The 143321-nt window shown below is 44.1% G+C and overlaps 3 protein-coding genes across 6 annotated transcripts in view; 1 reads left to right on the plus strand and 2 right to left on the minus strand.

Moving 5' to 3' along the window:
- The first annotated feature begins 42197 nt into the window (after window positions 1–42197).
- Window positions 42198–79061, plus strand: msh6 (mutS homolog 6 (E. coli)). The gene is made up of 20 exons (XM_029685351.2): window positions 42198–42569; window positions 44598–44803; window positions 47740–47915; window positions 51535–52221; window positions 52483–52635; window positions 52802–52999; window positions 60944–61090; window positions 61513–61603; window positions 61951–62210; window positions 62544–62784; window positions 62938–63236; window positions 63457–63659; window positions 63833–63947; window positions 64128–64314; window positions 73137–73426; window positions 73712–73829; window positions 74120–74209; window positions 74459–74613; window positions 75893–76095; window positions 78779–79061. Exons 1-20 carry the CDS (start codon window positions 42310–42312, stop codon window positions 78858–78860), a joined length of 4161 nt encoding a protein of 1386 aa, XP_029541211.2. The 5' UTR covers window positions 42198–42309; the 3' UTR covers window positions 78861–79061.
- fbxo11a (F-box protein 11a) lies at window positions 79031–118410 on the minus strand. Of its 3 annotated transcripts, none has more exons than XM_029685353.2 (21): window positions 118097–118407; window positions 97513–97643; window positions 96930–97011; window positions 96485–96626; window positions 94672–94801; window positions 88018–88101; window positions 87635–87767; window positions 87259–87365; window positions 86850–86961; window positions 86405–86511; window positions 86158–86295; window positions 84790–85007; window positions 84440–84620; window positions 83900–84022; window positions 83028–83113; window positions 82768–82844; window positions 82262–82516; window positions 81802–81909; window positions 81505–81613; window positions 81115–81213; window positions 79031–80803 (listed from the first exon to the last, which is right to left on the minus strand). In XM_029685353.2, exons 1-21 carry the CDS (start codon window positions 118182–118184, stop codon window positions 80674–80676), a joined length of 2640 nt encoding a protein of 879 aa, XP_029541213.1. In that variant the 5' UTR covers window positions 118185–118407; the 3' UTR covers window positions 79031–80673. The 3 variants fall into 3 exon arrangements, 2 of the variants coding, with proteins under 2 accessions (XP_029541213.1, XP_029541212.1); XM_029685352.2 differs by having other exon boundaries at window positions 96485–96629; XR_003865809.2 differs by having other exon boundaries at window positions 80716–80803; window positions 81563–81613; window positions 96485–96629; window positions 118097–118410.
- A 12877-nt stretch (window positions 118411–131287) lies between these two features.
- The window catches only part of foxn2a (forkhead box N2a), a 47694-nt gene continuing 35660 nt past the window's right edge, over window positions 131288–143321 (minus strand). For both annotated transcript variants that reach the window (XM_029685356.2, XM_029685357.2), the window contains exons 2-5: window positions 142243–142829; window positions 138733–138907; window positions 137895–137966; window positions 131288–135015 (exon numbers count right to left, since the gene is read on the minus strand). In XM_029685356.2, coding sequence (XP_029541216.1) covers window positions 134552–135015; window positions 137895–137966; window positions 138733–138907; window positions 142243–142815 — 1284 coding nt within the window. In that variant the 5' untranslated portion in view covers window positions 142816–142829 and the 3' untranslated portion in view covers window positions 131288–134551. The remainder of the gene's footprint in view (window positions 135016–137894; window positions 137967–138732; window positions 138908–142242; window positions 142830–143321) is intronic.

The following is a 143321-nucleotide window of genomic DNA, read 5'->3' on the forward strand; positions in this document are numbered from 1 at the left end:
AACTTTTTTGACTTTTCGTCTGGACTAAGTGCCCGTGCCTCGTGAATTTGGATTTGTGAACTAAATGCGTGAACAAAAAGGAGGTATTTGGACATAAATTATGGACTTTATCGAACAAAACAAACATTTATTGTGGAACTGGGATTCCTGGGAGTGCATTCCGATGAAGATCATCAAAGGTAAGTGAATATTTATAATGCTATTTCTGACTTCTGTTGACTCAACAACATGGCGGGTATCTGTATGGCTTGTTTTGGTGTCTGAGCGCTGAACTCAGATTATTGCCTGGTGTGCTTTTTCCGTAAAGCTTTTTGAAATCTGACACAGCGGTTGCATTAAGGAGAAGTATATCTTTAATTCCATGTGTAACACTTGTATTTTCATCAACATTTATGATTAGTATTTCTGTATATTGATGTGGCTCTCTGCAAAATCACCGGATGTTTTGGAAGCAAAACATTAGTGAACATAACACGCCAATGTAAACAGAGATTTTTGGATATAAATATGAACTTTATCGAACAAAACATACATGTATTGTGTAACATGAAGTCCTATGAGTGTCATCTGATGAAGATCATCAAAGGTTAGTGATTAATTTTCTCTCTATTTCTGATTTTTTTGACTCCTCTCTTTGGCTGGAAAAATGGCTGTGTTTTTCCGTGACTAGGTTCTGACCTAACATAATCACATGGTATGCTTTCGTCATAAAGCCTTTTTGAAATCGGACACTGTGATGGGATTAACAACAAGTTTATCTTTAAAATGGTGTATAATACTTGTATGTTTGAGGAATTTTAATTATGAGATTTCTGTTGTTTGAATTTGGCGCCCTGCACTTTCACTGGTTGTTGTCAAATCGATCCCGTTAACGGGATTTCAGCCGTAAGAAGTTTTAAATTCAGTGGTGTTACCGAAACTATAAAATGTAGTACTAATAATAGGAAATTGTAAAAAAAAAAAAAAAACGTCTCCCGTTCAACTATTCATACCTCTGCTCCAAATGTCCCATTTTGTCCCTTACTCGTGGCGTATCTATTTGTCAGTCTCAAGGCTCAATCCCTCTATTCATAATTTAACCTTGTATTGAAACCTCAACTTCTTCAATTTACTAAAATATGGCATTATTCGAGTGCTATCCAAAAACCACTAAAAAATATTACCATACACATACTGTCAACACTCATACAATTCCACATCAACCCTCTTTATCAATGTCTTTGTCACTGTCACTTAGTAAGGTTTAGAAAACAAAACAAACCAAACATGATAATTCTCTCCTTATTAGAAGGCATTGTTTTCATTGTAGTCTACCCTAACTGAAAGTTATCAATTGTGATCATGGTCACATGTCTATCACAATTGTCAATCAGCTGTTATTAGAATGCTTTAGATTTAGGTAACAGTCTGTAAGATTAGGCTACAGGTAATAAAACAAACACTGGCTGTTGTTGACAAGCATATATTCAGTTCATATCCATATTATTTATATTTGATTCAGTGATTGAAATTACGACCCCATTCTCAGTAGCCTTTTCCAGCAGGCTATTAGGCAACACAAGAACTCTGCACCTCGAAATCGCCTCACTATTCATGTTGAACAAATTTGTCTGTCAATTGGAACTAAGCAAACTGCTACAACGTTCAGCCCACATCCCACTGACATCTTACCCAGGCTACTGTAGGCTGTCTAAGCAAACCATGGCAAAGTTAAACCACAATCATAAACCCGATTTCAGTGAGTAACATAGACCCAATGCTTTTTAAATTACAAGTAAATCCCGCAAATAACCCAATTATAATGGTTTGTAGTCTTAACATCTGACACATAATAACGACACAATTACCAGAAAATACATTTACATTTACATTTAAGTCATTTAGCAGACGCTCTTATCCAGAGCGACTTACAAATTGGTGCGTTCACCAAATAGCCAAATCATTTTTTGAAGTTTGTCCAAGTGTTTCTTTGCAGAGATTTCACAAGCGTCAGGGGGATTTATTTACAGTCATAATAGTCAAATGAGTTGAATCGACATCCATTGATACAGAAAGATCTGGCGAGTTTAATAAAAGCAGATCTTCCCTCTTGAGACATATTGAAATTACAGGTTACGTCTATATTCTGTGTTAATTAGATCGAACTTCACGGAAAAAGGGTTTATTCGATGGAAAATCCCATAAGCGTTTATAGTTTTATTGGTATGGGGTAAGTCAATTCCCCATACTTTTACCAAAAGTGGACATACGCCAATCTTTTTCTGAGACTATTTCCCAGACCCTGTAGACAGTCAAATAATGCTTTAACCTTATCTCTATCAAATTATCCATAAAGGGACCCACTCAAAATACTTTTCACCAGTTTATACTGGTGTATCTTGTATTAAATACCTTCTCCACGCATCTCAGCTCTCCTACGCCTGACTCATTTCACCAGTTACCCATAGCCTTGAAAAAAACACGCACCCACTCGGAATGGATTCAGCAGGAGCAGGTGCCCCTGCAGTAGGGTTTGAGGAGCGAGTCCAGCAGCACGCTGCCATGCAACAGCATCTCGGCAGCGCCATTGGTCGTGTTCTACAAACCATGGAGCACTGGGAGAGAAGAGGAGTTCCTCCAGCGTCTCCACCAGCACCACCAGTCTCACCCTCACTCACCCCTCCTTCACCCGGGCCCAGCTAGAGCTGGAGGCTAAAGCCCGGGAGTGGGCCAACACCGTATGGGGAGAAGAAGAAGCGGTGTTGGACCACTTCGAGGATTTCACCCTCCGCTTCCGGGCAGTCTTTGACCACCCGACTGAGGGTAGAGCGGCGGGTGAGTGTCTTGTCTACCTGAGGCAGGGGACGAGGAGCGCACAGGAGTTTGCGTTGGAATTCCGGACCCTGACCGCCGGCGCGGGATGGAACGACAGGGCCCTGATCGATCACTACCGGTACAGTCTGTGCGAGGATGTCCGTCGAGGGTTGGCCTGCAGGGAAACCACTCTCACAATCGACCTGTCCATAACCTGCTGGCTACCCGCGGACGTCCAGATCAAGGTATGTCGGTTCCATCCCCCAGCACCACCACTCCAACGCCCATGGAGTTGGGAAGTGCTGCAATTAAGGCGACGGGAGGAGGGGCCATTCCATGCACCATCTGTGGCTGCAGAGGGCACACTGCCGGTTGGTGCCGGGGAGGTTCCTCTGGGAGTCGAGGCAGCAGGCAGGGTACTCTCGTGTCACCCTAGGTGAGTCAGCACCAGGCTCACCCAGAACCCCCTGTTGCTCACATGTCTTTGTTTATTACATTTCCAGATTTTTCTCCGCATTCCCAGCATAAGGCGCTCGTAGATTCAATGTTATTGACAGATCATTTGCCCATAGTTTAGGGATCCCCATTGTTCCTGTGGATATGCCCTTCCCTGTGCATGCCCTAGATAGTCGTCCATTAGGGTCAGGGCTAATTAGGGAGGCCACCGCTCCACTGGGCATGGTTATGCAGGAGGGTCATAAGGACAGAATCAGTCTCTTCCGTATTGATTCTCATCCCGGCCTGTCATGACCCCACTATTTTGTGGCAACAGAGGGCTCTCTCGGGGTGGGCATGAAAGTGCTCGGGGAGGTGTTTAGGGGTTCCCGTCGGTGCTATTACCGTGGAAAGTCCAGACCAGGTCTCCACCGTGCGCATCCCCTCTGAATATGCCGATGTGGCTCTCACCTTCTGTAAAAAGAAGTTGACTCAATTACCCTCCCATCGACGGGTAGATTGTGCGATAAATCTCCTGGTAGACGCAGCACTTCCCAGGAGTCACGTGTATCCCCTGTCGCAAGAGGAGAAGGCGGCTATGGAATCATATGTCTCCGAATCTCTGGGGCAGGGGTACATTCGGCCTTCCACTTCACCTGCCTCCTCGAGTTTCTTTTTTGTGAAGAAGAAAGATGGAGGTCTGCGCCCATGTATTGACTATGGAGGCATCAACCAAATCACAGTGAGGTACAGTTACCCGCTACCTGTCATAGCCAGTGCGATCAATGCACGGGGCGCGCTTCTTCACAAAATTGCATCTCAGGAGCGCTTACAACCTGTATCTGGGAGGGGGACGAGTGGAAGACAGCATTTAGTACCACCTCAGAGCAGTATCAGTACCTCATAATGCCGTACGGGTTGATGAATGCTCCATCAGTCTTCCAGGCCTTTGTAGACAAGATTTTCCAGGACCTGCACGGGCAGGGTGTGGTGGTGTATATCGACGACATTCTGATATACTCCGCTACGTGCACCGAACATTTGTCCCTGGTATGCAGGGAGCTTGGTCGACTGTTGGAGCATGACCTGTCTGTCAAGGTTGAGAAATGCCTGTTCTTTCAACAGTCCATCTCCTTCCTAGGGTACCGCATTTCCACTTCAGGGGTGGAGATGGAGAGTGTCCACATTTCAGCCGTGCGTATTTGGCCGACTCACACCACGGTAAAGGAAATGCAGCATTTTTTAGGCTTTGCTAACTACTACCAGAGGTTTATCGTTTTGGTCAAGTAGCGGCTCCCATTACCTCACTGCTGAAGGGGGGACTGGTGGGTTTGCAGTGGTCGGCTGAGGCGGACAGGGCTTTTGGTCACCTGAGGGCTCTGTTTACCTCGGCTCCAGAGCTGGCTCATACAGATCCCTCTTTGACGTTGATCGTGGAGGTGGACGCGTCCGAGGCTGGGATAGGAGCCGTGCTCTCTCAGCGGTCGGGCACTGAGCGCCCACTCCCCTCCAGTGTCCAGCTGGGCGTCTGTACGTTCCGTTTGCTGTCCGCGACCGTTTGATCTATTGGGCCCACACATCACCCTCCTCTGGTCATCCGGGCATCGGTCTTAGTGGGAAGTACTGGTGGTCCACCTTGGCTAAGGACGTGAGGGTTTATGTTTCCTCCTGCTCGGTGTGCGCCCAGTGCAAGGCCCCTAGGCACCTGCCGAGAGGGAAGTTACAACCCTTACCCGTTCCACAACGGCCGTGGTCGCACCTGTCGGTGGACTTCCTGACGGATCTTCCTCCCTCACAGGGGAACACCACGGTCCTGGTCGTTGTGGATCGGTTTTCTAAGTCCTGCCGTCTCCTCCCTTTGCCCGGTCTCCCTACGGCCCTACAGACTGCAGAGGCCCTGTTCACACACGTCTTCCGGCACTACGGGGTGCCGAAGGACATAGTATCTGTTCACGTCAAGGGTCTGGAGGGCTTTCATGGAACGTCTGGGGGTCTCTGTCAGCTTTACCCCAGGTTTTTACCACGAGTGTAACGGGCAGGTGGAGAGAGTAATCCAGGATGTGGGTAGGTTTCTGCGGTCTTATTGCCAGGACCGGCCAGGGGAGTTCATACCCTGGGCGGAGATGGCCCAGAACTCACTCCGCCACTCCTCTACCAACCTCGCCCCCTTCCAGTGCGTACTGGGGTACCAGCCGGTTCTGGCGCCGTGGCACCAGAGCCAGATTGAGGCTCCTGTGGTGTATGACTGGTTTAGGCGCTCGGAGGAGACATGGGACGCCGCTCTGGTGCACCTCCAGCGGGCCGTGAGGCGTCAGAAAGCCAGCGCTGACCGCCACCGCAGTGAGGCCCCGGTGTTGGAACCGGGTCTGGCTCTCAACCCGAAACCTGCCCCTTCGCCTGCCCTGCCGGAAGCTGGGTCCGTGGTTTGTGGGGCCATTCAAGGTCCTGAGGAGAGTAAACAAGGTTTGTTACAGTTTACAACTTCCCCCAGATTACTGTATTAACTTAACTCATCGTTCCATGCGTCTCTCCTCAGGCCGGTGGTGGCTGGGTCACTCCAGCAGTCTGAGTTGCAGGAGGTTCCTCCGCCCCCTCTGGAACTAGAGGGGACCCCGGGGTATGCAATCTGATCCATACTGGACTCGAGGCATTGGGCGACTGACCTTCAGTACCTCATGGAGTGGGAGGGGTACGGTCCGGAGGAGAGATGCCTTGTGCCGGTGGAGGACGTGTTGGACCCTTCGATGCTGCGGGAGTTCCACCGTCTCCATCCGGATCGCCCTCCGCCTCGCCCTCCGGGTCGTTCCCCAGGCCGGTATCGGTGCACTGCTGGAGCTGCGCGTCAAGGGGGGGGTACTGTCACGACTTCTGCCCGAGTCGGTCCCTCTCCTGCAGGGTGAAAATAAACATCCAGCCAGGACGGGTTGTGCCAGCGCTACGCTCCAGACCTCCAGTGCACCTCCACAGTCCAGTACGTCCTGTGCCTCCTCCCCGCACTCATCCTGAGGTGCGTGTCACCAGCCCGGTACCACCAGTGCCGGCACCACGCATCAGACCTCCAGAGCACCTCCAAAGTCCAGTACGTCCTGTGCCTGCTCTCCGCACTCGCCCTGAGGTGCGTGTCTTCAGCCCGGTGCCACCTGTACCGGTCCCACGCACCAGGCCTTCAGTGCGCCTCCACAGTCCAGAGATTCCGGCGACAGTTCCCAGTCCAGAGCTTCCGGCGACAGTTCCCAGTCCAGACCTCCAACGACGGGCCACATTCCGGAACCTCCAACGACGGGCCACAGTCCGGAACCTCCAACGACGGGCCGCAGTCCGGAACCTCCAACGACGGGCCGCAGTCTGGAACCTCCAGCGACGGGCCGCAGTCTGGAACCTCCAGCGACGGTCCCCAGTCCGGGGTCTCCACCGACGGTCCCCAGTCCGGAACCTCCAACGACGGGCCACATTCCGGAACCTCCAACGACGGGCCACAGTCCGGAACCTCCAACGACGGGCCGCAGTCCGGAACCTCCAACGACGGGCCGCAGTCTGGAACCTCCAACGACGGTCCACAGTCCGGAACCTCCGGAACGGTCCCCAGTCCGGGGTCTCTGGCGATGGTCCCCAGTCCGGGGTATCCGGCGACAGTCCCCAGTACGGGGTTTCCAGAAACGGTCTGCCTCTGGCGATGATCCGCAGTCCAGAGCCTCCGGCAATGATCCAAGGTCCGGTTCTACAAAGGCGGAGGGATCAGTATAAGGAGAGGGGCTGCGTCCAGAACCGGAGTCGCCACCGAGGGTAGATGCCCACCCGGACCCTCCCCTATAGGTTCAGGTTGCGGCTGGGGGGGCTGACCTGAGTTATCTCTGTTTTCTTTATATTTCGGTTAGGTCAGGGTGTGACTAGTGTGGGTATGCTGCTTTTTGTATTGTCTAGGGTTTTTGTATGTCTAGGGTTTTTGTAAGTCTAGGTGAATTTGTATGTCTATGGTGGCCTGATATGGTTCCCAATCAGAGGCAGCTGTTTATCGTTGTCTCTGATTGGGGATCATATTTAGGTAGCCATTTCCTTTTTGTGTTCGTGGGATCTTGTCTATGTGTAGTTGCCTGTCAGCACTCGTTTGTATAGCTTCATGTTTCGTTTTGTTATTTTGTTAGTTTGTTCAGTGTTCATTCTTTCAATAAATGAGAATGTGCGCAAACCACGCTGCGCCTTAGTCCGATCCTTATAACGAACGTGACTTATATTTTATCTAGTCACTGATTCTGCAGTGATACGCCATCCCATCTGGTTTGCACTTAGTGGGACTAAAATTTGCTTTTCAGCACGACAATGACCCAACACACCTCCAGGCTGTATAAGGGCTATTTGACCAAGAAGGAGAGTGATGGAGACCTGGCCTCCATAATCACCCGACCTCAACCAAAATTGAGATGGTTTGGGATCAGTTGGACCGCATAGTGAAGGAAAAGCAGCCAACAAGTGCTCAGCATATGTGGGAACTCCTTCAAGATTGTTGGAAAAGCATTCCAGGTGAAGCTGATTGAGAGAATGCCAGAGTGTGTAAAGCTTTCATCAAGGCTTTCATCAAGGCAAAGGGTGGCTACTTTGAAGAACCTAAAATATTAAAATGTATTTGTTTAATAAAATTTGGTTACTACATGATTCCATATGTGTTATTTCATAGTTTTGTTGTCTTCACTATTATTCTACAATGTAGAAAATAGTAAAAATAAAGAAAAACCCTTGACTGAGTAGGTGGAATGAAGAAGCCACAGCAAGGAAGAAGCCACTGCTCCAAAACCGCCATAAAAAGCCAGACTACGGTTTGCTGCACATGGGGACAAAGATCGTACTTTTTGGAGAAATGTCCTCTGGTCTGATGAAACAAAAATAGAACTGATTGAAAGGCAATGGTACAAAATACTAATTGAGTGTATGTTAACTTCTGACCCATATTCTTAAAATAAAGAGGTGATCCTAACTGACCTAAAACAGGGAATTTTTACCAGGATTAAATGTCAGGAATTGTGAAAAAAACTGAGTTTAAATGTATTTGGCTAAGGTACAGTGCCTTGCGAAAGTATTCGGCCCCCTTGAACTTTGCGACCTTTTGCCACATTTCAGGCTTCAAACATAAAGATATAAAACTGTATTTTTTTGTGAAGAATCAACAACAAGTGGGACACAATCATGAAGTGGAACGACATTTATTGGATATTTCAAACTTTTTTAACAAATCAAAAACTGACAAATTGGGCGTGCAAAATGATTCAGCCCCCTTAAGTTAATACTTTGTAGCGCCACCTTTTGCTGCGATTACAGCTGTAAGTCGCTTGGGGTATGTCTCTATCAGTTTTGCACATCGAGAGGCTGAAATTTCTTCCCATTCCTCCTTGCAAAACAGCTCGAGCTCAGTGAGGTTGGATGGAGAGCATTTATGAACAGCAGTTTTCAGTTCTTTCCACAGATTCTCGATTGGATTCAGGTCTGGACTTTGACTTGGCCATTCTAACACCTGGATATGTTTATTTTTGAACCATTCCATTGTAGATTTTGCTTTATGTTTTGGATCATTGTCTTGTTGGAAGACAAATCTCCGTCCCAGTCTCAGGTCTTTTGCAGACTCCATCAGGTTTTCTTCCAGAATGGTCCTGTATTTGGCTCCATCCATCTTCCCATCAATTTTAACCATCTTCCCTGTCCCTGCTGAAGAAAAGCAGGCCCAAACCATGATGCTGCCACCACCATGTTTGACAGTGGGGATGGTGTGTTCAGGGTGATGAACTGTGTTGCTTTTACGCCAAACATAACGTTTTGCATTGTTGCCAAAAAGTTCAATTTTGGTTTCATCTGACCAGAGCACCTTCTTCCACATGTTTGTGTCTCCCAGGTGGCTTGTGGCAAACTTTAAACAACACTTTTTATGGATATCTTTAAGAAATGCCACTCTTCCATAAAGGCCAGATTTGTGCAATATACGACTGATTGTTGTCCTATGGACAGAGTCTCCCACCTCAGCTGTAGATCTCTGCAGTTCATCCAGAGTGATCATGGGCCTCTTGGCTGCATCTCTGATCAGTCTTCTCCTTGTATGAGCTGAAAGTTTAGAGGGACGGCCAGGTCTTGGTAGATTTGCAGTGGTCTGATACTCCTTCCATTTCAATATTATAGCTTGCACAGTGCTCCTTGGAATGTTTAAAGCTTGGGAAATCTTTTTGTATCCAAATCCAGCTTAAACTTCTTCACAACAGTATCTCGGACCTGCCTGGTGTGTTCCTTGTTCTTAATGATGCTCTCTGCGCTTTTAACGGACCTCTGAGACTATCACAGTGCAGGTGCATTTATACGGAGACTTGATTACACACAGGTGGATTGTATTTATCATCATTAGTCATTTAGGTCAACATTGGATCATTCAGAGATCCTCACTGAACTTCTGGAGAGAGTTTGCTGCACTGAAAGTAAAGGGGCTGAATAATTTTGCACGCCCAATTTTTCAGTTTTGATTTGTTAAAAAAGTTTGAAATATCCAATAAATGTCATTCCACTTCATGATTGTGTCCCACTTGTTGTTGATTCTTCAAAAAAAATACAGTTTTATATCTTTATGTTTGAAGCCTGAAATGTGGCAAAAGGTCGCAAAGTTCAAGGGGGCCGAATACTTTCGCAAGGCACTGTAAATATATGCATTGCTGTTGAACCAGCCTTCAATATAGTAGGCCTACGGGAGGGCTTAGGTTTTGAATATATGAAATGGATAAGCAATTGTTACAGGTTACAGATAAATACGAAGTTCACCAGTATTCACCGAGTTCTTATTTCTCATTTCATGATTGGCAAGGACATGTAGCCTACATCATGCAGGGTGACCTGCACGACTATTATAATGTGGGCATGCCTACAAAGCATAGATAAAAAGAGAATGTCAGCTCACTGTTTACTCCTCTCAAATCGTATATATATACAGTATTAGTCAAAAGTTTGGACACCTATTCATTCAATTATTATTATTATTATTATTATTTTACTATTTTCTACATTGTAGAATAATAGTGAAGATATCAAAATTATGAAATAACACATATGTAATCTGACAGGCAGCTTTCTAAATCTGCCCATACCTTTTGGACTATAGCACTCTCAGAAGGCATGAATTATTGAGTCATTATTTGTTTTACACTAAAGACATGTCTCTGCCATTGTTCTGTAGAATTCGTGAATTTTGTCTCTTGTATAATACATTCTATACATTAGTTTACACTGGATTAAGAATACATTTTCATTAACTGTAATTTTGTTTGTTATGTTCCAACACTCCCTCCATCTTGTGGCAATATCAGTTATTTTTAAGTCTTGGTTAAAATAGTTTATAAGAGATTGTCAGTTGGATAGACTTCCCACCGTGAAGCATGGAGAAGGAGGTGTGATGGTGTGGGGGTGCTTTGCTGGTGACACTGTTTGTGATTTATTTAGAATTCAAGGCACACTTAACCAGCATGGCTACCACAGCATTCTGCAGCGATACACCATCCCATCCCATCTGCTCTGTGCTTAGTGGGACTATCATTTGTTTCACAACAGGACAATGACCCAACACACCCCCAAGCTGTGTAAGGGCTATTTGACCAAGAAGGAGAGGGATGGAGTGCTTCATCAGATGACCTGGCCTCCACAATCACCCGACCTCAACCCAATTGAAATAATTTGGGATGAGTTGGACCACAGATTGAAGGAAAAGCAGCCAACAAGTGCTCAGCATATGTGCGAACTCCTTTGAGACTGTTGGAAAAGCATTCCAGGTGAAGCTGGTTGAGAGAATGCCAATAGTGTGCAAAGCTGTCATCAAGGCAAAGAGTGGCTACTTTGAAGAAGTAGAAGCCCCCCCGGCCAAACCCTCACGACACTGGGCCAATTGTGGGCGGCAGGTGGTTAGAGCGTTGGACTAGTAACCGGAAGGTTGCCGGTTCAAACCCCTGAGCTGACAAGGTACAAATCTGTCGTTCTGACCCTGAACAGGCAGGGGCAGAACGACAGTGTCGGCCTGTTCCTAGGCTGTCATTGAAAATAAGAATTTGTTCTTAACTGACTTGCCCAGTTAAATAAAGGTAAAAAACAAAAAATTGTGCGCCACCCTGCGGGACTTCCAGTCATGGCTAGTAATGACACAGCCGAACCCCAGGCTGTAGTGATGCCACAACACTGCAATGCAGTGCCTTAGACCGCCTCAGACTTTAATAAAGCTTTGGTGATTAAGATTTATTTCCAAGCGGTCTCCGGAGCCAAACACGAAACTGACAGTCTTTGCGATTGCGTTGGGCAGGACAAAAATGTACTTAATTGATATGGGAGGTTTTTAACCAAATAAAACGAAATGGGAAAAAAACTGTTTTTTATGTTCCTAAATATCAAGCTTACAGGTACCATAAGCACATTAGGCTACTCTTGTTCCATGCGCAAATGGGCAGTGTGCATCATGGCTGGACAGGCTGCATTTCCACTTTCAAAACTGTGTTACTTCTAAAACCAGCTTTTTGGTTGTTCTTAAATATCCTTATTAGGGCTGTCTGAAACTAACACTTTGGATCATGTTTTTAAGGACACACCTCAAGTATTTCCATCCCTCCCATCTGAGTGCAAGGGAGTTGATATAAGACAGGTAAATTACCGAACCTAGCATTCGGGCTGGAAATCACCAGTGCGCCAGTTTTTACATGATGAAATTGCAAACTAACGTGCATTTTACACTAGCGCAGCCTTAATGCCAGCCGGAAATAGAGCACTTAGTCTACACTTGTTTACGAAGCATGTGACAAATATAATTGAATTCAATCTGATTGATTTGAGCAAATCATACCCCAAAATATTGTAATGAGACGCCACCCCTACATTTTAATTATCACTAAAAGAGGAAAGAACCCTTTTTTGAACCATCATCAAATCTAATTTTATTTGTCACATATGCATATTTAGCAGATGTTATTGCGGATGTAGCAAATTGCTTGTAAAATAACACAAAAAAAAAAAATTCTGCAAAGTGTCTTAGGAGCTAGAAGCACAGCTTCCATATCTGTCGGCACCATCTTACTAACCCCTTGTCAAGACTTCCGCCGAAATTGGTCCCTCTCCTTGTTCGGGTGGTGTTCAGTGGTCTACGTCACCGGTTTTCTAGCCGCCACCGATCCACTTTTAATTTTCCATTTGTTTTGTCTTCATTGTACACACCTGGTTTCCATTCCCATAATTATGTTCCTTATTTAACCCTCAGGTTCCCCCCATGGTTTTGTGCGTGTTTGTTCTGTGTTAAGTGGTCGCTTATATTTGTGAGCTGGTATATTTTCCCTGCGTGGAATATTTTGTTGCTTTGTTAAGTAAAGTCCGTTCTTATTCATTCTCTGTTTCCTGCGCCTGACTCCTTCCCACCTGCTGCACATTGACTCTTAACACCCCTTTTACTACTACTGAGGGGTCAAGGGGTTATTTGGATAATTATGGTTCCATATAGAACCATCAAGGAACCCTCCTTTTTTTGTGTCTCTAACCAGACCTGGTTTCAAATAGCAGTTATTTCCTTTCAGATATTTGCCTGGGATGCTGGATGGTTGGGGTTTGCACATTTAGGACTTATACATTGGCTCCATTACACTAGGCAAGCTCAATCAAGAGCAGCTAACGATATGTAAGACAAATACTGACCTCAACAGACAGATGATACTCCTGTGATTTGGCCCATAGAGAGTAGGACTAAGAAATGCCATTAACTCTAATTTGTCTTGCCTCACCCGGGATTCATTCAAACCCCTGAACACATGTATCAAGGCAGGCCAGGGAATTGTGATCTGTTTGTCTTCCAAACTTATATTAGAATTAGTCCCTCTCTGTCGTGTGTGTGTGTGTGTGTGTGTGTGTGTGTGTGTGTGTGTGTGTGTGTGTGTGTGTGTAAAACAATACTAGCAACACTAAAACACCCTATTCAAATATAGTTTTCTTAACTAAAGTTACATTGGAAAAAGGTAGTTCACTACATCCAAAAATACTTTGGGATCATATGTCAACAGAATGTATAATTTAGTCTATTAAATGACAACTATGTTTCAATGAGACTTAGGCAGGTCTGATTCTGAAAAAGAAAGGAAACTATTGCTTATTTCACCCAGATTTTTGCAAAAAAAGTAGAGTATTTCCAGTAGTTAGCTACACAACTACATGGCAAAAAAATAAGTAATTACCTATTAAAAACACTAATGAAAAATGTAGTTAAATTACTAGCTGAACTACATGTAGTTCACTACTCCCCAACATTGTCCAGCAGTCGACTACAAGTGTAGCCTACCACGGACAACGCTATCACTGTCAGCACCAGCAGAGCATGCCCTGCAAAACAACCAACCTGCCAATTGGACCGACGACCAGTGGGTTTGGCTGGCAACGGTGCCAATCGAACAAACGACCAGCCAGCTTGGTTGGCAACACTAGATTTTATATTCTTGTGGCGGGATGAAATAGTAGCTTATGAATACATTAGGAGTCTATTGACGCACCCTATGAAAATCCATCAGTTTAAGCTAGAGATGTTTTTTTTGCGTGGGCAAAAAACTAAAATGTCTGGTCTGGCCTATAAACTAATATGACCACTCTGTGAAAAGGGGAGAGTCTCACGTTTTGCCATGACTCCCACAAGTGTCACGGGACTTGTCTGAAGGTAATCCATACACATGAATGGTAGTAAGGAGGTCGTTTTTTAATGTGTCCCAAAATATTTAAATATTTCCTGGGCTTTCTTATATCTCCTAGATATAGGACAGACACTTCAAAACCTTATTCATTATGATTTATTTTTGTACTTTATTTTTTACCATTTATGGCTTGACTTTTTAAGAACCATGTTTCTTGAAGCCTGGTTAGTGTGGTTGCCCTGTGGTAATTTTGCATATAACCTTTCTGCAACATTCTGGAACCAAATGTGCTAGCTGGGCCTGATGCAGGACAAACCCCACAGTCCTGTGATAGTGATGGAGTCCCGTGATGATGCTATTGATTGTAGGATAAGAGGTGGTCAGTCAGCCTGAATACCCATTCAGTGTAAATCCACTTTGACACACACACGCACACGCACACACAATTCATTGAAAGAGCCTGGTTGAGTCCCAAATGTCACCCTATTCCCTACATAGAGCATTACTTTAGACCAAAGTCCTATGGGCCATTTGGGAGACGGCCTCTATCAATTGGCACTTCGTTAACAAGGACTGACAGAGAGAGTCTGTGTCAGAAGGACGCAGACAGAGAGACAGAGGAGAGAGAAGAGAGTGACATTGGGCTTTTAAAGTCAAAGTATTTGTTTTCTCCCAGGCATCCACACTGCAAAAACATGTACTCCTTCCTTTTGAACAACCACCTCCCAAGACAACATCTCAAGACTCGCACTCACTCACACATACACACAGATTTGTTTTACTAACCTTGTGGGGACACATTTCATTCCCATTCAAAGTCCTATTTTCCCTAACCCCAAAACCTCACTAAAACTGAACCCTTACCATTAACCTAACCCTAATTCTAACCCTAACACTAATTCTAACCTTAATCCCCCTCAAAATACTTTTTCCTTGTGGGGACTGGCAAAATGTCCCCAGTTGGTCTGGTCCCCACAAGTATATTTAAACAGGTCCACACACTCACACACACAGAACACTATCTCAGATCAGTGATTGATTGATTTGATTCCTGTTGATTACTCAATTAAAACATACTGTCGGGTCTCTCATCCATTCAGAGTCACCCTTAAATCCGAAATGACACCCCACTCCTAACGTAATACACAAGTATTTTATCTTTCATTTCCTCGTCCTCAGTACAGACACCACACGACACTATGTCACTTTTCTCATGTGGACATGGGTGACATGCAAGGACATCAACTGCACTTGGATTGTCCATCCATAGATACTCACCACATTGTAGACTATCAGTACCATGTCAACTGCTGTGTCAAATACACAACTCAATGTTCAATGTGTCTATATGAATGATCATAAAAACTCTTAAGCTGCCTGTGGCTACCAAGTCCCCCAAGACAAAACAAACCACACTATAGAATCATGGACTTCAGGGGAAAAACAGATATATTTTGCTTATAAATACATTTTTGTTTCAAACGCCGGAAAACTACATTCAGACATATAGTGTCTTCGGGAAGTATTCAGACCCCTTGATTTTTTTCCACATTTTGTTGTTACAGCCTTATTCTAAAATGTGTGAAATTGTTTTTTTCCCCCTCATTAATCTACACATTGTAACGGCTTTCTACTGGTGAAGGAGAGTCGGACCAAACTGCAGCGTGTAGATTTCGATCCATGTTTAATAAAACAACTTAACACGAATCAACACACAAACTCAACAAAACAATAAACGAAACGAAAACCGAAAACAGCCTATACATGTGTCTACAAACCTCTAACAAGGACATCAAGACACACAGGACAATCACCCACAATACAACCAAAGAATATGGCTGCCTAAATATGGTTCCCAATCAGAGACAACGGTAAACACCTGCCTCTGATTGAGAACCACTTCAGACAGCCATAGACTCTCCCAGAACACCCCACTAAGCTACAATCCCACTAAGCTACACACCACATACAAAAACCCATGTCACACCCTGGCCTGACCAAAACATAAAGAAAAACACAAAAAATACTTCAACCCCCCCCCCCAAGGTGCGGACTCCCGAACGCACCTCAAAACAACAGGGAGGGTCCGGGTGGGCGTCTGTCCATGGTGGCGGCTCCGGTGCGGGACACGGACCCCACTCAAACACTGTCTTAGTCCCTCTTCCTCGCGTCCCTGGACAGTCCACCCTCGCCGCCGACCATGGCCTAGTAGTCCTCACCCAGAACCCCACTGGACTGAGGAGCAGATCGGGACTGAAGGACAGCTCGGGACGGAGGCAGCTCGGGACTGAGGGGAAGCTCGGGAGTGAGAGAAAGCTCGAGAGTGAGAGAAAGCTCGAGAGTGAGAGAAAGCTCGAGAGTGAGAGAAAGCTCGAGAGTGAGAGAAAGCTCAGGCAGGTTGATGGATCTACCAGATCCTGGCTGGCTGGTGGTTCCGGCAGATCCTGGCTGACTGGCGGATCCTGGCTGACTGGCGGATCCTGGCTGACTGGCGGATCCTGGCTGACTGGCGGATCCCCTGGCTGACTGGCGGATCCCCTGGCTGACTGGCGGATCCCCTGGCTGACTGGCGGATCCTGGCTGACTGGCACTACTGGCAGATCCTGGCCGACTGGCACTACTGGCGGATCCTGGCTGACTGATGGATCTAACTGATCCTGACAGACTGGCGGCGCTGGGCAGACTGGCGGCGCTGGGCAGACTGGCGGCGCTGGGCAGACTGGCGATGCTGGGCAGACTGGCGGCGCTGAGCAGACTGGCGGCACTGGCGGCGCTGGGCAGACTGGCGGCTCCTTGCAGACTGACAGCTCCTTGCAGACTGACAGCTCCTTGCAGACTGGCAGCTCTGGCTGCTTCATGTTGACTGACAGCTCTGGCTGCTCCTTGCAGACTGGCTGCTCCATGCAGACTGGCAGCTCCTTGCAGACTGGCAGCTCCTTGCAGACTGGCAGCTCTGGCTGCTTCATGTTGACTGACAGCTCTGGCTGCTCCTTGCCGACTGGCAGCTCTGGCTGCTCCATGTAGACTGACAGCTCTGGCTGCGCTGAACAGGCGGGAGACTCCGGCAGCGCAGGAGAGGAGAAAAGCGCTGGCTGCGCTGAACAGGCGAGGCGCACTGAAGGCCCGGTGCGTGGTGCTGGAACTGGTGGCACTGGATCGAGGACACGCACAGGAAGCCTGGTGCGGGGAGCTGCTACCGGAGGACTGGAGTGTGGAGGTGGCACAGGGCAGACTGGCGGCGGTGGGCAGACTGGCGGTACTGGCGGCGCTGGGCAGACGGGTAGCTCAGACGGCGCTGGGCAGACTGGAGAAAAAGGCTCTGGCAGCGATGGACTGAGGAGTACTGGTGCCTCTGGAATGAGGGGCTCTGGCGCCTCTGGCATTAGGGGCGGTAGCTCTGACAGCGCCGGACAGGCGGGAAGCTCCGGCAGCGGTGCCGGACATGCGGGACGCTCCGGCAGCGGCGCCGGACAGGCGGGAGGCTCCGGCAGCGGCGCCGGACAGGCGGGAGGCTCCGGCAGCGGCGCCGGACAGGCGGGAGGCTCCGGCAGCGCTGGACAGGCGGGACGCACTGTAGGCCTGATGCGTGGTGCTGGCACTGGTATGCCGTGCATACTATGCCACGCCAACAGCTTTCTTTCTACTCTGTCCACTACATCCTCCACACTCTCAGACTCAGCACTCTGCTTCGCCGACAGCTCCAATTCCATCCATGGCTCTGCCCAGGGTCCTTTTCCGTCAAGGATCTCCTCCCAAGTCCATTTATCCAAAGAGTGCAGCCTCTCCCACTGCTGCTGCTGCTTCTGTTGCTTCTCCTGCTGCTGCCTTTGCTGCTGCTGCTGTTTCTCCTGCTGCACCTGTCGCTTCTCCTGTGGCTCCTGCCTGTTGACACGCTGCTTGGTCCTGTGGTGGGTGATTCTGTAACGGCTTTCTACTGGTGAAGGAGAGTCCGACCAAACTGCAGCGTGTAGATTTCGATCCATGTTTAATAAAACAACTTAACACGAATCAACACACAAACTCAACAAAACAATAAACGAAACGAAAACCGAAAACAGCCTATACATGTCTACAAACCTCTAACAAGGACATCAAGACACACAGGACAATCACCCACAATACAACCAAAGAATATGGCTGCCTAAATATGGTTCCCAATCAGAGACAACGGTAAACACCTGCCTCTGATTGAGAACCACTTCAGACAGCCATAGACTCTCCCAGAACACCCCACTAAGCTACAATCCCACTAAGCTACACACCACATACAAAAACCCATGTCACACCCTGGCCTGACCAAAACATAAAGAAAAACACAAAATACTTCGACCAGGGCGTGACAATACCCCATAATGTCAACATGGAATTTTGTTTGTATAACATTTTTGAAAGTTAATAAAACATTTCAAGCTGAAATGTTGTGAGTAAATAAGTATTCAACCCCTTTGTTAAGCCTAAATAAGTTCAGGAGTAAGAATGTGCTTAACAAAGTGCATTATAGTTGCATGTACTCATTCTGTGTTCAATAATAGTGGTTAACATTATTATTTTGTAACTACCCCATATCTGTACCCCATATACACAATTTTCTGTAAGGTCCTCAATAGTACTGAATTTCATGCACAGATTCAATCACAAAGACCAGGGAGTTTTTTCCTATGCCTCATAAAGAAGGGCATCGATTGGTAGATGTGAAGAAAAAAATGATGCTAGTGTACTGTACACCCAATCACTACAAAGATACAGGCATCCTGCCTAACTCAGTTGCTGGAGAGGAAGGAAACTGCTCAGAGATTTCACAACGAGGCCAATGGTGATTTTACAACAGTTACAGAGTTTAATGGCTGTGATATGAGAAAACTGAAGATGGCTCAACAACATAGTTACTTCACATTACTAACCTAAATGACAGAGTGAAAAGAAGGAAGTATTCCAAAACATGCATCCTGTTTGCAACAAGGCACTGCAAAAGTTGGCAAAGAAATGAACCTTTATTTTAATTTTATTTGAGTCATTTGGCAGACACTCTTATCCAGAGTGACTTACAACGGCGAGTGAATACATTTTCATGCTTTTTTCATACCTTTTCCAACACATACCTTTTCCAACACAACACATCACTGAGTACCACTCAAACTGAGGATGGATCAACAACATTGGAGTTATTCTACAATACTAACCTAAATGAGAGAGTGAAAATAAGGAAGTCTGTACAGAATAAAAAATATTCTAAAACATGCATCCTGTTTGCAATAAGGCACTAAAGTAACACTGCAAAAAATGTGGCAAATAAATTAACTTTTTGTCCTGAATACGAAGCATTATGTTTGGGTCAAATCCAACACAACACTTCACTAATCTTCATGTTTTCAGGGATGGCAAAATCCTAGAGGAAAATTTGCTTCAGTCTGCTTTCCAACAGAGACTGGGAGACAAATTCACGTTTCAGCAGGACAGTAACCTAAAACACAAAGCTAAATCTATGAGTTGCTTCCCAAGACGATACTGAATGTTCCTGAGTGGCCTAGTTATAGTTTTGATTTAAATCAGCTTGAAAATCTACGGAAAGACATGAAAATGGCTGTCTAGCAATGATCAACAATCAACTTGACAGATCTTGAAGAATTTTTTAAAGATAATGGTCAAATATTTTACAATTCGGTTGTGAAAAGCTGTAATCTCCACCAAAGGTGCTTCTAAAAAGTATTGATACCTGTGTACATTTGATATTTCTGTATTTCATTGTCAATCAATTCGCAAACATTTCTACAAACATGTTTTCACTTTGCCATTATGGGGTATTGTGTATAGATGCATTTTGAATTCAGGCTGTAACACAACAAATTGTGGAATAAATCAAGGTGTATGAATACTTTCTGAAGGCACTGTATTTAGGGATTAGGGTGCCATTTGGGATGCAACCGTACCCAGTCCTTGCATCAACCTCATTTGCATACAGGCTGTTCCATTTTAGAACATTTTGACAGTCTGATGCTCTAAGCGACAGTCATGGAACTCATTTAGGGAGCAGATAGCTGTACTTGCAATGAGTATGAACATACAATCTGCATGTACGGTAAAGCAATGAGAGGCTAGATCTTCTCAATTATCTTTGTATACTGAATATGAAATAGAAATGTACATGGTGATAGGTCTGGGATTAGTAAAGAACACTTCAATCCATGCAAATAGTCAGTGTTTGAATGTGCCAAGCTCTCGGTCACCACGACCTTCATCAGAGCAAGGTTACAACAGGATCTAAACGTCATCATAGTTACAGCAGCTAATTGACAGACAGACCGCGCAAGCATGCACACACACATACACACACACACACTCACACTCACACACACATTCAGTAGCTAATTTTGAGTTAGTCGAATCCTGTCACATGACAACAGCATATCCCAGCCAGCCTAATGTCAGACCATGTTTGTCAATCAATCAATCAAACGTATTTATTACATGCACTTTTATATCAACAGCTACCCAGCCTAGACGCCAGCAGAAGAGAAAGCTGAAGCAGTGGCAAGAAAGACACTCCCCAAAAGGAAGAATCAATCATGTTTGTGAATTACTATAACAGTGTATATGCAAAGTAGTTCCCTACCACTGAGTAAAACCATATCTCTACCCTATCATGCATGATATTTAATATGATGTTAATGATATTTCTATCACCCACATACCATATGGTTACCGAGTGGGAGGATGGTAACTTGGCATAACAAGATGTTCAAGGTTAGGTGCTGGCGTGCATCTGGACTGCATAATACAAAACTATATGTCCTACAGTAGGTAGCATCCCAAATGGCACCCTATTCCCCACATGGTGCAGTACCCTATGGGCCCTGATCAAAAGTAGTGCACTACAAACAGTGCTTGACTTGGACGGAAATAGGTTCCGGTACTCATTTTGGGTGCAGGTACAGTTAATATGTAGGTGCAGGAGCTCCACAATGCTTTTGAGCTAATATTCGACAAGAGGAACAGCAGCTCAAGCAGGAGAACATTTGAGGTGCCAGTACTCAGCTCTGGTGAGCTTCTGCCCAAGTCAAGCACGGACTATAAAGGGAATAGGGTGCCATTTGGGACGCATACCTTTACTGCAAGAAATGTCCAAGGAAGGTGTTTCATTTCATTGTTTTGTTCAGAGAGAGAGAGAGAGAGAGAGAGAGAGAGAGAGAGAGTACGAGTGCAAGAGAGAGAGAGAGAGAGAGAACGAGAGAGAGAGTGTGTGTGCGTGTGTGCAACCTTCCTCTCTCTCGCTCTCGCTCTCTCTTTCTCTGATTTAATTTCTCACAAATGGATGTGGGAGACATTCATTTGGAATGCAAGGTGATCAATCTCAGCACAACATGACTGGAAATATATACATATATACAGTCAGTGGACCATTTAATATTTATCCGCCTATATTGGATTCCTGCAAGTTCTAACATGTTGCATGAAGATTATATGCTGCATGATACCATGTAGGTTGGAATAAACCACAGGGGTAATTCTATATTTCATTTAACTCTATGGAGGACACTGTGTCTACCTAGGTGTCTGGTTAGACTGTAAACTCTCCTTCCAGACTCATATTAAACATCTCCAATCCAAAATTAAATCTAGAGCTTCCTATATCGCAACAAAGCATCCTTCCCTCATGCTGCCAAACATACCTTCGTAAAACTGACCATCCTACCGATCCTCGACTTTGGTGGTGTCATCTATAAAATAGCCTCCAACACTCTACTCAACAAATTGGATGCAGTCTATCACAGTGCCATCCGTTTTCTCACCAAAGCCACATACACTACCCATCACTGCGACTCGTTGATTGGCCCTCGATTCATGCTCGTCGCCAAACCCACTGGCTCCAGGTTATCTACAAGTCTCTGCTAGGTAAAACCCCACTTATCTCAGCTCACTGGTCACCATAGCAGCACCCACAAGTGGCATGCGCTCCAGCAAGTATATCTCACTGGTCACCCCAAAGCCAATTCCCCCTTTGGTCGCCTCTCCTTCCAGTTCTCTGCTGCCAATGACTGGAACGAACTGGAAAAATCACTGAAGCTGGAGACTCATATCTCCCTCACTAGCTTTAAGCACCAGCTGTCAGAACAGATCACAGATCACTGCACCTGTACAAAGCCCATCTGTAAACAGCCCATCTATCTACCTCATCCCCATACTGTATTTATTTATTTATCTTGCTCCTTTGCACCCCAGTATCTCTACTTGCACATTCATCTTCTGCACATCTACCATTCCAGTGTTTAATTGCTATAATTCCTTTGCCACCATGGCCTATTTATTGCCTTAAAACTTCTTACGGATAGATAGGCGGGACAGTTGCATCCCAATAGGGAAAATGCAGCGTGGCAATTTTTTTTAAATGATATAAAAATCTAACTTTCATTAAATCACACATGTAAGATACTAAATTAAAGCTACACCCGTTGTGAATCCAGCCAACATGTCATATTTTTAAAAGGCTTTTCGGCGAAAGCATAAGAAGCTATTATCTTATGATAGCACAACCAGTAAACAAAGAGGGTAGCATATTACCTTTGACGAGCTTCTTTTTTTGGCACTCCAATATGTCCCATAAACATCACAATTGGTCCTTTTGTTCGATTAATTCCGTCCATATATATCCAAATGTCAATTTATAAAGCGTGTTTGATCCAGAAAAAAACAGCTTCCAAAAAACGCAACGTCACTACAAAATATTTCAAAAGTTGCCTATAAACTTTGCCAAAATATTTCAAACTACTTTTGTAATAGAACTCTAGGTATTTTTAAATGTTAATAATCGATCAAATTGTAGACGGGTCTATCTGTGTTCAATACAACAAACCAACAAACCAACGCTACTTTTCACGTCTTGTGCAACTCTCAACAGTGTTACCCAGTTCCTAGTTGGCCAACTTCTTCATTGCACAAATGAATAACCTCAACCAAATTCCAAAGACTGGTGACATCCAGTGGAAGCGGTAGGAACTGTAAACCAGTTCCTAAGAAATATTGTTTGCCAACGAGATATCACTGAACAGACAGAGACCTAAAATAAATTAAATTCTGAACGCTTAGTCCTCAGGGTTTTGCCTGCTACATAAGTTCTGTTTATACACACAGACATGATTCAAACAGTTTTAGAAACTTCAGAGTGTTTTCTAAATCTACTAATAATATGCATATCTTGTATTCTTGGCATGAGAAGCAGGAAGTTGAAATTGGGCACGCTATTTATCCAAAAGTGAAAATGCTGCCCCCTAACCCCAAGAGGTTTTAACTCCCTTATCTTACCTCATTTGCACTTTTTTTCTCCTACTGTATTATTGACTGTGTGTTTTGTTTATTCCATGTGTAACTCTGTGTTGTTGTATGTGTCGAATTGCTATGCTTTATCTTGGCCAGGTTGCAGTTGCAAATTTTAACTTTTTCTCAACTAGCCTACCTGGTTAAATAAAGGTGAAAAAAACGTCTTTATGTCCCAGTTGTAGAAGAGCCAGGGTATTGAAAATGGTAACCATCAATGATGTGTGACAGAGTTAGATCAGACCAGTAAGCACACTCAACAGTTTGAAATGTTGCCAATGGAGCTGCCTTTTTGGTGGTGCAACTGATTAGAACGGTGTCAAGCAGGGTGGTCACGTGTGCTTCCTAAGCAAAGGACCACTAGTTCCAGTCCCTGTACAGACAGGGGCAGTGGAGTAGCCAAACTGTTAGCACCACAGTATCATAAGGAGAATGAGATACAGTAGTGATACCTCTTCAAAACTGATAAGGCAACTGTATCAATACAAGCTTCTGCCTTTCAACTGTATCAATACAAGCTTCTGCCTTTCAACTGTATCAATACAAGCTTCTGCCTTTCAACTGTATAAATACTGTCATGTATACTCCCTCTCCGGCCTCTAGGTCAGCAGGCTGCTGACTATCCCGCACACCTGTCACCATCGTAAAGCGCACCAGTGTCTCATGACTCCATCACCTCCTTGATTACCTTCCCTATATCTGTCACTCCCCCTGGTTCTTTCCTCAGGTGTTATTGACTCTGTTTCATGTCGGTACGTTTTTTGTGTTTATTGTTTTGTTTATTTATTAAAACACTCATTCCCTGAACTTGCTTCCCGACTCTCAGCGTACATCGTTACAAATACAAGCCTCTGCCTTTCAACTGCATCAATACAAGCCTCTGCCTTTCAACTGCATCAATACAAACCTCTGCCTTTCAACTGTATCAATGCAAGTCTCTGCCTTTCAGCTGTATCAATACAAGCCTCTGCCTTTCAACTGTATCAATACAAGCCTCTGCCTTTCAACTGTATCAATACAAGCCTCTGCCTTTCAACTGTATCAATACAAGCCTCTGCCTTTCAACTGTATCAATACAAGCCTCTGCCTTTCAACTGTATCAATACAAGCCTCTGCCTTCCAACTGTATCAATACAAGCCTCTGCCTTTCAGCTGTATCAATACAAGCCTCTGCCTTTCAACTGTATCAATACAAGCCTCTGCCTTTCAACTGTATCAATACAAGCCTCTGCCTTTCAACTGTATCAATACAAGCCTCTGCCTTTCAACTGTATCAATGCAAGCCTCTGCCTTTCAACTGTATCAATACAAGCCTCTGCCTTTCAACTGTATGAATACAAGCCTCTGCCTTGCAACTGTATCAATGCAAGCCTCTGCCTTTCAACTGTATGAATACAAGCCTCTGCCTTTCAGCTGTATCAATACAAGCCTCTGTCTTTCAACTGTATCAATACAAGCATCTGCCTTTCAACTGTATCAATACAAGCATCTGCCTTTCAACTGTATCAATACAAGCCTCTGCCTTTCAACTGTATCAATACAAGCCTCTGCCTTTCAACTGTATCAATACAAGCCTCTGCCTTGTATTGTATCAACTGTATCAATACAAACCTTTCAACGATATCCTGATCCTGGGCACTTTTATCCAATTAGTGGAAAGGAGGATATCCCTTTGAGCTTTAAGTGTGTTGAAATTACTTAAATCTGTCTAAGAGGTGAATCCCAACTTCTACTCAAGTCAAAGTTTCACTTAGTCTAACATTGACATCAGTGCATTACTGAGTAAAAATAAGACTATTGTGGAAGGTAGGATTCACCCTCATCTGAATAACCTGTCCATATCATTGTATATAGACTTGTTTTTTTTTTGTTTTTAAAAAAAAAAAATTTTTTTACTGTATTATTGACTGTATGTTTGTTTTACTCCATGTGTAACTCTGTGTCGTTGTATGTGTCGAACTGCTTTGCTTTATCTTGGCCAGGTCGCAATTGTAAATGAGAACTTGTTCTCAACTTGCTTACCTGGTTAAATAAAGGTGAAATTATTATTTTTTTTTTTTAAATCAACACAAAGGCAATGTGTCTCAGAGACAATTGTCTCACATACACACACACACACACACACACACACACACACACACACACACACACACACACACACACACACACACACACACACACACACACCCTCCCTCTCTCTTTTTCTCTCTCTCACTCTCTCTCTCAAACAAACACACACACTCACTTTCTCTCTCTGCAATGTGTCACAGAGATAGTAGTTTATATATCATTAGGAGGATTCCTGACTGGAAACACAACGGTCTGCAATCAGACAGGAAAAAAAGAAGGAGAGATGGTGTGTGTGTGTGTATGTATGCGTATGTACGTGCATGTGTGTACTAATTGTAAGTTGCTCTGGATAAGAGTGTCTGCTAAATGACAAAATAAAATATGTGCGTGTGTGTGTGTGTGTGTGTGTGTGTGTAGGAACATCCACCCCTGGCTGTCTAGTGTTCAACATCAGGTTTATCTCCTTGATTCCTGTTCTTATTGCCTCCCACACCTGCACCAGTTCCCCATCAATCACAGCTGTCATGGGCTGCGCCCCAAATAGCACCCAATTCCCTATTCAGTGCACTACATTTGGCGCTCCGGTCAAGAGAGGGAGAGTGCACTACTTTTGACCACGGTCCATAGGGTCTATATAGGGAATAGGATGCCGTTAGGGTTATGGTCATAAGGCAGAGTCAGCAGCCTGAATGAAATCTATCATTTATCTGTCGAGCTACATAACTAGCCAAAGTTAGGGTCAGAGGCTTGGAAAGCAGCATTGGGAAATGGGAGATCAAGGCAATTTCTTTCTATTGCAGTTTTTTTTATGGGGGACTTTGACACAAGTGAAAGTAACGAGAGAAGAGGAGAGGTGTAAGGAGGGAGGAGAGGAGGTAATTGAGAAAGGCAAGTGTTACCTTGTAAATTATAATTTTGTTTTATCTCACATTTACATTATCATAAGGCCCTAGTTATAGACGAAAACATCCTCAATGATCACACTCTTCGAATGATAGACCCTCATAGACTGCTAGAGGGTAGAGTTAATATAGTATTAATGATTGAAGAAAGAGCGAGAGCAAGAGAGAGAGAGAGAAAGAGAGGGAGCGAGAGAAAGAGAGAGAGACAGAGAGAGAGAGAGAGACAAACACACAGCGATCCAGTTACAGAAGATATAGAGAGGGCACACAGGTCTTAATCCTGGGGCTGATATGTCACATTAACTGTAATTACACTTGTTGAGCTTTAATGAGAGTGGAGCTGAGGCAGGGGGCCCTTATGGCCCTGATCAAAAGTAGTGCACTAAATAGGGAATATGGTGCCATATGGAACATGTCCAAGCCCTTATGGAAAAAAAGTTTTCATGTGATCACGTGACATCAAATCAAATCAAACTTTATTTGTCACATGCGCCGAATACAGCAAGTGTAGACTTTACCGTGAAATGTTTACTTACAAGCCCTTAACCAACAGTGCAGTTCAAGAAGAGTTAAGAAAATATTTACCAAGTAGACTAAAATAAAAAGTTATAATAAAAAGTAGCACAATAAGAATAACAATAACGAGGCTATATACAGGGGGCACCGGTACCAAGTCAGTGTGCAGGGGTACAGGTTAGATGAGGTAATCTGTACATGTAGGTGGGGGTGTAAAGCAACATGTGATAACATGTTTTTCACATGATTTAGCATGTGAAATAATGTTTTTTTTTGTGAGGTAGGTCTCTCCCTGCTAGCAGCATGTCATTTTCCCTTCACAACGACAACACAACAGCATCTAGCACCAACAGTATCTAGCACCAACAGCATCTAGCACCAACAGCATCTAGCAGCAACATCTAGCAGCAACATCTAGCACCAACAGCATTTAGCAGCAACATCTGGCACCAACAGCATCTAGCACCAATAGTATCAGCAACATCTAGCTGCATCATCTAGCAGCAACATCTAGCAGCAACAGCAACTAGCAGTAGTAGCTCTTTCAGCCCAGCCAATCAACCAAAGATGGAGTTGGTCTCCTCTCCTCTCCTGTGCATACACACACAAACACACGCTTGCACGCACACATGTGCGCACTTACACATTCCCGTCCATCTCCAGCAGGTCTCATCCAGGATGCGATGCAGTCAAGAAAATGACCTGTCAAGTATATGAGGAGGGGGAGGGTGGTATATGTGGAGGGGGATATATTTGGAGGTGGAGGGGGGTATTTGAGGAGGGGGTATATGTGGAGGGGGAGGAAGGGTATATGTGGAGAGGTGGGGTATGTGGAGGTGAAGGGTTGCAAGTTCAAATCCCCGAGCTGACAAGGTACAAAATCTGTCGTTCTGCCCCTGAACAGGCAGTTAACCCACTGTTCCTAGGCCGTCATTGAAAATAAGAATTTGTTCTTAACAGAATTGCCTAGTCAAATAAAGGTTAAAAAAATATATTTAAAAAATATGTATGTGGAGGAGGAAGTCAGGGTATATGTGGAGTAGGAGGACAGGGTAAATGTGGAGTAGGAGGACAGGGTAAATGTGGAGCGGGAGGACAGGGTATATGTGGAGCGGGAGGACAGGGTATATGTGGAGTAGGAGGACAGGGTATATGTGGAGCGGGAGGACAGGGTATATGTGGAGTAGGAGGACAGGGTATATGTGGAGGGGGAGGACATATATGTGGAGTGGGAGGACAGGGTATAATGTGGAGGGGGAGGACAGGGTATATGTGGAGTAGGAGGACAGGGTATATGTGGAGTAGGAGGACAGGGTATATGTGGAGGGGGAGGACATATATGTGGAGTGGGAGGACAGGGTATAATGTGGAGGGGGAGGACAGGGTATATGTGGAGCGGAAGGACAGGGTATATGTGGAGGGGGAGGACAGGGTATATGTGGAGCGGAAGGACAGGGTATATGTGGAGGGGGAGGACAGGGTATATGTGGAGTAGGAGGACAGGGTAAATGTGGAGGGGAGGACAGGGTAAATGTGGAGTAGGAGGACAGGGTATATGTGGAGTAGGAGGACAGGGTATATGTGGAGTAGGAGGACAGGGTATATGTGGAGTAGGAGGACAGGGTAAATGTGGAGGGGGAGGACAGGGTATATGTGGAGTAGGAGGACAGGGTATATGTGGAGTAGGAGGACAGGGTAAATGTGGAGGGGGAGGACAGGGTATATGTGGAGTAGGAGGACAGGGTATATGTGGAGTAGGAGGACAGGGTATATGTGGAGGGGGAGGACATATATGTGGAGTGGGAGGACAGGGTATAATGTGGAGGGGGAGGACAGGTTATATGTGGAGCGGAAGGACGGGGTATATGTGGAGTAGGAGGACAGGGTAAATGTGGAGGGGGAGGACAGGGTAAATGTGGAGTAGGAGGACAGGGTATATGTGGAGTAGGAGGACAGGGTATATGTGGAGTAGGAGGACAGGGATATGTGGAGTAGGAGGACAGGGTATATGTGGAGTAGGAGGACAGGGTAAATGTGGAGGGGGAGGACAGGGTATATGTGGAGTAGGAGGACAGGGTATATGTGGAGCAGGAGGACAGGGTAAATGTGGAGGGGGAGGACAGGGTATATGTGGAGTAGGAGGACAGGGTATATGTGGAGCGGAAGGACAGGGTATATGTGGAGCGGGAGGACAGGGTATATGTGGAGTAGGAGGACAGGGTATATGTGGAGGAGGAAGTCAGGGTATATGTGGAGTAGGAGGACAGGGTATATGTGGAGTAGGAGGACAGGGTATATGTGGAGTAGGAGGACAGGGTATATGTGGAGTAGGAGGACAGGGTGTATGTGGAGTAGGAGGACAGGGTAAATGTGGAGGGGGAGGACAGGGTATATGTGGAGTAGGAGGACAGGGTATATGTGGAGCGGAAGGACAGGGTATATGTGGAGCGGGAGGACAGGGTATATGTGGAGTAGGAGGACAGGGTATATGTGGAGTAGGAGGACATGGTAAATGTGGAGGGGGAGGACAGGGTATATGTGGAGCGGAAGGACAGGGTATATGTGGAGTAGGAGGACAGGGTATATGTGGAGTAGGAGGACAGGGTATATGTGGAGTAGGAGGACAGGGTAAATGTGGAGGGGGAGGACAGGGTATATGTGGAGTAGGAGGACAGGGTATATGTGGAGTAGGAGGACAGGGTAAATGTGGAGGGGGAGGACAGGGTATATGTGGAGCGGAAGGACAGGGTATATGTGGAGTGGGAGGACAGGGTATATGTGGAGTAGGAGGACAGGGTATATGTGGAGGAGGAAGTCAGGGTATATGTGGAGTAGGAGGACAGGGTATATGTGGAGTAGGAGGACAGGGTATATGTGGAGTAGGAGGACAGGGTATATGTGGAGTAGGAGGACAGGGTATATGTGGAGTAGGAGGACAGGGTAAATGTGGAGGGGGAGGACAGGGTATATGTGGAGCGGGAGGACAGGGTATATGTGCGGGAGGACAGGGTATATGTGGAGGAAGTCAGGGTATATGTGGAGTAGGAGGACAGGGTATATGTCGAGGGGGAGGACAGGGTATATGTGGAGCGGAAGGACAGGGTATATGTGGAGGGGGAGGACATATATGTGGAGTGGGAGGACAGGGTATAATGTGGAGGGGGAGGACAGGGTATATGTGGAGCGGAAGGACAGGGTATATGTGGAGGGGGAGGACAGGGTATATTTGGAGGGGGAGGACAGGGTATATGTGGAGGACAGGGTATATGTGGAGGACAGGGTATATGTGAAGGGGGAGGACAGGGTATATGTGGAGGGGGGGGAGTATGTGGAGGGGAAGGGGGTATATGTGGAGGAGGGAAGGAGACAGGCATTTACTTCATCCGAGGGAAGGAGACAGGCATTTACTTCATACAAGGAGAGAAGGAGACAGTCATTTACTTCATACGAGGGAAGGAGACAGGCATTTACTTCATACAAGGAGAGAAGGAGACAGGCATTTACTTCATACGAGGAGGGAAGTAGACAGGCATTTACTTCATACAAGGGAAGGAGACAGGCATTTACTTCATACAAGGAGAGAAGGAGACAGGCATTTACTTCATACGAGGAAGGAAGGAGACAGGCATTTACTTCATACGAGGGAAGGAGACAGGCATTTACTTCATACGAGGAGGGAAGGAGACAGGCATTTACTTCATACGAGGGAAGGAGACAGGCATTTACTACATACAAGGAGAGAAGGAGACAGGCATTTACTTCATACGAGGAGGGAAGGAGACAGGCATTTACTTCATACGAGGGAAGGAGACAAGCATTTACTTCATACGAGGAGGGAAGGAGACAAGCATTTACTTCATACGAGGAGGGAAGGAGACAGGCATTTACTTCATACGAGGGAAGGAGACAGGCATTTACTTCATACGAGGAGGGAAGGAGACAGGCATTTACTTCATACGAGGGAAGGAGACAAGCATTTACTTCACACAAGGAGAGGAGACAAGCATTTACTTCATAGCTCTGGGTGTTTCAGTGCTGCTGCTCAAGCTTTTCTCTCTCTCTCTCTCTCTCTCTCTCTCTCTCTCTCTCTCTCTCTCTCTCGCTCTCTCTCGCTCTCTCTCGCTCTACATTTAAGGGATTGAGAGTTTGAGTGACAAGGGATTTTCAGTGTGGACAGGAGTTTGTAGTGCTGTCGTAACATAGCAGAGGCCAGTCCAAAAATAACAGTAAACAGGAGGGGGGGGGGTGAGAGAGAGAGGCGGGGGGGTGAGAGAGAGAGAGATAGGAAGTGAGAGTAGAGAGAATGAGAGAGAGAGGTGAACAGCGAGAGGATTAGTGAGAGTAGAGAAAGACACACAGAGAAGTAGAGAGAGTAAGAGTGAGAGAGAGAAATTAAGAGAGAGACAGGGTGAAAGAAACCGAGAGAGAGAAAGAGAGCAGTGCAAATGTATTGCATTGAGGAATGTATTGCATTGTCAGTATCAACAACAGCTCTGGAGGACTAGCTAATAGTGAGTTTGAGCTCTTTAAGAAGCCACAAAGAGTGGCACCCTGACTGACACACACAGAGAGAGAGACACAGAGAGAGAGAGAGACACAGAGAGAGAGAAAGAGAGAGAGAGAGAGAGAGAGAGAGAGAGAGAGAGACACAGAGAGACAGCGAGAGAGAGAGAGAGAGAGAGAGAGAGAGAGAGAGAGAGAGACACATAGAGAGACACAGAGAGAGAGATGCTGCCAGATGAAAGCTATGAAAGCTATGATCCCTTATTGATGTCACTTGTTAAATCCACTTCAATCAGTGTAGATGAAGGGAGATTGGTAAATTAAGGATTTTTAAGCCTTGAGACAACTGAGGGACTGTGCACTGGTTTGTGTCAAGAACTGCAACGCTGCTGGGTTTTTCACGCTCAACAGTTTCCTGTGTGTGTCAAGAATGGTCCACCACCCAAAGGACATCCAGCCAACTTGACACAACTGTGGGAAGCATTGGAGTCAACATGGGCCAGCAACCCTGTGGAACACTTTCTACACCTTGTAGAGTCCATGCCCCGACAAATTGAGGCTATTCTGAGGGCATACAGAACCTTTTCTTCTCTAAACATACAGTACCCTTTCCTTTCGTAATGCCCTGCCTGCCGTTTCCGGGATGCCTTCATCCATGGTTGCTTGATTAAATTATGGCCCTGACTTGTTCCCAGAGAAAATTGTCTGTCTAATACTTAGAAATATAAACGCTTTTCATTTAAAGCATGTAGGCTGCATTTACACAGGCAGCACAATTCTGACCTTTTTGCCCAATTATTGGCAAAAGAGCTGATCTGATTGGTCAAAATAGCAATTAGTGGGGAAAAATCTGAATTGGGCTGCCTGTGACAATTAGGCTACCACATTGCATAATTATGTATAATTTTACAGCAGAGAGAGCTATTTTATTTAATGAATCATTTTCCAATGGAGGTGATAAGGCTGACTCATCACTAGGGCCAGTTGTTTTGGTCATTTTTTCTTTGACTGGTAGTTCCAGCATTATCCACTAGGTTTGCTGCAGGTTGAAAATCCAATTGAAAATGTTATTTAATTGACACAAGCTGTCTCCAATCAGTCAATTAACCAATGTCTGCTTGTGCATGAGTGTTTGGTGGGGGGATTGCCTAAGTCAGGGGAGGCATAGCTTTACCAATATTAATTGCACAAAGTCTATTATTCGGCAGGGAAAACCTTTTTCAAGCTGATCCTCTCCAACGGATGAAACCAACCATGGAAGTATGTTGTAGCTAACTCGGGGGTAGCCCTGCCCGGGAAACAAACTCTGGTCCAGGATGAAAAACCAAACTGTTGGTAACCAGGATGAAACCAACCATGGAAATGTTGTAGCTAACCGGGGGTACCTGCCCGGGAAACAAACTCTGGTCCAGGATGTATGGAAGTATGTTGTAGCTAGCCCTGCCCGGAAACAAACTCTGAAACCAACCATGGAAGTATGTTGTAGCTAACTCGGGGGTAGCCCTGCCCGGGAAACAAACTCTGGTCCAGGATGAAACCAACCATGGAAGTATGTTGTAGCTAACTCGGGGGTAGCCCTGCCCGGGAATCAAACTCTGGTCCAGGATGAAACCAACCATGGAAGTATGTTGTAGCTAACTCGGGGGTAGCCCTGCCCGGGAAACAAACTCTGGTCCAGGATGAAACCAACCATGGAAGTATGTTGTAGCTAACTCGGGGGTAGCCCTGCCCGGGAATCAAACTCTGGTCCAGTGACTTTCAAGCCAACACCTTAACTGTTACACCAAGAGGTCCAAACCTTTTGTCCAGTGCCTTAAAGAGATACTTCAGGATTTTGGCAATGAAGCCCTTTATCTACTTCCTCAGAGTCAGATGAACTCATGGATACCTTTTTAATGTCTCTGCATCCATTATGAAGGAAGTTAGAGGTAGTTTTGCGAGCCAATGCTAACTAGCGTTAATGCAATGACTGGAAGTCTATGGTATCAGCAGTTACCATAGACTTCCAGTCATTGCACTAATGCTAGTTAGCAACTTCCCTCAACCTGCAGTCAGCGACTTGAAAATGGTATCCATGAGTTCATCTGACTCTGGGAAAGTAGATAAAGGGCTTCATTGCCAAAATCCTGAGGTATCCTTTTAACCGTTATGCCAAGAGTCCAAACTGTCGGCATAACAGTCACTGGACCTGGGTTTGAGTACAACGTACTTCCATGGTTGGTTTTATTGACTCTCCGCTTACACTGCCTCTAATTTACCTATTTTTAGCAACAACTTCCGAGTATGTTGGATAGGATTAGCTTGAGCAAAATGAGGTATAGAATCACTGATCTACAAAACGTGTTCCCCGCCAAACAATAGACTTGGTGCAATCAAGATTTGTAGAGCTTCGCAACCCCTGAGTCAGGCAATCCATCCACCAAACATTCACGCACAACCAGACATTGATTGATTGATTTCAGACAGGTTGTGTCCATTAAATACAATTTTCTAGTATTTTCTACCTGCAGCAAACCTAGTGGATAATGCTGGAAGTCAAAGAAAAAACAACCAAAAAAACTGACCCTACCCATCACATACTGTAGGCTGTGTTTACACAATCATACCAATTCTGATCTTTTTTTACCTCTCATTGGTATTTTGACCAATCACATCAGATCTTTTCACATCAGATCTTTTTCAAAATACCAATTAGTAAAACATAAAATAGATTTGTGCTGCCTGTGTGACGCAGCCATCGTTACTGTAGTTAGTTTCATGCATACCTGGGTCAAAATACTATTTGAAATCTTTGAAATACTTTGACAGTTTGGTTTAGCCTTCCTGAAGTGCCAGGTGTGTGGGGTTTGAACTTTTGAGGCTTTTCTATTGGTTTCATTGCAACAGGCAAGCTCAATCAAGCTCAATTATTTAAAATAGTATTTGAAACCAGATATGGTTTTATGCACTGTGTTTTACATTGTTAATTTGAGATGACACAGATGTGAGAACACTGAACAGCTAACACGGGACCCAAACCGGCTGCGTGTGTGCACTATCGTGCACTATCGTGCATAAATACATTTTGTCCCCTTACACCAAACGCGATCACGACACGCAGGTTAAAATATCAAAACAAATTTTACCTGAAATTTTACCTGAAATGCACAAGGTCCTCTACACCGACAATTAATCCACACATAAAATGGCCAACCGAATCGTTTCTAGTCATCTCTCCTCTTTCCAGGCTTTTTCATCTTTGAATTTATATGGTGATTGGCATCTACACTTTCATAGTATTACCACGACAACCGCCAAAAAATGTCATCTTTCAATCACCAACGTGCGTATAACCAATGTGGAGATGGCACATGGGTACCTGCTTCTATAAACCAATGAGGAGATGGGGGAGGCAGGACTTGCAGCGCGATCTGCGTCAGAAATAGGAATTACTTCTATTTTACCCCTTGGCAACACAGACGTTCGTCGGCGCGCGCGAGCAGTGTGGGTGCAATAATTGAATAACATGGATTTCTAAAATGATTTTGTGACGCTCGTGCACGCGACGTGTCCGGTCTGGTCAGCAGGTTGGCTCCAAGGACAAGGGAGCTGGTGTAATTAATAGGTGCAATTTGGTGTAATTATCCAAAATAACTATTAGTTCAGAGTGTTATGAGCAATGATGCCCTCAAACAGAGATGTGCATTATGAGAAATAGTGAGCATTATTTCGGTCTGAGGCTGCATCCTAATTGGCACTCAATTCTCTATACAATGCACAAATTTTTACCAGAGTCCTGGTCAAAAGTAGTGCACTGTATAGGGAATAGGGTGCCATTTGGGATGCAGGTTTTGGTCTGAGTGTAGAGATGAATCATGTTCAGGGGGACATCATAATAGTCGTAATAATATAGGAATGGTCTAGACTATGACTTTGACTAGGAGTGTAGAGGGTATTACATAGTAGTAGGCTACTACTACTACTACAACCCACACACGCAAACAACACACACACACACACAACACACACACACACACACACACACACACACACACACACACACACACACACACACACACACACACACACACACACACACACACACACACACACACACACACACACACACACACACACACACACAGACCACACTCTGCAATGGTGTTCTTCTAACCTCTACCTTGATACTGGATACTCTCAAATCATCAATATTCACCCCAAAAAGGCAACACTTTCTGTGAGGTAAAACCCAAAGTACAAGACTATTGCACCATAGTGAGACAGAAATGTCAGCAGAGGAGAGTTGAGAAGGGCTAGAACGTCTAAAATGTCTCTCTCTCTCTCTCTCTCTCTCTCTCTCTCTCACACACACACACCAGTTTCTTACAGTTTCCAAAGACACCACAGACAGCAAGCATGGGGTTTTGCAAATGAAACCATTTTTTATTATAATTAAATGAATAAACACAGTACAGTTCATAGAGCGGATTACATGAGACTCTGTCAGAGGGGAGATGACAAACATGGGACTTACAGGTTGATACAGGCAATCTGGCAACCTAAGTCCTTTTTTCTCCCACAGAATATCACTACAAACGTGCTCAAATTTGAATCGTTTCAAATTCCACAGCAAACGGTAGCCTATACATCCCTCCCAGGTTTAGGGGTTTAAAGCTCATCTCAAATACTTTCCACTCAATTATTATGCATGCATAGCAGAGCTTCAATGATCATGCATTCAGTAGGCGCTTCAAAAAGCATGTAATACACAGTCAAGCTAAACACACATGCTCTATGGTTGCTGCCAAGGAAATTAAATCAGTGAGAAACCAGACTTAGTACGAAGGTTTGGAAGTGAACATTGCTCAACAGTAGAGGTATAAGGAGTGTTGTGTGATAAACACATAGAACCTACAAATAGGGAGAAGGGGAGAGGATTAGAACCCCCCAAAAATATGGAGAGACGTGCAATGAGAAACACATAACCTAAAAATGGGAAAAAGGGGAAGAAAATCCTACAATATGGAGGAAGTGAGAAACAGGCAGAACCAAAACAATAGGGAGCACAGTGATGTAATTCATTTGCAGGAGGGAGAGAAGAAGAACAAGAAGTGAGTGGGAGAGACAAAGGTGAGAACAAAGCAAGTGAGAACTTACCATGAGAAGACAAATGACTGCAGCTGGGCTGCAACATACTGTAGTAGGCTATTGGCATGGTGCTCACAACACAACATACTGTAGTAGGCTATTGGCATGGTGCTCACAACACAACATATTGTAGTAGGCTATTGGCATGGTGCTCACAACACAACATACTGTAGTAGGCTATTGGCATGGTGCTCACAACACAACGCTCACAAAACAAGGCCCAGGTGGACAACTTGCACAACTTGTCCTCTCTCCCCTACACGGGAATTGAACATGTGAAATTTCCATGTAGAGAGGGCGATATTGACAATTTCCCCTTAGATGAGAATCCTTTTCGATACCTTTCCTCAACACTCTGTCTCCAAGTGGTCTAAATGAGAAACAAAATATAAAACCTTCTATAAAATGTGTTCTGCTCACAGGGGAACTTTTCCATTTTCCCTATATAATATTGTTTACAAAATTATTGACTCATTTGTCTTAAGTTTTTAATCTATTGTGCTCCAATATCAATAGAAATGGATAAACAAACCAAAATGCATTCACGTCTCCTATGTAATATTTATTATAACGTTAATGTATTATATGTTTTCAGTTGACCGGATGTACATGCCTCTAGAGGTTATTTAAGTACAGTAGGTGTGTTTCATAGTAGTGTGTGACAGAGGTGGGACCAAGTCACTATTATTCAAGTCACAAGCAAGTCACAAGGTCCAAGTCTCAAGTCGAGTCCCAAGTAGAATGTTTTAAGTCTCGAGTCAAGTCCAAGTCGTGGATTCTAAGAGCTAGTCAAGACAAGTCTCAAGTCAAGTAAAAACATAACTACAGGCAATGACTTGTTCAACTACAAATCTTTGTCTACTTATTGAGGTTATCAGTCAGCCATTTTCATTATTTTGTCTACAACACATTTTTATTATGTAGTAATACATTTTAACAACAAATTTCAAATGCAAGCTTCAAAAGTAAATGATCAATTTCAAGCAATTTTGACGTACCAAAAGACCAGTAGGCCAATGCTAGTAATTGGTGCCCCATTGCTGTTGAGCTTGCAAAGTAAATGTTTCATATTCTTGATCACCATACTAAACTCAGCAAAAAAATAAACGTCCTCTCACTGTCAACTGCGTTTATTTTCAGCAAACTTAACGTGTAAATATTTGAATGAACATAACAAGGTTCAACAACTGAGACATAAACTGAACAAGTTCCACAGACATGTGACTAACAGAAATGGAATAATAGGTCCCTGAACAAAGGGTGGGTCAAAATCAAAAGTAACAGTCAGTATCTGGTGTGGCCACCAGCTGCATTAAGTACTGCAGTGCATCTCCTCCTCATGGACTGCACCAGATTTGCCAGTTCTGGCTGTGAGATGTTACCCCACTCTTCCCCCAAGGCACCTGCAAGTTCCCGAACATTTCTGGGTGGAATGGACCTAGCCCTCACCCTCCGATCCAACAGGTCCCAGACGTGCCCAATGAGATTGAGATCCGGGCTCTTCGCTGGCCATGGCAGAACACTGACATTCCTGTCTTGCAGGAAATCACTCACAGAACGAGCAGTATGGCTGGTGGCATTGTCATGCTGGAGGGTCATGTCAGGATGAGCCTGCAGGAAGGGTACCATATGAGGGAGGAGGATGTCTTCCCTGTAACGCACAGTGTTGAGATTGCCTGCAAAGACAACAAGCTCAGTCCGATGAAGCTGTGACACACCACCGCAGCCCATGACGGACCCTCCACCTCCAAATCGATCCCGCTCCAGAGTCCAGGCCTCGGTGTTAATCTCATTCCTTCGACGATAAACGTGAATCCGACCATCACCCCTGGTGAGACAAAACCGTGACTCGTCAGTGAAGAGCACTTTTTGCCAGTCCTGTCTGGTCCAGCGACGGTGGGTCTGATCCTGTGCTGATGTTGTTACACATGGTCTGCCACTGCGAGGACGATCATCTGTCCGTCCTGTCTCCCTGTAGTGCTGTCTTAGGCGTCTCACAGTACGGACATTGCAATTTAAGGCCTCTTTAGTTTCCTAAGCTTTCATAACTGTGACATTAATTGCCTCCTGTCTGTAAGCTGTTAGTGTCTTAACGACCGTTCCACAGGTGCATGTTCATGAATTGTTTATGGTTCATTGAACAAGCATGGGAAACAGTTTTTAAACCCTTTACAATGAAGATCTGTGAGGTTACTTGGATTTTTACGAATTATCTTTGAAAGACAGGGTCCTGAAAAGGGACGTTTCTTTTTTTGCTGAGTTGATTTACAGAAATAAAATGTGTTTTATGCCTGCATTTTCAGCTGGAAGTCATTCATGTTAGCAGTCAATGTTTACTAGGAATATCATGTCACATTGTTACTTCTCTGGATTCCAGAGCAAGCATGATCCTATGTCTGGGGTGTTGCAGTATCAGATGGAAAGCATGATCCTATGGCTGGGTGTTGCAGTATCAGATGGAAAGCATGATCCTATGGCTGGGGTGTTGCAGTATCAGATGGAAAGCATGATCCTATGGCTGGGTGTTGCAGTATCAGATGGAAAGCATGATCCTATGGCTGGGGTGTTGCAGTATCAGATGGAAAGCATGATCCTATGGCTGGGTGTTGCAGTATCAGATGGAAAGCATGATCCTATGGCTGGGGTGTTGCAGTATCAGATGGAAAGCATGATTTGTCTGTAGACTTGTTTTCTTCCTCACAAATATCCTAGTTAATTCGCCAGAATGTTACATCTTCATCCCATGAGTATTGCAGGTAGTACTATGTTACAGCTATCTTTAGACATATGCAGTACCACCACTGAGTTATATAATTATAACACACACAAACTAGGCCTATCTGAAATATGAAAATGGTCAATGAAATCACCAGGGTTGCTAAACGTTACTTTATATGGAAAATATTAACGTAGGTAAACTACTCTGTTTTTGCTATGCAAAGCGCTTTCTGGTCATTAGTTTTTTCCAACTGCTTGCACACGTTTTCAAAACGGTCTCCTTTTTTCAAAACTCTACACACAATTCCCAAAACTGCACACACAAATGCAAAATGCCTCACATCTCCTTCAAAATGTAACACTGCATTCAAAATGCCATAAACACATGTCAGAATGAAGCATTTGCATCAAATGGCAAACACTGCTTTCATAATAGTACATTTTTGGATATACCATGTAAACACTGTTGTTCTAAATCGAAAGCTCTTTCATAGGCTTATATCTACATTTCAATACAATGTTCTACAGTGAAAGTAATCTGCTGAGAGAGGTAGCAAGTACACTGTAAACACCAATGCAATGTAGAAACAGAAAATATTTATTAGGCCAAACATTACTGTTGTATACAGTAGCATACAACAAAACCATAAACATATGTAAACCAAAAGTATATTCTTTAGAATACAGTGAATACGCTGTCCAGGGACATTGGTAATTGCCCTCTGTCCTATTATATTTCTTCAGCAGCGCCTGGTTTTGGTGAGGTTGAAGCCAACCTCATCCACATAAATAAATTCATGGTGGATTACATGGGCATCCAGCTCCAATACTCTCTGTAACAGACAAAAGGATATACAGATGAGTAAATATGGTATGTCTGAAGTACTGGAAGTAGTGTTGCATACATACCTCTACAAAGTCATGTCGCATATTCTTGACTCTGTCAGAGTTTCCCTCAAATGGCACCTTGTAAAGTTGTTTCATCGTCACTCGGTGCCGTTGGAGGATGCGTTGTATGGTCGACAGTAAAGTTGTTTCATCGTCACTCGGTGCTGTTGGAGGATGCGTTGTATGGTCGACAGGCTTACAGCATTGATGTTGTTAAATATGGTGTCATTATTCAAGATATGCTCTCTTATCTCTCGAGTCCTAATTGCATTGTTGGCCAAAACCATATTTATAATTGTATTCTCTCGTACATCTGTAAACAAGCGTCCTCGTCCTCCAAGTCTTTGCCTTTCCACTCTGTACAGAATTCAAACACAGTATGTGTTCAGCATAGGAACTGTAAACAATGTACAAAAAAGGTAGTACAGCATGATAACCAACCTCATTCATTCAATGCAGTGCAGTAAATGGATGGCTTAGAGTTAAAAATGTTTATGCAATACTATGCAGTCATATGTATTTTACAGTACATTACTGTAATGCTAAAATAGTCATTTCTGAAGGTTTGAATTATGGACGCCACTGTAAATCGACTCAAGTTGGGCTGGACTCTCAGTCCAGCCTCCCTCATGGTCAAACCGTGGGTGATCACATGATCAACAAGTGTTGCCCTAATCTCATCATAGATGGCTCTCCTTCCTTCTCTTCTTTGCCCTCGTCCTCTTCTTCCTCTTACTCCTCTTGCTCTCTGTCCATTGTTGGCATCCATTGTTCAAAACAGGTCATCTGACCTTTGACCTATTTATAGGCCAATACTACAGTAAAGCAGTGATTGGTTAGTGATCAGTTAAGCTATTAGTGTTTGCACATGTGAGGAGTGTGTGTGTGACCTGGTGAATAAGTGTAGCATTTTGATTGGTTGTGTTTGGAAAAGGAAAGCAAGTCACTTCCTGTTAGATTTTTGTGTTTTAGGTAGAGAATTGTGTGTAGTGTTTTGAAAAAAGTGTTTTATGCAATTGACAACTGAGTCAGGCTGAGAAATAGCTTATGGTTTTGGATATTTGGTGTGTAGTTTTGCACTTTGAGTGAGAGGTTTCAAAAATCTGGTGACATGAAAAGATTTTGTGTAAGCAGTTGGAAAAAACTGTAATCTGGATACCTGCGACTGCCTTTGCGCGCCAATGGTGATTACGCGTCACTGGTCACTGGTCAACAATCAACTTTTTGGTTCTGAAGCACCGATTGATAGATGTCTTTGAAACAATAATTTGGTGCATTTCCGTAGGCCTATGTTAGTGACCTGATCAAATAAGCTAAGGTATACATATAAAATATAAATGGTAGGCCACCTATGTAACCTATTCAAATACATATTCAGTTTCATGCTTGCAAGTCCAAATCAAATTTGTGACTCGAGTCAGACTCAAGTCCAAGTCATGTGACTCCAGTGGTTTGACCTGATGATTAAATCACCATGGGAACATACCAGAGTTGTGGACGTTCCTTTTTTAAAACCTGCCTCTGTTCTGCACCTGTTAAGTTGGATGTGTACATTTTGTATATATTTTTCTGACTTAAAAATTCACATTCTCATACATAAAAAATGCATATTCTCATATATATATATATATATATATATATGTCTCTCCTCACCACTTCTAAAACCAAAGTTGTGCCTGGTAAGATATGAGATGTTTTACAAATCTGTGCTGTTTAGTTTGATGGGAGGGTACTCTCAATAAAAACATATCACCAGATATTTTTTGGGGTGTGGTTAGTTTACACCAGTTTGTTTCCAACAACCAGGTAGAAAAATGAGGGTCCCGGTCCTCATACTGGGAAAGAGTAGAGTGAAAGTGTAGTGATGAAAATATTAGAATGGTAAATCAAAATATAAGGGAAACTCACAGTTTGTGAAATGGGACGAACAATTCACAGGGTGAATTCCAAAGTTATCTATGATGAATGATTACACGTTAGGTTTACACACGTCTCCCATAATCTGCAATCAGTTATACAAATACCACGACTGCACTCTGCTGGTGATGTGGCTATCGGTCTGTATCATGATGAAATGTAACTCCTAAATAAATACAAATATGTATTAACTTATTCTTACTCAGGAAGAGAAAATACATGTTTTAATTGTTTGACATGAACCAGTATGAACCCCAAAATATTTATTTGATTAATAAATACCAAGAATAAAGATGGTTTGCCATTGGCTGAATTCCCTTGGAGCCACTCCCACATGACCTTTTACCTTCTGAGAATTTCCCGCGAACAGTGCACGAGCACTGATGCCTGCAGACCAGACAGAGTTAGCAGACTCTAAACATTTGATGAACTAAATCACTTTATTATAATTTTTTCCATAAACAGGCTTTATGGCGAAGCAAAGCAGCATTTTCAATTTTTTCAATAAGTCTCCGCCACCGGTTCTGAAGGCGAAACCGAGTCCCTCGCCTGCAGAAGCCGACTTGCCATCCTCAGTTCGAAAAAAGAACAGCTCTCCAAAAGAAGAAGCTAAGCATGCATCTCAAACTCCCACCACCAAAAAGACTCCTGCAAAACCCCGTAATGCAAATGCGAGCAAAGGCGGATTCGGCAAACTCTTTGGGAATAAGACACTAACAATAAAGGAGAGGTAAGACAGGTGGCTCAAATTAGTTAGCTAGCACAAATAACGAGTTGCTTTGTTGTGGCTAGTGGTTTTAGCGGTAGCTAGCCACGGTAGCTAATTATAACTCATGCAGAAATGCTCATTGATTTGTGAAATGGCTAACTCTCGTCTACACAGGACAGACGTTATGTAAATGCAATACGATTTAGACAGATTAGTAGCTGGATAAAACTGGCTAACCAGTCAGCGGATTACTTAACTAGTAACGTTTAATGTTATTTGTGTCTCAACCCTTCAACACACTTCCTTGTGTATCTGTTGTCTGACAGTGTTGGAGTAATGATACATTTTGATCAAGCATGTCAAAGTGCACAGTAACATGCATGCGTCCTCATTTGGCGGGAGAACGTGTCATGTAATTCAACACTTTCGTGACTGGCATGATGCGGGTGGTCGTAGACCCAGGGGGACCAATTATATTCAAAGGGGAAAGGCATCATACCATATCTTCAGGTCTATGTGAAACTAGGTTTATTAAGCCTCGATCAGTGTCATTGCATTTTGGAACACCAGAAGTACCAATGATTGTTTTTATAACTGAACCAAGATAGACAACAGCCTGCCGTTTCCAATGGGAACAAATTAGTTATAGTGGGCAGAACAAGCAAGGAGATGGACAGAGCCAAGCATGAGTTAGCGAGATCCTATTAACACGTTCTAGCGTGCATCTGCATATTTCCGTTAGGGAAGGCCTACTCTATCAAGTGCCGTGTGCAATAACTGAATTCGCCTTTGCACTCCTACTAAACCACGTGATTTCTTTTTTTGCAACTTTGGCAAAGGGTAAAGCCTACAAAATGTAGTCCACTCTGTAAATAACATATTTTAGTTTTGGGAACAGAACTGTGTTGAGATCAAATATTTCGATGATGAGAAAGTGTCAAAATCCATCTTCTCCCACTGCCAGCCACTGGGCTTCCTCTCACTACCATATTTGGTAGTGAGTGGCAACGCCAAGCAGATGCCTCACATTTATACATCTGGTGAAATATCTGACTCATTGTTCTATCTGTGGAAGTAGATTCATTTCCAATGGAATGCTGCGTTTGCCCTGCAGCGTTGCGTTTAATTTATCGAATGTATTTGTAAAACTATTTGCATAGATGGCTTGACAGAAATGGTAGAGGAAGGTGACACATCCAGATGATGCTGCGTACCATTTTGCGCAAATATGCTGTCGGTGTGAAGGAGGCGTGAGCTTAGTTGACGGACAACCGGATGCATCCGCTTTTAAGGGATACAGCCAAAGATGGGCAGAAGCTGCTTCAATATAAATCACCGATCACACTTGTAGGCGACCATTAGACACTATGCGCAGAAACACGTTGTAATGTCTAACGGTCAACCCGTGGTGAACTGCACCTGTGCAGGCCATCAAATCAAAGGCGCTCCTTTGACATGAAGTTGTTTTTGGCAAAAATGTAAACGTGTCAGTTTCACAAGGTTGGAGTAATATGTATAACTACTTAAGACATTTGCTCGAATCTAGGTTGTGCCTTTTTTAGATTTTGAGAATTAACAAGGGAGATTTTATTGTTTTACTAATCAAACCCCACAACCCGGCCTGGTCTGTTTCACAAGCATTCCTGTAAGTCTCATGATCTTGCGCCTCTGGGTTTAGAAACTCTGTGATACAGCTAATTCAACCCTATTCAATCTATATCAATTTTCAGCTGAAAACTGGATATGGAAACTCCGCTCGGGTGTTTTCTTTAACGCCTGCTACCTTAGGTTAATGTAAAACAAATGAATGGGACGGATCCATATTTCCCTCAATCTCCCTTTCCTCTTAAAGTGTGCACTCGTTCACTGCTCCCCACATGTAAAAAATAATTGGATTGGAGTAAGCATTGGCTAGAGTAGACAAGGGAGTTACTATACCAGTGATTTCCTTTCAAATCCATAAAGGGAAGTTCAACAAGTAGACAGGCGAGATTGTTACTAGATAACCTGTTGTCGGATATTTTAATTCTCCATCTTATTTTCTTCCAGTCCAGCACCATGTCCATTCAGTGCCGGAGCCTTGGTGTGGGCCAAGCTAGAGGGGCACCCCTGGTGGCCGTGTATGGTAGTTCCCCAGCCTGTCGGCGGAGAGCAGATGAGGGGTAGGGGTAAAAGCCAGCGCCTGCATGTCCACTTCTTCGATGAGCCACCAACCAGGGGCTGGGTCAGCACCAAATATATCCGCGAGTATCAAGGTGAGAAAGCTATGATTTACCTGTCCAAAACTCCCTTCCTTTACTATCTACAGTGTGCTGCGTCACTCACCTAGCCTGTGCAGGTGGACATCTATTGTCTATCTATTCTTGGTTAGCCTGGTCCCAGATCTGTATATTCTGTCTTTCCAACTCTTATGTTTGTTGTCATGGAAGACAATGACCATAGGAGTTTACAAGACGGCACAAGAAAATCTGATATCAGGCTAATTCTAGCTATGCTACAGTTAGTGATGTAAGATGCCAGTTAAGAGGTAAGCTATATTACTACAGCAATAGCTTCTCCAAAAAAGGGTTTTATTGATTCTAAAGCAATGTTTTCGGCACTGAGCAAATTTCAGGTCTGCTGAGCGCAAACTTGAATGTTGTGAAAATTCGGTGCAACTTCCAGCGTGCGTTTAATGTGAACACTGAGGCTGTACCTGCTTTAGGTTACAGTGTTAAGTAGCCATGTAGGCTACTGTGGCTATTTGATCATAATGTAGGCCTACCAGAGTGGCCTACCATCAAAAACAATGGAGAAAATGCATTCCATAATTCATTCAGCCTACAGTAGCAGCCAATGTGTAGTGTTCAATGTAGGGCTGCATTCCATGCGACTTGTGAAAAAGAAAATGCCGGTACAAATCTGTCGTTCTGCCCCTGAACAAGGCAGTTAACCCACTGTTCCTAGGCCGTCATTGTAAATAAGAATTTGTTCTTAACTGACTTGCCTAGATAAATAAAGGTAAAATATTTTTTTACCTGTTTATTCACTTGTCCTTCAGACACAGTGACTGAAAATGTTGTCATGTTTGATGCAAGACACCACTTTACAAAATAAAATGCATTATTATTCCCATACCATTATTACAGAAAATCAGACAAATTATTCTACCCTCTGCCTATTGGCTACCAATCTTATTCAAGCCTGTCTCAAAATACAACACTGCCCCTTGAAGACAAAAAAAAGCTCTTTACCGGACTTGCATTTCAAAGATGTCTAGAAATGTTAATGTTTTGTGCTCTTGTAGGAGGCAATCACTCCCCTATTGCTGACTACAAATTATCTGTAACTTGGCTGATAACTCACTAACTAGCAAAGTGTATGACCAAAATGTGCACATGTGGCTACATGAAGCTTTTGCTTTGATCTCAAAACAAGCACATCTACTCAACTGTTTATGCTGTAAACACAGTCCAGTTAAAAGTAAGTGGCACAGATCCGTATGTGGCAATGGTCTATTTGCGTATAGACCTACTGCAGCTCTGATTGTTTATGCCACACCAGTCTGTAGCGTGCGGGCTGAGTAGTGCGTGTCAATGCAATAGAATCTTACTCCGTGTTCTACCTATAACAAAATCTCTTGCATAGTTTGTTTTGTTTCGGTATGTTGCATTGAAAGTGACTAATAATGCGTTGATTCGATCACAATTGATAGTGTTAACAGTGAAAACTCTAGAATAGTGGTCACCAACCTTTTATGAGTGAAGGTCTGAGTAAAAATGCAAGCTGAGATCTACTGCTCAGCTTTTTTTAAACATGACTTAAAAAACATATAAAAAACATATGCCTATGCAATTTTAACCAATTAACAGTCCCTCCAGGATTCCGCAATTCTGCAATTGCATAATTTAATGCAAAATCAACCAATCAGCGCATGTTATGCGAGAGCTCGCAATTTTGACATATCCCTGCACTTTTAGCTCATTAAAGGGTCCAATCAAAAGCGGGTTTGTAATTTTGACTAATTACTGCACTGTCCAATCCAACCACACATCAAAGTTTTTTCCCCTTGGCCTGTCGGTGTATTCACGTGCGAGGATTATGGGTGATTGTTGATGGCTGATGGGCAGTACAAGGAACAGAAATCAATCTCATTTGCTAACAAACGACCGTGTGAAACAATTTCCAAGTGTTTTTGGAAACTAGAGAAATTCAACAATCACTTCAAATCAGCAAAGCATATGAGAATGTCAGAACAGTTCCCACAGCAGTGGCAGATCACCATGATTGAAGTGGTAGCAGGGAAAACTGGCAGTGCTGAAAGAATCAAAGTGAGTGTCGTTTTACTCAAACTTTTACTCCGCTAACCTTGGCTTTAGTAGGGTGGTCAGCACTCTGCTCTCCCCAGTCTGTCTATGGAGAGCGCTGATCAAAGCACCGAGTGCAATTTGTCAGCTTTGCCATTTTAAACTCTAAAACTTAATCCGGATCACTAAAGCACAATCTTTCTGTATTTTTTAGAAATGGTAATATTGTTTCAAAAGTATATATCAACCACAATACTCTATTTGTACGTTTTCTGTTCATCTCCCTTACGACCGTTTCAGAAAAAATCACAATCAAGTATTTTGAAGACAACTTGTGAGAAAGAAATATTGATCCTTAAATTGGAAGCGATTGATCAGCTTTGAATCAACTCTTTTTGAGAGAGCTAGCGTGAGCAGGAATGTGAGATCCATCTCGTGTTGATGGCAAGCCCAAAGCCTGATGGAGAGGTGAATGTGTAAGTAGATTATGACAGAGCTGTTTTCTCAGGAAAATAAACCAAATTGAAACATCTAAAGTACTCATTGTTTTTGTAATATGTATTCTGCTTAAAATTGTCCTAAAACTGAGCACATAAGACTTTTTATTGCTTTATATGAAATTAATGTGGGGGGGGGGGGGGATCACTGCTTTATCGTTGGGTTTTTTACACAATTGTTGGTGATCCACTATTAATGCCTTGGTGACCACTGCTCTAGTAAGTTGAGTGAAGTTCAATCTCGTGCTTCTCTCTGTGGGCTGATATTTCTGCGGACAGTCCAGGGGAGCTGCTCGGCAGTCTCGGAGCTACTGTGAGCGCAGCTTAGACAGAACATTGTTTTCGAGCCATATACACTTTGGAGTGTACTAAAAAATAATGTCGCTTCTCACTTGTACTCCATGCCAGGCTCGGACAGCAGTGATGCTAAGACAGGAGGGGTGTTCTTCAGTGGTAAGCCTGTGATCCGCAAGGCCATGGAGCTGGCTGATGCTGCTATGCCAGACAGCCCAGAGACTAGACTGAAGATGCCTGTCTGTATGGACCCATCTGATGCTGAGGAAGATGAGGAGGAGGATATGGAGGTGAGAGAATCTTTCCGTTTGTATGTACTGCTGCGAACATTGCATTTCCATTTGATTGATACTTTATTAATCTACAATCTATTTGTCTATCTACCGTAATTGCTGGACTATAAGCCGCTACTTTATTCCAATGCTTTGAACCTCGCGGTTTATACAATGACGCGGCTAATTTATGGATTTTTCCCGCTTTCACAAGATTCATGCCACCAAAAAACTGAGCACCCGTCACATAATGTGACGTAAATCGAGCGCGCTCAAACTTCCCATCATTCTGATTACGGTAGTAATTTTGTCACCCTCATCATGGCAAAGACACGGAGAAATGCATATGATGCAGCTTTCAAGTTGAAGGCGATCGATCTGATCTGGCTGTTGGAAAAGGAAAGAGAGCTGCTGCATGGGAGCTTGGCCTTAATGAGTCGATGATAAGATGTTGGAAACAGCAGTGTGAGGAACTGACTCAGTGCAAAAAGACAACAAAGGCTTTCAGAGGGAAGAAAAGCAGATGGCCCAAAGTATTTGCAGCCACTCGACATCAGTGTAAATCGTGCATTTAAGGTGGCGCTCCTTGTTCAGTGGGAGTCTTGGATGACAAGTGGGGAGAAATCCTTCACTAAAACGGGCTGCATGCGAAGAGCAACTTATGGTCAAGTCTGCCAGTGGGTCCTGACAGTGTGGAGCATTGTCAAAAAATCCACTATCATCAACGGGTTTCGAAAGTCTGGACTGCTGCGTGTTGAAGGGGCAGCATGAGCTCAGCGGGGTATTTGCCTCCGGATGAAAGTGACGAGAGCGACAATGAAAACGATCCAACATCAGATGAAGCAATTCTGAGGCTTTTCATCTCCGACACCGAAGGAGATGACTTCAGTGGTTTCAGTGCACAGGAGGAGGAAGATAGTGACCAAGTTAATTTGTTTCAATGTACCGGTAGGCACCTGCGGCTTATAGACATGTGCGGCGTATTTATGTACAAAATACATATTTTTTAAAATAATTCAGTGGGTGCGGTTTATATTCAGGTGCGCTTAATAGTCCAGCAATTACGGTAGTAGTGGTACAACAAAACTCACGGTTTTGGGTCATGGATCGGATCATTTTTCAGCACTGCAGTACATCACCGGGACCAAGCTCCCTGCCATCCAGGACCTCTATACCAGGCGGTGTCAGAGGAAGGCCCTAAAAATTGTCAGACTTCAGCCACCCTAGTCATAGACTGTTCTCTCTGATACCGCAGGGCAAGTGGTACCGGGCGCCAAGTCTAGGTCCAAGAGGCTTCTAAACAGCCTCTTCCTCCAAGCTATAAGACTCCTGAACAGCTAATCAAATGGCTACCCAGACTATTTGCCCCCCCCCCACCCCCACGCTGCTACTACTCCCTGTTGTTATCTATACATAGCCACTTTAACAACCCTACCTGCATATACATAATTATCTCAATTACCTCCACTGGTGCCCCCGTTCGTTGACTCTGTACCGGTACCCTCTGTATATGGCCCCGCTGTTGTTTTACTGCTGCTCTTTAAATATTTATTCTTATATTTTCTTAAAACTGCATCGTTGGTTAAGCGCTTGTAAGTAAGCATTTCACTGTAAGGTCTACACCTGTTGTATTTGGCACATGTGACAAATAACATTTGACTTGAACCTTGGATCCAGTGCGGTAGATCTACGAAGGTAGTCCTGTACATTAGGGGGGTATCTGGGGTTCAGGTCCTCTAATGGCAGCCTTGACATCTCTAATGATATGGTGCTTTATTCCTTGTTTTCAGAGGTAGGATCATGGACACCGACGGTGCAGTTTCGGTGCTCAATAAGGTTGTAACCGTTTTGAGGGGTTTGAGCACCTGGAGGACCTCCTCCTGCCACTTTCACAGCTGCCTGCTGCTCAAGATCGAGCTCCAACATGTCATAGGTGGAGTTCCATCTTGTTGTGACATGGTGTATGAGCTTGTGAGTCGGTAGCTGTAGCATTTCTTGCTTGGTGTTAAGCACATGAGTGGCTGTTGTGCCCCCGGTGGAAAAAGGAAACCTTCCTGATCCTCCCAAGGAGGCGGTCCATCTGGTTTACTGAGATTCCCCTTTGAGATGCTAAATTGATCACATGTGCAATGCAAGCTATCTGTGGCCCCAGTCCAGCCTCTATCACTGCATTTACTTGGTTCTTGGAGTTATCTGTGGTGATTGGGATATTGCTATTGGGCCTCTCTAGCTTCCACTCTGCTCCTGCTCCTAGCAGTACCTGCGCCAGATTTGTGTTTCTCTCATAGAGGGCGTGTCTATAGCACCGGACTTCACATCTCCCACTCCTCTGGTGTAGTGAACAGTCACAAAGCTTTCTGTTACCCTGGAGGTCCACCTGAGTGAGGTGAGAGCAACAGAGGATGCCTTGGATAATTAATCGACAATTTTGTTATTTTCCGGTTCCTAAAGCTCTGGCATGATCTTTATACTGAAGTGAGTGCGCCAGGGGATTTTGTAGAATGGCTCAAGCACTTTCACCATATTTTTAAACCCTTTGTTTTCCACAACAGAAAATGGCCTCATGTCTGCAGAGATAAACATCCCAATAGATTTGGTGATGGCTTTAGCCCGGTCTGATTCTACAGCAACGGGCTGCTTAAATGCCGCGGGGAGAAGTTGTCTCTTGGCTGAGTTGGCTCCCGTCACTGACACACCAGGGTGATGACGCTCTAAATGTGTGGCCACACTCAATGTATTTCCATGATCATACGGCTTTCTTGTGGCACAATGCCCACACACCGTAATGGTGTTGTCCACCACCCTTCTTCCATCTTCATATTTGACAGGGAAGCCTAAATGCTCCCATCCATGAGACTTAAATGAAGCGGGAGGCTTTTCCTGTTCTTCAGCTCCTCCGCCAGCCATGGCTGTCACTGCTCTTTAGTCTTCTTTGCTTTTTGAAACGCGAGCATCCAGGATTGATACGTTGGGATTCAACACGTGAACAGTAAACACAACGGCTTTTAAAAAATTATTCAATCAGGCTTCAGAGCAAAACACAGCACTGTCTTTATCTTTTCACTGCAACTCTGCATCGAGACGTAGGGAATGACTTTAAAAAAGTAACAGTGGCAGTAAAACTGTATTTCACACTGGTGGTTAAACTTTGCAATTGATCTGCAGTTCACACGCGTGCCGAACCGTGGGCGGTTGATCCGTACGGATCAACTACTCTCCTACGATCTCGACACATTTGCATCGAAAAATGTAAGCCAGTATCAAAACTTTTCCCATCTTGTAGTGTAGAGCAAGTTATTTTCAACATTGAACTTACCACTCAATAATGATAAATACTGTATCATTATATATACATATGTTACTCTTTGTCTTGTGTGCAAACTAGCATGTGTAAAGCAAATGTGTTGAATATAAACATTTAAAAAACAAACGAACAACAGTGGGCCAAATGTGCGCCACCCTATGGGACTTCCAATCACGGCTGGTTTAGATACAGCCTGTATTTTAACCAGGGTGTCTGTAGTGACGCCTCAAGCAGTGAGATGCAGTGCCTTAAATCACTTCACCACTCGGGAGCCCATATAATTTTTTTCTCTCTTGAAAAACTGAAGTACTGTATTTTCATTTTCTCCTACAGCTTGATAAGTCAACATTGACCGACGAAGATTTGACTGAAGAGGAAGATGAGGAGACAGTGAAGTCTAAGCCTAGTCGCCGTTCCTCCCGTGCCACAGCAGAACAGGGCAGCAAGTCCAAGCGTCGCCGCATCGTGGTTGCCTCCGACAGTGAAGGCTCGGGTGACGAATTCAAACCAGAACAGGCCGGATGCAGCAGTGAGGAAGATGAGGAAGAGGTAGTGAACAGTATGTCGGAGGAAGATGTAGAAAGTGAAAATGAGGCTGAACCCGACAGCCCAGTTAAACAGGTGAAACGCAAACGACCCGTAGAGAAGCCATCCAGTGCCAAACCAAAACCCAAGACTCCCACTCTTCCAGAAACCACCAAGAGAGCCCCCTTATCTAGCACCATCACAGCCGACACCAAGTCTCGACTCTCAGCCTTTTCGGCCCCGGAGAGCTTCGACAGCCAGGCGAATGGCTCAGGTGCCGGCGGGCAAGGTGGGGCTACGGTATGGGACCATGAGAAGCTTGATTGGCTACAGGAAGGCCGGAGGAAAGACTCCAAGAGACGAAGACAGTCTGAGGAAGACTACGATCCCACGACTCTGTATGTCCCAGAAGACTTCTTGAACAAAACGACCCCAGGCATGCGGCGCTGGTGGCAGCTCAAGTCGGAGACGTTCGATGCCGTGCTCTTCTTCAAGGTACTATAAATCATTTAAATGCTGTATTTTGGTGGAGGTGCAATGCTTCTTTGTTTAACATTGACTCCCTGGCCAGTTTATTAGGCACCCCCATCTTGTACAGGGTCGGACCCCCCCTTGCCTCCAGAAAGGCCTGAAATCTTGGAGAGTCACCTTTTGAACGTGCTTTTTAGTCTAGGACTAGGCAGAATTTGTGGCTGTGAATCTGACCTTTTAGTGTCCTCATCTAGAAAGGTGCAAGTAAAATGTATTATTACTCAGGTGGGTAAGTTCTATGAGCTGTACCACATGGATGCTGTGATTGGTGTCAACGAGCTGGGTCTGACCTTCATGAAGGGGGCCTGGGCCCACTCTGGCTTCCCCGAGATAGGCTTTGGACGCTTCTCAGATGGACTGGTGCAGAGGGGATACAAGGTGGGGAGCCATTTTGTTTTTAAAAGAAAGCTTAGACTCAACCTTTTTAAAAGGCTTGATGTTATCCAAAATAATATTGCGATATGTAACTATTTCCACCCATCACTGCTGTTTTGCTGGCAAACCAATTTCTCCTCAGTCATTAATAAAGTATTTCTTATGTTAGGTGGCACGTGTGGAGCAGACGGAGACTCCAGACATGATGGAGGCTCGCTGTAAGACCATGCTGAAGCCCACCAAGTTTGACCGGGTGGTACAGCGTGAGGTATGCCGAATCATCACACGGGGAACACAGACCTACAGCGTGTTGGACGGAGCCCCTTCTGAGACACACAGCAAATACCTCCTCAGCATCAAGGAGAAGGTAGGATGTGTTTTGTGATGCGTTGTATATATGTATACTATATTCATTTTGTTACCTTATAGCCTTATTCTAAAATGGATTAAATCATTTATACTCCATAATGACAGAGCAAAAACAGGTTTGTAGACATTTTTGCATATGTATTAAATAAAAATAACTTATCACATTTACATAAGTATTCAGATCCTTTACTCAGTACTTTGTTAAAGCACTTTTGGCAGTGATTACAGCATTGAGTCTTCTTGGGTATGACGCTACAAATCAAAATCAAATCAAATGTATTTATATAGCCCTTCGTACATCAGCTGATATCTCAAAGTGCTGTACAGAAACCCAGCCTAAAACCCCAAACAGCAAGCAATGCAGGTGTAGAAGCACGGTGGCTAGGAAAAACTCCCTAGAAAGGCCAAAACCTAGGAAGAAACCTAGAGAGGAACCAGGCTATGTGGGGTGGCCAGTCCTCTTCTGGCTGTGCTGGGTGGAGATTATAACAGAACATGGCCAATCTGTTCAAATGTTCATAAATGACCAGCATGGTCGAATAATAATAAGGCAGAACAGTTGAAACTGGAGCAGCAGCATGGCCAGGTGGACTGGGGACAGCAAGGAGTCATCATGTCAGGTAGTCCTGGGGCATGGTCCTAGGGCTCAGGTCAGTTGAAACTGGAACAGCAGCATGGCCAGGTGGACTGGGGACAGCACAAGGAGTCATCATGTCAGGTAGTCCTGGGGCATGGTCCTAGGGCTCAGGTCCTCTGAGAGAGGGAAAGAAAGAGAGAATTAGAGAACGCACACTTAGCTTCACACAGGACACCGAATAGGACAGGAGAAGTACTCCAGATATCACAAACTGACCCCAGCCCCCCAACACATAAACTACTGCAGCATAAATACTGGAGGCTGAGACAGGAGGGGTCAGGAGACACTGTGGCCCCATCCGAGGGCACCCCCGGACAGGGCCAAACAGGAAGGATATAACCCCACCCACTTTTCCAAAGCACAGCCCCCACACCACTAGAGGGATATCTTCAACCACCAACTTACCATCCTGAGACAAGGCTGAGTATAGCCCACAAAGATCTCCGCCACGGCACAACCCAAAGGGGGGGGGGCGCCAACCCAGACAGGATGGCCACAACAGTGAATCAACCCACTCGGGTGACGCACCCCCTCCAGGGACGGCATGAGAGAGCCCCAGTAAGCCAGTGACTCAGCCCCTGTAATAGGGTTAGAGGCAGAGAATCCCAGTGGAAAGAGGGGAACCGGCCAGGCAGAGACAGCAAGGGCGGTTCGTTGCTCCAGAGCCTTTCCGTTAACCTTCCCACTCCTGGGCCAGACTACACTCAATCATATGACCCACTGAAGAGATGAGTATTCAGTAAAGACTTAAAGGTTGATACCGAGTTTGCGTCTCTGACATGGGTAGGCAGACCGTTCCATAAAAATGGAGCTCTATAGGAGAAAGCCCTGCCTCCAGCTGTTTGCTTAGAAATTCTAGGGACAATTAGGAGGCCTGCGTCTTGTGACCGTAGCGTACGTGTAGGTATGTACGGCAGGACCAAATCAGAGATGGGTAGGAGCAAGCCCATGTAATGCTTTGTAGGTTAGCAGTAAAACCTTGAAATCAGCCCTTGCTTCGAAAGGAAGCCAGTGTAGAGAGGCTAGCACTGGAGTAATATGATCAATTTTTTTTGGTTCTAGTCAGGATTCTAGCAGCCGTATTTAGCACTAACTGAAGTTTATTTAGTGCTTTATCCGGGTAGCCGGAAAATAGAGCATTGCAGTAGTCTAACCTAGAAGTGACAAAAGCATGGATTAATTTTTCTGCATCATTTTTGGACAGAAAGTTTCTGATTTTTGCAATGTTACGTAGATGGAAAAAAGCTGTCCTCGAAATGGTCTTGATATGTTCTTCAAAAGAGAGATCAGGGTCCAGAGTAACGCCGAGGTCCTTCACAGTTTTATTTGAGACGACTGTACAACCATTAAGATTAATTGTCAGATTCAACAGAAGATCTCTTTGTTTCTTGGGACCTAGAACAAGCATCTCTGTTTTGTCCGAGTTTAATAGTAGAACGTTTGCAGCCATCCACTTCCTTATGTCTGAAACACATGCTTCTACAGAGGGCAATTTTGGGGCTTCACCATGTTTCATTGAAATGTACAGCTGTGTGTCATCCGCATAGCAGTGAAAGTTTACATTATGTTTTCGAATAACATCCCCAAGAGGTAAAATATATAGTGAAAACAATAGTGGTCCTAAAACGGAACCTTGAGGAACACCGAAATTTACAGTTGATTTGTCAGAGGACAAACCATTCACAGAGACAAACTGATATCTTTCCGACAGATAAGATCTAAACCAGGCCAGAACATGTCCGTGTAGACCGATTTGGGTTTCCAATCTCTCCAAAAGAATGTGGTGATCGATGGTATCAAAAGCAGCACTAAGGTCTAGGAGCACGAGGACAGATGCAGAGCCTCGGTCCGATGCCATTAAAATGTCATTCACCACCTTAACAAGTGCCGTCTCAGTGCTATGATGGGGTCTAAAACCAGACTGAAGCATTTCGTATACATTGTTTTGTCTTCAGGAAGGCAGTGAGTTGCTGCGCAACAGCCCTCTCTAAAATTTTTGAGAGGAATGGAAGATTCGATATAGGCCGATTTAGTTTTTTATATTTTCTGGGTCAAGGTATGGCTTTTTCAAGAGAGGCTTTATTACTGCCACTTTTAGTGAGTTTGGTACACATCCAGTGGATAGAGAGATGTTTATTATGTTCAACATAGGAGGGCCAAGCACAGGAAGCAGCTCTTTCAGTAGTTTAGTTGGAATAGGGTCCAGTATGCAGCTTGAAGGTTTAGAGGCCATGATTATTTACATCATTGTGTCAAGAGATATAGTACTAAAACACTTGAGTGTCTCTCTTGATCCTAGGTCCTGGCAGAGTTGTGCAGACTCAGGACAACTGGGGTTTGGAGGAATACGCAGGTTTAAAGAGGAGTCCGTAATTTGCTTTCTAATAATCATAATCTTTTCCTCAAAGAAGTTCATGAATTTATCACTGTTAAAGTGAAAGTCATCCTCTCTTGGGGAATGCTGCTTTTTAGTTAGCTTTGCGACAGTATCAAAAAGGAATTTCGGATTGTTCTTATTTTCCTCAATTAAGTTAGAAAAATAGGATGATCGAGCAGCAGTAAGGGCTCTTCGGTACTGCACGGTACCGTCCTTCCAAGCTAGTCGGAAGACTTCCAGTTTGGTGTGGCGCCATTTCCGTTCCAATTTTCTGGAAGCTTGCTTCAGAGCTTGGGTATTTTCTGTGTACCAGGGAGCTAGTTTCTTATGAGATTTTTTTTTAGTTTTTAGGGGTGCAACTGCATCTAGGGTATTAAGCAAGGTTAAATTGAGATCCTCAGTTAGGTGGTTAACTGATTTTTGTCCTTGGGTAGGCAGAGGGAGTCTGGAAGGGCATCAAGGAATCTTTGTGTTGTCTGTGAATTTATAGCACGACTTTTGATGTTCCTTGGTTGGGGTCTGAGCAGATTATTTGTTGCAATTGCAAACGTAATAAAATGGTGGTCCGATAGTCCAGGATTATGAGGAAAAACATTAAGATCCACAACATTTATTCCATGGGACAAAACTAGGTCCAGCGTATGACTGTAACAGTGAGTGGGTCCAGAGACATGTTGCACAAAACCCACTGAGTCGATGATGGCTCCGAAAGCCTTTTGGAGTGGGTCTGTGGACTTTTCCATGTGAATATTAAAGTCACCAAAGATTAGAATATTATCTGCTATGACTACAAGGTCCGATAGAAATTCAGGGAACTCAGTGAGAAACGCTGTATATGGCCCAGGAGGCCTGTAAACAGTAGCTATAAAAAGTGATTGAGTAGGCTGCATAGATTTCATGACTAGAAGCTCAAAAGACGAAAACGTCATTTTTTTTTTTTGTAAATTTAAGTTTGCTATCGTAAATGTTAGCAACACCTCCGCCTTTGCGGGATGCACGGGGGATATGGTCACTAGTGTAGCCAGGAGGTGAGGCCTCATTTAAAACAGTAAATTCATCAGGCTTAAGCCATGTTTCAGTCAGGCCAATCACATCAAGATTATGATCAGTGATTAGTTCATTGACTATAATTGCCTTTGAAGTAAGGGATCTAACATTAAGTAGCCCTATTTTGAGATGTGAGGTATCATGATCTCTTTCAGTAATGACAGGAATGGAGGTGGTCTTTATCCTAGTGAGATTGCTAAGGCGAACACCGCCATGTTTAGTTTTGCCCAACCTAGGTCGAGGCACAGACACGGTCTCAATGGTGATAGCTGAGCTGACTACACTGACTGTGCTAGTGGCAGACTCCACTATGCTGGCAGGCTGGCTAACAGCCTGCTGCCTGGCCTGCACCCTATTTCATTGTGGAGCTAGAGGAGTTAGAGCCCTGTCTATGTTGGTAGATAAGATGAGAGCACCCCTCCAGCTAGGATGGAGTCTGTCACTCCTCAGCAGGTCAGGCTTGGTCCTGTTTGTGGGTGAGTCCCAGAAAGAGGGCCAATTATCTACAAATTCTATCTTTTGGGAGGGGCAGAAAACAGTTTCAACCAGCGATTGAGTTGTGAGACTGCTGTACAGCTCATCACTCCCCCTAACTGGGAGGGGGCCAGAGACAATTACTCGATGCCGACACATCTTTCTAGCTGATATGCACGCAGAAGCTATGTTGCGCTTGGTGATCTCTGACTGTTTCATCCTAACATCGTTGGTGCCGACGTGGATAACAATATCTCTATACTCTCTACACTCGCCAGTTTTAGCTTTAGCCAGCACCATCTTCAGATTAGCCTTAACGTTGGTAGACCTGCCCCCGGGTAAACAGTGTATGATCGCTGGATGATTCGTTTTAAGTCTAATACTGCGGGTAATGGAGTCGCCAATGACTAGAGTTTTCAATTTGTCAGAGCTAATGGTGGGAAGCTTCGGCGTTTCAGACCCCGTAACGGGAGGAGTAGAGACCAGAGAAGACTCAGCCTCTGACACCGACCCGCTGCTTAATGGGGAAAACCGGTTGAAAGTTTCTGTCGGCTGAATGAGCGACACCGGTTGAGCGTTCCTACAGCATTTCCTTCCAGAAACCGTGAGAAAGTTGTCTGGCTGCGGGGACTGTGCCAGGGGATTTATACTACTATCTGTACTTACTGGTGGCACAGACGCTGTTTCATCCTTTCCTACACTGAAATTACCCTTGCCTAACGATTGCGTCTGAAGCTGGGCTTGTAGCACAGCTATCCTCGCCGTAAGGCGAGTACAGCGACTGCAATTAGAAGGCATCATGTTAATGTTACTACTTAGCTTCGGCTGTTGGAGGTCCTGACGAATCGTGTCCAGATAAAGCGTCCGGAGTGAAAAAGTTGAGGAAAAAATAAATAAATATATGAACGGTAATTAAAAAGTGAAAACCGTAAAGTTGTCAGGTAGCAAAATAGGTTGGCAACAAAACGCACAGCAACTCGAAAACAAGCCTGCAAGTTGTGACCGGCACACCTGTATTTAGGGAGTTTCTCCCATTCTTCTATGCAGATGCTCTCAAGCTCTGTCAGGTTGGATGGGGAGCGTTGCTGCACAGCTATTTTCAGGTCTGTCCAGAGATGTTCGATCGGGTTCAAGTCCTGGCTCTGGCTGGGCCACTGAAGGACATTCAGAGACTTGTCCTGAAACCACTCCTGCATTGTTTTGTCTGTGTGCTTAGGGTCGTTGTCTTGTTGGAAGGTGAATCTTTGCCCCAGTCTGAGGTCCTGAGCGCTCTGGAGCAGGTTTTCATCAAGGATCTCTCTCTACTTTGCTCCATTCATCTTTGCCTCAATCCTAACTAGTCTCCCAGTCTCTGCTGCTGAAAAAAATCTCAACAGCATGCTTCACCATCTGATGAAACCAAGAGTCTTTAGGTGACTTTTGGCAAACTCCAAGCGGGCTGTTATGTGCATTTTACTGAGGAGTGGTTTCTGTCTGGCCACTCTACCACAAAGGCCTGATTGGTGGAGTGCTGCAGAGGTGGTTGTCCTTATGAAAGGTTTTCCCATCTCCACAGGGGAACTCTGGAGCACTGTCAGTCACCATCAGGTTCTTGGTCACCTCCCTGACCAAGGCCCTTCTCCCCTGATTGCTCAGTTTGGCCGGGTGGCCAGCTCTAGGAAGAGTCTTGGTGGTTTCAAACTTCTTCCATTTAAGACTGATCGACTCATTTATTTGTCACATGCGCCGGATACAGTAGACCTTACTAGAGGTCAACAGATTATGATTTTTCAACGCCGATACGGATTACTGGAGGCCCCCCCCAAAAAAACGATACCGATTAATCATCATTTTTAAGTGTGTGTGTAATAATGACAATTACAACAATACTGAATGAACACTTTTATAAATCAATTTAGTCTCAAATAATGAAACATGTTCAATTTGGTTTAAATAATGCAAAAACAAAGTGTTGGAGATGAAAGTAAAAGTGCAATATGTGCCATGTAAGAAAAGATAACGTTTAAGTTCCTTGCTCAGAACATGAGAGCATATGAAAACTGGTGGTTCAATATTTCCAGTTAAGAAGTTTCAGGTTGTAGTTAATATAGGAATTATGACGCGTCAACTATTTCTCTCTATACCATTTGTATTTCATATACCTTTTGACTATTGGATGTTCTAATAGTATTTCCAGCCTGATCTCAGGAGTTAAAAGGCTTGAAGTCATAAACCGTGCTGTGAAGCAAGCATTGCTAAGTTTGAATGAATGCTTTAGAGCCCGTTGCCGCCTACCACCGCTCAGTCAGATAGCTTTATCAAATCATAGACTTAATTATAATAAACAGAAATATGAGCCGTTGGTCATTAACATGGTCAAATCCGGAAACTATCATTTCGAAAACAAAACATTTATTCTTTCAGTAAGATACGGAACCATTCCGTATTTTATCGAACGGGCGGCAACCCTAAGTCTAAATATTGCTGTTACATTGCCTTCAATGTTATGTCATAATTATGTAAAATTCTGGCAAATTCGCTCGCAATGAGCCATGTTGCATATACCCTGACTCTTGTTGCAATTGAACGCAAGAAAAGTGACACAATTTCCCTAGTTAATATTGCTTGCTAACACAAATTTATTTTAACTAAAATATGCAGGTTTATTGATTTTAAGGCATTGATGTTTATGGTTAGGTACATTCGTGCAACAATTGTGCTTTTTTTCACGAATGTGCTTTTGTTAAATCATCCCCCGTTTGGCGACGTAGGCTGTGATTCAATGATAAATTAACAGGCACCGCATTGATTATATGCAACGCACGACAAGCTAGTAAACCTAGTAATATCATCAACCATGTGTAGTTCACTAGTGATTATGCGAAGAATGATTCGTTTTTTATAAGATAAGTTTAATGCTAGCTAGCAACTTACCTTGGTTCCTTGTTGCACTCGCCTAACAGGTGCTCAGCTTGCAACGCAGTTTCCTCATGGAATGCAATGTAATCGGCCATAATCGGCGTCCAAAAATGCATATTACCGATTTATGAAACCTTTAAATCGGCCATGCCAATTTTTAATCGGTCGACTTCTAATTCAGAGTTTCTCTTGGAATGTTTCGCACAGGGCGCCATTCCTTTGCCGGGCGGGACGTTTGGGGAAATTCTGGGCAAAATGAGATTACCCACTTTTCCAGCTACCAACACACCATTGCGTTCAACTACCACCAAGCTACTGCAAAATATAGTTAAATTACTAGTTGAACTACATGTATTTTACCACTCCCCAACGCTGTCCTTTTTACAGGGTTAGTTTATCTAATAATTCTGTTTGGGTCAAATTCCTCTAACCTTGAGTTTACCATATTGTGTGACATGGAGCTTGTGCAGTAATGTGTTTTGCATCAAAGTATCACCTCTCATCTCAAGGCAGAGGAGGAGAGTTCAGGGCGCTGCAGGACCTATGGGGTCAGCTTCGTGGACACATCTGTAGGGTACTTCTATGTGGGCCAATTCCAGGACGACCGACACTGCTCCCGGCTCCGCACCCTGTTGTCTCACTACACCCCTGCACAGGTCAGTCACTACTTCTACAGCACAGGAGGTTGGTGGCACCTTAATGGGGTAGAATGGCTCATGGTAATGGTTGTCGCTGAATAAGTGGAATGATATCCAATACATCAAACACATGCTTTCCATTCGCTCTGTTTCAGCCATTATGAGCTGTCCTCCCCTCAGCATCCTCCACTGTTCAACACTAACAATTTAAACTTGTTAACTTCGGTCACTACCATAAAAATATGTTCATGTTTGGACAGAAGTCACACAATTATTATTTAGAGAAATGACCCTTTCTAGTTTTCACAACACTTACAGCATATCACAATCACCCAACAACAAGACACACTACATTGATCTGCCCCATCCTGGTTGTAAAAGTTTAGACATAAAGGAAAATGTATATAAAATGCTCCCTTATTTTCTTTCTGTTTATACAGGTGCTCTTTGAGAAGGGGAACCCTTCAGCCGAAACCCGTAAAATCTTCAAGGCTTCTTTGTCCTCGGCTATGCAGGAGGGGCTGACTGCAGGTTCAGTTCTTTTTCAATACTTTTTTTATCATGTCAGTCTGTATACATCAATATTTCACTTCATCCACTTTTTTAGTACTTTATTTACAATGATACTGATTACAGCTTTACAGTGACCCCTTCCTCTCCCATACTTCCAGTCTGTAACATCAGTCTTTGTTTATGAAAATTGGTTGGGTGTCTGAACTGTACTTTACCAACATTGTTGTTCACTTGCTCTCTCTCGCTCAACTAGTGCGTGAGTAAAACATGGACTGAAATATTGTATATCGTTTATCAATATAATGAAAACATGGACTGGAATAACAGTAATGTTCACTACATTACACCCTCCTCCCTCTCAACAGGCTCCCAGTTCTGGGATGCACAGAAGACCCTGAAGACCCTAGCTGAAGAAGACTACTTTAAAGAGAGTGTGAGGAAGGGTGAGGAGTCTGAGAGCAGTGTTCTCCCCTCTGTCCTCAAATCCATGACGTCTGAGAGCGACTCGTTGGGTCTGACCCCTAAGGAGGGGTATGAGTTGGCTCTGTCGGCCCTGGGAGGCTGTATGTTCTACTTAAAAAAATGTCTGGTTGACCAGGAGCTGCTGTCCATGACCAACTTCCAGGTAGGGATGTCAATGGTTAACCGATTAGCCCACCATAATAATTAAGCAATTAAACCAATTAAGCTATTGATTTAATGCTTCATTTGTGTTATGAACATTTGCTAACCATAAATTAGTGAATGTTGTAGGAAAATAAGTAGTTTGGTTAGTTTGAGCCTTTCAGGCGTAGCCCGGTCCCAGATCTGTTTATGCTTTGGCCTATTCTTTTGTCACTGTCAAACCAAACATGGCAGGACGATTCCATATGGAGTTGTCAAGAGAGCAGAAACAGCCTGGCGCCTAGGCAAGAGGTTCCAGGGGTGCACGAAGTTATGATTTTATCCCAAATTCTAGGAATATATCCCAGTGGATGTGGAGATGGAGAAGGCAGCCGGGCCGACCAGTTTCTTCTCCCAGACCCGTCAGCGTATGGTCCTGGATGGGGTGACACTAGCCAACCTGGAGATCCTGCAGAATGTGTCGGGGGGTACAGAGGGGACCTTGTTGGAACGCCTGGATACCTGTAGTACTCCATTTGGTAAAAGGTTGCTGAAGCAGTGGCTCTGTTCCCCGCTCTGTAACCCCACATCCATAGGTGAGGGGAACACGAAAATACACAAATGCAGAAACCTATTGTTTTGAACCCTGTTCTTGTTTTCATTGGTTGGTCTGCTATTGTCTTATTTCTTCTGATTTGCTTGGTCATTGAAATGCGCTATATAAACCCCATGTATTATAATGATTATAGGGGAACGCCTGGATGCCCTGGAGGACCTGATGGGAGTGCAGGCCCAGGCTACGGAGGTCTCAGACCTGCTCAAAAAGCTCCCTGATCTGGAGAGGCTCCTTAGTAAGATCCACAGCATCGGTACTCCGAAGGGTCAGGACCACCCGGACAGCAGGGCTGTTCTGTATGAAGAGGTCACCTACAGTAAGAAAAAGATTGCGGACTTCCTCTCGGCTCTGGAGGGCTTCAAGACCATGCAGGAGATTGTGACCATACTAGGACTGGTCGCGGTCGACTTCCGGTCCAGGCTGCTGCGCCAGGTTTGTACACTACACACCACAGCACTACCTGTCACTATAATTGTGCTTTTTACTATATTAATTCTGTACTTTTTAAATGTCCTGTATTTATTGGTGTTGTCTTATGATTGTTTTAAATGTTGAGTATTTGTGTTTGTTTTTACTGTGGTTGTAACCAAGTATGACAAACTGTTTTCCTCTTGGCGACTTAATAAATTACAATTTCATGTAATCTCATCAGGTGGTCAACCTGAAGGATGACGGTCAGGAGGGCCTCTTCCCTGACCTGTCGGCTGAGCTGAAACGCTGGGACACAGCCTTCGACCACCAGAAGGCCCGCGCCACCGGAGTCATCACCCCTAAGACTGGCTTTGACCCAGAGTTTGACCAGGCTCTCAGCGGCATCAAGGCCTGTGAGAGGGACCTACAGGACTACCTGGACAGGTACCTTCATCTCTTGAGAAACACATTTAGGACACCTTCCCAGGGTCACATTACACTTAGTCCTGGACTAAAAAGCATGCCCAATGGAGAACTGAAATGTGTTTTTTTTTTGCTATATTTCTCTTGGACAAATGCATATGTTAAATGCAGTTAACAAACTTGAATGTTGCCAGGCAGAAGAAGAGGCTGGGCTGCAGGAACCTGACCTACTGGGGGACGGGACGGAACCGCTTTCAGATGGAAGTACCAGACAGTGTCTCGGAGAGGAACATTCCTGAGGAGTACAAGGTCAGAGTGGCTGCTAGCAATGCCATTTTCAGGTGTTTGATTCCCGCTGGGGTGAAAAAAAGAAGCGTCTGCCAAATTAGAAATACTGAGTGTTCCACAATGTGATTTTTAATCTGTAGTATGTCTTGTAAAATATTGTGGAGTGACAGTTTAAGAAACTTTTCTGAACTCTTTAATCAGGTGAAGTCTACTAAGAAGGGCTGGAAACGCTACTGGACCAGGGAGATAGAGCGTCTGTTCTCAGAGCTCCAGAGTCTTGAGGAGAAGAGAGACGCAGCTCTGAAGGACTGCATGAGAAGACTCTTCTACAACTTTGACAAGAACTATAGGGACTGGCAGACTGGGGTGGAGTGCATGGCTGTGCTAGGTAAGCTTTGATTTATTAGGTTTATTTAACTAGCTCAATGAGTCTTCTGAGTATCCTGGGCAATTGTTGGTATACATCTGTTGCCTGGTGTACCATTTGTATGTATTTTAAATAGTCAAATCAAATGCACATTGATCAACATCTTCTCATGATCATGCAAACTGATCTTGTACACCCATTATAAACAGTAGGCTTTATAATCATATTTGGCAGGGGTTTGAACCAAACCAAAAACTGGAAAAGGGACATTTTTCTTTTCTACTGTTCTGGAATAGAACTGTTATTTTAAAAGCATGGGAACTGGTGTATAATTGTATTTCATTTTGCTGGCATTTTTTTCAAAACACCTAAGCAAAGCCCTCACTCAAACCTATTCCAGTGTCTGCCTGCCGCTGAAAATCTTTGCGTGTGTAAGCTACATGCCCCTCCCCCCTGCGAAGCATAGATGACTGTAGCCTACTGACTATACAAGCATGATTCAGAAGATCGGGACAGAGATTTTACAGAAGAATGGATCAACTTTTTCAATGCTAGTTAAGGATACTATAGTTATCACATTTCACAATGGATTCCTTAACCTCTTAAGCCCACCTGACATGCAGGCATCCCATCTAGCCATCTGGAAATGCAAATGCGCTACGCTAAATGCTAATAGCACTCGTTAAAACTCAAACGTTCATTAAAACACACATGCAGGGTACTGAATTAAAGCTACACTCGTTGTGAATCCAGCCAACAAGTCAGATTTTTAAAATGCTTTTCGGCGAAAGCATGAGAAGCTATTATCTGATAGCATGCAACACCCCGAAATACCTGAAGGGGATGTAAACAAAATAATTAGCATAGCCGGCGCTACACAAAACGCAGAAATAAAATATAAAACATTCATTACCTTTGACGAGCTTCTTTGTTGGCACTCCTATATGTCCCATAAACATCACTTGATTCTTTTTTTTCGATTAAATCGGTCCATATATACCCAAAATATCGATCTATGAAAAGTGTGTGATCCAGAAAAAAACAGCGTTTTAAAACGCAACGTCATTTTTTAAAATTAAAAAAGTCGACGATAAACTTTCACAAAACACTTCAAAATACTTTTGTAATCCAACTTTAAGTATTAGTAAACGTTAATAATCTATCAAATTGATCACGGGGCGATGTGTATTCAATAGCTCCACGTCTTCAAATCATGGTCGGAAATCTCTCTTCCAAAACATCCTGTCGGAGACCGGAAGGAATGGGGTCTCTCTTACTCGTTTGACCAAGAAACAACCCCCAGGCAATTGACAAGACTGGCGACATCGTGTGGAAGCTGTAGGACTTGCAATCTCGGCCCCATGTAATTTGCTGTCCCATAGACAATACATGCAAGTGGCGCATTGATATTTTTTCCAGTTTTTGGTGATCAGTTTTCCTTGCGCTTTTCGACGAAACACACGTTCTGTTATAGTCACAGCCGTGATTTAACCAGTTTTAGAAACGTCAGTGTTTTCTATCCACACATACTAATCATATGCATATACTATATTCCTGGCATGAGTAGCAGGACGCTGAAATGTTGCGCGATTTTTAACAGAATGTTCGAAAAAGTAAGCCCTAAGCTTTAAGTGGTTTTAACTACAAAAAAAAGTGTTTTTAATTCTGGTGCAGCTCTGCACACACAAGCTTGTTAGCTACCAGTGGTCCAGCGTGAAGTTCAAAGGACATTCAAAGTTCCTCCATAGAAGCTCCTAGGTATAATTGTGTGTATCCAATTCAGATAATGCATGTCATAACAAGATGCCCAGCACTTCAAGCCAAACCTCCCTCTCTCCACACCCTCAAAATGTGTCGCATCTCACTCCCTACACGTGTCAGTCCATCATGCATGTGAACAACTAGCTTACCTGCTTCATAGCAAGCTGCTCTAGCCGTACTGATTGAAGTAATTCAATGAGCTGTTTGGTTCTAAACATAGTAAAAACTCAAACAGATGACTAGGAAAAGCTCAAACCCAGTTTATTCCCCACTGGGTGAAACAGCTGCAAAGACATGTTTACACAAGCACATATATTTATACCCTCAGTCAGTTTGTTGCACGTCTAGACAGCCAATACATCTGTTGCTAGTCAGGAACTTAAATTGGTTCCTTTCACTAGCGTACTCATGGCCCCGCCTCCTGCTAAAACCTGGGAGTGGAAATATGTGTAGTATAGGACTGTTCATCTGACCTGACCTCGGATGAGTTCCTCGCTCCTCTCCACGCCTGTCCTACCTTATCAGTGACTGAAACCAGACTGTTGCCCGTTGCCTCTTTAAGAGCCTTGAGATTTAACAATACCATGTTTTAAAAGAATGTAAACTTTCTGTACTCCCCCTTCCTCACTCAGTAACTTTCCATACATACACCTAGTTCTTATCCACCCTCTATTGACCCCAATACATTTCTTACACATGTAAAGTAATCAATATGTTCTAGTATGGTAACATGAATAAGTATATTTCAAGCTAGAATCCAACAGTTTTTTTTACATTTAGCTCTGATTGCACAGGTTAAATAAGGAACTTAAAGGAACAATATAAACCTGTACAGTTTGGGGGGTTCGTACCAGTTCAGAACTCTATTTTTCTGGTTGGAACAGTAGAACGGAACAAGATAAATAGTGGTTCTATTCAGAATGAAACGATTGGAAAGGGATTTAGGTTCCAACCTCTGCTCACTTGGCATGCCTACACTTTTACCACGCCACATTAGCCATACTCAGTTCTGCTCTAATGAAAACCGAAGGGGAAAGGAGATGATTGCATTGTTAATGATTGCGCTCTACTGCAGCAACATAATGTGTTTCACTAACAGCCTTGTCTGGGTCATTACTCTGCTAAGCATGGAATGTTTCCCAAATGGCATCCTATTACCTGTTATAGTGCACTACTTTTGACCATGACTGTTTAAAAAGAAAATTAATTAATTTTTCTTCACCTTTATTTAACCAGGTAGACAAGTTCTCATTTACAACTGCGACCTGGCCAAGAAAGCAAAGCAGTGCGACAAAAACGGAGTTACACATGGGATAAACAAGCGTATAGTCAATAACACAACAGACAAATCTGTATACAGTGTGTGCAAATGAAGTAAGGAGGTAAGGTAATAAATAGGCCAATAGTGGGGAAGTAATTACAATTTAGCAATTGACACGAGTGATATGTGCAACTTGAAATACTGGTGTGCATAAGAGCAGAAAAACAAATATGGGGATGATGTCAGTAGTTGGTTGGATGGGTTATTTACAGATGGGCTGTGTAAGGCTGCAGTGATTGGTAAGCTGCTCTGACAGCTGACGCTTAAAGTTAGTGAGGGAGATATGTCTCCAACTTATGTGATTTATGCAATTTGTTCCATTCGTCATTGGCAGCAGAGAACTGGAAGGAAAGTTGGCCAAAGCAGGTGTTGGCTTTAGGGATGACCAGTGATATACAGTGGGGCAAAAAAGTTTTTAGTCAGCCACCAATTGTGCAAGTTCTCCCACTTAAAAAGATGAGGCCTGTAATTTATCATAGGTACACTTCAATTATGACAGACAAAATGAGGGGGGAAAATCACATTGTAGGATTTTTAATGAATTTATTTGCAAATTATGGTGGAAAATAAGTATTTGGTCACCTACAAACAAGCTAGATTTCTGGCTCTCACAGACCTGTAACTTCTTTAAGAGGCTCCTCTGTCCTCCACTCGTTACCTGTATTAATGACACCTGTTTGAACTTGTTATCAGTATAAAAGACACCTGTCCACAACCTCAAATAGTCTAAACACTCTAAACTCCACTATGGCCAAGACCAAAGAAAGCTGTTTGAATAATGTCTGTGAGTATAACAGAACTGATTTGGCAGGCGAAACCCAGAGCACAATCCATCCAGGGACATTTTTTAGGGGGGGTCAGTCTGTTTTCCATTAGTTTTCTATCGCAAGCCTGTTTTAATAGAAATATGCTTGCCGTTCCTATGGCTTCCACTAGATGTCAACGGTCTTTAGAAATTAGTTGATGTTTCTCCTTTGAGTAATGAAGAAGTGTCCCTTTCCTTTCTGGGTGTATAGCCAAATGGACTGTTTTGTTTGGGGCACGTGACCTGGAGCTCGCTCCACTTTCATTTTATCCACTATTGAACACATTTTATCCCGTCTTAAATTTGAACGATTATTTGTTTTAAAATACTTAAAGTTGGATTAGGAAAGTTGTTTGAAATGTTTGGACCAAGATTACAGGTAATTTATTAGATACTTTGTTGTCATTTTGGCAGAGTTGGAACCAGTGTTTTTCTGAATCAAACGCGCCAAATAAATTAACATTTGGGGATATAAGGATGGAATTAATCGAACAAAAGGACCATTTGTGATCTTTATGGGACATATTGGAGTGCCAACAGAAGATCTTCAATGGTAAGGCATGAATTATTTAGTTTTTTTCTGAGTTTTGTGTTGTGCCTGGCGGGCTCAAATGTAATTGTCATGTGTTTGTTTGATGGGGTGCTGTCCTAATAATAGCATGGTTTGATTTTGCCGTAAAACCTGTTTGAAATCTGACACGGTGGCTGGATTAACAAGAAGTAAAGCTTTATTTTGGTGTATTGCACTTGTGATTGTATGAAAGTTAAATATTTTAATTTGAATTTGGCGCTCTGCTATTTCACCGGATGTTGTCAAATCGATCCCGCTAACAGGATTTGATCCATAAAAAGTTAACATTGTCCAAAGAAGGCCCAGATGTATACAAAATGGTTTCGTCTGCGGAGACGTGGATCAAAGAATCACCCGCAGCAAGAGTGACATTATTGATGTATACAGAGAAAAGAGTCGGCCCGAGAATTGAACCCTGTGGCACCCCCATAGAGACTGCCAGAGGTCCGGACAACAGGCCCTCCGATTTGACACACTGAACTCTGTCTGAGAAGTAGTTGGTGAACCAGGCGAGGCAGTCATTTGAGAAACAAGGGCTATCGAGTCTGCCGATAAGAATACGGTGATTGACAGTCGAAAGCCTTGGCCAGGTTGATGAAGACGGCTGCACAGTAGTCTTTTATCGATGGCGGTTATGATATCGTTTAGGACCTTGAGCGTGGCTGAGGTGCACCTGTGACCAGCTCGGAAACCAGATTTCATAGCGGAGAAGGTACGGTGGGATTTGAAATGGTCGGTGATCTGTTTGTTCACTTGGCTTTCGAAGGCTTTAGAAAGGCAGGGCAGGATATATATTGGTCTGTAGGTCAATATCCTCCCAGGATACCCGGGCCAGGTCGATTTAGAAAGGCCCGCTCGCAGAAGTGTTTTAGGGAGTGCTTGACCGTGATGAGTGGCGGTCGTTTCACCGCGGACACATAATGGACACAGGCAATGAGACAGTAATCGCCAAGATCCGGGTTGAAAACAGCAGAGGTGTATTTAGAGGGCAAGTTGGTCAGGATGATATCTATGAGGGTGCCCATGTTTACGGATTTGAGGTTGTACCTGGTAAATTCCTTGATAATTTGTGTGAGATTGAGGGCATCTAGTTTAGATTGTAGGACGGCCGGGGTGTTAAGCATATCCCATTTTAGGTCACCTAGCAGTATGAACTCTGACGATGAATGGGGGCAATCAATTCACATATGGGGGCAAGGTGCTGAGGGGGGTCTATAACCAGCGGAAACCGTGAAGGACTTGTTTATAGAGATGGATGTTTAAAAGTAGAAGCTCGATCTGTTTGGGCATAGACCTGGATAGTATGACAGAACTCTGCAGGCTATCTCTACAGTAGATTGCAATTCCGCCCCCTTTAGCAGTTCTGTCTTGACGGATTCAGGATTCAGACACTGCTAGGACGTCAGGGTTGGCAGAGTGTGCTAAAGCAGTGAATAAAGCAAACTTAGGGAAAAGGCTTCTGATAACATGCATGAACCCAAAGATTTTTTTGGTTGCAGAAGTCAACAATTGAGAGTGCCTAGGGGGGGGACACAGGGCCTGGGTTAACCTCTTCATCACCAGAGGAACAGAGTAGGATGAGGGTACGGCTAAAGGCTATAAGACCTGTCCGTCTAGTGCTTTGGGAACAGAGAATTAAAGGAGCAGATTTCTGGGCGTGGTAGGAAAGATTCAGGGCATAGTGTACAGACAAGGGTATGGTAGGGTGCGAGTACAGTGGGGGTAAACCTAGGTGTTGAGTGACGATGAGAGAGGTTTTTATCTCTGGAGGCGCCAGTTAAGCTAGGTGCGGTCTCCGCATGTATGGTGGGTGGGACAAGGGGGGCTTTCTGAAGCATGTTTAGCAGGACTAGGGGCTCCGCAGTAAAATAAAACTGAGAGCTGCCCTAAACAACAGTATACAAGGCATATTGACATTTAGAGAAAGGCATAAAGCAATCACAGGTGTTGATTGGGAGAGCTGAGACTGCAATGGGTAAACCGCTAGGACAACAACAACGGGTAAATGGTGATGAATGGGCAGAGAGGGTCAGTTAGCGACACACAGGGCCTGAGTTCGAGGCTGGGGCCGACAGATAAACAAAATGAAGTGTTAATGAACAGTCCAGCAGGCATCAGCTCTGTAGCCGAGAGATCATAGGGTCCAATGAGCAGTAAAGATGAAACTGAGTCGTTCAGTAGTCGATAACTATGCAAGGCGAGCTGGAGACGCAGCGTTCAGGAAGCTAGCAGGCCGAGGCTAGCAGATGGATCAACACCAACATCCACGACGCAGAGGCCGGTTGAGAGCACATCGGCCGAAGTTACGTCCGCAGACCAGTTGTGATGGATCGGCGGGTCTCCGTGTTGACAAAGGGTCCAGTCCAATTGGCAAGAGCGGTATTGTAGTTGATGTACTTTGTTTGCTAGCTGGGAAATGGGCCTAGCTCGAGGCTAACTGGTGCATGCTTCTGGACAAGGGCGTTAGCCACAATAGCCACTCGGTAGCAACTAGCTAACCTCTGATGGAGGTTCCAGTTATAAGGTCAAAAAATAGCCGATCCGTACCATGTTGGGTGAGGCAGGTTGCAGGAAGGTATGTTTTAATTTGAAAATGGAAAAAATAGATTGAAATGTATACAAAAGACAATACGAAAACAAACATGTCTTACTGCTCCGCTATCTTGGTCTATTGGGTCAAAAGTAGTGCACTATATAGGGAATAGGGTGCCATTTGGGACACTTCCAGTGTGTGTAGAGAGCTAAGCTGCTAAAATCAACCCTATAAAATATTGATGAACCTAATGAGGACAGAACACTCTGCCAGTGTTGGTCTAAAAGAGAGGATGATGTGGATGGGGATTTACTGGGCTTTGATGGTTGCCTTGAAGCCAATGTGGTCAATAAGAGGCTATCACAATTAGGGTTGGAAACTTTCCAGGAAAGTTTCCAGAAATTTCCCATGGGAAGTTAAGCCTGGGAATTTTGCTTAAATTCATCAAAGTTAGCTTATAACAGTTAACCTTTTTTTGTGGGATACACAAGGCAATTCCAGGTCTTGTGGCATATTTTGGTTAAACTACCCCCAATTCAATGGAATTGCAACCCTCTGCATACACAGTGCTTTCTTCCATCACGTGTACAGCTGATTCTCAAGATCTTGCACACTGCCTGAAGCCCAAACATGCCGCAGCTTACATGTTGGACCCCAAGTAAGAGACTTAAGAGAAGAAATCCGTACTGCTCTGCCCACTTCACTGTTGCTCCAAGCAGATGAAACTGCAGCTCTGAAATACATAAAAAAGCGTGAAGACTTCTGCCTGAAGCCCATACACGCCACAGCGTACATGTTGGACCCCAAATATGCTGGCAAGAGCATTCTGTCTGGTGTAGAGATCAATAAGGCCTACGGTGTCATCACTACCGTGTCTCGCCACCTTGGCCGGGATGAGGGCAATGTTCGTGGCAGTCTGGTGAAGTACACTTCCAAGCAAGGGCTTTTGGGATGGAAATGCAATATGGCAGTCGTGCCAACGTATCTCATCAGCCACCTGGTGGAAGGGACATCGTGGATCGGAGGCTCTTTCACCTGTTGCCTCCATCCTCTAAATCCCACCAACATCAGCCACCTCAGAGCGCAACTGGTCCTTGTTTGGGAACACACACCAAAGCACGCAACAGGCTGACCAATACAAGGGTTTAAAAATTGGTGGCCATCTGGGCAAATTTGAGTCTTTTTGAGCCTGACAGTGAGCCATCCTCAACAAGGGTGGGAAGTGACAGTGAAAATGAGGCCTCAGTCTGATGTTCAAGAGGTGGACATTGAGGAGGTCCAGGGAGAAGACATGTAAGTCTGAGAGGAAGACAACCAAAGCTTTAGTTTCTAGACATTTTACAGATGTTGAAAATGTTTTTGGGAGATGCGATGGATCATTCGATATTCCCTTTTGTTGTTTAGTGAAGAGTCAACTAATTTAATTAAAGTTCAATTCGTAACTAAATAGGCTTTTTTCTATTGGAAGGATTTAATAATTTGCAATTGTCTACTTATGATAAGGTAAAAGGTTTGTTTCTGTCTCCATATGTTATGGTAAATATATCCAACACAAAAAAACATCTACATTTAAATGGTATTAATTTGCATATTTCTGTTAATTCCCATATATTCCCGTTAATTCCCACGGAAAATTTCCATCTGAATATTCCCCAAAATGTGCTACCCCAATCACAATATTAAATGCATTTGACATTTGGTCTATATTTTATGTTATCGTCATGTGAGTATTTAAAACAATTTTGTAGGACGTAACTAACTTCAGACATGCATTTATACACAAACAACACATCTACATATATACAAAATGCATGTTTATATACTAAGTTAGGGTCTGCTTTTACCTGTGTAGATGTGTTACTGAGTCTGACACGGTACAGCCAGGGGGGTGATGGAGGACCAATGGCACGGCCTCAAGTACTACTTCCTGGTGACATCAGCCAATCAGCAGCCTTCCTGGACTTGAGGGGCTCCCGCCACCCCTGTGTCACCAAAACCTTCTTCGGTGATGACTTCATCCCTAATGACATTGCTATTGGGTGCCCTGGCGGCGAGGAGGAGGGCCAGGAGGATAAAGGACATGCACCCTGCGTGCTGGTCACTGGGCCTAACATGGGAGGAAAGTCGACTCTAATGAGACAGGTATGGGTCTTTCTTTCAACTTTGTTTTTCCCAGAGAGAAAGTGGTTGTGCTGCAAGATCACACATTAAAGACAACAAATAAACATTTAACGGGAATGGCAGTTGATCTTGAACCTCACCTAGGTCATGTGTGTACTTTTGCTTCTCCTGTAGTTGTTGGCTTGAAGTTGTTAGATTTCCATCTGTGGTGGTTCTGTGTTCCTGGCACAGTCTGGACTAATATGATTCTGGATTTCCTTGGTCCTGATGTGTATTATTTCCTGTGCTTGGTCACTCCTCCCGCAGTGTGGTCTGGTGGTGGTCTTGGCCCAGTTGGGTTGCTATGTTCCTGCTGAGAGCCTGTCCTTTACCCCTGTGGACAGAGTCTTCACCCGGTTGGGAGCATCGGACCGTATCATGGCTGGTAAGGACTCGTACCCCACTCCCCAGCAAGTGAATGGGTGTGTCCCAATTCTTCTGAGGTGTGGACTTGTGCACTGCTCCCCGTGCATTCTAAAAGTATTTGATTGGTGTAAGCATGGGCAACTGGGAGTTTTAACCATATTTATTCAACCTTTCCTATTAAGTGTGAAGTGCACACTTGGGGCATAAGGGTTGAGAATTGGGATACATAAGTGTTTTCCGCGAGTCCCAGGAGTTCCTTAAGATGTCCTCCTGAACTAAGTGAATGTAACCCTGGCCTGTGTGTTCCAGGGGAGAGCACCTTCTTTGTAGAGCTCAGTGAGACTGCAAGTATCCTCCACCATGGGACCAAGCACTCCCTGGTGCTGCTGGATGAACTGGGTAAACAACACATCTCTTATCTATTTACATGGTGTGGGTACTACAAGAAGATGTAGCTTTAGGGTTCATCCTCCACTTCTGAGGCATAGTTCTTTGGCCAGTTTCAGACCCAGAACTAGTTTGGGACTTAAAAGCATGATCAATGGACATTCTCTTTTGAACATGTTTTTAAGTCAAAGACTTAATCTGTGTCTGGGAAATCGGCCCATAAATTTTAAGTGGGAGAGAAACTGATCCATTGTGTTACAGGAAGGGGCACAGCCACATATGACGGCACAGCGATAGCCAGTGCTGTGGTGAACGAGCTGGCGAAAAGGATCTGCTGTCGGACCCTCTTCTCCACACATTACCACTCCTTAGTAGAAGACTACACCAACAACCCTGCTGTACGGCTCGGACACATGGTGAGGAGACAGCACGCACACAAGCAAGCTCAATGATAATCAACACAGTTCACGGACATAACAATTCAATGACAAATATTGTGCCTTCGGATTTTATACGGCTGGACACGTTATTTTCAGCTCTGTCAATCAATCACAAATTGTAGACTGTTTTGTAGCCATATCAAATAATTCTGGGTAACAATTACGTACTGTTCTAACCAGGTTTCCAGCCAACCTTTTTATGTGAATAAAGTACATGTCGGATAACAAATGGCAGGACTGATGGAAACTTTCCAAATGTCCACACAACACATACGCTAGACAATGTGGGATCTTTTTGTGTCGGTAAAATTAATTATGCTAGAACTGTCGGTGGAAATCATTTTCTTCGCAAATATTGATAACCATCATATCGAAGTATGTGATGACATCTTGTGTTCCTCCTACTACGACTTGTCAGGAGAGCTTGCCCTTTTTTAGGCTACAGATGAAATCAGTTATGAACTTCATAGGCTGGTGAAAGTGCAAGGTGAGGAGCTTGATGCTCCTTTCCAATAAGGAGGATCTTATTCTATTCACATGATGATCGATGCTTGGCTGTCGTTTGACAAATTAAAAAATGATTGCTCGTTTGTCCATAACAAATTCATGAAGGCTGTACGTGTGTTCTAGCCAACTGCACATAGATAGCGTTATTCATTGGCTAGACTAGAGCCAACCTGCCAGTATCAGAGTGGGCACACTGGCTATATAACGCAAAAGAAATTGAGGAAAACCATCTAAGTTAAAAATGCGATGGAAACCTATTTGACTTACGAATTTAACCGCAATCTATTTTTGTGCCCTACGTCATCACGCACATCCTTTTAAATGCAACAAGTCCATTTTATGGAAACACATCTCTGGAAGGAACATTTGAAATATAGTTTTATGATTCGTTTAAAAAAATATTTGCGTGAAACCTAACTACTGTAATAGATTTCCATTTAAAATGTGCAAAAAATAGCTTTTTAGCTAAACTTATTCTCAAGCAACAATTTTCATAGGACTGTCTGGGAGGAGAAACTGAAAACTAGCTGTTATTAGCAGAGCAGTTTGGAACTCTTTGCTAATAGTCTATTAAGCAAACAGTAAACATAATTGACTGCACTGGGCCTTTAATCAACCAGTCAGTCTTCCCCTATCAGGTTTGTATTGTGGAGAAAGAAGGAAATGAGGACCCTAGCCAGGAGACATCACCGTCCTCTATAAGTTCAAGCAATTAACCCATCAATTAACCAATCACTGTCCCCCTTAGGCCTGTATGGTGGAGAATGAGGGAGATGAGGACCCTAGTCAGGAGACCATCACCTTCCTCTACAAGTTTATCGCGGGAGCTTGTCCTAAAAGCTACGGTTTCAACGCTGCTCGCCTCGCCAACCTGCCTGAGGATGTTATACAATCAGGCCACAGGAAGGCCAAGGAGTTTGAGAGGAGCACCATTTCCCTACGAGTCTTCAAGTATGTGTTAACCTGTAGTTACAGTGAAGTGGGAAGTTTACATACACAGCCAAATACATTTAAACTGTTTTTCACAATTCCTGACATTTAATCCTAGTAAAAAATTCCCTGTCTTAGGATCACCACTTTTATTTTAAGAAAGTGAAATGTCAGAATGTTAGTGATTTATTTAAGCTTTATTACTTTCATCACCTTCACAACTTTAGAAGTATGCTTGGGGTCATTGTCCATTTTGAAGACCCATTTGCGACCAAGCTTTAACTTCCTGACTGATGTCTTGAGCTGTTGCTTCAATATATCCACATAATTTTCCATCCACATGATGCCATCTAGTTTGAAGTGCACCAGTCCCTCCTGCAGCAAAGCACCCCCACAACATGATGCTGGCACCCCCGTGCTTCACGGTTGGGATGGCGTTCTTCGGCTTGCAAGCTTCCCCCTTTTTCCTCCAAACATAACGATGGCCATTATGGCCAAACAGTTCTATTTTTGTTTCATCAGACCGGAGGATATTTCTCCAAAAAATCTGATCTTTGTCCCCATGTGCAGTTCAAACCGTAGTCTGGCTGCTTTATGGCGGTTTTGGAGCAGTGGCTTCATCCTTGCTGAGAGGCCTTTCAGGTTGTCGATATAGGACTCGTTTTACTGTGGATATATAGATTTTTATTTGTACTTTTCACACTAAAATATGTTCTTCTCTAGGAGACAGAACGCGTCTCCTTCCTGAGCGGTATGACTGCTACGTGGTCCCATGGTGTTTATACTTGCGTACTATTGTTTGTACAGATGAACGTGGTACCTTCAGGCATTTGGAAATTGCTCCCAAGGATGAACCAGACTTGTGGAGGTTTACAATTTGTTTTCTGATGTCTTGGCTGATTTCTTTTGAGTTTCCCATGATGTCAAGCAAAGAGGCACTGAGTTTGAAGGTAGGCCTTGAAATACATCCACAGGTACACCTCCAATTGACTCAAATGATGTCAATTAGCCTCAGCATCAGAAGCTTCTAAAGCCATGACATCCTTTTCTGGAATTTTCCAAGCTGTTTAAAGGCACAGTCAACTTAGTGCATGTAAACTTCTGAACCACTGGAGTTGTGATAGTGAATTCATCTGTAAACAATTACTTGTCATGCACAAAGTAGATTTATTAACCGACTTGACAAAACTATAGTTTGTTAACAAGAAATCTGTGGAGTGTTTGAAAAAACGAGTTTGATGCCAACCTAAGTGTATGTAAACTTCTGACTTCAACTGTACATGTAGAAGTAAACTGAGTATACCAAACATTAGGAACACCATAATAGTGAGTTGCCCACTCTGCCTTTTTGCCCTCAGAACAGCTTAAATTCGTTGAGGCATGAACTCTACAAGATGTCGAAAGCGTTCCACAAGGATGCTGGCCCGATGCTTCCCATAGTTGTCAAGTTGGCTGGATGTCATTTGGGTTGTGGACCATTCTTAATACACACAGGAGACTGTTGTGTGTGTGAAACCCAGCAGCGTTGCAGTTCTTGACAAACTGGTGCGCGTGGCACTGACATTTCTTGTCTTGCCCATTCACTCTCTGAATGGCACACATACACAATCCATAGCTTAATCTGTCTCCTCCCCTTCATGAACACTGAACAAAAATATAAACACAACATGGAAAGTGTTGGTCCTGTGTTTCATGAGCTTAAATAAAAGATCCCAGAAATTCTCTCAAATTTTGGGCAAAATGTGTTTACATCCCTGTTAGTGAGCATTTCTCCTTTGCCAAGATAATCCATCCACCTCACAGGTGTGGCATATCAAGAAGCTGATTGAACAGCATGATCATGTGCTGGGAACAATTAAAAGGCCACTCTAAAATGTGCAGTTTTGTTACGCAACACAATGCCACAGATGTCTCAAGTTTTGAAGTGGCGTACAATTGGCATGCTGACTGCAGGAATGTGCACCAGAGCTGTTGCCAGAGAATTGATTGTTTTAAGCGTAGTTTTAGAGAATGTGGCAGTATGTCCAACTGGCCTCACAACCGCAGACTGTGAAACCATACAAACCCAGGATCTCCCCATCTAGCTTCTTCTCCTGCGGGATTGTCTGAGACCTGCCACCCTGACATCTGTGTTTGCAAACTGTTAGAAACCGTCTCGGGGAAGCTCATCTTTGCTCGTCATCCTCACCAGGGTCTTGACTGTAGTTCGTAACAGACTTCAGTGGGCATATTGCTCACCTTCGATGGCCGCTGGCATGCTGGAGAAGTGTGCTCTTCACGGAAATGTCATCCATTGATCATATTTGGGATGCTCTGGATCGGCATGTATGGCAGCGTGTTCCAGTTCCTGCTTCTGTCCAGCAACTTTGCATAGCCATTGAAGCGTGGAACAACATTCTACAGGCCACAATCAACTCTACGCAAAGGAGATGTCTCGCTGCCTGAGCCACACCCCTTTAAAAATGTTTTTACGGTATCTGTATTCCCAGTCATGTGGAATTTATTTCAATTGACTTTCTTTATGAACTGTAACTCAGTAAAATTGTTTTTGTGTTCAGTCTACATTGATTTAACAAGTGACATCAATAAAGGACCATAGGGTTCACCTGGTCAGTCTGTCAGGGAAAGAGCAGGTGTTCTTAATGTTTTCTATACACAAGTCTTCAAGTAACTAGTGTTATTTTTCCATCTTTTTGCTCCACAGGAAGCTGTGTTTGTATGCTGAAGACCCCACAGCAGCCAGCACACAGTTTGCCTTGCTCCTCCGGATGATCAGCAACCTGTGAAGATGAAGCCCTTTAGTTTTTTGGGGCCTGTTCAAGAGAACTTTACATTTCTAATTTGAGTGTTGTATCGAGTAGAATAGGAAACTGTCTTCAGTCTATTTGCAACCTTTCACACCCATGTTTTGTTCTTTGCTCTTCTCCCCTTTCCATCATCACAAATCACTACTGTATTATGATCGAATAAAGTTTATTTAAAAAAGACCACTTTCCTCTCTAGGAAATGAAACCCTTTTAATTCACACTAGCATCTACAAAATGGTTATTGAATACTCCACAATATATTAAGTCTAGATGTTATGGTACATGCATACAATTCTGGCTGTTTGAGAACCCACAGTCACCGAAACACATGAATGGGAAAGCAATAACCATATACTGGTTATATTTAAGAGCTTTACTTTAGAAAAGGATCTCTGGCAATGCTTTACTCCAATGTGAAAATATTTGCCTTAACCTGGGCTCAGATCGGTTTGTGTGGCATTGCCAACGGGAAATGACATAACCAGAGGCGTTTGCAAGACAGCTCTGGGACCAGGCTAGAAAAGCGCCAGGACAGCTGTGAGTTCACAAGGCTGGATTCAGTCAGTATCGTAGAAGATCTGCATTATAGCTCTTAAAATTTTAAAGGCAATGTCATCGGTAAACGCTGCACGTCGGCTCAGTCAAATGTCCTTTACATTTTAACGCGTAAGATACCGATTGAATCCAGCCCTTAATACTTTTGTCATTTATACAGAGGTTTACCTCCAGTGTGGTCCAAATAATAGGAAATATGTAGCATTCATGGTTCCTTATCTCCATATTGCAGACAAATGTATTTGGGTGTTCAGAGTCAAAACAAAAATGGCCACAGTTCTAGATCAATTCTAAAAGTTAACAAGACCAATGTATTTTTTGCAGCTTTTCTTAAGTCTCTTAAAATAGTCAACATTGCTGGAGAAAATGTTGCTGTTTTCTTTCACAGAAAGAATGTAGATACTGCGACATTCCAAGTCCATGGGGGGTAAAACTAAGACATTCAAGTACATTAACATTTCTGCATGAGAATACAAAACTACATGAGAAAAGCATTTTAAAATATTTTTTTCTTAAAAAAAACCCGAAGTGCTAGGTCATTTTTTTCTGTAACCATACATATACCAGCACAACGGTTTGCTGCCAGAGACAGAAGCAGTGTGTGGCGAGGCGCTGCCTCTGCCTGAGGAACTAGTTCCTCGTATGGCTCTGTACAATAACTGCAGTCTGACTTCACTTGCCCACTTTGCCAAGAAAGGGAGGGGCATTAATGTCTAGCGTCCATCCACAACTCCGCTATAAAGCTGAAATGCTTCCCATGAATTCTCCAACCTGAGTCAATATCTGACATGGCACACTATTCAGTTCATAGGGTACTTTTCACTAGGACCCTAATACTGGCCCTGGTCAAAAGTAGTGCCCTATGAAGGGAATAAGAATACCCATTCATCACCGACCAAGTGCCATTGCCTCCTCGTCACCATGTTGTTGTGAAGGAAAATAAAAAGGGAGAAGCGGTGCAGGCAGTCAGTGCATCCACAGCGGAAATGTCATGTCTCCTTTCAGCTTGTCTTTGTCCATCACAACATCCATTTTTCTCCATATTTATTTACATTGTGATATTTATAAGTTTATTATTCATCCTCCCCATAGGTGGACTAGTTAGCTGAGCAAACAGGAGTCTCTGTCCAAAATGACACCCTATTCCCTACAGTGCACTAGTTTTGACCAGGGGCCAGCATAGGGTTTGAGTCAAAAGTAGTGCACTATATAGGGAAAAGGCCTGGGGGGGTCCAGCTCAGTTGTGTTGCAGCGTATTGGACTCTATAGGAGGGGCTGAGTCGTACAGTGTGTCTGTGTCATGCGTGGGCTCTCCGGCTAGCGTGCAGGGGTTTGACAACGTCCCGGCTCCACAGTCACAGAAAAATCTACAGCGAAGACAAAAGAAAGAATTATGCTGGAAATGACATGGAAGACTAAACTACCAACTGATCAGGTAGCCACTGAAATACTAGCAGACATCCAGTTGGATCTGTAGACTACATTTAAAAAAAATAAAGTCAATTACTGACGATATACTAACACGTTTGAATGCAACATTTCATTTAGCACAAGAGGAAGAGGTTCTGCAACAAAACCAGATATAATTTGCATATCTACAAAGTCATTTAGAATGAAGTATCGCTGTAAAATACAGTGTGTGTGTATGGGTCTTATTAACAAGAGAAGAGTAACGTACCTATCATGCCTAATGAACTCGACGTCGTGCCCCTGGTGGCACTTCTTGATGCAGTTCACACAGATGGCGTTGCGGTCTGTTGTGTTACAGGTGTGACACCTGACCACATGGAGGGACAGAACAAAGAAACAGGTGATGAGCCAACGAGTTGTCCAGGTTACATCAATTAAAGTGGACAGCTGGGGCAGAAAGCTGGATCAATGAGTTAGCCAGCTAACTGTCCAACATTGCTTGAAATAATGTTATCTTCAGAACATAGTGTTCTCAAATCAACCAGAAAGTGAAGAGTTAAGTGGCTGTTTATTAAAGTTTAAATGGTTAATTTAATAATCCTGCTTTCTGGAAAATCCCACTGGTAGAAGTTAAATATATAAGGTAAGAAATGATTACCTGTAAAAATCGTGCATTGGATAGCTGGTGTAACTTGAAATCTTGTACAGGCACTGACCTCTGCTCACAGCTTTTTCAATGGCATCTTGATTGTTCATTATTTTGTTATCTGGGGAGACAGGAGGTCAGGTGTAGTTGGATCAGTCCAGGTACAGAGAAGAAAAAGTAATGAGGCAATTTAAGATAATTCAATTTTGACAAAGACTAACTGATGTAAGTAGATCCTACAATGCTAGTTTTATTCCTGGAATCATCCACAAATCACATCATGGTGACACATTGTCTCCCCCCTCTTACCTTTCATTGTAACGTTGACACCAGATGCGAGAAACAACCCTCCAAAGCGGTTATTGAAGATCTGATTGCCCTCCAGGGTTGCCGTGGCATGATTGGTGATCTCAATACCTGGTGGACAGAGACGGGTCAGGATCAGCGTGGAGGAAGTGGAGATTCAGGCCTGACCCCTAAGCCCTATGCACTTGTGGAGATCCAAGAGGATTTGATTGGTATAAGCAACATGGTGGAACTTCCACATTTTGGATTGGGCCTCACTCTGTCTACTATTAATTAAAAGGATACAAAGCAAAATACTGCTAGGCTGTGTTCATTAGGGCACACAATGGAAAACAGAACATTTGGATTTCTTATTGGACAAATCCACGTAGTCCCTCCCTCTCATTTCATTCCACTTTCTACCATATGGTGCCTAATGAACAGACCTGGATTGAACCCTGCTTTCTAGAATTGCATAATGCACCTGCAGCGAAGCCGTCAAATATTCTGTTCTTCCTCAGGACGGGGTGGCTGTTGGTGCTGATGAGGACCCCTGCTTGGGCGTTCCTGAAGATATCGTTCTCCTCCAGTAAACCTCGTCCTCCGTTGAATATACAGATGCCTCCGTCTCTCCCGTCGTGGATCTTATTCCTCCGGAGAGTGGGGTTGCTGTCCGTCTTTATCCACACCCCCGCCATGGCGTTGTCAAAAATCTCATTGTCCTCAATGAAGCCCAAACCTGAAACAGAGACAATATATCAGCCAATGGGTCTCCCTTCCATTTATCCTGGTTAGAAGGTTCATGAGGGAGCATCTGAATTACACAGGATTTTGATTGGTCCACGTGAGTCCAGGGTGTCTTCACTGTTCTGCACATGAATTTAAAATGTAGAAAGGTACACGTGTGCTTGCTTCACCCCTATCCAGACAAGATCAAGCAGTGTGAGAGGAGGATGGATAAAGACAGAATAATAGATACTGGTTTCTCACCTGAGTTGTAAACCAGAATGCCTCCATTTTGACCTCCCCAGATCTTGTTCCGTCTGATTTTGGGATTGCTGCCAGTTCTGTTACAGTGGAAAACATTAACAATCAATCAATCAATGCATATAATAAAACATTGATAGTGCTATAATAAAGCTCATATCACTGTGATGTATTACAACATGCACTACATGATCTACACATGTTGCCATTAGGTCCCATTGTATGGTTGGCCATTCATTTTGATTTCCTGCTCTATCACTGACCTGATTTGAACTCCGGAGTACATGTGGTTGTAGATATCATTGTCCTCCAACACTCCATGGCCGTTGTCGTAGAAGTAGACACCAACCTGTATGACCCACACAAGGCCAAGTGTTTAGTTTGCAGGTTATTGTCAAATTTCATTCATCTGTAAGAGATGAGTAGCCCATAGAGCCATCTGAACAGACAGACGGGTCTCTCTCCATCTCCGTACCTGTTTCCCACTGTGTATTCTGAACAGACAGACGGGTCTCTCTCCATCTCCGTACCTGTTTCCCACTGTGTATTCTGAACAGACAGACGGGTCTCTCTCCATCTCCGTACCTGTTTCCCACTGTGTATTCTGAACAGACAGACGGGTCTCTCTCCATCTCCGTACCTGTTTCCCACTGTGTATTCTGAACAGACAGACGGGTCTCTCTCCATCTCCGTACCTGTTTCCCACTGTGTATTCTGAACAGACAGACGGGTCTCTCTCCATCTCCGTACCCGTTTCCCACTGTGTATTCTTAACAGACAGACGGGTCTCTCTCCATCTCCGTACCCGTTTCCCACTGTGTATTCTTAACAGACAGACGGGTCTCTCTCCATCTCCGTACCCGTTTCCCACTGTGTATTCTGAACAGACAGACGGGTCTCTCTCCATCTCCGTACCTGTTTCCCACTGTGTATTCTGAACAGACAGACGGGTCTCTCTCCATCTCCGTACCTGTTTCCCACTGTGTATTCTGAACAGACAGACGGGTCTCTCTCCATCTCCGTACCTGTTTCCCACTGTGTATTCTGAACAGACAGACGGGTCTCTCTCCATCTCCGTACCTGTTTCCCACTGTGTATTCTGAACAGACAGACGGGTCTCTCTCCATCTCCGTACCTGTTTCCCACTGTGTATCCTGTTCCTCCTGAGGACAGGTGTGCTTCCTGTAGTCACCCAGACTCCTGCCAGCGTGTTGCTGTACACCTCGTTCTCCTCTATCACCCCCTGTCCCTTTTCATGCTACAGGGGAGACACACAGATTCATTACATTACTAATACCCTTATCCAACGAGAACTGCCCCGAGTCCACTGACTACAAGATGGCTCTGTATCAATTTACATTTTCGTCATTTAGCAGACAGACACTCTTATCCAGAGCGACTTACAGGAGCAATTAGGTTTAAGTACCTTGCTCAAGGGCACATGGGACGATTTTTCACCTAGTCGGCTGGGGATTAAAACCAGCAACCTTCGGTTACTGACCCAACGCTCTTAGCCGCTTGGCTACCTGCCTAGCGTTTTAGAGCAATTTATTTTCAGACACTAATAAGGTGGGCTAGCAGTTAAAGTTGCTAAAGGATTGCAAATAAACCACAGCTATATGTCTCGTAAGTATTTGCCTCCACATTTGCTAAGTTATAAGAAAGCCCTACTTACCACATAGATGCCCCCGTGCTGTCCGTCGTGGATCTTGTTGTGTCGTACGATGGGGCAGCTGTTTGTCCTGATCTGGATCCCTGCCAAGGCGTTACCGTAGATGTCGTTCCCCTCGATGAGACCTCGCCCATCACCGAATATGTAAACTCCACCCTGGTTACCGTTGAAGATAGCGTTGCCCCTGATTGACACAACGTGGGAAAATGTCATCAGAGTATCCATTTACACATCAGAATCAATATAAATTAATATGGGTTGTATAACAGACAACAGCGCAAGCGATATAAAAAGCGGGAAAGAGAAGTGGGGAGAGGGCGATAGAAAGTGTTTGACTTTAAAACCCCACTGACCTTATTGTAGGATCACTATTGGAGGTGATCCACACTCCAGCAAAGTTGTTTGCATAGATCTTGTTCTCGATGAACTGTCCTCGGCCCTTCTCGTGCACGTAGATCCCTCCCGTCTGTCCGTGGTGGATCTCACAGCGCACCACCGTGGGGTTGGCGTACGCCTTCACCTCAAAGCCAGCTATGCGGTTCCTGTGGATGTTGCAGCTCTCAAAGTAGCCCTGCAGGGGGTGACAGTCAGTCAGTCAAAATAATTAGAATGCCAAGGCTCTTTCTCAATTCTCTCTCCTTGCCTCCTTTTCCAAAAGCATTGGAGAAGATGGTCAGTGAGGAGGAACCTTGGACCTTCTCTAATACGTTTCAGAAGAGCAAGGTGCTAAACTGTTCTTTCCTCTTGAGAAAATTACCTCAATCCGATGTCTTATGTAACTAAGCTACCGTGTGAGTAGGAACACATTTACATGTTGTTAAAAGGGAAAAGCTGTGGATTAAGGCTTATGTAACTAAAATCAGTGGTGCGTCTCTAAAACCTACACATGGATTAAACTGCAAGCCAACGCTTCTCTTGAAGAAGAAACGGCTGCAGACTGAGGTTCTACAGTACCAAGGTTCTTCCTCAATTCTTCTTTCCTTGTTACCTCGCATCCTCTCCTTCTCAAAACACATTTGAGAAGAAGGTCAGAGGGGAGAGACCTTGGATTTTCTCTTGCAATAGGTGAGAGGATGCAAGAGATGGTACGATGAATTGAGATGGCGCCTTAACCTTAAGTCACTACAGTAGACAATGAGCTGGCCACAATGGACCAATATGGAGTGTCATCTCAGTGGTAGCCAGATCAGACCAATAGAGACCAGACCAATATGGAGTGTCATCTCAGTGGTAGCCAGACCAGACCAATATGGCGTGTCATCTCAGTGGTAGCCAGACCAGACCAATATGGCGTGTCATCTCAGTGGTAGCCAGATCAGACCAATATGGCGTGTCATCTCAGTGGTAGCCAGATCAGACCAATAGAGACCAGACCAATATGGAGTGTCATCTCAGTGGTAGCCAGATCAGACCAATAGAGACCAGACCAATATGGAGTGTCATCTCAGTGGTAGCCAGATCAGACCAATAGAGACCAGACCAATATGGCGTGTCATCTCAGTGGTAGCCAGATCAGACCAATAGAGACCAGACCAATATGACGTGTCATCTCAGTGGTAGCCAGATCAGACCAATAGAGACCAGACCAATATGACGTGTCATCTCAGTGGTACCCAGACCAATATGACGTGTCATCTCAGTGGTAGCCAGACCAATATGACGTGTCATCTCAGTGGTAGCCAGACCAATAGAGACCAGACCAATATGGAGTGTCATCTCACCATGCCGTGGTCGAAAGTGAAGACGCCCACATCTCTGCCGTGGTGGATGTGGTTCCGTCTGATGATGGGGTTGCCATGGTTTTTCACCCAGATCCCAGCCAGAGCGTTGTTGGAGATCTCGTTGTCCTCATAGATACCCTGGAAACACAGAGTGTCAGTTTCACAGCAGAATCTTGGAAATGGGATTATTTGAGTTATCAAGTGTCATAAGGAAAGAGAGGTGTGTGTGTGTGTTTGCATTACCTACCTGTGCATGGTCGGTAATGTAAAGCCCCACGTTCTCACAGTCGCTGATGTTGCAGTGTTTAATGGTGGGACAAGCTCCCTGGCCGCTCACACAGACCGCTGAGCCCACTGAAATAAACAGGTGTAGAGCCAGCAAGGTCAGCATGCTAGAGCCACGTGAATAGACTAAGTTAGACTTCTCAGACAGATACTGTCTCAATTGAATGTGTTGAAGACACTGAAAATAGCTAGCATAGCTCCAGCATTATTTTAAAGAGTAGAAGCCTATGTGCTATGATAATTATTATGTATTTGGGAGTAAAAATGCAATCCAAAATGAAAAGGCCCTATAAATAACCAAATCAATCAATTCCCCATAATTGGACTGCACTAAGTAGGTCTGAGAGGGTAATACTATGTTTTATGAAAGGCATGTAGGTCTGGGGAGACATTGTGTTGTAAGGTACCTGTGCAAGTGCTGCGTATGATACAGTGGTCAATGCTGGGGCTGCAGTTGACTGTAATCTCCAGACAGTGGTGGGCGTTGTGGTGCTGGGCAGACTTATCGTCAGGATTAAACTAAAGGATCACAAACATATGGGAGTTAGACAAGTTAATTACATGACTAAGATATTACTAAGACATGACAAACGTCAGGCTAAAAGTCAATAAAAGCTTCTGCTAAATGGCAAATATAATATAACTAAGATATGAGTCATGTTCATAACATATATGACTAACAACCACAACTGATATGTCAAGACTGCCCTTTGTTTCAGACCAGCTGTATTTATAATGACATGTGGACCACTAATGTACAGAGTTCCTGCATACAGTCAGGCAGCTAGGCTAGAGTCATATTACATAATAGCTCACCTTGATGGTCATGTAGCCAACGTACGCGTCTTCTGAGCCCTCCATGAAGACAAACGTGGAGTCTCTGGTGTTCTCAATGATCACTTTGTCCGCTACTTTACCAGGTGCTGTTGAAAAATGAACGTCGTTAGGATTAAAAGGGCGAGGTTAGGAAGACAACGTCGAGCTAAAAGGTGTCCAGCAATGACAATCAATTAACCTAGTTAACAGGTCAAGTGGTATAACTCAGTGGGGGTACTTGAGAAGACTCCTGAGACCACAGGCCTACAAGCAGAGCAAAATGGATTTGGTGGTACAGTAACCCAAAAAGGTTGGGAACCACTGGTACAGATAGACAACGAACAGACAGTAGGGCAACTCAATAATGAATACGTGCCAGCTCCGATCATTGTGATGGGTGACTCTATGTAGATCCACTCGTCAGTGTAGACCCCTGAGTGGACGAATATGAGGCCGTCAAAGTGGGCCTCCTGAACACCCCCCAGAGCATCCTCTATGGTGTCATAGTACTGAGGAAGAGGCAGAACAGAGAAGTGTGTTAAAGCCAAGTCACAGTGAACACATGATGACAAATCACTCAATAACAACCTTAAAACAAACAGAACTCTCTGGGCCAGTTTCCCAGATTAAGAAACTAAAAAGTTAGGCCAATATAAATTGACATTCTTCAATCAGTGTGCATTTTAGTACAGGACAAGGCTCAATCTGTGTCAAGGAAACTGGCCCTTAAACTCTCTGAAACAAACAAACAACTCTTACAAGCATGTTCTCTCTTCCTTTGTATCTGGCAGGATTACTGTAGAAGTGTTCTGCGAAGCCTGTCTTCACATGTGCTCCTTTATACTGAAAGCAGAAAAAGAGTGAATCTAGCCATTGCTATTATTACACAGTAATACTTATGGAGAGATTCCTTCTAGAATCACAGCAACCTCAAGTGATATTAGACTCCACTGGGACTACTTTGCGCCATAGAATTACTGGGACTCTGTTCTTGCAAGCATACGTCTGTACAAACCATTGACAGTACGTTTTAGCAGCAGCAGTATCTACAATGCATTCAGAAAGTATTTAGACCCCTTCCCTTTTTTCACATTTGTTACAGCCTTATTCTAAAATGGATTAAATACACAATTTCCCTCGATCTACACACAATACTACAAAATGACAAAGTTTAGATTTTTTTGCAAATGTACCACAAAAAAAAAACCTGAAATACCTTATTTTTCATAAGTATTCAGTCCCTTTCCTATGAGACTCGAAACTGAGCTCAGGTGCATCCTGTTTCCATTGAGCATCCTTGAGATGTTTCTACAACTTGATTGGAGACCACCTGTGGTAAATTCAATTGATTGGACATGATTTGGAAAGGCACACACCTGTCTATATAAACTCCCACAGTTGACCATGCATGTCAGAGCAAAAACCAAGCCATGAGGTTGAAGGAATTTTCCATAGAACTCTTGAGACAGGATTGTATGGAGGTACAGATCTGGGGAAGGGTACCAACACATTTCTGCAACATTGAAGGTCCACAAGAACACAGTGGCCTCCCATCATTCTGAAATGGAATAAGTTAGGAACCACCAAGAGTCTTCCTAGAGCTGTCTGCCCGGCCAAACTGAGCAATCGGAGAAGGGCCTTGCTCAGGGAGGTGACCAAGAGCCCGATGGCCACTCTGTCAGAGCTTCAGAGTTCCTCTGTGGAGATGGGAGAACCTTCCAGAAGGACAACCATATCTGCAGCACTCCACCAATCAGGCCTTTTAAGGTAATGACCAGACGGAAGCCACTCCTCAGTAAAAGGCACATGACAGCCCGCTTGGAGTTGGCCAAAAGGCACCTAAAGGACTCCAAGGCCATGAGAAACGAGATTTTCTGGTCTGATAAAACAAAGATTGAACTCTTTGGGCTGAATGCCAAGCGTAATGTCTGGAGGAAACCTGGCACCATCCCTACGGTGAAGCATGGTGGTGGCAGCATCATGCTGTGGGGATGTTTTTCAGTGGCAGGGACTTGGAGACTAGTCAGTACAGAGAGATCCTTGATGAAAACCTGCTCCAGAGCTCTCCGGACCTCAGACTGGGGTGAAGGTTCCCCTTCCAACAGGACAACGACCTTAAGCACACAGCCAAGGCAATGCAGGTGTGGCTTTGGGACAAGTCTCTGAATGCCCTTGATTGGCCCAGCCAGAGCCTGGACTTGAACATCTCTGGAGAGACCTGAAAATAGCTGTGCAGCAATGCTCCCCATCCAACCTGACAGAGCTTGAGAGGATCTCCAGAGAAGAATGGGAGAAACTCCCCAAATACAGTTGTGCCAAGCTTGTAGCATCATACCCAAAAAGACTCAAGGCTGAAGTCACTGCCAAAGGTGCTTCAACAAGGTATCGACTTCCGGCGCCGACTGAGATGGCCGCCTCGCTTCGCGTTCCTAGGAAACTATGCAGTTTTTTGTTTTTTTACGTGTTATTTCTTACATTAGTATCCCAGGTCATCTTAGGTTTCATTACATACAGTCGAGAAGAACTACTGAATATAAGATCAGCACCAACTCACCATCAGTACGACCAAGAATATGTTTTCCGCGACGCGGATCCGGTGTTCTGCCTTACAAACAGGACAACGGAATGGATCGCATGCAGCGACCCAAGGAAACGACTCCGAAAGGGTAGCATTCCAGAGGGACATCAGAGACTGCAACGTTCTCTGCTTCACAGAAACATGGCTTACTGGGAAGACGCTATCCGACGCGGTGCAGCCAACGGGTTTCTCCACGCATCGCGCCGACAGAAACAAACATCTTTCTGGTAAGAAGAGTGGCGGGGGCGTATGCCTCATGACTAACGAGACATGGTGTGATGAAGGAAACATACAGGAACTCAAATCCTTCTGTTCACCTGATTTAGAATTCCTCACAATCAAATGTAGACCGCATTATCTTCCAAGAGAATTCTCCTCGATTATAATCACAGCCGTATATATCCCCCCCCCCCAAGCAGACACATCGATGGCTCTGAACGAACTTTATTTAACTCTTTGCAAACTGGAAACCATTTATCCGGAGGCTGCATTCATTGTAGCTGGGGATTTTAACAAAGCTAATCTGAAAACAAGACTCCCTAAATTTTACCAGCATATCGATTGCGCAACCAGGGGTGGTAAAACCTTGGATCATTGTTACTCTAACTTCCGCGACGCATATAAGGCCCTGCCCCGCCCCCCTTTCGGAAAAGCTGACCACGACTCCATTTTGCTGATCCCTGCCTACAGGCAGAAACTAAAACAAGAGGCTCCCATGCTGAGGTCTGTCCAACGCTGGTCAGACCAAGCTGACTCCACACTCCAAGACTGCTTCCATCACGTGGACTGGGACATGTTTCGTATTGCGTCAGATGGAAATATTGACGAATACGCTGATTCGGTGTGCGAGTTCATTAGAACGTGCGTCGAAGATGTCGTTCCCATAGCAACGATAAAAACATTCCCAAACCAGAAACCGTGGATTGATGGCAGCATTCGCGTGAAACTGAAAGCGAACCACTGCTTTTAATCAGGGCAAGGTGTCTGGTAATATGTCCGAATATAAACAATGCAGCTATTCCCTCCGCAAGGCTATTAAACAAGCTAAGCGTCAGTACAGAGACAAAGTGGAATCTCAATTCAATGGCTCAGACACAAGAGGCATGTGGCAGGGTCTACAGTCAATCACGGACTACAAGAAGAAACCCAGCCCAGTCACGGACCAGGATGTCTTGCTCCCAGGCAGACTAAATAACTTTTTGCCCGCTTTGAGGACAATACATTGCCACTGACACGGCCTGCAACGAAAACATGCGGTCTCTCCTTCACTGCAGCCGAGGTGAGTAAGACATTTAAACGTGTTAACCCTCGCAAGGCTGCAGGCCCAGACGGCATCCCCAGCCGCGCCCTCAGAGCATGCGCAGACCAGCTGGCCGGTGTGTTTACGGACATATTCAATCAATCCCTATACCAGTCTGCTGTTCCCACATGCTTCAAGAGGGCCACCATTGTTCCTGTTCCCAAGAAAGCTAAGGTAACTGAGCTAAACGACTACCGCCCGTAGCACTCACTTCCGTCATCATGAAGTGCTTTGAGAGACTAGTCAAGGACCATATCACCTCCACCCTACCTGACACCCTAGACCCACTCCAATTTGCTTACCGCCCAAATAGGTCCACAGACGATGCAATCTCAACCACACTGCACACTGCCCTAACCCACCTGGACAAGAGGAATACCTATGTGAGAATGCTGTTCATCGACTACAGCTCGGCATTCAACACCATAGTACCCTCCAAGCTCGTCATCAAGCTCGAGACCCTGGGTCTCGACCCCGCCCTGTGCAACTGGGTTCTGGACTTCCTGACGGGCCGCCCCCAGGTGGTGAGGGTAGGCAACAACATCTCCTCCCGCTGATCCTCAACACGGGGGCCCCACAAGGGTGCGTTCTGAGCCCTCTCCTGTACTCCCTGTTCACCCACGACTGCGTGGCCATGCACGCCTCCAACTCAATCATCAAGTTTGCGGACGACACAACAGTGGTAGGCTTGATTACCAACAACGACGAGACGGCCTACAGGGAGGAGGTGAGGGCCCTCGGAGTGTGGTGTCAGGAAAATAACCTCACACTCAACGTCAACAAAACTAAGGAGATGATTGTGGACTTCAGGAAACAGCAGAGGGAACACCCCCCTATCCACATCGATGGAACAGTAGTGGAGAGGGTAGCAAGTTTTAAGTTCCTCGGCATACACATCACAGACAAACTGAATTGGTCCACTCACACTGACAGCGCCTCTTCAACCTCAGGAGGCTGAAGAAATTCGGCTTGTCACCAAAAGCACTCACAAACTTCTACAGATGCACAATCGAGAGCATCCTGGCGGGCTGTATCACCGCCTGGTACGGCAACTGCTCCGCCCTCAACCGTAAGGCTCTCCAGAGGGTAGTGAGGTCTGCACAACGCATCACCGGGGGCAAACTACCTGCCCTCCAGGACACCTACACCACCCGATGTTACAGGAAGGCCATAAAGATCATCAAGGACATCAACCACCCGAACCACTGCCTGTTCACCCCGCTATCATCCAGAAGGCGAGGTCAGTACAGGTGCATCAAAGCTGGGACCGAGAGACTGAAAAACAGCTTCTATCTCAAGGCCATCAGACTGTTAAACAGCCACCACTAACATTGAGTGGCTGCTGCCAACACACTGTCATTGACACTGACCCAACTCCAGCCACTTTAATAATGGGAAATTATGTAAATATATCACTAGCCACTTTAAACAATGCTACCTTATATAATGTTACTTACCCTACATTATTCATCTCATATGCATATGTATATACTGTACTCTAGATCATCGACTGCATTCTTATGTCACTAGCCACTTTAACTATGCCACTTTGTTTACTTTGTCTACATACTCATCTCATATGTATATACTGTACTCGATACCATCTACTGTATGCTGCTCTGTACCATCACTCATTCATATATCCTTATGTACATATTCCTTATCCCCTTACACTGTGTATAAGACAGTAGTTTTGGAATTGTTAGTTAGATTACTTGTTGGTTATCACTGCATTGTCGGAACTAGAAGCACAAGCATTTCGCTACACTCGCATTAACATCTGCTAACCATGTGTATGTGACAAATAAAATTTGATTTGATTTGAAGGTACTGAATAAAATGTGATATTTCAGTTTTTATTTTGAATACATTTGCAAATTTAAAAATAAACGTTTTGCTTTGTCATTATGGGGTATTCTGCGTAAATTGATGAGGATAAAAAAAGAAATACAGAATTTTTTTTAGAATAAGGCTGTAACAAATCAATTTGTATTTGTCACATGCGCCAAATACAACAGTGAAATGTTTACTTACAAGCCCTTAAGAAAGTGTTAACAGTATTGTAAAGAAAGTATTTACTGAAATATACTGAAGTAACAAAAATAGATAAAATAAAAAAATAAAAATAATTAAGGAGCAACAATAAAATAACAGTAGCAAGGCGATATACAGGGGATACCGGTACAGAGTCAATGTGCGGGGGCACCGGTTAGTCCAGGTAAAATGTAGGTAGAGGTAAAGTGACTATGCATGGATAATAAACAGAGTAGCAGAGTAACAGAGTAAAAATGGGGATGGGGACAATGCAAATAGTCCGGGTAGCCATTTGATTAAGTGTTCAGCAGTCTTACGGCTTGGGGGTAGAAGCTGTTAAGAAGCCTTTTGGACCTAGACTTGGCCCTCCGGTACTGCTTGCCGTGAAGTAGCAGAGAGAATAGTCTATGACTAGGGTGGCTTGAGTCTTTGGCAATTTTTGGGGCCTTCCTCTGACACAGCCTGGTATAGAGGTCCTGGATGGCAGGAACCTTGGCCCCAGTGATGTAGTGCCTTGCGGTCGGAGGCAGAGCAGTTGCCATACCAGGCGGTGATGCAACCAGTCAGAATGCTGGTGGTGCAGCTATAGAACGTTTTGAGGATCTGAGGACCCATGCCAAATCTTTTCACTCTCCTGCGGGGGAATAGGTTTTGTCGTGCCCTCTTCACAACTGTCTTGGTGTGTTTGGAACATGACAGTATGTTGGTGATGTGGACACCAAGGAACTTGAAGCTCTCAACCTGCTCCTCTACAGCCCCGTAGATGACAATGGGGGCGTGCTCGCTCCTCTTTTTCTGTAGTTGTTATCCTGGCACCACACTGCCAGGTCTTTGACCTCCTCCCTATAGGCTGTCTCATCGTTGGCGGTGATCAGGCCTACCACCGTTTTGTCGTCGGCAAACTTAATGGTGTTGGAGTCATGTTTGGCCACGCAGTCATGGATGAACAGATAATACAGGAGGGGACTGAGCACGCACCCCTGAGGGGCCCATGTTGAGAATCAGCGTGGCAGATGTGTTGTTACCTACCCTTACCACCTGGGGGCGACCCGTCAGGAAGTCCAGGATCCAGTTGCAGAGGAAGGTGTTTAGTTCCAGGGTCCTTAGTGATGAGCTTTGAGGGCACTATGGTTTTGCATGTTGAGCTGTAGTCAATGAATAGCATTCTCACGTAGATGTTCCTTTTGTCTAGGTGGGAAAAGGCAGTTTGAAGTGAAAGAGATTGCATCATCTGTTGGGGTGGTATCCAAATTGGAGTGGGTCTAGAGTTTTTGGGACAATGGTGTTGATGTGAGCCATGACCAGCCTTTCAAAGCACTTCATGGATACAGACGTGGGGTCTGAATACTTTCCGAATGGACTGTATATGGTTGAGTAACAGTGAAGGTAGAGGACAGAGGTAACTGTTTGTAAACAATCACTGTCCTGAGATCAGAGTGTATATAGAGGACAGAGGTGAGTAACAATTAGGACAGTTGGGGTATAGAGGTCATAGTCCTACCAGCTGCTGAAAGCTCTCTTTCCATGGGTTGGGCTGCTCGTACTCCTCTGGGTTAATCTGGAAGAACTTCCCCGCCTCAGGGTGCATCATGGGACGCGTGTACTCAAACACATCCATGTACAGCCTCTTCCTGTGAAGCAAAACAAGGCACACAGACAGACACCATCAGACAGGGTTACTTCACTATGTGATCTAGATTAGATTTTGTGCATCGGCTTGCTGAAACTGCTGATTAACTGAGTGGTGCGGGAGGGACTTGAATAGGGATGTCCATTCTATTGTTATGGTCTCACCATCCATCCATCCAGTCAGAACGAATGGCAGTGTGTCTCACCATCCAGACACACACAACCAGTCAAACAAGGCTGGTCATGGCTCACTTCAACACCATCATCCCAGAAACCTTAGATTCACTACAAATCGCATACCGCTCCAACAGATCCACAGATGGCATAATCTCAATCCACACTGCCCTTTCCCATCTGGACAAAAAGAACACCTATGTGAGAATGCTATTCATTGACTACAGCTCAGCGTTCAACACCATAGTGCCCACAAAGTGCATTACTAAGCTAAGGACCCTGGGACTAAACACCTCCCTCTGCAACTTGATCCTGGACTTCCTGACAGGCTGCCCTCAGGTGGTAAGGGTAGGCAACAACACATCTGCCACGCTGACCCACAGTGCTCAGTCCCCTCCTGTACTCCCTGTTCACCCACGACTGCGTGGCCAAGCATGACTCCAACACCATCATTGGGTTTGCTGACGACACAACAGTGGTAGGCCTGATCACCAACAACGATGAGACAGAAGGAGGGAGGATGTCAGAGACCTGGCAGTGTGGTGCCAGGACAACCACCTCTCCCTCAATGTGAGCAAGACAATGGAGCTGATCGTGGACTTCAGGAAAAGGAGGGCCGAACAGGCCCACATTAACATGACAGGGCTGAAGTGAGGTGGGTTGAGAGTTTCAAGTTCCTTGGTGTCCACATCACCACCAAACTACCATAGTCCAAACTCACCAAGACAGTCGTGAAGAGGGCACGACAACACATTTTCCCCCTCAGGACACTGAAGAGATTTGGCATGGGTCCCCAGATCCTCAAAAAGTTCTACAGAGGCACCATTGAGAGATTCCCGAATGGTTGCATCACCGCCTGGTATGGCAACTGTTCAGCATCTGACCATAAGGCTCTACAGAGGGTAGTGCGTATGGACCAGTACATCACTGGGGCCAAGCGTTCTGCCATGCAGGACCTATATACGGTGTCAGAGGAAGGCCCAAAAAATTGTCAGAGACTCCAGTCACCCAAGTCATAGATTGTTCTCTCTGCTACCGCACGGCAAGCGGTACCGGCACGCCAAGTCTAAATCCCCCCAAGCCATAAGACTGGTGAACAATTAATCAAATGGCCACCCGGACTATTTACATTGAACCCCCCCCCCCCCCCCCGCCCGTTTCTACACTGCTGCTACTCGCTGTTTATTATCTATGCAATAGTTATTTTATCCCTACTTACATGTACAAATTATCTCAACTAACCTGTACCCCCACACATTGACTCGGTACCGGTACCCCCTGTATATAGCCTCATTGTTATTTTGTATTACTTTTTAATACATTTTTTGGTTTATTTAGTAAATATTGTCTTAACCATTTCTTGAACTGCAAAGATGGTTAAGGGCTTGTAAGTAAGCATTTCATGCTAAGGTCTACACCGGTTGTATTCTGTGCATGTGACAAATACAATTTCATTTGAAGCAGACAGGCAACCAGACAGAGACACAGGGACAACTGAACCAGCCACTCACCAGAGGATGGGATCATTGGCCAGTTCACTGAAGCGTTTGCAGACACATGCTGCGCGACACAGGTCCTGCTCCAGCAGGTAGGAGAAGATCTTCAGAACCACCTCGTCTGGCAGCTTCTCCTCCAGGTAGTGCTCCGCAGGCGCTGCTAGTGGTGAAAGCAATGAGATGGACACTTTATTAATGGAGGTTTTCACATGTCCAAAGTAATAACAGGAGCGGGACAGAAAGAATGTCCAACACAGAGCAGGGTCATTTTTAACTTCCAATTCTCATAACACGTTAACCAACACCTCCAAAACCTTTGTCGTTGGTTTCACTCTATTGTGTATGTCATTGTTGTCTTTTAAAGATTTTTGTAAGATTAGCCAGAGGTGAGAAGTGACAGGACAATGATTCTAATAAATCAAAATTCAACAAAAAGTTAAAGATCAAAGTATTATTTTACCTGGTAAATCTTGAGACTTTCCTGACACTCGGGCCCGTTTTGCCCGATGGCCAAAGTCTTCTGTGGCTGAAGTGGAAGCACCCTGCGCATAAAAATGTTAAATATATGGTTATAAGCATTGATAGCTTTGACACGTTTTGATAGAACAAACAGTGGTCATCTGCTTAAAACGACCGTATCAATATTTCAGCATTGTTTCTAATAAATCAAATTCTTCAATTAATCGCTACCGCTAGTGAAATACTAATCAATTATGCAAAGACAAAAGATGAATTATCAAATTCAGCCCGTGGGTGAAAGGATGACATGCATTACCCACTGATATTGCTCAACAGTCTAGGTTATAATGTCTGCAATATGTCTTTATAACCAGTGGCACTCAACAGCCCGAGTTAAGTGAGCTGATTCATTATGGCAGATCCATGTTCAGCAGGCAAACAGATAGAAATGTCATGAGTAGAGCTAAAATTAGTCATTATTCTACATGTCAGAGGCATCATGTTTGTTTTACATAACATATGTCTATCTATATAGTGCACTATATAGGCAGCCATTTGGGGCACATTCCATTCTAATGACTCACCTCCATGTTAGTCTTTGCTGGACACGCTGCTGTTCTCTTGGGTAGTAGAGACTTTCTTCGAAGTTGGTACGGACTATTCTGAGCTCCTGGACCTGATTCTTCTGCAACCATATCTGCAGGGACGTCCTCATCTGGAGAGGAAGAGAGGACACAGTCAAAACAACCATATCTGCAGGGACGTCCTCATCTGGAGAGGAAGAGAGGACACAGTCAAAACAACCATATCTGCAGGGACGTCCTCATCTGGACGAGAGGAAGACAGTCAAAACCCTCTTAGCTTACGCTACGACAAGTAGAAATGTTACGGCTGCACCGTAGTGAGCTACATTTCCTTGTAACTTCTTATTTAAGAGGCTCCTCTGTCCTCTACTCGTTACCTGTATTAATGGCACCTGTTTGTACTTGTTATCAGTATATAAGACACCTGTCCACAACCTCAAACAGTCACACTCCAAACTCCACTATGGCCAAGACCAAAGAGCTGTCAAAGGACACCAGAGACAAAATTGTAGACCTGCACCAGGCTGGGAAGACTGAATCTGCAATATGTAAGCAGCTTGGTTTGAAGAAATCAACTGTGGGAGCAATTATTAGGAAATGGAAGACATACAAGACCACTGATAATCTCCCTCGATCTGGGGCTCCACGCAAGATCTCACCCTGTGGGGTCAAAATTATCACAAGAATGGTGAGCAAAAATCCCAGAACCACACGGGGGGACCTAGTGAATGACCTGCAGAGAGCTGGGACCAAAGTAACAAAGCCTACCATCAGTAACACACTACGCCGCCAAGGACTCAAATCCTGCAGTGCCAGACGTGTCCCCCTGCTTAAAACCAGTTAAGGATAGGCAGAATACTGCCCCCTTTGGAGGAATTGCGTGCCCATAGTAAACTGGGAAAAAATCTGTCCAAAATTGCTAATATATGCATATAATAATTATTGTTGGATAGAAAACACTCTAAAGCTTCTAAAACCGTTTGAATTATGTCTGTAAGTATAGCAGAACTCACAGGGCAGGCAATCTCCCAAACTATTTTTGGGAGCCTCAAACTTGGGGCAACTTTGACGTCATCGCCCCCACCCTTCCCAACCATCTATGGATCTGGAGACACTTTCTATGTCTTCCACTAGATGTCCTCAGTCAGTACAGCATTTAAATTGTGCAAATCCCGCGGGTTTTGACACTTTGGCAGGCAAAAGACTGAGTGTCGCGAGAAAATACCAAGTCAGGAGAGCGCGCATTTTGGAGAGACGTCCTTTTGTTCCAGAATGCCTGAGAGCAAGCAAGAATGTCCGATAGATTGTTTTTACGTTTAGAACATCCTAAAGCTTGATTCTGCACTTAGTTTGACCAGTTTAGTCGACATATAATATGTAATTTTGAAGTTTTGATGCGCAACTGTTCATGACCAAAAGTAATTTTTGGTAGTATTTCAGCTGGAACTTGCAGCATATGCTAATACAAAGACACACGAATTGAAACCAAACGATGTTTTGGGTAAGTATGACTTCTTCCACTACATTCTGATCGAAGACCATCAAAGGTAAGGGAATATTTATGTTGCAATTTTGTGTTTCTGTTGACTCCAACATAGCGGAGAAATATTGCTTATGTCTGAGCGCCGTCTCAGATTATTGAAAAATGAACGATTTCTGTAACGTTAAAAAGAAATGTGACAAAGCGATTGCATTAAGAAGCAGTGTATCTTTCTAACTATATGTAGAACATGTATATTTAGTCAAAGTTTATGATGTGTATCTGTTATCTATAATTTCTCCGGACATTTTTTAGCATTTTCTGAACATGGCGTCAATGTAAACGGTGATTTATGGATATAAATTGCATATTATTGAAAAAAACAAATGTACTGTGTAACATGTCCTATTACTGTCATCTGATGAAGAATTTCAAAAGGTTAGTGAATTATTTGTCTTTTAATCCTGCGTTTGTGATTGCATCTTTTGTTCGACAAAATGGCTGTATATCGGCTGTGTCTTTGGTGGTGGTTTGACATAAATATGTGCTATGTTTTTGCCGTAAAACATTTTAGAAATCTGACTCGCTGGGTAGATGAACAAGGTGTTTATCTTTCATTTGAGCTATTGGACTTGTTAATGTGTGGAGGTTAAATATTTCTAAGAATATTTTTGCATTCTGTGCGCCATCTTTTGAGTTGAGCGTGGGGTGCCCTTGGGGAACGTGGTAGCGTGAACAAGTTAAGCCAGTACATGTCCAGGCCCGTCTGAAGTTTACTAAAGAGCATTTGGATGATCCAGAAGAAGATTGGGAGAATGTCATATGGTCAGATGAAACCAAAATATAACTTCTTTGTTAAAAACTCAACTCGTCATGTTTGGAGGACAAAGAATGCTGAGTTGCATCCAAAGAACACCATACCTACTGTGAAGCATGGGGGTGGAAACATCATGCTTTGGGGCTGTTTTTCTGCAAAGGGACCAGGACGACTGATCCGTGTAAAGGAAAGAATGAATGGGGACATGTATCGTGAGATTGAGTGAAAACCTCCTGTCATCAGCAAGGGCATTGAAGATGAAACATGGCTGGTTCTTTCAGCATGACAATGATCCCAAACACACCGCCCGGGCAACGAAGGAGTGGCTTCGTAAGAAGCATTTCAAGGTCCTGGAGTGGCCTAGCCAGTCTCCAGATCTCAACCCCATAGAAAATCTTTGGAGGGAGTTGAAAGTCAGTCTTGCCTAGCAACAGCCCCAAAACATCACTGCTCTAGAGGAGATCTGCATGGAGGAATGGGCCAAAATACCAGCAACAGTGTGTGAAAACCTTGTGAAGACTTACAGAAAACGTTTGACCTCTGTCATTGCCAACAAAGGGTATATCACAAATCAAATCAAATGTCAAATATATCAAAGTATATCACAAAGTATTGAGATAAACTTTTGTTATTGACCAAATACTTATTTTCCACCATAATTTGCAAATAAATTCATTAAAAATCCTACAATGTGATTTTCTGGATTTTCTTCTCTCATTTTGTCTGTCATAGTTGAAGTGTACCTATGATGAAAATTACAGGCCTCTCTCATCTTTTAAAGTGGGAGAACTTGCAATTGGTGGCTGACTAAATACTTTTTTGCCCCACTGTATATCTACATAAATAAGACAGATCCTGCTTCTGTTGCCTGTTTGAGTGTTTGTTTAATAGCCTACTGATTCCATGAGCACCAAGCCTCATGCAACAGCAAATGTCAGATAAAGCTATTTCACAGATTGAGCTGTTTCTAATCACTGCTAGGCTGTAATAAAGGCTTGACACATTTTTTTTACATTAGAACAGACTGGTATTACTTAACATTTATTCAGTGTTGTTTACACTGTTCCAAACAGGCAGAACAATAACTAATCTAACATCTGCACGCAGCTCTCGCTCCTATACCCTCTTCTTATTGTTATTATTACAATCATCATTATAATAATGTAATGTTGTTATCAGTAGGATTAGTATAGTATCCTTGTATAACCACCATCGAGCTGTCGGCCTAAGAGCGCATCCTGTTTAGTCTTAATTCCGTAACTTATTGGGCCTATATTTCAATATATAGGCTACAATATCAATCAATCATTCATTCCATCACACGGCATACGTGCTTTGAAATGCAATCCAGGATTGTAGTTTAAAAATTAAACAAAAATGGAGCTTTGAATAATTAGCCTAAACAATAAATCAACCGCAATTCACGAATGCATGCAACCGATGTTATACCGCTGTAATAAAAGGTTGATATATATAAAATAAAAAAATTACGTTAAAACAGACTGCCTGATACACTTATTTAGTGTTGTTTACACTGTTTCAAAAAAATTAGATTGTAATCTAACAGCAACTGTCCGGGCACAATACTCTCATTTATCTGGATTTCCAGTAGTTTCCACAACTAAGTCAAATGTCTTCCACAGATCTGACTTCCTTTTTCCCTCCTGGGCAACCAGTAAACATTCACCAGTTTCGAGTTTCTTTTTCACATGCGCCACATCCATTTTGCTGTCATGTGTTACTGTGTTCGGAGTTTGTTATAACCAATTTATTGAGGTGATTATGATAGGCTATAGCTCAGGCCATATTGTTCACATGCATGCGATGCTTACATGTTTCACATAAAGAGAGCTAGGGTTGAGCGAATAGGGAATGTTTTTCCTAAACAAATTAGGGATTTCAGTAACAGAACTTTTCAGTCAAACAAGTAAGTAACCAAATGGCTGAAATGATGTAGAGGCTTCAGCACGGACAGCACAATAAACACTTGCTGTGGTGCCTTTTCGCTGCAGTAGGGAGGAGATAGAGACAACGTGCACCAGTCACACGCTGTCATTTGTTCTTTAAACAGTGTGACCATCAGGCTCTGAGTAATTTGTGCGTCTTTATTATCTAATCAAACAGTGTGCTTAAAGCATTAGACAAGGTCAGTGGGGCGGCAGGTAGCCTAGTGGTTAGAGCGTTGGGCCAGTAACTGAAAAGTTGCTAGATCAAATCCCCGAGCTGACAAGGCAGATAACCCACTGTTCCTAGGCTGTCATTGAAAATAAGAATTTGTTCTTAATTGACTTGCTTAGTTAAATAAAGGTCAAATAAATAAATAAATAAAAGTGCATATGTAGTTGATTTTATCCAAATACATAGGCTATATCTATATATGAAAAAATGTGTTTAAATATTTCAACCAATTGATTGGTTAAAAGAACAGGACGACTCTCGGTCAACTAAGATTTTTATTTTTTTAGTCGGGACAGCCCTAATTGTTGCTACCATAGGGCCACGCACTATTCAAAGCAAATTTAGAACTTTTATTATTCAAAAACATAAAATAACGTCAATTTAAAAATAGGATATTTTGGTCATATTGCCCGGCCCTAGTATATACACACCATATACAGTGGTGTAAAGTTCTTAAGTAAAAGTACTTTAAAGTACTACTGAAGTAATTTTTTGGGGTATCTGTACTTTACTTTTACTTCACTATATTCCTGTCATGGAAAGCACCTAAAGAAAATGATGTACTTTTTACTCCATACATTTTCCCTACACTCAAAAGTACTCGTTACATTTTGAATGCTTAGCAGGACAGAAAATGGTCCAATTCGCACACTTATGAAGAAAAAGGGATAGGGGGAGACCTAGTTAGTTGCCTTCAATTGAAATGTGTCTTCTGCATTTAACCCAACCCCTCTGAATCAGAGAGGTGCAGGGGACTGCCATAATCGACATCCACGTCGTCGGCGCCCGGGGAACAGTGGGTTAACTGCCTTGCTCAGGGGCAGAACGACAGTTTTTTTTACCTTGTCAGCTCGCAGATTCGATCGGCTACTGGCCCAATGCTCTAACCACTAAGCTACCTGCCCTCCCCATCCCTGGTCATCCCTACTGCCTCTTATCTGGTGGACTGACTAAACACAAATGCTTTGTTTTTAAATTATGTCTGAGCGTTGGAGTGTGACCCTGGCTATCTGTAAATAAATAAAAAACAAGAACATTGTGCTTATTTTAAATTATTAGTACATTTACTTTTGATACTTAAGTATATTTAAAACCAAATACTTCAGTAAAAGTCTAAAAGTATTATTTTACTGGGTGAATCACTTTTACTTGTCATTTTCTATTAAGGCATCTTTACTTTTACTACAGTATGAGAATTGGGTCCTTTTTTCCACCACGCAATGGTTTTTCTATACTGGTGAAACTATTTCTTACAAGTTTTTCAATAAATGTTCATATTTGAAGCTACTTAAGTGAATACCTGCAGTTAACTTGTGCAATACGTTAGGAGATAAAGCATACATGTTCTTAATTTCACCAGTCACATTATGAAGCTTACCGTAGAGTTCACCAGAACGGTTGAGCACGTCATGTGTTTGTAAATAGCACAATAGGAGAAAGCGGGAGCAGGTGAATCCAGCTGTGTATTGACAGGGCTGCGTTTTATATTGAAAGTCAGCTGTGTTTTTTGCTTCAACAAAGTGATTAGGGACATGCAACTATAGTTTTCCTTCACAGAAAATAAATGAGCGTAACATATTCATCAGAAGACAAAGTAGTGCAAGGCTATTTGGCTAGCAGCCACACAAGTAAATGAGCTTACAATGAAAAGGCAAGGTGTTTTTTCGCAAAAACAACACATGGCCATCCTATGTCTAATGTTTATCATAGAACGAATGTAGCCAGCTACGTTCCCTAATGTTTTGTCTAAAGTTAATCTGGTATTTTACCAGAGAAAAGTAGGCTGGCTAAGCCGAGAAAAGTAGCTACACATCAGTCAGAGAGATGTCTGCTGATAGAATGCCCGTTGGTGAATTCTCATCCAAGTGGAGAAGTGGGGCGGCAGGGTGGCCTAGTGGTTAGAGCGTTGGACTAGTAACCGAAAGGTTGCAAGTTCAAATCCCCGAGCTGACAAGGTACAAAAATCTGTCGTTCTGCCCCTGAACAGGCAGTTAACCCACTGTTCCTAGGCCGTTATTGAAAATAAGAATTTGTTCTTAACTGACTTGCCTAGTTAAATAAAGGTAAAATAAAAAAAATAATAAAAAAGTGCAACTGAAGCACAGAATGTGTGATGCCGAGCAGAAATTAGAAGCAGCAGTTTACAAAACCCCCCCCTTGTCATGGAAAGCACCTAATATCAACAGCTGTGCTGAACGGAGCAGGTTACAGAACCAAGAGAAACCTGCTAGCATGACTAGTGATGCACAATAATCGGTGAACATATCGGAATTGGCTGATATTAGCTAAAAATGCCAACATCGGTATCGGCCCAATGTCTAGTTTAAAGTCGATGTGCAAAACCGATGTCAAAGCTGACGTGTATACCTATATAACGTAGGTACAGTGCCTTGCGAAAGTATTCGGCCCCCTTGAACTTTGTGACCTTTTGCCACATTTCAGGCTTCAAACATAAAGATATAAAACTGTATTTTTTGTGAAGAATCAACAACAAGTGGGATACAAACAAGTGGAACGACATTTATTGGATATTTCAAACTTTTTTAACATTTCAAAAACTGAAAAATTGGGCGTGCAAAATTATTAGGCCCCTTTACTTTCAGTGCAGCAAACTCTCTCCAGAAGTTCAGTGAGGTTCCTGAATGATCCAATGTTGACCTGAATGACTAATGATGATAAATACAATCCACCTGTGTGTAATCAAGTCTCCGTATAAATGCACCTGCACTGTGATAGTCTCAGAGGTCCGTTAAAAGCGCAGAGAGCATCATGAAGAACAAGGAACACACCAGGCAGGTCCGAGATACTGTTGTGAAGAAGTTTAAAGCCGGATTTGGATACAAAAAGATTTCCCAAGCTTTAAACATCCCAAGGAGCACTGTGCAAGCGATAATATTGAAATGGAAGGAGTATCAGACCACTGCAAATCTACCAAGACCTGGCTGTCCCTCTAAACTTTCAGCTCATACAAGGAGAAGACTGATCAGAGATGCAGCCAAGAGGCCCATGATCACTCTGGATGAACTGCAGAGATCTACAGCTGAGGTGGGAGACTCTGTCCATAGGACAACAATCAGTCGTATATTGCACAAATCTGGCCTTTATGGAAGAGTGGCAAGAAGAAAGCCATTTCTTAAAGATATCCATAAAAAGTTTGCCACAAGCCACCTGGGAGACACACCAAACATGTGGAAGAAGGTGCTCTGGTCAGATGAAACCAAAATTGAACTTTTTGGCAACAATGCAAAACGTTATGTTTGGCGTAAAAGCAACACAGCTCATCACCCTGAACACACCATCCCCACTGTCAAACATGGTGGTGGCAGCATCATGGTTTGGGCCTGCTTTTCTTCAGCAGGGACAGGGAAGATGGTTAAAATTGATGGGAAGATGGATGGAGCCAAATACAGGACCATTCTGGAAGAAAACCTGATGGAGTCTGCAAAAGACCTGAGACTGGGACGGAGATTTGTCTTCCAACAAGACAATGATCCAAAACATAAAGCAAAATCTACAATGGAATGGTTCAAAAATAAACATATCCAGGTGTTAGAATGGCCAAGTCAAAGTCCAGACCTGAATCCAATCGATAATCTGTGGAAAGAACTGAAAACTGCTGTTCAAATGCTCTCTATCCAACCTCACTGAGCTCGAGCTGTTTTGCAAGGAGGAATGGGAAAAAATGTCAGTCTCTCGATGTGCAAAACTGATAGAGACATACCCCAAGCGACTTACAGCTGTAATCGCAGCAAAAGGTGGCGCTACAAAGTATTAACTTAAGGGGGCTGAATCATTTTGCACGCCCAATTTTTCAGTTTTTGATTTGTTAAAAAAGTTTGAAATATCCAATAAATGTCGTTCCACTTCATGATTGTGTCCCACTTGTTGTTGATTCTTCACAAAAAAATACAGTTTTATATCTTTATGTTTGAAGCCTGAAATGTGGCAAAAGGTCGCAAAGTTCAGGGGGGCCCGAATACCTTCGCAAGGCACTGTACATGATGTAATGACGCCACGTAAAGCCCACAATGTCTGCTGTGTGGAGCGAGCAGTCAACAAGTCGAGCAGTCATTTGAAAGATTATGAACATTTCAGCAAGACAACTAAAAAGGCTAAATCCATTAAAACGGCAAGACAACAAATGAATTTCCCTTGACAATCAACCGTTCTGTCGTGGGTGATGTTGGCTTTCGTGACTGGTCGAGCACCGGTACACACTAAGGTTACCAAGTGAGCTATTTTTCATGTTGCCCTACCGGACTTACACTGTAATAGCGTCACTGCTATTAGCTTCACGACATACTATGGAACGTAGTTTGGGTCTTTTGCATGTCAAAAAAATACACGTCAAATAACAATATTTGATGTGTTAAATAACACAGTTCTATTATAGAAAGTTGTGTGTTCTGAATTTGCAAGTGCAAGCCAAGCGCCACCACTACTATCAGTAGCACTGTCAAAGCTGTACAAAAAAAGTCTGCAGACACCGGCCACGAAAGATGTGTTTACAATACCGCATTGGTAATAAAGCATTATTTGTCCGACCGCAAGTAGCTAGCTAGCTTAAGCTTGGTACCAAGCCATCACCAATACAACCAGCCTGAAAACAATTAAAGGAAAGAATGAATGGGGCCATGTATCGTGAGATTTTGAGTGAAAACCTCCTTCCATCAGCAAGGGCATTGAAGATGAAACGTGGCTGGGTCTTTCAGCATGACAATGATCCCAAACACACCGCCCGGGCAACGAATGAGTGGCTTCGTAAAGAAGCATTTCAAGGTCCTGGAGTGGCCTAGCCAGTCTCCAGATCTCAACCCCATAGAAAATCTATGGAGGGAGTTGAAAATCCGTGTTGCCTAGCAACAGCCCCAAAACATCACTGCTCTATAGGAGATCTGCATGGAGGAATGGGCCAAAATACCAGCAACAGTGTGTGAAAACCTTGTGAAGACTTACAGAAAACGTTTGACCTCTGCCATTGCCAACAAAGGGTATATAACAAGTATTGAGATAAACTTTTGTTTTTGACCAAATATTTTCCAACATAATTTGCAAATAAATTCATTAAAAATCCTACAATGTGATTTTCTGGATTTTTTCCCCTCATTTTGTCTGTCATAGTTGAAGTGTACCTATGATGAAAATTACAGGCCTCATCTTTTTAAGTGGGAGAACTTGCACAATTGGTGGCTGACTAAATACTTTTTGCCCCACTATATATCTATAATTCCATGTGTATAACTTGTATTATCATCTACATTTATGATGAGTATTTCTGTTGAATGATGTGGCTATGCAAAAATCACTGGTTTTTGGAACTAGTGAATCTAATACGCCAATGTAAACTCAGATTTTCTGATATAAATATGAACTTTATCAAACAAAACATGCATGTACTGTGTAACATGAAGTCCTATGAGTGTCATCTGATGAAGATTATCAAAGGTTAGTGATTCATTTTATCTCTATATGTGCCTTTTCTCTCTCTCTCTTTGGCTGGTAAAATTGGCTGTGTATTTTAGTGAGTTGTTGGTGACCTAACAATCATTTGTGGTGCTTTCCCCGTAAATCCTATTTGAAATCGGACACTGTGGTGGGATTAACAACAAGACTACCTTGAAAACGATATAAGATACATGTATGTTTGAGGAATTTTAATTATGAGATTTCTGTTCTTTTGAATACGGCGCCCTGTACTATCACTGGTTGTTGTTATATCGCTCCCGGTAACGGGATCTCAGCCATAAGATTAAACAAGCTTGGAATGTGAAGCAATGAAATGGGGTATCCGCCTACTCAGTGACACCTACAGAACACAAGTGAAGAATTTACGCACATATTAGCGTTGTAGCTCTTATTGCGGGACTGTGACTGTGTGAAATCACCTCCCCAGTCAGCCTATTGTGTGTATTGACATTCATTTTGCACTGTACAGCTTTACCTAAGGATTGGGGATCAATGAAATGGGGTGTCAGTCTACTCAATACCCAAGATATTCCTCAGAGTTAGACTCCAAAACATTCACGCAGTATTGTTTTTCCTCAGGTGTTCAATACACATAGGTTGACAAATGTGTCTCAATTCACAGTTGTTTGAGAGTCCCGCAATAAGAGCTATGACGCTAATGTTCTCTGGGTGTCACTGAGTAGACTGATACCTAAGGATTGTGGATCAATGACATGGGGTAAGGCTGTACAATGAAATAAGTATGCCCCCAATGCAATTCTAAAGTATAATACATCCAGTGATTTCAACAGATTGTCAAATTATTGTCTTTGGTTGATTTTATACAATAACATTGCAACCTCGTTTAGCATGATCCATTCAATTATGGCATAATTCCACTATTTGTATTCATTTGCATCACTGTCAATTACTTACTTTTATTTTGAAGGCTAGCTTCACATAGATGGGTCCGACCACCATTAATCAAATAAGAACAGTCTTGTAAATTAGGGTTATTTAGATGACACCTAGCTATATTAGTTAACTATATAGCTACTGAAACAGATGTCATTTTGGTATGTTTTTGGGGAAGAACATTGTTTGCATCCATGAGCTAGATTGCTTTTTTTTATGACCAACACTGTAGGTGCGCGAGACAACTTTACCAGCATCATAGCATATGTATCGATGAATCGCTGGGACATATAATATTCAAGTGATAGTGTAATCAACGTGTAATAACTTGGTATAAAGTTTATGGAGGCGTTAAATTATTATGTGATGTGCAGTCATATTCAGGTCCTGATGGGTCAACAAGCTTATTTGTCAAATAGTGCTATTCGGCGTATATCTTTTTTGACACGCAAAGACCCAAACGCCGTTCCATAGAAATCCTGGTTGAGAATAAAACGACTCAACGAAACCGCAAGTAAGTAAAATAAATAGGTTTTGATTATGTTTTACTGGTAATGGGGACACACACAAATGCCAACAAAATAACTTTTTGGTCAGTGTGGTGTGTGTGTGTGTAACCTTTATTTAGTAGGCAAGTCAGTTAAGAACAAATTCTTATTTACAACGACAGCTGGGCAACGCTGGGTCAATTGTGAGCCGCACTATAAGACTCCCAATCACGGCCAGATGTGATACAGCCTGGATTCGAACCAGGGACTGTAGTGATGCCTCTTGCACTGGGATGCAGTGCCTTAGACCGCTGAGTCCATGTGTGTGTTTGAACTATTTAACTGTACTAGAATGCTTAAAAGGCTGCTAAAATATAAAATATTGGTTATCAGTATCATTTTTTTTTGGCAAGGAAAATATCAGATATCAGTATTGGCCAAAAATGGCATATCGGTGCATCACTACTAGTGACGCAGTGACACATGGATGGTGGTGTATGCTGATCACAGATCATAGAATTACCAGAAGGGACCAAGCCCACTCACCGATTCTCAATCTCCTCTCTAATCTATTTGACTTTTGTTATAGCATTGGCTATCCTCTCCTTTTAGCTGTAGTCATTTCCCACAAACTTTCCCACTGTGTTATTCAATCTCTGTCTCAGGTTCCTTGACAACATGACATAAGATAAATATTACAATGCAGTGCACTAACAAATTCATAAACTAGTTAGGAATATGTGGCGCTGGACATTTCACCGGCAACATTTTAATTTACCGGACATTTGAGAAATCTGTAGGACGCACATACACTGGGTGCATAACCTGATTAGGGTGTCCACCCACGGTGCTCAGAATGACAGCAATCACATTTAGATTATGACTAGGACAGTTGTGGGAAGACAGAGCACCAAATGCATACAACAACGAGGCCTAGGCTACATTAAAAAAAAACATTATAAAGCAATGAGTCTGATGCAACATATTAGAATGTTTGGCTTAAAATGTTGATAAACTAGTATTTCTTCACATTATAAGCGCACAAGGCAGTAGGATACGTGGGTATGTTCATTCCATAATGCAATTAGCTGGAAAATGGAGAAAAAGAGGAGATCTAATAGGCTACTTTGAAGCAAGGTAAGACATGCCTCATACAGTTGAAGTCGGAAGTTTACATACACTTAGGTGGGAGTCATTAAAACTCATTTTTCAACCACTCCACAAATGTATTTTTGGCAAGTCAGTTAGGACATCTACTTTGTCCATGACAAGTAATTTTTCCAACAATTGTTTAGACAGATTATTTCACTGTGTCACAATTCCAGTATGCAGACGACACACAATTAATCTTCTCCTTTCCCCCTTCTGATGACCAGGTGGCGAATCGCATCTCTGCATGTCTGGCAGACATATCAGTGTGGATGACGGATCACCACCTCAAGCTGAACCTCGGCAAGACGGAGCTGCTCTTCCTCCCGGGGAAGGACTGCCCGTTCCATGATCTCGCCATCACGGTTGACAACTCCACTGTGTCCTCCTCCCAGAGCGCTAAGAACCTTGGCGTGATCCTGGACAACACCCTGTCGTTCTCAACTAACATCAAGGCGGTGGCCCGTTCCTGTAGGTTCATGCTCTACAACATCCGCAGAGTACGACCCTGCCTCACACAGGAAGCGGCGCAGGTCCTAATCCAGGCACTTGTCATCTCCCGTCTGGATTACTGCAACTCGCTGTTGGCTGGGCTCCCTGCCTGTGCCATTAAACCCCTACAACTCATCCAGAACGCCGCAGCCCGTCTGGTGTTCAACCTTCCCAAGTTCTCTCACGTCACCCCGCTCCTCCGCTCTCTCCACTGGCTTCCAGTTGAAGCTCGCATCCGCTACAAGACCATGGTGCTTGCCTACGGAGCTGTGAGGGGAACGGCACCTCAGTACCTCCAGGCTCTGATCAGGCCCTACACCCAAACAAGGGCACTGCATTCATCCACCTCTGGCCTGCTCGCCTCCCTACCACTGAGGAAGTACAGTTCCCGCTCAGCCCAGTCAAAACTGTTCGCTGCTCTGGCCCCCCAATGTTGGAACAAACTCCCTCACGACGCCAGGACAGCGGAGTCAATCACCACCTTCCGGAGACACCTGAAACCCCACCTCTTTAAGGAATACCTAGGATAGGATAAAGTAATCCTTCTCACCCCCTTAAAAGATTTAGATGCACTATTGTAAAGTGGCTGCTCCACTGGATGTCATAAGGTGAATGCACCAATTTGTAAGTCGCTCTGGATAAGAGCGTCTGCTAAATGACTTAAATGTAAATATAAATGTTTACATACACTAAATTGACTGTGCCTTTAAACAGCTTGGGAAATTTCAGAAAATGATGTCATGGCTTTAGAAGCTTCTGATTGAATTTAGAAGCTTCTGATGGCTAATTGACATCATTGGAGTCAATTGGAGGTGTACCTGTGGATGTATTTCAAGGTCTACTGTCAAACTCGGTGCCTCTTTGCTTGACATCATGGGAAAATCACAAGAAATCAGCCAATACCTCAGGAGAAAAGTTGTACACCTCTACAAGTCTGGTTCATCCTTGGGAGCAATTTCCAAACGCCTGAAGGTACCAAGTTCATCTGTACAAGCAATAGTACGCAAGTATAAACACCATGGGACCACGCAGCCGTCATACCACTCAGGAAGGAAACACGTTCCGTCTCCTAGAGATGAACATACTTTTGTGCGAAAAGTGCAAATCAATCCCAGAACAACAGCAAAGGACCTTGTGAAGATGCTGGAGGAAACAGGTACAAAAGTATCTATATCCACAGTAAAACGAGTCCTATATCGACATAACCTGAAAGGCCGCTCAGCAAAGAAGAAGCCATTGCTCCGAAACCGCCATAAAAAAGCCAGACTACGGTTTGCAACTGCACATGGGGACAAAGATCGTACTTTTTGGAGAAATGTCCTCTGGTCTGATGAAACAAAAATAGAACTGTTTGGCCATAATTACCATCGTTATGTTTGGAGGAAGAAGTGGGGGGCTTGCAAGCCGAAGATTACCATCCCAACTGTGAAGCACGGGGGTGGCAGCATCATGTTGTGGGGGTGCGCTTTGCTGCAAGAGGGACTGGTGCACTTCATAAAATAGATGGAATCATGAGGTAGGAAGATTATGTGGATATATTGAAGTGACATCTCAAGACAGTCAGGAAGTTAAAGCTTGGATGCAAATGGGTCTTCCAAATGGACAATGACCCCAAGCATACTTCAAAGTTGTGGCAAAATGGGACAAAAAAAGGACAATGAAGTCAAGGTATTGGAGTGGCCATCGCAAAGAAATACAACCTGACATAAATAATTCTCTAGTATTATTCTGACATTTTACATTCTTAAAATAAAGTGGTAATCCTAACTGACCTAAGACAGGGAATTTTTACTAGGATTAAATGTCAGGAATTGGGAAAAAAAACTAGTTTAAATGCATTTGGCTAAGGTGTATGTAAACTTCCGACTGTATTACTGTATTAAAACGTTCAGGTTTCAAACGATGAAGTATGTTTTCAAAATGCATAACCTACTGCCTCCAGCTCATTGCAAAGTGGTGTGTGACATGCTGATGAAGCCTGCCTTCTGTTGCCGTTTGAGATGCTGCAGTAGCAGCTCTCGCACTGTATCTATCTGTATGCTGTACGGGTGTGATAAGATACAATATTTTAATTATGTACGCACGCGCCAATTTAATTCCACTAAGTTAACCAATAAGCATGTATTTCCATCAATTAATAGGCTAAAGCCTTATTTCACAATATAATTTTTTTCTTCTCCTTGACAATTGGCCGGGCTCAATTTTATTCATTGGCTTAACCATTTTTTTTTTAGATAGCCCTAAAACCAGCTATTACCGCGTAACCAAAATGTGGTTAGAGAGAGAATAAATACAAGGATATTGGCCAGCGAAGCTAGCTGCTGGATGAGAACTCCTCCTGACAGAAAGGAAATGAGCAGTGAATTAAGTAACCCCCCAACAGCTTGCTCACATCTGGGCACAGCCCCTTTGCCCACAAGGAGGAGGCTTAAACACATTTAGATGGGTTACAAAGATCTCCCTAGAGTGTAGCAACAACAACGGAGCCAGCCTCGATCCTATCGTGTCTCTGTGCCAGCAGCAGCTTTATGACTATTTAACTCTCCTGATGAGAGGTCAGATTCTAGGCCTCGATTAGGAGCAACAAAAATTAAGAGCCGTTTGGGAAAGTAGGCTAATTGTAACAAACAAAGAACATCGATCCCAGACCAGTCCTCCCACTACTAAACTTGTAATTCGTGACCTCCACTAGGTCTGAAAGACCATAAAAAGAAAACCACATCGTAGGTTCAGAAGCAGCAGGTCAGAACGTTCCCCTGGAAAAGCCAAAAGGGTTCTGCCTGGAAGACATAGGACAAATTATTTACATCAACATGACATTAATAGGAGCCTAAACGTCCTGTTGTACAAACAAGATATGTCAAATCAACTGGCTTGGTGAACTAGGCTACCTCTCAGGTCATCAGGGTCAGAAGAACTTCCATGTGTGTGTGTGTGTGTGTACATTGTGTAATTGGGTCACACAGAGACCCCCTAAAACCTTCCCTGTCAGATTGTATCAAGCCTAACCATAGGCACACAAAATAGCTACATCATATGATAGGCCAATAATCAGCCATACATACATGTGGCTCTGGGCAAATACATAAATATATATATATATATATATATATTTTACACACTGAACAAAAATATAAATGCAACATGCAACCATTTCAACGATTTTACTGAGTTACAGTTCATATAAGGAAAGTCTGTCAATTTAAATCAATTCATTAGGCCCTAATCTACGGATTTCACAGGGGCATAGGCCCAGGGGGCCAAGGCCCACCCACTGGGGAGCCAGGCCCAGCCAATCAGAATGGGCTTTTCCCCATATAACGGCTTTAGTACAGACAGAAATACTCCTCAGTTTCATCAGCTGTCTGGGTGGCTTGTCTCAGACGATCCCGCAGGTGAAGAATGTCCATTGCTCGTGTTTCTTGCCCAAGCAAGTCTCTTCTCATTATCAGTGTCCTTTAGTAGTGGTTAATTTGCAGCAATTTGACCTTGAAGGCCTGATTCACAGTTGTCTCCTCTGAACAGTTGATGTTGAGATGTGTCTGTTACTTGAACTCTGTGAAGCATTTATTTGGGCTGCAATTTCTGAGGCTGGTAACTAATGAACATATCCTCTGCAGCAGAGGTAACTCTGGCTCTTACTTTCCTGTGGAAGTCCTCATGAAAGCCAGTTTCTTTATAGCACTTGATGGTTTTTGCGACTGCACTTCAAGAAACTTTCAAAGTTATTGAAATGTTCCAGATTGACTGACCTTCATGTCTTAAAGTAATGATAGACTGTTGTTTCTCTTTGCTTATTTGAGCTGTTCTTGTCATAATATGGACTTTGTCTTATACAGAACATGGCACTGTTTGGTAAACCACCGCTACCTTGTCACAACACCACTGATTGGTTCAAACGTATTAAGGAAAGAAATTCCACAAATTAACTTTTAACAAGGCACACCTGTTAATTGAAATGCATTTCAGGTGACTACCTCCTCATGAAGCTGGTTGAGAGAATGCCAAGAGTGTGCAAAGCTGTCATCAATGCCAAGGGTGGCTAGTTTGAAGAATCTGAAATATATTTTTGATTTGTGTAACACTTTTATGGTTACTACATGATTCCATGAGAGAATGTGTTATTTCATAATTATGTTTTCACTATTATTCCACAATGTAGAAAATAGTAAAAAATAAACAAAAACCCTGGAATGAGAAGGTGTGTCCAAACTTTTGACTGGTACCATATATAGAATTGAGACAGTCTGCTGTTCCCTGAGGGAATGAATCATATGACAACATTTGGGAGGGCTGCAACAGATGAAAAAAGTTCAGTCCCTTGTAGAAATGTTGCAGCCTTCTGGCAATTTTGCACAGAGCCTTCTAACAAGGCAGAGGAGGATATTTTCATTGGCTAAAACTTTCAAGCAGCTGTGTGGTGCTACTGAGCTTTCCCTCTGATTAGATTGTGTCACATGTAAAGCCTAATGCAGTCCATTGGGAGAACCATTCAAACTACATAGTAGGCCTATACATGAAACACAGAATTAAATGAATGTCCCATAAAAAAGCTGACAGACCATATATTACAAATTGTGAAGATCAATTTCTGAAACGTATTGACCACTGTCTGCACAATCTAATGTGTTTGTTTATGACAAAAGATTGTTAACCTTTGACCATATTCGTAGACACACTCTTTACATCTCCTGCTAGCACCCAGATGACAGAGGATTCAAATCATTTGCAATGACTCCAGACCGTTTACCTTCACCAGGTGAATAACAAAAGGTCCATTCTGCCTGGAGGATCCATAACGTATGAATCCATAGGCTAACTGTTGCCAATCAAAACCACCCAAGCTGGGAGCTCCTAGCTCCAGCAAACTGTCTGTTGCTCTGGTAGCAAGGCTGCTCTCCCAGGCTACTAGTTCAGTAACCACTACAAACACTGTCTCTGCTTAGCTCACTACAACATCATCTCTAGTCTTCTACAACAAGTGCATCCCAAACACAAGTGGCACTAAAGCAACGAACTCATTAGGCCTAAAAGCCGTACATATAGTCTATTCAAAACACAGTACACAGAAAAGCCAACCGATTCCCTGCTGTTGACAAACAACCATTACAAAGGACATATAGTGTGACGCATTGCGCTCCACTTTTGTTTTAGCACAAAAAATACATCCTTGCTGGAAAAAAAACAAGACCAGAGTTCGGATCATGGGGAGGAGGCAGTAAAGACCTCATCAGGAAGAAGCAGGGTTCACTTAATCAAGACAGCCCAACGAAAGAGTATAGCTGCATTGTTCCTGTGCCCCACTAGCTAGTAATCAAACTGATCAATGGATATGGGCAGTAGGGCCAGGACAATACCCGTATTGTAATATTTTTTCCATGGCAAAAATGAAGACGTGAAGCACACTAAACTCTTCGGTCCTTTAAAAACCTGCTGTATGTAAAATAGTGTGTTATAGCTTGGAAAATAAATACATGTGACTTTAGATGACAACATAATGATGTTTGTTTCCAACATTAAGTCCGTGTCTTGTTTTGTTTTCTTGCCATGATACAAACCAGTATCACGATACTGGTATCATCCCGACCCTCTTTTAAAGACTTTGCCAAATTCTGATAAATAACATTTCAGGTTTTTAGGGTACAAAAACAAAGGCGGCTCTAATTTAATAGGATACCATGGATTGGGAACAGTTTAAGAGGTGGCAGCATGACCAAAAACAAAACAATGTTCCTCTCTTTCAGGCCGATGAAGAATGCAAATGTCTATATGTAGGCCTGTAATCTGCAGTATTGAGAGCTCAGATGACAGCATCAAACACTCTTATTGCACTTCATAGCTAATGTTTCCCTAAGGCTGCTTTTAGACAGGCAGATTCATTCTGATATTTTTTTCACTCATTGTTCAAAAGACCAATCAGATCAGCTCTGAAAAGATCTGATGCGATTGGTCAAAATACCAATTAGCAGGAAAAAATATCAGAATTGGCTGCCTGTCTTAACACCCTAAATACTTAATTAGGAAAATACACATTAGTACAGAGTGCCCTCTTTTCTAACAATTGGAGGTAGTCGTATTAAAAAAGGATGTGGTAATACCTCTCTGCTTGGTCATGCTGTCACATGATGAGTACCCCATAACTTATACCCAATTTATTTTAGATGTCAATGGCTGCATGTACATAGGCAGCCCAAAACTGATATTTTCTCAACTGATTGGTCTTTTGACCAATCAGATCAGTGCCTTTGCCAATAATTGAGCAGCGCAGCCAATATAGCCTACATGTACCTCTTCACTTCGGAGGCCTCAGACCATCATGTGAACAGCTGCCTTGACTATTTTGATGCCTCCTCAACCACCGTGACTTGTATGGCTTATCCTATTACTGATCATACTTACACGTTAATGTTCACAAAAACGTAGCTGGCAAATTGACTCAAATCTAGTTAGACTAAGACAAATGAGAATCATCTAGCTAACGTTCGCAACAAAATAGAGAAAGGAGTATGTTAGCACTCAAAAAGCTCTGACGGTCGGTCCCAAGTGAATTTCCCCTGCTTTTGTAATTAGCTCGCTTTGTCTAACCATCAGCTGTCAACGTACTGGTAACTAGACGATTGCTGTCATCGGAGATTGTCGCACATAGAACCTAAACGTTGTTTACATTTGAAAGGTTAGCTTTCGTAAGAGTGCCTGGTTACCCCATTGTGTGCCTCGGTACAACGCCGGTGGGTGTCCTCAGTCATAGATACTAATCTAATCCGAACACAACCAGGCCTTGGTTAAGGTGGTGTGAGACGCCGCACAGAAATGTGTTAGTTACTTTAGATGCCTCAAGCGAATTTAGCAAGCTACTAACGTTAGCTGTCTACGCCAACGAGAGTAGCTAGCCTTAGCCACAGCTAAAACGTGATTTATTCACTTAGTTATTTTCTCTACAATTTGTGACCAGCAACAGCTAGCTGCATTGGCTAGATGGTTAATGTTAGCTAGCTAACCAGCCAACAAATCACAACTCTAGAGAACGCAACATTTGTTAAACTAGTAACGGGGAATGCGTAATGACAGGAAAATAAAATTGTCCTCTACATAGTGTGCAAATAACAATTAAGTAATGTTCACTTCGATAATTTCCTAATTGTTATTTAAACAAAGGCGTAGCTACTAGCTAGCTGTCTACCGATAACGTTCGTCATGTGTTGCCAATTTGCTCGTTACGTTAACGTACTACTAGTTCACTTAGCTGGCTAACTTTATACCAGTAAAAACTAACGTTAGCGAGACTAGAAATACTAAGACATCCACAAGAGACTAACCATGATATACAATGTGTTTGAGTATTCTCTTCTACGATCTGTAGCTAGTCAAGTTCAGCAAGGACAAGTTTAGGTCTAGGAACAAACCAAACAAAGCGCGGCCTTAAGGATTGCGGACAGAGCAAGATGCCTCGATGTTTCCTACAGTCTCAACCAAAAGGGAAATGTTTTCAACCCTAATTTTGAAAATCAACCTGACAACACGCAATCGTTCAACTTGAGTCAACAAGTCACGTAATTAACGTGTGTCTGTAAAGGTTTGAAATGGGCCCAATTAGCTTAGCGACTACATTAAATGCATTACCTCTTTCCTGGTTGTTCCTTTCCGGCTGTACCGGGCGCGGCCTCGACACTCGCCTGGGTCTTCTGCTGGTTGCTCTGACGGAGTTCATTTGGGGTATTTAGAATTTAAAAGAAAAACCGAACCCTTCGCTGCAGTTGGAACGACGTCTAAGCACGCAATCTAAAATGTTTTTTTCTTAAACATTGCTCAATAAGTCACCCCTTTCCTGCGGCTTGAGAAAAACATGTATATATTGTCGTTGCCCCTGCAACCCTTGCTTAGCTGCGTTTTGCTATTGCAGGAGGAGCCATTAGCGCAGAGACCGTCGGACAACAAGAAAATTGAACATCAATCACATGGGAAGAACTTCCACCAATAGCACATCGTAGTTCGACGTTTTTTCTTGCCCACTGCAAACATGAATGTGTGTCTGAAAATGGCTGAGAATGAAACAATAAAGTATATTATGGGCTCACGTTACCTCTAAACTATTATTAGCCTACTGTAGCCTAATCATCACTATTATGTGTGATAGTTCTAGGCTGGAACCAAATCCGACACACCCTGTGAGTCTCCTGTTCAGAACAGTCTTTCGAGATATATAGACATTATTCAGTACAGGGGGCTAGTAACCCACAACAGGGACTGAAGAACAAAGGCATATACGGCTAAAGAAGCCCACTCCATTTCAAAGTTTTATTTGCCAATTCATCTACCGGAAAATATAATTGGTCAATGTGGTTTCCTTGTGTTGTCTGAAGTAGAAGCCAGTATAGTTTTATTATTACAGTCCTGACATATCTGGCACAATGCCTTGTATAACGATGTCTAAACAAGCACCTGATTGACTCCTGTAGGATAGACTGGGTTACCCTTTTCTTTCCCCCCTGACAACACAGGATTGGGCACAGGGTTTGGATAACAGGTGGGCTAGAGGGGTCATCAAATCAGGGCCCCTCAGAAGAATTTTAATACCAATATGGCCCCCCCACAATTTTCAAAGATATCAATGTGTGGGACCCATAAGACACCTCGTCGTGCACCCCAAGAGTCAACGTGTAATTCAAACCCTGAGTTTGTGTGCCACTGCCAGTGATTGACTCAGTGCTTAGAAGGAACAAATAAGCCTACAGACAGACATCACTACTCCTGTACATGGTCTTTCTCACAGCTCAGCTGTCTATGTAAATCACTGTAATAAAAACATACTTTATCAATCACCAGTGTTGAACTTCACCTCACAGCTGAGGTCTTCTCCTTTGTGGTCAGCTGTCATTAATTGTTGTTCCTGACTGACAGCTGTATAGACCACATGTTGTGTGGTTGGTGGCTGGCTGATTATGACCCAAATGGCACTCTATTCCCTATTTAGTGCACTACTTTTGAACAGGGCCCATAGGTCATTTGGGATGCAGACACTGAAGCCCATGGCAAATAGTGTCTGTTAAGTAATTGGCATCATTGAACTACAACAAGAGGTGGCCACATTTTATGCATAGGGATTGATGGGTCTCTCTGACTGAGCATATCCAGTAGTAGGCCGTCCTGCTACTAATTCTGAGCTCTAGTGTTAATTATTGAGAGAATGCTCAGGTCTCATTGAATGCTCTTTGTACTTGTGTATTTGTCATAGTATGGTAAACATTCTGAGAGTTAGATATTGAGTTTCAATGCCTTTATTCAATGGGCAGTTTATTTGTGAAATTTCTGAACAAAGCTCATTCATGATTAAATATTTCAGTGAAATAGTGATCATTCAAGTGTTAATGTGTGGGACCTTGAATGCAGTGTTTCTCCTATATTCATTTAGCAGTGGCGGGCCACCGCAAAATGTTTAGAATTGCAGGAAATGATGAGCTTTGAAACTGCTTTTAAAAATATATATATATCAGCCCCGTGGCAAAATGTGTAGGAATGCAGGAAACAAGCAACATTTTGTCTCTGAGACCAAGAGGTGAGCCTCTAAAATCTTTGGTCGGAGCGCCACGCAATTGGCCATGCCCGCTCTGCGCTAACTTTGCCACCGCTGCTGAAAAAAGTCCTAGGGGAAACACTGGAATGGCATCATGAATAATATACATTTGACTGAGAGGAGGTAGCCTATCTATTCATGCACTCTAGTCTAGTGAATGTTCACTCACAGATGGAGCCATATTGAGGCATCATGCTCTGATTTCCTCATTGCGAAGGGTTAGTAATGTCACGTAGGAAAGAACGCCATCTGTTGGGAGGTAATGATGATGCCACGTAAACCTCAAACCTAGGACTGCCCCCTGTGGTGTATTCATTAGTCAGACAATGTTGCTAACAGTTGCAAACTTTTGCAATGGAATCTGTTTACTCCAAACCAAAAGATCAGGGGTGTATTCATTATGGAAACCGTATACCATTTAAGAAGCAAATGATACGGGGAGGAACCTACCTGAATTTGTTCAATAAAAACTCTTGTTTACATTTTCTGTTGGAGTAAACGGTTTCCGTTGGTTTCCGTAATGATTACACCCCAGATGTCATATAATGAAAAGAGGTACATATCACAGATGGATGCAAATCTTCTACTGATTTGTTATTTCTAATTGTTCAATCCTTTATGGGCTGTGGGAAGAGACTACTAATTGTTCCAGTCTCAGTCAGCTCCCTCTTTGACAACAGCAATATCAACAGCACCATCAACAAACTACAGCAGCAGTGAGATTCCCACTCTGCTCAAAGGCCCAGTGCAGTCAAAACCATGATTACCTGGGTTTTATATTTCCATACTATGAGGTTGGAATCATACAGTGAAAATGATGATAATGCCCTTGTAGTGTAAGAGCTGTTTGAAAAGACCGCCTGAAATATCAGCCTGTTTTGGTGGGAGGGAGTTTTGGCCTTCCATGGTGACATCACCATGCAGTAAATGAGTTAATAGACCAATAAGAAAGAGTTCCAAATTTCTCAGCTAATTTTCGGGTTTCTCCTCCCCACTCAAACCACTCCCAGACAGTCCTAGCAAAATTCTTGCTTAAGAAATTGCTCTTAGCTTAGAAACTATTTTTGTTTGTTTTTGACCATTTTAATGGAAAACAATCACAGTAAGGTACTTAATTGATACCCAGCAATGATTTGATATTAAGATAAAAACGGCTGCATTGGACCTTGAATCACCATCAAATGCACATCACACTATTGCTCCCGGGTGGTACAGCGGTCTAAGGCCCTGCATCTCAGTGTTAGAGGTGTCACTACAGACCCTGGTTCAGCGGTCTAAGGCACTGCATCTCAGTGTTAGAGGTGTCACTACAGACCCTGGTTCAGCGGTCTAAGGCACTGCATCTCAGTGTTAGAGGTGTCACTACAGACCCTGGTTCAGCGGTCTAAGGCACTGCATCTCAGTGTTAGAGGTGTCACTACAGACCCTGGTACGGCGGTCTAAGGCACTGCATCTCAGTGCTAGAGGTGCCACTACAGACCCTGGTTCAGCGGTCTAAGGCACTGCATCTCAGTGTTAGAGGTGTCACTACAGACCCTGGTACGGCGGTCTAAGGCACTGCATCTCAGTGTTAGAGGTGTCACTACAGACCCTGGTACAGCGGTCTAAGGCAGTGCATCTCAGTGCATGAGGCGTCACTACAAACACCCTGGTTTGATTCCAGGCTGTATCACAACCAGCTGTGATTGGGAGTCCCATAGGGGGGTGCACAATTGGCACGGGTTTGGCTGGTGTAGGCCATCATTGTAAATAACAATTTGTTCTTTAACTGCCTTGCCTAGTTAAATAAAGGTTCAATTAAAAATTGCTGTGTATTTCTTACAGAATCTTATCTCTTTGCTGTAGTGTATAGCCATGAAATAATATTTTGTAAGAGAGGGCATTCCTTCATTCCTTGCATGTTCCCTGTGTGTGTGTGTGTGTGTGTGTGTGTGTGTGTGTGTGTTGTCCTGTCACACACACAATACACAACCTTAGAACACAATGTCAGTCTGTATTGCAATACCGTTTTACACCGGGGCCCAATGCTGGACATGATAACTTAAAACCCACTAGAGTCGATGTCCGCACCCCCACGGAAATTTAATTAGCGTAATAACAAAATCCCCATTAAAATCTGTCAGTTTAAGCTAGAGATAAGCTAGAGAAGCCAGCAGAACATCCCACCTCAGATCTTGAACATAGCCTCGACATCACAGCAGGACAGATAAATGAAGAACCCCAAGCCCAGGGGACCCCACACCCTCCTAGCAACCCCCCCCCCCCCCTCCCCCTGTCAAACAAGCCACAGATTGTAATCCATATGGACTAAAACGAGAAATATATACAAGAAAATACACTTTTTCCCAAACACACAGTGTCTAAACTCTAGTGTCCAAACACCCAGCGTGCCCTAGACCTTCTGTATGAGGACCAATTAGGGTCACCCAGCCAAATAATGGTAAACACAGGCACAGCACTCAAGGGAGTGATTGAAAAGGCTTCTTCTACATTCCTCCACGCACAAGTGGTTATCTCCACCCTGCTACCACAAAAATACTTCTACCCTGCTACCATGCAGCGGGTAAACGCAAGTATTTCCCGTGACTTTGCCTCAAAATCTAATGTTTACCTGGCTCACCACTTCACCCTAGACTTGAACAGCCTTTACGACCAGGTCCACCTATACAAGGCAGCAGTGCCCACTTTCGCCAGGACCCTAAAGGACATCGCCCTCAACCGCAGCCCTAACAACTCACACAGTTCAACGGACACCCCGCCCAGACCAGCGAGACACTCTCCCAGACCTGCGGGACCCCCCAGGTCCTACACCTAGAGGATCAACGCTGAGAGGACCTACATCCAGACCACAGCACCACCAGCCACATCCACACTCCCACCCTGACCAATCAATACTCCCCCAAATCAACCATGCCCACACCCCATGCCCACACCTCACCTCAAAACTGTGACCTGGCCAAGATAAAGCAAAGCAGTGCGACAAAAATAACTACATAGAGTTACACATAAACAAACGTACAGTCAATAACACAAAATACAATTTTAAAAAGAACAATTATTTCATTATTATATGAACTATTACATTAATCAAAACAGAAACATTTGGCTTGAAATTCAAAAGGGCATTTATTTATTTTTTAACTAGGAAAGTCAGTTAACAACTAATTCTTATTTACAATGACGGCCTACCCCGGCCAAACCCAGATGACACTGGGCCAATTGTGTACCACCTTACGGGACTCCCAATTACGGCCAGATGTGATGCAGCCTGGATTCGAACCAGGGACTGCAGTGATGCCTCTTGCACTGAGATGCACTGCCTTAGACTGCTACGCTACTCGGGAGCCCAATGATCTCAACAGAGAAAAATGTCCTCCTGTGTGATACCTATAGTCCCCCCACTAGAATCCCCATACCTTAATGAAGGCAGCTTCTCCATCCTAGACGAGGACATCAATCCTTTCCAGGGACATCTACTAGTCTGTGGTGACCTAAATGCCAGAACTGGACAAAAACCTGACACCCTTAACACACAGGGGGACAAACGCATACCTGGAGGTGACAGCATTCCCTCCAACATATGCCCCTCCCCCTTAGACACAACTACGATAACATAACCAGCAAAAACAGGTCACAACTCTTGCAGCTTTGTTGCACGCTGGGTAAGTGCATAGTCAACGGTAGGCTTCAAGGGGACTCCTACGGTAGGTACACCTATAGCTCATTTCTTGGCAGTAGTATTGTAGACTACGTTATCACCGACCTCAACCCAGAGTCTCTCAGAGCGTTTACAGTCAGCCCACTGACACTCTTATCAGATCACAGCAAAATCACAGTCTACTTGAACGGAGTAAGAATCAAGCATGAGGCATCAAAGCCGAACAAACTACATACTATTAAGGAATTGTATAGATGGAAGGTGGGTAGTGTATTAACCTATCAACAAACAATTGGCCAACAACATAACTTAGAAGTAGAAAGCCTGAACAATATATTTGACCTTTCAGCTGACATATCAAATGTAAGTTCTGGCAGAAAACCTAAGACAACTAACAATGAGAAATGGTTTGATGAAAAATGTAAAAACCTAAGAATGAAATTGATTAAACCTATCCAACCAAAAACACAGAGAACCAGAAAACCTTAGCTTACGCCTTCACTATGGTGGAACATAAAAACAATACGGAAATACACAAAGAAAAAAGAAAGAACAGAATGACAGAAAACAGCTCATTGTGATTGAGGAATCCATAGAATCAAATCATTTCCGGGAAAATTGGAACACACTAAACAAACAACACAAAGAGCTATCTATCCAAAATGGAGATGTATGGATAAACCACTTCTCCAACATTTTCGGCCATATAACAAAGAACCAAGGGCAAAAAACATATAGCAGTGCATTCAGAAAGTATTCAGACCCCTTGACGTTTTCCACATTTTGTTACGTTACAGCCTTATTCTAAAATGGATCAAATCAAATATATTCCTCATCAATCTCCACACAATACCCCATAATGACAAAGCGAAAAGTTTTTTTGAAATGTTTGCTAATTTATTAAATGTAAAAAACAGAAATACCTTATTTACATAAGTATTCAGCTCCTTTGCTATGAGATTCAAAATTGAGCTCAGATGCATCCTGTTTCCATTGATCATCCTTGAGATGTTCCTACAACTTGATTGGAGTCCACCTGTGGTAAATTCAATTGACTGGACATGATTTTGAAAGGCACACACCTGTCTATATAAACTCCCACAGTTGACAGTGCATGTCAGAGCAAAAAACAAGCCATGACGTCAAAGGAATTGTCCATAGAACTCCGAGACATGATTGTGTCGAGGCACAGATCTGGGGAAGGGTACCAAAAAATGTCTGCAGCATCGAAGGTCCCCAAAACATAGTGGCCTCCATCATTCTTAAATGGAATAAGTTAGGAACCACGAAGACTCTTCCTAGAGCTGGCCGCCCGGCCAAACTGAGCAATTGAGGGAGAAGGGCCTTGGTCAGGGAGGTGACCAAGAATCGGATGGTCACTCTGACAGAGCTCCAGAGTTTCTATGTGGAGATGGGAGAACATTTCAGAAGGACAACCATCTCTGCAGCACTCCACCAATCAGGCCTTTATGATAGAGTGGCCAGACGGAAGCCACTCCTCAGTAAAACGCACATGACAGCCCACTTGTAGTTTGCCAAAAGGCATCTAAAGGCTCTCAGACCCTGATAAACAAGATTCTCTGCTCTGATGAAACCAAGATTGAACTCTTTGGCCTGAATGCCAAGCGTCACATCTGGAGGAAACCTGACACCATCCCTACGGTGAAGCATGGTGGTGTTAGCATCCTGTTGTGGGGAAGCTTTTCAGCGGCAGGGACTGGGAGATTGGTCAGGAGCAAAGGAAAGATGAACAGAGCAAAGTACTGAGAGATTGTTGATGAAAACTTGCTCCAGAGCGCTCAGGACCTCATTCTGGGGTGAAGGTTGATCATCCAATAGGACAACGACCCTAAGCACACAGCCAAGACAATGCAGGAGTGGCTTCGGGACAAGTCTCTGAATGTCCTTGAGTGGAACAGCCAGAGCCCGGACTTGAACCCAATCAAACATCTCTGGAGAGACCTGAAAATAGCTGTGCAGCGACACTCCCCATCCAACCCGACAGAGCTGGAGAGGATCTGCAGAGAAGAATGGGAGAAACCCCCCAAATACAGGTGTGCCAAGCTTGTAGCGTCATACCCAAGAAGACTCGAGGCTGGAATCGCTGTCTAAGGTGCTTCAACAAAGTACTGAGTACTGAATACTTATGTAAATACAATATTTCAGTTTTGTATTTTTTAGGAATTTGTTCCAATTTTTTAACCTGTTTTTGCTTTGTCATTATGGGGTATTGTGTGTAGATTGATGAGGGGGGGGGGAAACAATAATCAATTTAAGAATAAGGAACCAAGGCCGGATCACCCCAATCCACAAAACTGGAGACAAATGTGTCCCCAATAATTACCTTGAACTATGTGTCAGCACCAATAACAGAAACAATCCTCTGCAGGATCAAATCAACATTTATTTGTCACGTGTGCCGAATACAACAGGTGTAGTAGACCTTACAGTGAAATGCTTACTTACAGGCTCTAACCAATAGTGCAAAAAAGGTGTTAGGTGAACAATAGGTAAGTAAAGAAATAAAACAACAGTAAAAACACAGACTATATACACTAGCGAGGCTACATACAGACACCGGTTAGTCAGGCTGATTGAGGTAGTATGTACATGTAGATATGGTTAAAGTGACTATGCATATATGATGAACAGAGAGTAGCAGCAGCGTAAAAGAGGGGTTGGCGGGTGGTGGGACACAATGCAGATAGCCTGGTTAGCCAATGTGCGGGAGCACTGGTTGGTCGGGCCAATTGAGGTAGTATGTACATATGTACATCAACAGCAGACTCCAACATTTTCTCAGTGAAAACAATGTCCTGAGCAAATGTCAAATTTGCTTCTTACCAAAATACCGTACAATAGACCACGTGCACACCCTGCATACCCTTATTAACAAACAAACAAAACAAAGTCTTCTCATGCTTTGTTGATTTCAAAAAAGCTTTTTGTTCAATTTGGCAAGAGGGTATGCTATACAAATTGATGGAAAGCGGTGTTGGGAGGAAAGCATATGACTTTATAAAATCAATGTACACAAACAACAAGTGTGCAGTTGAAATGGGCAATAAACACACAGATATCTTTCCTCAGGGCAGTGGGGTGAGACAGGGATGCAGCTTGAGCCTCACCCTCTTCAGCATGTATATCAATGAATTGGCGAGGCCACTAGAAAAGTCTGCAGCACCTGCCCTCACCCTACTGGATTCATAAATCAAATGTGTATTGTTTGCAGATGATCTGGTGGTTCTGTCCCCAACCAACGAGGGCCTACAGCAGCACCTAGATCTTCTGCACAGATTCTGTCAGACTTGGGCCCTGCCAGTGAATCTCAGTAAGACAAAAATAATTGTGTTCCAAAAAAGGTCCAGTAGCCAGGCAACACATACAAATTCTATCTAGCCGCTGTTGCCCTAGAGCACACACCTACCTCAGCTTATACATCAACACCACAGGTAACTTCCACAAGGCTGTGAAAGATCTAAGAGACAAGGCAAGAAGGGCCTTCTATGCCATCAAAAAGGAACATAAAACTCAACATCCCAATTAGGATCTGGCTAAAAGTACTTAAATCAGTTATCAAACCCATTGCCTTCTATGGTGGTGAGGCCTGGGGTCCACTCACCAACCAAGAATTCTTGAAATGGGACAAACCCCCAATTGAAAAAATATACTTAGTGTACAACGCAAAACCCCAAACAATCCATGCAGAGCATAATTAGGACAATACCCGCTAGTTATCAAAATCCAGAAGAGAGATGTTAAAATCTACAACCACCTTAAAGGAAGCGATGCCCACACATTCCACAATAATGCCATCAGCTACAGAGAGATGAACCGAGAGAAGTGTCCCCTCAGCCAGCTGGTTCTGGGGCTCTATTCAGAAATGCAAATAGACCCCACTGAGCCTCAGGACAGAAACACATTTGGACCAACCAAATTATAAGAAAGCAAAAACATAACTATTTGACACACTGGAAAGAATCAATCAAATAACAGAGCAAATTGGAATACTATCTGACCCTGAACAGAGAGTACACAGTGACAGAATACCTGACCAATGTGACTGACCCCAAATTTATGAAAATTATTGACTATGTACAGACTGAGTGAGCTTAGCCTTGCTATTGAGAGAGGCCGCCATAGGCAGAAGACAGGCTGTGCCCACTGCCCACAAAATGAGGTGCAAACTTAGCTGCACTTGCTAAACTCCTGCCAAATTTATGACCACTTTAGAGATGTATTTTCCCACAGATCACACAGACCCACAAAGAATTTCAAAACAAATCAAACATTGATAAACTCCCATATTTGTTAGGCGAAATACCGCAGTGTGCATTCACAGCAGCATGATTTGTGGCCCGTTGCCATGAGAAAAGGGCAACCATTGAAGAACTATCAACATTGTAAATACAACCTATATTTATCTGTTTATTTATTTTCCCTTCCAAACTTAAAATACATTCACATTGTTACAACACTGTACATAACCAATAATATATGTCGATATAAAATGTTGATATTCTTTTAAAACTTTTGTGAGTGTTTACTAATGTTTCCCTTGTTTATTTCCCTTTTGTTTACTGTCTATCCATTTGCTTTGGCAATGTAAACATGTTTCCCATGCCAATAAAGCCGTTTGAATTGAATTGATATCTGTTTTTCTGCGTCTCAATCCACTGCCTCCTCCGATGTCGCTCATCCGCACCTGCAGTGAAAGGTGACAGAGCCAGAGCAATGTTTGTCAAGACCATGAGTCACCTGCGTGAAAGGTGACAAGAGCCAGAGCAATGTTTGTCAGATCATGAGTCACCTGCGGTGAAAGGTGACAGAGCTAGAGCAATGTTTGTCAGACCATGAGTCACCTGCGGTGAAAGGTGACAGAGCTAGAGCAATGTTTGTCAGACCATGAGTCACCTGCGGTGAAAGGTGACAGAGCTAGAGCAATGTTTGTCAGACCATGAGTCACCTGCGGTGAAAGGTGACAGAGCCAGAGCAATGTTTGTCAAGACCATGAGTCACCTGCGTGAAAGGTGACAAGAGCCAGAGCAATGTTTGTCAGATCATGAGTCACCTGCGGTGAAAGGTGACAGAGCTAGAGCAATGTTTGTCAGACCATGAGTCACCTGCGGTGAAAGGTGACAGAGCTAGAGCAATGTTTGTCAGACCATGAGTCACCTGCGGTGAGAGGTGACAGAGCTAGAGCAGTGTTTGTCAGACCATGAGTCACCTGCGGTGAGAGGTGACAGAGATAGAGCAATGTTTGTCAGACCATGAGTCACCTGCGGTGAAAGGTGACAGAGCTAGAGCAATGTTTGTCAGACCATGAGTCACCTGCGGTGAAAGGTGACAGAGCTAGAGCAATGTTTGTCAGACCATGAGTCACCTGCGGTGAAAGGTGACAGAGCCAGAGCAATGTTTGTCAGACCATGAGTCACCTGCGGTGAAAGGTGACAGAGCCAAAGCAATGTTTGTCAGACCATGAGTCACCTGCGGTGAAAGGTGACAGAGCTAGAGCAATGTTTGTCAGACCATGAGTCACCTGCGGTGAAAGGTGACAGAGCTAGAGCAATGTTTGTCAGACCATGAGTCACCTGCGGTGAGAGGTGACAGAGCTAGAGCAATGTTTGTCAGACCATGAGTCACCTGCGGTGAGAGGTGACAGAGCTAGAGCAATGTTTGTCAGACCATGAGTCACCTGCGGTGAGAGGAGCCAGAGCAATGTTTGTCAGACCATGAGTCACCTGCGGTGAGAGGTGACAGAGCCAGAGCAATGTTTGTCAGACCATGAGTCACCTGCGGTGAAAGAGCTAGAGCAATGTTTGTCAAACCATGAGTCACCTGCGGTGAGAGGTGACAGAGCTAGAGCAGTGTTTGTCAGACCATGAGTCACCTGCGGTGAAAGAGCTAGAGCAATGTTTGTCAGATCATGAGTCACCTGCGGTGAAAGGTGACAGAGCTAGAGCAATGTTTGTCAAACCATGAGACATCCCCCCAAAAATTTGCTTCTCACAATCGTCTGTAGCGTCTGAACGGTTTGTCTATAATCTATTATGAACCCTCTATGGAAAGTTGAGACTCTCACGAACACCATGGTGTTGCTCAATGACCCCAACAAGCATCTTGGGACTCTAAAGTCGACACAGCCGATCTGTCGACTTCTGTCTGTAGCGTCCGAACAGTTGGGGCTACACACTAATATAATCCCTCAGTGTAAAGGTGACTCTCACGAACAGGGCTTAGACTGTAATGGGTTATTAACCAGGAAAATACTATCTAGACATGAATAAAACAGATTTATCGGTGTTACATCACCAAGTTTAGAAGTAAACTCATTGATAAAGGGACGTTTCACTACTAGAGGATGCTACTGTATTACCTAGGTCTTAGAATATAATTATAGATCAGCTAAGACTTATTAAAATCCCCTAAAGTCAATGTCCGTGCCCCAGCGGAAATCTAATTAGCATAATAATCCATCTCAAACCACCGCATGTGGCTATGTAACACTTTTAACCTTTAATGAGGCAAGTCAGTTGAGAACAAATTCTTATTTCCAATGACGGCCTAGACCGGCCAAACCCGGACGACGCTGGGCCAATTGTGCACCGCCTTACGGGACTCCCAATCAACGGCCGGTTGTGATACAGCCTGGATTCAAACCAGGGTGTCTGTAGTGTCACCACTAGCACTGAAATGCAGTGCCTTAGACCATTGCGCCGCCCAAAAGCCCTTAAAACAATTCCATATAGCTTAGAACCCCCCGGCATAGACAGGGTTGACTGTTTAGTGCATCTCTCAGATACAGGACAGACACTTTTTTTGTGGGGCATATAGTTGTTCCATGTATTGAATCTGTTATTCAGTGCATTTGTATGGGCTAATAGCAGTCAGGCCAAAAATAATTCCTCATCAAATATTATTTTTGATACTTCAAGGGGTCTTATAAATAGAACCATCACAAAAAAGTAGTTACCTCCTTAGTTTAGAAATTATTTTGACCATTTTAACCACGTTAGCACTCTGTTTTGAAGTAAGAAATAACATGTGTTTCACATTTTAAAGGAGAATGACACAAAAAAATACTTTTGGGACAAAGGGACCTATAATTATTAGCATTTCAACAGTCACTTCTGACCTCCATTACATTTGACATCTAAACAGCAGGTGGCGATGTTGATCACCATTTTATTACTAAAGCATGATCCCTTCACTTTCGGGTTTCATAACCAATGACTGATGGTTTACACAGGCAGACCATTCTGATATTTTTTCCCACTAATTGGGCTTTTAACCAAATCACAGATCTTTTCACATCAGAACGTTTTGGGAACTGATCAAATTTGTAAAAAACAAAACAAATGGGGCTGCCTGAGTCACACATTCTTGGTTGTTCAAATGTGTAGTTTATGGAATTCATCATTATTTTTCACAAATGCACCAGATGTCAATGTCATTTTGGATTTGTGATCAGTGCCTCAGATGAAACAGTCCATTTATCCTGATATATCATTTGATTAGACAGAAGTTGTTTTTATAATAGTTCAATCATCAAAGTAAACAATAACATGAATAAACACAAAAATGATAAAACAATATTTTTTTTATTTTGTAATACCATATATAATGCAATTGCATATCTTTGGCGAAAATAAACTTTATAAACATTTTATTAACAGAGGTTAGCATACAAAAACCAAAAGGTGTGTCTGTCTAACAGACATGGCAGACGACTGACTGATACTGGGTTGGCAGCTTTAGTTAGTTCAACACAAAACGCTTTATCAGAATCAATAAATTGCAACTGCATTTTTGAAAAAAATAAAAATCACATAATCAATATCCAATAACAAGTTTTCAAACAATGAAGCAATCCTATGTATGCAGCTTTGAGTCTAACAATGTATCACTGTGTAAAGTGAAAAATATAGACCCCTGGGGTACCCCACAGTGTGTCTTAGAGCCCCATGTCATGCAGGTAGTCCTAAAGATCCATCTCAAAAACATTCACTTACTAAGAGACTCAGGATAAAGTCTGATAACATCTTCCTTCTAGCTACAAGCACTACAGCATGAACAAGTTACTGGAAGTTGTCCTCAACTATCTAGGTTTAAACAGAAGTCCATGGGGGTACCAAGACTAACACCAGGGCAACCCTTGGAAACATGTAGATGACTTCTATGGTGGCAGGATCCTAACATGGAGAAGGAATGCCAACTAATATCTATGGTGCGACTACTTCTGGCAGTCAGAATATTATAGAAACTTAAACAATACTAATTCAGATAAAGGCTGTGAAGTTTGATGATTCAAATCAAATTGGCAGAGAAGTTGTCAATAGTTAGGAAATATCCATTCATCTGAAACGTCTACACCGGCTTTCTCTGTACAACACCACTGTTGGCAAAAAATGGTTCAGGATCAATTTGCTCAGCAATTTTCTTCTATCCAGTTCAACAACAAAACAATCGGTACACTTGGCAGTCGTGGTTAAATTGAAAGACTAAATACATTGGCAAAATACTTTCTCAGACACAGATCACATCTTCATCACTATATCACATAGTGAAAGTTTTGGTCTATGGCAGTAAAATGAAGAAAATACAACTAAATTCATCAAAATTATTTTCCAGAGGGGAGAGAGGAAGTAACCTTTCCACTCGCTTCAAATGACCATTATTTGATAGAAGTTCCATTCAATCGTCCCATTATAAATTAATTATAATAAATACATTGATGATTTAATGGACAACATTAATTTGTTCTTTGTTTATTCACAGACCGTGTATTCTATGTCCATCTTATTTAGGAGAACCGCGGTTTAGTTCTAAGAACAACATTTCCATTCTAGGAACAAAGCGCTTCCCATTCCCGAACAACTAAAAAATAACCTGCATGTCAGACTAAAGTCAGTCCACAAGGTCAGAGTCCTCCTACATTTCCTGTTAGTTGGCTTCTAGGGCACCAATGTTACTGTCAGAAGAGGAACATGGTCGCAATGGTACAAATTAATGTTTGGCACTGCATGCAATCTGTATTTATGGAAGGGAATTCATTTAACATTATACAACAGAAGTGGAAAGTTAAGTGGGCTCATGACAGAGGGCAGTATACTGTCATACAGTGAACCAGCTAAAAGCAACTCTATCATATGGGCATGCTCTGGGCTTTTTGCTTACTAATGCAGGTTAATGCATGCAAGCGCCGAAAGAAAACCAGTCTGGCCTCTTCACAAGTTGTTGCAACATCCTGTACTTCCCGTCACTGAACTCTATGCAATCAACTGGCAGTAAACACATTACTGTACAGCGGAGCGAAGAGGGTGGTGAGCTTCCTGGTTTTCCCTTTGTGTTTTCTTATTGTGGAGCAAGACAAAGCAAAGCCTCTTTCTGGCAACAGTCAGAACTTTGCCACAGCCAACAACAGGCAGTAAATAGTACAATATTGTCAATCTAACCTCACTACAACGTTATTATAACTAAATCCTTGTCTTAACTTCCCTTTGGCCTGAATACTAAAAGTCAGTAGGTGTGACTAATATTACATGATTGAAAACTGAGCAGCACATCTGCCAGTGAGTGCTCTCCTGCAAGCGCATCGTCTTGGGATCACGATGGTTACAACCTTAGCTGTGTTTCAGCCAGATACACCTTGCATAGGATAGGATAGGACAGGGTAGGGTGGGACAGGGTAGGACAAGAACAGGATAGATCAAGAGAAGAATCACAAATACAGGGTCCTGTATCAAATGTGTCATTTCTCAGTTTACACACTAAACACAAATAATGTATGTATAACAGAATAAGAGGGGCCACAGAGGAAAAGCCATGAAGACGAGTGGGTTCTGATGGTGCGACGATGTAATGACCTTTTCCTCTCAGTGTAGGAAACCAGAGTGGACTCTTCCTCACCGTGCCAATCTTCACACAGTCGGTTATCTTTGTTTCATTCCTTTTCTTAACACGGCAGTAGCAGAGTTCCAACATTTCCTTTGTTGCGTTTACCCACCAGGCTATTACCTCCTGACATGGAACCAGTCCGGTGTTCTGCTCTGGGATCAGATTGTTCAGATCACTCTAAACAGCCAGTGCCATGAACCTCACTACTTCAATACATTCCCAATAATGTACTGCTTTTAGACACCAGTGTTGTCATCAACCCAAGAAAAATACCAACATTGAACAAATTAAATATAAAGAGCAGTTTAAGGTTACGGATCAATTATTGCATCTCTCTTTGTTTGTTATTTCCAGGACAAGGTTGTCGACTATCAAAAAACACTCATGTTTTTATTCGATTTTTGCACGGAGAAGGGAGAAACTGACAAGAAGATGAGAGGTTAGTTGTTTGTTACAGACATGCACTCATTTTCTTATAAATAGGTTCACTTGGAAGAGGATACAGGTTGAGGAGGAAGCATGCAATGCTTTGAGTTAAAAACTTTAAGCCTTTTCTGGTCTTGTCTTTTATCCAGAAGAAAATCCTTTGAATTGCGAGGATCTGTGGAGAAGCCATCAGAAACAGGCAGTTCGTTTTGGATAGATGGGTATTGTGATGGTTCTTCACAGTAGTCCCCAAGCACCCCACTTAACCCCACCCACCTGACACGCCCAAGTTACAAAAGTCTCAATATGGCTTTATTCTCCTGTGTGTGAATGATACTATTGCCATTTGTTGTGTTGGGATAGGGAGGGATTTCCCATCCCATCATGTGTCAAACCAAAAAACTGGCTCAAAAATCAGCAATCAGAAAAGCAGGAGGCGGCACAACCTGGACCTATCAGTAGGACACACAATCAGATCAGGGTTACAGGGGCGGGAGTCTGAGGGCAAGGCAGTACGACCACCTCATTTCCTGTTCAGTTTTTTGCTCTTGGCACTGCGTTTGTTGAGCTCCATGGAGGTACGGATCCCAGCCAGGTGAAGCAGAGAACCGGCCGCCTCCTTCAGCTCCTCATCCAGCTCCGGCTTGGCTGTCAGCTCCCTACGTGCCCTCTTACCTGCCGGGCACTTCACCGAGGAGGAAGAGGGGGAGGGGCGATGAGGAGCAGGCTGGGAGTGGCCGCCCCTCTCGTCCCGGTCCCCGAGGTCAGAGTCCTCCTCTTCGCTATGGAAACCCTCGCTGCCGGCGCGGCGTGGGCGCGGCCTGCCGTGGCCTGGGACTCCTTCATCCAGGGAGGAGAGGGAGGAGGAGGAGGAGCGGGAGGAGCAGCGCTGCAGAGTCATGCTACTGTAGTTGTGGTCCTGCTTAGGATCGCTGCTCACCAGGACCAAGTCTGGCTGGGACAAGTCCAGGGGACTGTCTGGTTCACCTGGGAGAGGGAGGGAAAGAAGAGAGAGATGAGAAAGAGAGATTGAGGAAGAAACCATCTTCACACTAAAGAAACCGTGTTTCTGAATGCAACAGGGCAGTAAGAGTAGCTTATGTGATCAAGAGTCAAGTGTTTTTAATCCAATAAGCAGCGGGCTAGGGAGTGTCCCTGTGTCCAGCAGGCTAGGGAGTGTCCCTGTGCCCAGCAGGCTAGGGAGTGTCCGTGTGCCCAGCAGGCTAGGGAGTGTCCCTGTGCCCAGCAGGCTAGGGAGTGTCCCTGTGCCCAGCAGGCTAGGGAGTGTCAATGTGCCCAGCAGGCTAGGGAGTGTCCCTGCGCCCAGCAGGCTAGGGAGTGTCCCTGCGCCCAGCAGGCTAGGGAGTGTCCCTGCGCCCAGCAGGCTAGGGAGTGTCCCTGCGCCCAGCAGGCTAGGGAGTGTCCCTGCGCCCAGCAGGCTAGGGAGTGTCCCTGCGCCCAGCAGGCTAGGGAGTGTCCCTGCGCCCAGCAGGCTAGGGAGTGTCCCTGCGCCCAGCAGGCTAGGGAGTGTCCGTGCGCCCAGCAGGCTAGGGAGTGTCCGTGCGCCCAGCAGGCTAGGGAGTGTCCGTGCGCCCAGCAGGCTAGGGAGTGTCCGTGCGCCCAGCAGGCTAGGGAGTGTCCGTGCGCCCAGCAGGCTAGGGAGTGTCCGTGCGCCCAGCAGGCTAGGGAGTGTCCGTGCGCCCAGCAGGCTAGGGAGTGTCCGTGCGCCCAGCAGGCTAGGGAGTGTCCAGCAGGCTAGGGAGTGTCCGTGCGCCCAGCAGGCTAGGGAGTGTCCGTGCGCCCAGCAGGCTAGGGAGTGTCCGTGCGCCCAGCAGGCTAGGGAGTGTCCAGCAGGCTAGGGAGTGTCCAGCAGGCTAGGGAGTGTCCAGCAGGCTAGGGAGTGTCCAGCAGGCTAGGGAGTGTCCAGCAGGCTAGGGAGTGTCCAGCAGGCTAGGGAGTGTCCAGCAGGCTAGGGAGTGTCCAGCAGGCTAGGGAGTGTCCAGCAGGCTAGGGAGTGTCCAGCAGGCTAGGGAGTGTCCAGCAGGCTAGGGAGTGTCCAGCAGGCTAGGGAGTGTCCAGCAGGCTAGGGAGTGTCCGTGTGTCCAGCAGGCTAGGGAGTGTCCGTGTGTCCAGCAGGCTAGATTCATAACAGCAGAGGCAGAAGTGTCTCGTGGAAGGAACACTTAAAACACATGGGGGAGGCATGAAATACAACACCACTTATTCACAGGAAGATAATTCTATATGCAACCACGTCTGGCTTGGAACGGGACTATGCAGGACTTCAACTGTGCTGTTGAGTGTACATAGTAAGCAATAGAGAGACACAGGAAGATGTTTTACAAGGGGTGGATAGATGCTGGGCGAGTGATGCTGGGCACTGGGCGAGTGATGCTGGGCGAGTGATGTAAAAGCAATAAAGAAGAAAGCGTGAAACGGGCAGGTGACAGAGAGAAAGGGGGAGAGTAGTAATGAAAAGGTAGAGAGAGAGGGAAAGGGGGAGAGTAGTAATGAAAAGGTAGAGAGAGAGGGAAAGGGGGAGAGTAGTAATGAAAAGGTAGAGAGAGAGGGAAAGGGGGAGAGTAGTAATGAAAAGGTAGAGAGAGAGAGAAAGGGGGAGAGTAGTAATGAAAAGGTAGAGAGAGAGAAAGGGGGAGAGTAGTAATGAAAAGGTAGAGACAGAGAGAAAGGGGGAGAGTAGTAATGAAAAGGTAGAGACAGAGAGAAAGGGGGAGAGTAGTAATGAAAAAAAGGTAGAGACAGAGAGAAAGGGGAGAGTAGTAATGAAAAGGTAGAGAGAGAGGAAAGGGGGAGAGTAGTAATGAAAAGGTAGAGAGAGAGGGAAAGGGGGAGAGTAGTAATGAAAAGGTAGAGAGAGAGGGAAAGGGGGAGAGTAGTAATGAAAAGGTAGAGAGAGAGGGAAAGGGGGAGAGTAGTAATGAAAAGGTAGAGACAGAGAGAAAGGGGGAGAGTAGTAATGAAAAGGTAGAGACAGAGAGAAAGGGGAGAGTAGTAATGAAAAGGTAGTGACAGAGGAAAGGGGGAGAGTAGTAATGAAAAGGTAGCGAGAGAGAGAAAGGGGAGAGTAGTAATGAAAAGGTAGAGACAGAGAGAAAGGGGAGAGTAGTAATGAAAAGGTAGAGACAGAGAGAAAGGGGAGAGTAGTAATGAAAAGGTAGAGAGAGAGAGAAAGGGGAGAGTAGTAATGAAAAAGGTAGAGAGAGAGAAAGGGGGAGAGTAGTAATGAAAAGGTAGAGAGAGAGAAAGGGGGAGAGTAGTAATGAAAAGGTAGAGACAGAGGGAAAGGGGAGAGTAGTAATGAAAAGGTAGAGACAGAGGGAAAGGGGAGAGTAGTAATGAAAAGTAGAGAATGAAAAGGAGAGTAGTAATGAAAAGGTAGAGAGAGAGAAAGGGGGAGAGTAGTAATGAAAAGGTAGAGAGAGAGAAAGGGGAGAGTAGTAATGAAAAGGTAGAGAGAGAGAAAGGGGAGAGTAGTAATGAAAAGGTAGAGACAGAGGGAAAGGGGGAGAGTAGTAATGAAAAGGTAGAGACAGAGGGAAAGGGGGAGAGTAGTAATGAAAAGGTAGAGACAGAGGGAAAGGGGGAGAGTAGTAATGAAAAGGTAGAGACAGAGGGAAAGGGGAGAGTAGTAATGAAAAGGTAGAGACAGAGGGAAAGGGGAGAGTAGTAATGAAAAGGTAGAGACAGAGGGAAAGGGGGAGAGTAGTAATGAAAAGGTAGAGACAGAGGGAAAGGGGGAGAGTAGTAATGAAAAGGTAGAGAGAGAGGGAAAGGGGGAGAGTAGTAATGAAAAGGTAGAGACAGAGAGAAGTGGAAGAGGCATGGTGTGGGGTGGCGTCTCTTACATGGGTTGGCGTGGTGATGACCAGGGGCAGAGTTTAAGAGCATCATGGCAGTGGCAGCATCTATGTCAGACTCTGGAAGAGGAGAGAACATGCATGGTGGTCAGTGGAATAGCCTGAGCGTGTGTGTGTGTGGCCGACTGGCGAAGGAGGCTGTAGAGGGGTAAAGGAAGAGAGGATTCCTAGCTCTCTCCATACCTCACTTCAGGGGCCCTAAATTATTTATAATCAACTAGAGTGGAGACTGAGTGCTCTGCTCTACACTCTATCAGCATCACCAGGGCCTCTGTAGTCAAGGTTACCAAACAAGAGGGTAGGGGAGAGAGAGAGAGCGTTAAAGTGAGAGACACCAAGACAGAAACAGACACACACACACACACATAGAGAGAGAGAAGTGGAGGATACAGATTAGAATAATCTACCTTGAGGCATCTACGATTAGAAATCAAATAAAGACTAAAATGACAGTTGGAGATGAGGGGATGGTGATGCTGAATGTTTTGCCGGCCAATGTTGCATGACAAAAATATGTAGAGGCAATAACCATGTGAATTTGAAATCACATGCACTGGATCAAATCTAATACCAATCCTATTTCTAGACCAGGGATGGGCAACAGGCGGGCCCTCTTTTAAAGGCCCTCAAATCAATCCCACCCTCCCCATTTTCTGTTGTTGTAGAATTTCAAAACGAGTTATAAAATTGCGATATCTTCTCTCAGCCCAATGGCAAAATGTGTAGAATTGCAGCAAACTTGCTATAAAAACAGCAACATTTTCTTTACACCTCTTGGCAAAATGTGTAACATTGTACAAAATTAACAAAAAAAGTCAGGAATCACCTTTGAGGGAGCAGCCCTGCAGGAAGTGGTGTCTGGGTGGTGAGGAGGCGCTGGGTGGGGAGGCAGGTGGTGTGCAGAAGGTATGTGCTGCAGGGAAGTGCTGCTTCTTCAGGGCCTGGATCAGGTTGGGTCTGTACTCTGGGTCCACACACCACAGAGAACCCTTACCATTCACCTGAAAAAACATCACATACTACATCACAAAGCAGTAAGACTGACCTGAGAGGTGTTCATTGGGGCACATCGTAACAAAATGTTTCAAAACCGAGCATTTCTTATTGGATAAATTCATATAGAATCTCACGGTAGTATCAAGAGATACTTTGGTAAAGTACTGATCATGACTAGGCTTACTAGATTTTCCACAGCAAACACCTATAACTTTTTTGCCTGCTTGGCTGACTCTCACGGTAGTCTCCCTGTAGTCTGACTAGTGCTGGGCGATATGGCCAAAACAATATATCATGATATTCTCATTTTTGACGGTATGGTGGTATCTGACAGTATTTTATGTTTCTGAATATTAAAAAGTTCTAAATATGTTATGAGTATTGCATGACCCTAGGACATCAACTCATGAATTCTAAGTGGTTTTAACAGGCTTTCTCCATTCAGATTGGTTTATACTCTGCTAAACTAGGACAAACTTTGATGACTCATAATGCAGTCACCTGAGCATGTGATAAACCATCCAGACCCTGCTGGGTGAACAGCATGATGGGAGGAAAACAGTCGATAAACAATCCACACCGTCCTTAAATGATTTATTACAGGGTTGGACTGAGTTTAGCTTTTTATAGTGCTGTCCATGTGACTTGCCTTTGTAGAACCTCTCACTACAGTAGCCAAAGACATGTGAAGGCATTGTCATATCCTGTATGCAAGTTCATGAACTACGACTGAGACAACACGTCTCCATGGTGTTTTCACAAGAAAAACATCAATGTTTACGTGGGTGTGGGGGGGGGGGGGGTGAGAGTGTATAAATGGTTCTCTCATTATGTATCTCTGGGGTTCTGTCCAGGAGGAGGAGGAAGGAGCGAGGGAGGAGGGATATAACCTTGACTCAGATTACCAGCCGGCACGCAGGCAGGAAGGAGGAAATGTCACCATGGCAACGCAAACCACCAGGCAGCGTGTCATCTGAAACCAGTGCTGCGCTCTCACTCAGCTCAGCAGACGGGTGGGCTCACACTGAGCCCCCAGCAAACTGAACTCAGAGAGGCTGTCTACATTGTGATGCACAGGACAACAGTCCTGCTGCCGCTGAGCTCATTTCTACTTCTAACTGGTCTTCAGCCCCTCCTAGCAGACTACAAGCTATCTAGCCACTGAGCCCATTGTAATAGTATAGTTATATTCTCTTTGTCCCCGAGCTGAGCTTGAACCAGTGTCCAACACAACTACAGAAACCATGTCTCTTTCCTATATATGCTCTACTTTCTCCCTCACTTCGTCCTTTCATTTCCCTTCTCTACCCCTTCTTTCACAGACACTCGTCTCTCTCCCTCTGTGTTTGTGCAGGTCAGGTCTTCAGTCCTGGGCCTGTCTTCTGCCTGGTGCTACAGTTGCAGTGTGTGTGTGTGTGTCCACTGCCTGGTCGTGGCTCTACAGTTGCAGTGTGTGTGTGTGTGTGTGTCCACTGCCTGGTCGTGGCTCTACAGTTGCAGTGTGTGTGTGTGTGTCCAGTGCCTGGTCGTGGCTCTACAGTTGCAGTGTGTGTGTGTGTCCACTGCCTGGTCGTGGCTCTACAGTTGCAGTGTGTGTGTGTGTGTCCACTGCCTGGTCGTGGCTCTACAGTTGCAGTGTGTGTGTCCACTGCCTGGTCGTGGCTCTACAGTTGCAGTGTGTGTGTCCACTGCCTGGTCGTGGCTCTACAGTTGCAGTGTGTGTGTCCACTGCCTGGTCGTGGCTCTACAGTTGCAGTGTGTGTGTCCACTGCCTGGTCGTGGCTCTACAGTTGCAGTGTGTGTGTCCACTGCCTGGTCGTGGCTCTACAGTTGCAGTGTGTGTGTGTGTCCACTGCCTGGTCGTGGCTCTACAGTTGCAGTGTGTGTGTGTGTCCACTGCCTGGTCGTGACTCTACAGTTGCAGTGTGTGTGTCCACTGCCTGGTCGTGGCTCTACAGTTGCAGTGTGTGTGTCCACTGCCTGGTCGTGGCTCTACAGTTGCAGTGTGTGTGTCCACTGCCTGGTCGTGGCTCTACAGTTGCAGTGTGTGTGTCCACTGCCTGGTCGTGGCTCTACAGTTGCAGTGTGTGGGTCCACTGCCTGGTCGTGGCTCTACAGTTGCAGTGTGTGTGTGTGTCCACTGCCTGGTCGTGGCTCTACAGTTGCAGTGTGTGTGTGTGTCCACTGCCTGGTCGTGGCTCTACAGTTGCAGTGTGTGTGTCCACTACCTGGTCGTGGCTCTACAGTTGCAGTGTGTGGGTCCACTGCCTGGTCGTGGCTCTACAGTTGCAGTGTGTGTGTCCACTGCCTGGTCGTGGCTCTACAGTTGCAGTGTGTGTGTCCACTGCCTGGTCGTGGCTCTACAGTTGCAGTGTGTGTGTCCACTGCCTGGTCGTGGCTCTACAGTTGCAGTGTGTGTGTCCACTGCCTGGTCGTGGCTCTACAGTTGCAGTGTGTGTGTCCACTGCCTGGTCGTGGCTCTACAGTTGCAGTGTGTGTGTCCACTGCCTGGTCGTGGCTCTACAGTTGCAGTGTGTGTGTCCACTGCCTGGTCGTGGCTCTACAGTTGCAGTGTGTGGGTCCACTGCCTGGTCGTGGCTCTACAGTTGCAGTGTGTGGGTCCACTGCCTGGTCGTGGCTCTACAGTTGCAGTGTGTGGGTCCACTGCCTGGTCGTGGCTCTACAGTTGCAGTGTGTGGGGTGCGTTGGGAGATAGTGCCCCATCTTACTGCTGCGTTTGCATTTCCTCTGAAGGAGAGAGAGGAGGGTCTATGACCTTGACTGGTATACACCGGCTCTCCCAGCCTTATCACAGCAAGGGGAGGCACACAGGGGGCCGCAGGCAGGGTGCAGCACTACACTGGCCCTGACACACACACACACACACACACGTCAGGGGGCCTCAGGGTGGGGTAAAACCCTGGCCCTGCCCGTCGGCCATACAGAGAGCTGCAAATCCTATACAGGCACAGGTACACAGAGTGGAGGTGTACAGTTAACACTGTTAGTCAAACACTTTGAGCACATTGTCAATGTCACACTACTGCCACTACAGAATATCAGTGAAGAACTCTAATGACTCTTTGTGGCACCTTTACACAACAAACCATCTCAATGGGGAAGGATACTGTAAGCTCATTTCAACCCCATTAGAAGACCATTTCAAACCCACAACAATAATGTCATCATATCAATCTCACCCTGCAGTGTCAGCATGACAACTTTCAAATGGTTAAATAACGTGTTAGTGTGACCCTTGTGAGAATCAAACCCAGGCACTGCCAGCTCCTTGCAAGGTAAACAAAGTGTGTGTGTGCGCATGACCTTATAGTTCCCTCACCTTTCCCAGGCTCCTCTCCACCTTGCGGAAGCACTTGTTGAGTGACAGATTGTGTCTGACGCTGTTCTTCCAGCCAGTGGGGGCGGAGGAGAAGTAGGGGAAGTGCTGTAGGATCCAACCATAGATGTCCTTCACCGGCAGCCTCTTACTGGGGCTCTGCTCTATGGCCATGTAGATCAACAGAGAGAATGAGAAGGGAGGCTTGGACTTCAACAAGTCCCTCTGCGACGAGGAGTAAGAGGATGAAGACGATGGGTTCTGAGGGGCCCCGGGGTCACCCTCGATGTCAAAGAGGGGGCTGGCGCTGGGTTGGGCCCCCCCGGCCACACCGGGCCCCCCTAGGGTAAAGTTCTGGAGCAGGTTCTCATGGAGCCAGTTGAGGTTGGTGAGCTCCTCATCCTCGGAGCCACCGGATCCCCGGTCCAGGCTGGTGGCCAATGGGCTGGCTGCGCCGCACTCCGCCTCCGGGAGAGTCCCCGCCCCCCCACATACGCCCCTAAGCCCCGCCCTCTCCTCCTGCATCCCCGGCGTTTCAGCTTTCTTATCCGGCGACATCCCGATGATTGGACCCATTAAACCAGGTAGGTCTGGAGAGGAGAGAAATGGTTAGAAAACAACTGCAGGATAGGACACACTTCACAGCGACACAGTAGTTATGCTGGGGAATGAGGAGGGGAATGAGGAGGGGGATGAGGAGGGGAATGAGGAGGGAGCTGCTTTCCCAACACCACTGCAAACGTGAAATAAATTGATGTGACACATTGAAATGATGTGCTCTTCCAAGCACTCAACGTGTTTGTCTAAGGTTGGCCTGAGGGCACGCATGGGCAGGGTACACCCCCATCGGTCTGTCCTGCACGTCTCTGTCCCGCTCTCCCACCAAATGGAGAGACTATCCCCTCTCCTCCTCCTTTCTCCCCCCTCTCCCACGCAGGCTGATGGTAGAGAGACTATCCCCTCTCTCACACAGGCTGATGGTAGAGAGACTATCCCCTCTCTCACACAGGCTGATGGTAGAGAGACTATCCCCTCCTCCTTTCTGCCCCCTCTCCCATGCAGGCTGATGGTAGAGAGACTAT

The sequence above is a fragment of the Oncorhynchus nerka genome, linkage group LG16 (assembly GCF_034236695.1).
Source record: "Oncorhynchus nerka isolate Pitt River linkage group LG16, Oner_Uvic_2.0, whole genome shotgun sequence".
NCBI classification, from domain to species: Eukaryota; Metazoa; Chordata; class Actinopteri; order Salmoniformes; family Salmonidae; genus Oncorhynchus; species Oncorhynchus nerka.

What these genes read in the sequence shown, in the direction of transcription:
- fbxo11a (XM_029685352.2), bottom strand. Translation starts at nt 118,184, where the DNA reads ATGAACTCCGTCAGAGCAACCAGCAGAAGACCCAGGCGAGTGTCGAGG. An exon ending in GCCAATGATCCCATCCTCTG is followed by an intron (nt 94,802 to 96,484) that starts GTGAGTGGCTGG and finishes TTTGCTTCACAG; the next exon opens with GAAGAGGCTGTACATGGATG. An exon ending in TACTCCGGAGTTCAAATCAG is followed by an intron (nt 82,845 to 83,027) that starts GTCAGTGATAGA and finishes CCACTGTAACAG; the next exon opens with AACTGGCAGCAATCCCAAAA.
- msh6 (XM_029685351.2), top strand. Translation starts at nt 42,310, where the DNA reads ATGGCGAAGCAAAGCAGCATTTTCAATTTTTTCAATAAGTCTCCGCCA. An exon ending in ATGAGGAGGAGGATATGGAG is followed by an intron (nt 47,916 to 51,534) that starts GTGAGAGAATCT and finishes TTTCTCCTACAG; the next exon opens with CTTGATAAGTCAACATTGAC. An exon ending in AGTCGACTCTAATGAGACAG is followed by an intron (nt 73,427 to 73,711) that starts GTATGGGTCTTT and finishes CTCCTCCCGCAG; the next exon opens with TGTGGTCTGGTGGTGGTCTT.